Source organism: Drosophila innubila, assembly GCF_004354385.1.
Source record: "Drosophila innubila isolate TH190305 chromosome 2R unlocalized genomic scaffold, UK_Dinn_1.0 1_C_2R, whole genome shotgun sequence".
Classification (NCBI taxonomy): domain Eukaryota; kingdom Metazoa; phylum Arthropoda; class Insecta; order Diptera; family Drosophilidae; genus Drosophila; species Drosophila innubila.
In genome coordinates, this window is record NW_022995374.1 from 23,479,939 (window position 1) to 23,583,378 (window position 103,440).

A 103,440-nucleotide genomic window follows, 5' to 3' on the forward strand; every position below is an offset into this window, starting at 1 on the left:
TTAAGGTTCGGTTCGGTGATTCGAACCATAGACTAAGACTTGGGTTCGGTTCGGTTCGGTTCGGTTCGGTTCGGTTCGGTTCGCGAACCGGTTTATGTGCTCCCTGAGCCCAAGGTTTGGGTTCGAGCCTTGGTTCCATTTAATGAAAAACTATGTTTTTATTGATTGAATTTTTTCATGACCAATTAAGTTTTGAAAATAAAAATATAAGAATATTACTTATTCTCTAAATTTATTTGAAGATTTTAATATGACTTATTTCTATCCAAAGTCTCAAATAGTTAAATGATATTAGAAAAGCATAAAATGTATGTAATTATTTTAATTTCGATCCGAACCTTTTAATAAGGGTAAAGAAATTCAAGGGTTTGGTTCATGATCCGGTTCAGGCTGCTTAAAAACCCGAAACTCTCTGGTTCAGCGAGGTTTGGTTTTCAACCGCATTGCAGCCTTGTATGAAACAACTAAATAATCAAATAAATAAATACACTTTGATGATACAGTTATTTTATCGCAACTTTAAGTCTGGTAATTTTAATAAATATAATATAATATAAAATATAAAATAAAATATATTAAAATAAATATAACCACAAATGTTTCTTGTTTATTTACGTGCATTTAAGTGGACCCCATTTTAAGCATATTTTTATGTTTATCAAATTTCAGCTTAATTCAAGTCTAGCTTATTTAGACTATCCAAATCAGGGAACATCACTGGATCCGTCGGCAGATTTAAGCCTTCCACCTGCCGTCTGTTGTTGCAGTTGCAGTTGCAGTTGCAGTTGCAGTTTTGTACTTTGCACATTGCACATTGCCACGCATGTGGCATGCCTTTAATGAGTTATAAATGCTTCATGTGTTTGCCAACGGCTTTGGCTATTTATGGTCAGCTTTGTGGCCATGTCACAAAATTTAATTAGAGAATGCAACGGCTATCAACTGTGCGCCAGGCTGCCTCATGCCACATGCCACATGCCCCCTCTTTGGGGTTTGAGCTTAACGTGCAGCGCCAGCTGCCAATGTTGTTGCTGTTGCTGTTGTTGCTGTTGTTATTGTTGTTATTGCTGTTGCTGTTGGTGATGATGCCTTATTTTATTTGCCACATTTATCAGCTGAAACCGCAATCGAGCAGAGGGGGATGGAGTTGGGGTTGGTAGGGGGGGCAGCTAACAGGTGCCGCAGAATATTTTATGAAACATTTATAACTCAATAATCCTGTTGAGTTGATTTTAACCAATAATTGATTATTGTTTCCGTTGCCAGTTGTCGTTGTTATCCTTGTTGTTGCTGTTGTTATTGCTGTTGTAAAATGCAACCATAAATTTACAAATTCATTGCAACAACGAAATTTGTTTGCGTTTTTGTGGCGACACTTAAAAAGTTTTGCCAAACGCGAATTATCAAACAAATTTAATAAGAGTTAAATTTAACAGCAAATTGCCGCACAGAAGAAGACCCTTCTACTTGCAACCTAATATGAAACGACTCAAAATTTATGCATATTCTGTGGCTGGTTTTTCTACTGCAGCCTAGGCCTGTGTTCCGTGTCCGTAGTTCCTATGAATATTAATGAAACCAACACATGGAAATGAGAAGCAGACAGTGTGTGTTCGTGTGTGTGTGTGTGTGTGTGGCAAGTCAAACAATTGCTGGGCAAATTATGTATTTCAACATGATTTCAAAAATCAAAATGCGAGCATAGTTTTTGTTGCTGCAACAAAAATGGAATTATACTGAGACTCAGCCAACCAGGAGAAGATTCAGCCAACCAACAATAATAAGACAGAAGCTGCCTGACACCAAAGGTGTTGGACCAATAAATATAGGTATGTGTCTGTGTGCGGAGAGTGTATTTATGGCCCAGCTAGCAGGCAATTTGTGGCGTGTATAAATTTTAAGCAGTGGAAATTAATGACACGCCTGAAAGTAGGCAACAAATATTATTTCTCTCGCTCTTGCTCAGTCTCTATCTGCTTCTCTCTTTGCTGCTCTGCTGGGCAGGACAAAGCTGGGCATTTACATGTTGTTACTCTTGTTGCTGTGTCAGCTTATATATATATATGGATATAATTAACAAAAATCAGAAACAACAACGAGAGGAACAACAGCAGTTAATGTGCCACAAAGTGAAATGAGATGAAAATTACAGCACCTACACACTCACATGCAGCTTATTGTTGTTGTTGTTGTTGTTGTAACAAACACATTATAAAGTTTTACCGACACTTAAACATCGCTTACATGCACAAACACAAACAACTTAAGCAAACACACACACACACACACAAAGCTTTGTAAGATTGCAACTCGCCAAAGAGTAAAGAACACAACAACAAAAGTGTGGCAAGGTGCAAGTAGATATACATGCATACATACATATATATATATATAGATAGCAGAGGATATACAGGATATAAAGACGGGTGTCATGTGATCCAAGTGCAGGTCGAGGCAAAGGCAACAAACGTTATACAATTTTGTGTCTGCCACACTTTCGTCAGGTTGCAGCTTGCAACGAGATGCGCGATTAAAGGAATTGTGATTGCAGGGAGATTTGGCAGGGTGCAGGTTGCAGGTTGAAGGTTGCAGGTTGTGGGTTGAAGGACTGCGGGCGGTTGACATGTGCAACACTGCTTTATAGTACATATTTCCATATTAATAACATGAAAGCAACTCTGGACTCTGCACAGTGGATGGATTAAAATATTGAACTTATAAACTATACTCAAAAATACCATTCATAACAATCACATAATAAAGATAGAATTTATTACAAAACTTGTTTGTTATTTAAGAAGTTTAATACGAATATATTAGCAAAAATAAATACTTTGGCAACTTTTACAGAAAAAGTAAAGAGTTAGTTAAAGTATCCAAAAGCAGTCTAAAACAATTGTGTTTTCCAAGGCTGCAAGCCGGTTCTGAACCAAACCTCGCAGAACCTGTTTGGTTTGGGTTTTTAAACAGCCTGAACCGGCTCGGTTGTGCTTTTTAAACAGCCTGAACCGTATCATGAACCGAACTCTTGAAATAATTTACCATGCGGTCCCGAACCTGAACCGAACCGCTTTCCTTTATAAAAGTTTCGGTTCGAAAAAATAAAGAATTACGTAAATTTTTTTGTGCTTTTCTAATGAGAAATCGGATAAAGAAAGTCATACTTAAATCTTCAAATAAATCTAGATTATTAACAAAACTTAAATTTATTTAATTTAAAGCCTAACTGTCTTTAAAAGTCAAGACTTAATTCGAACATTGGTATTTTCTGTAACAATTTTTATGTCACGCTTAGAAAATTTTTGTGATTGAAATAGATTAAGTTTTTGCCAAGTTATGATAGTTAAAAGTCAATTTCCGTGCACCTAGACACGTCTTAGAGGGTTTTCAGAGTTGTTCAACAATTAAAACTGTAAAATTAAAATAGGTTAGAACTTTAAGCCATTAAACTACAGCTGCTAAGACTGCAAAATAAGATTTATAATTTAATTGAGTCTTTTGAAATATTTGACCCCATTCAGACCCATATTTTATCCAGAAACACTAGAAATTATTTAAGAAAAAAGTTAAAAATAAAACCAAAAATATAAAATTTTAAAAACAATAAAAGACATTTCTTCAGATTGCAAAACTTTATTTAAAAGTCTATTAAAATGTAAACGTAACTCAAAATTTGATGAAAAAATGCATGGACTTTTTCCATTGTGCACTGGAGCTAACATCTGGCAAGCAGAAGTGAATGGTGAGTAGTGAATAGTGAATTGTGAGTAGTGAGTGTCAATGCCACAAATATTCGCTTAAGGATTTCAATTTTTGAATAAGAAAAGTTATGTGTAGCTTTAATTTGCATACGTCGACAAAGTTGGACATGATGAAGATAGAGATCCAATTCATAGATTTATATGTGTTTTGGCATAAGTCAACAATACGAGAAGTCACATGCACAAACTGGCTAACTGGTTGGGTTATTGGCAGCTGGCAAGTTGGGATTAGCTTGGTCTGTTTTTGGGACAAAAGGCTGAAAACATGCAATCTTTTATTTAATGAGTGCGAGTCAACAGCTCAACTTGAAGCTGACACTTTGGTCGCAGTTGTCGCTGCCATTGACTGCTTTATTGAGAAGGGGAGAGAGCCATGGAGGGAGAGGAGAATAGAGGAAGAGCAGTCAGCCATTCAAAAGTCACACAGACACGCACACATGAATGAGTTATTAAGCCATGTTTGCGTTTGTCTCCAACTCCAACTGCGACTCTGTCTCTGTCTCTCTTCCTGTCTCATTCTCTGTCCCATTCTCTAGTGTGCGTACGTGTGTGTGTGTGTGTGTGTGTGTGGGTGTGTGTGTGGCACACATTCGTTGGAAAATATTTGCAGTCAGAGCAGTGAGAACTGTCTTTGAGGCGTGATTTGGAAACTTTTCAAATATGTTGGCCATTGCCACTTTTTGGTAAAACCATTGAGAGAGTGTGTGTGTGTGTGTGTGTGTGTGTGTGCGTGTGTGTTGTTAAGCTATCTTGACCAGGCTGTCTCCGCCTGTGATCTTTTTGGCTAGACATTTGCAGTCATTTGATTGGAAAACTCGCTGAAGCAGAAACGACATCAGGCTATACAAGTCCTGTTTCATATGTCCCTCTGATTTATATGCCGTCACCTGACGGACAGTCTGCCTTACTGTCCTCAACATTGGCAAGCAATTGCTGGAAATGTGCATACAGTTTAAGCTGACCAGGCCAACACAGTCTACCCGTCTTTGTCATGGTCAAAAGATACTCCTACCACAAATAAGTCAAGGCACGTATAACCAAATACTTAATGCTCACCGCAAATTAGTTTTCAATGGCAACTGTTCACATTTGCCTGATTTTCGTTCTACTTCATTAGGGAACAGTCTTTATATGAATTTGACCATTGTCAACTTTGATCAAATATAAATAAATATATACGCCTTTAACAGCACATGGCCAATTGCTAAACCCACCTCTCTCTATTACTCCTTGATTACAACAACAAGAATAATAATTTATAAATGCATTTATTTCATGTGCTCTGCAACTTATTTGTTTTTGTATTTACTGTCGTTCTCTGCAGCTGCGCAAAAAAATTAACATAGCAAAAATTAATACAATAAACATACACACATAACTATACAAATAAACATTTATTAAATATTTGCAAAAAAAATATACAGTATTTACTTAGACTTTCTCTTAAAAACTTATTTCCACTTTCACAAATTTGTAAAGCAAAGTTTTTGGCCGTCGTAAAAAAGGGAAAATTTTGGTACTTGCATTAAAGTTTTCTTTAAGTAGAAGTTTTTCAGTTTAAGAAATAGGTTAAACTACATAGAGATTGAAAAAGAAAAAAAAAATATTAACTCAAAGGTATTGAAATTTAGCTAGTTAACAATAATGGTAATTTGGAAGGAACTATCATAATCTTGGCCAATTGATATTTGAAAAGTCAAAATATCAACATGAGTTTTATTTTTGGGCAAAAAAATAAAACTCAATGAATAATCATAATTTAAACTGATAAAAAAGTTGCGTTGTAAAATTCAATATTTTTATATTGACTTTATTACATTCATATTAGAATCGAATATATTACTCTTAGATTTAACAAAAAACATGTTAACTTATTGTAGTTTATATGGAAAATATTTAGATCAATGAATAAGTCAATTGATTTAAATATATTCATATTCATTTTAAAGTTGTTTAATAATATGTGCATATTTAAAAATATCAATATTAATTGAATGCGAAAATAATAGAATGTAGTTTGAAACGTATTTAATATTTAAATTAATTATGATTTCACTTTAATATTAATATGTTCACATTAAAACAGAGATTTAAGTGTACACACTTTGAATCAACTACAAACATATGTGATAAATCATTCGTATGCTCATTTGCTTAAAAATAATAATTATTTTTTGAGTTTTTTATTTTAACTCAAAAATAATCATTATTTCGTCATTAAAATAATAAAATTCGTATATTAGAAGATCATGGTGAATTTGCATAGATAACACTAATTGAAATATATTGGTATGTTTGAAGCTCTTTTAAAATTATTATAAGTGAATGATTTTTTCAATTAAAAAAACAAAATCATTATATACATTTCCCTGTTTATATTTTTAATAATTAGTTCTGATAAGATTTGTTTAAATAACTTAATGATTGCCCCACAGGAATTTATAAAATTATTCCAAGGAACGAGAAAACATTCTATCGGATTTCTATGCCTCAAGGTTAACCAAATCCATTTTCCGAGCTGCTCAGCTATCCGGCAATATGGCAGTTCCTGACCATGGTCAATGCTTTGGCAGCTGCTCCAGTTTTTGTTTTTTCCTTTATTTACACTCCGTTGGTCAGTGGAATTTTCTCACTTTCTCGTTTCCTTATTCGTGGTTGCCCACATACTTTGTTTACGTTTTGCTGGACGCGGCGAGCACATAATTTATTTTAGCCAAGATGTCCTTGCTTGTCCTGAATGTGTGTGTGCGTGTGTGTGTGTTTGCGGTGTGTGTGCGTGTGTGTGTGTGCCTCATTGCTGCCTGTCAGCGCCTCTGAGATAAGCTGACTGCAAGAAATATGGTAGAAACTCGCCGTCTGCCCCTCGTTCAGTGTCAGCTCTCAGCTCTCAGTTCTCTGCCTCACGAATGTGCGAATAATGAGCCGGCGTGGAATGCGTGGAAAGGAGAGCGACCAGGAAATGGAAGGCGTAGCAAATTGTGAAGAAAATATGGCGAAGAAGCGGCGAGAGCAACAAGACATAAATAAAATGATGGCGGTCTTTAATTGGTCACGCCGGCATACAAACAACACAACAACAACACTACAACACATTGCACAGTAGTCCATGTAGGCAATTTAACTCGGACTAATTTAAAACTTTGTCAACACATTTCCGATCTATATTCTGAAAATTATTTTAAGAATAATAACATAATACTTTTTTTTTTATTTAGTTGTGTTCCAGAAATCTCTAGAGTTTTTGAAGAGTATTGCTTTTGAAAATAACCGTTCGGAATGTCGGTGTTTTTTAAATGTCGTTTTTTCGAACATATTTTCGAAGTCATAAAAATCGACTTACTTCCAGTTTCAATTACATACTTACGCTTAAGAATATTTTATATAATCAACAAAATCATTTAAATTAATTTAATTAAAAACTTCTATACATTTCAAAACATCACACAAAAAGTTGAATTTTGTTCCCTTGTGTTATGATTATTTTATTTTTATTTGGAAAAAAAATAATAGAAATTTAATTTATAGCTTACAAAAAAGATTAAAAAATATAAAAGAAATTTATTTGTAAGCTCACAAAAAAGAATAAAATAGGCGAAAAATTATGCAGAGCCAGAGTCTTTCCTATTTTCAACATCTCTATCTACAAAAAGCATTTTAACCTAAAAAAATAAAAAACACTGCATCCTTAGGTTGAATTCTACGCCAATTTACAACCCACAATTTCAAGTCCCATTCACATACATATAGAATAACTTAGAAACCTTACAGGCTATTAATGAAAAGATTAAAGAGAGCACTACATAATCGAGAGAATTGTTGCTTATCGATAAATCGATAATTTATAAAGAAAAATTTCAATTATTCCCGAGCTAAAATGCCTAAAATGACCACTGTGCACTGTGAAGAGTGCCGTTGAAACTGTGACCAGATAGCGAGCCAGTTGTTGTTGCTGTGGTTATAGTTGTTGTTGTTGCTCGCCGGCAAGGTTAATATGTGCGACTGATTTATGTTGGCAGCAGCAGTAGCTGTGGCGAAAGTGGACTCCAAACTCAGGCTCAGACTCAGAAAACGACTTGGACTCGGACTCGGACTGGAGTTCGGATTCGGATTCGGACGTGGTGGCAAGTTGTGCTAACGCTTTGGACGGCGCCAAGCGCACGCAGCACATCCTTCATCCTTCATCAGAAAGCGCTCACATGCGCCCCTGCCCGCCCCCTATCCCCTATCCCTCTCGCCCTGCTCCTCCTCCCTCTCTCCTTCTTCCTTTTAGTTTGCGTGGCTCGGCGCATTATAAATGATTTTAATAATTTGAAACGATTTGTTTAGTTCTGCATCAAGTCGGATAAACGTCGATGATTAATTAGCAAGCCGCGTCTTGGCCAAGGCAAAGAAGGACGAAGGCAAAGGAGGAAGGACGAAAGATGGAGAATGGAGGATAAGAGTGGATGGGGCATACTGTTGGCATGTGCCATAGCGCTCCATTACATAAGCATGTTTTGTATTTTGCCATTTTTATCGCTTAGCCATTAAATTGGAGGCTTCGTTCGGTGCGAACGATTTGCCTATGAATCAGTAGCAGGAACAGGAGCAGGAGCAGAAACAGGAACAGGATCGAAAGCAGCAGGAGCAAGTCTGCCGTTGCTGTTTTGCCTCAGAGTAAGAGAAAGGGTAGGGGTAAGGGGAAAAGGGAAGGGGGAGCCGTTAATCAACTTTGCGTTTTGTTCGCGCATCTTACCCCAAAGCGAAAATTAATTGCTTACCCCCACCCTCCCCACCCACACACTCTCTCCGCTGTCACCACTTTTTTGTCGACAAAAAAAGACTCGAGTTGTGATTCTCGCGTTAGTTAATTGATAAATGGCCCAAACGGTTGGCTTGAGTGTTTAGGCCAAACAAGAGTGCGTACATATACACGTATGCATGGAGATGGATATGTATGTAAATTGCCAATAAATCCTTTGCTAGTTCATAATATCTGCTTAGTAATTCATTAAACAACAAACAGCAGTCAACAACAATTGGTTTTGAGTATTGCACAGTCTAGCAAACTCGACTGTTCGAACCTGTTCTATTCTAACAAATTGTATTTATTGCAGTAAAGAAAAAAATAATTAATAATATTCAAATTATTAAACAGAAATTAATTTATGTCTAAAAACCAGGGACCATAAGTAATGTTTTATTATTTTTTTTAATAAATAAGTCCAAAATCTCTATTTTTTCTAGAACCCTTGCATTCCCACCATCATTTTTAAATTTCTGACTTATAGTTTTTTTCTTCAATGATAATCATAAGCTTTGAATAATTTAATATAACTTAGACCATAATTATCATTTTATTTTATTTTGAGCGAAAAAATAAAAATCATTTATGATCATCAGTTTTAATGTTTTCTATCAAAAACAATGATTATCGTCTGAGTTTCATTAAATTATTAATATCTAATGATTAAATGAAGAAAAATGTAAAAATTAAAATATTCACATTACCAAGTAATTTTATCAATATAGCTTTAAGTTAATCCACATATTCCAAATAGTTTATAATGAAGAAAATTAAGATAAGTATTAATTTTGACTTTATTAATTTAAGCTTTCCACTTACAGCTTACAAAAGTCAACAAAAATAATATGTATATATTTACAAATTGGATAAATATATTGTATGGATTAGAAAATCTATTACTGTGATTGCTCTTTGTACTGATTAAATTAACTATTTAATTTATATTAAAATTTAACATATTTGTTATAATAACAATATTATATTTATATTTGTATTTCTTCTTTCCTGGCATTTCCTTAGCTGCTGTGGAGTAACTAAATTTGCAAATTTAATTATTTACACAATTTAACAACGACTGGACAAGTCGAAAAGCAATTTATGCAAATGCAAAACTAAATATTTACATTGAAATGTGCACGAAACCAATTTGAAATGATTATTATATGTAAGTTTGAGAGTGTGTCTGTGTGTGAATATATATATATATTTATACATGTATGTATTTATGTGTGTAAATGTATGCTTTAACCACCAGTTAACCACAATCCACAGGCATGCAATGCTCGGTAAAGTTTTTGAAGTCCAGTGTCCTGTTTAATCCTGCTAGTATTTTCTTAGAATCTGCTGTGTTGCCCATTTATTTGCCAGTGTCGGATGCATTAATCCTGGCTAAAATGTGTAGCACCTTTTAATTACCACACACACAGACAGAGATAGAGATAGAGAGAGAGGGAGACAGAGTCTGCCATTTGATACCTGAAACAATTTGTCCGTCTTTCTGACAATTTGTCAATGCGTCACATATTGACACATTTAATCCATAATTGTCAGCATTATTTGCTGGATAAATTTAAAGTCATAAATTGAAATATAAAGAGTTATAAATTTGCTACCTCTGTCGCATTCGCAGTCGCAGTCGCAGTCGCTGCTTCTGCCGCTGTCGCTGCTTTTCCTCTGCCTGCAGCGAAATAAGAATAAATTTATTATTCGAGTGGAGTTTTGTGCTATTTTGTAATGCATTTCGACAGCCGACAATAAATCATAATGCAAGACAAATACTTTAAAATTTGTTAATAAACAATTTGCATATTTTTGCATACATTTATTGATTATTGACGGTCTAACGGACACGTCGCTTTAGGCCATATAAAATGCCATTCGCATGGCTTTATTATTATTATTCTTATTACATTTAAATGGCTTAATTTAAATGTACAATAAAAATCATTCAATAATGATGCTGAACTTAATCCTTACTGTGTGTGTATTGGTGTATGTGTGTGTGTGTTGAGTGTTGAGTGTGTGTAAAGGTGGAATATGTGTATATTCAACTGAATCCAGCTAATTAAAATCGCCACTCATTGCCAAATCGAAGCATGAGTGCCTCATTAAGCTACCCACACTTCTGCACCTCCTCCGCCTCTCGCTTTCTGTCTCTCTTGCTCTCTTGCTCTCCTCTTGCAGCTGCTCTCTCCTGCTCTCGACTTCAGTTTGAGCGCATGACAAAGCCATTTAATTAATTGGAAAAATCAAGAGTTTCAATTACGTGGCATGCATTGCAAAACTCACTAATAGAAATCGATCTGCAAGCATAGATAACTCCTAAGCACATGATTTTAGAGAGATGGTGACGAAAGGAGAAGGTGGAGGACAAAGAGAAGAAGGAGAACATCCTAAACATTTCATTGACAAGCATATCGTAGAGAAATGTTAATTGTCCTCTTTGCACACATCTCTGACATTCCCGAGATTGCAAATATTTCTAGCATACAGTATTCACTCGTACAAGTAGAATTTTATATTAATCACATACACAGAATACAAATCAATTCTAAAGTTTAAAAAACTTGATTTTAGCTTGAATTTTTTAAGTATGTATTGAGGATATAATTCCTATATTTGGATAGTACAAAGACATTAAAAAATCGACATTAAAAAAGACTAAGAAGCCAAAAATATTTGGTCTAACTGAAAACAAATATTACAGAGCCCCAAAACTGAAAATATTGTTAAGAAAAACTATATATGACAATTATAAACTCAAATAACAATTCTTAATAAACCCTGAACACTATAGGGAATATTTTTATGAGATTTAATATTTTTGATTTATTTCGGCCGTTCCGAAAATCAGTTTCCATCAATTTATTTAAAATTTCAACAAAGTTATTAATTTATTTCCTATTACAAGTTAATTTAAAATATATATATCCTATTTCTTAATGAATTATTTTATTTATAAAAACAAGGCTTAAAATTTGGTGAATTCATCAAAAAATATTTTGAAAATGGCTAATTTGAAAATTGTGAGGGACTTTTGGAATCTACCTTGTAGTTTTGGTAGAAAAGCAAATTGTATGTAACAAACAGAAACTTGTGTAATTTTTATTCAAATGATATACATACCACAAAAGAGTAAAAAGCTTTTACATATTACATATTTTAAATAGATTAATCGTGCTATGGAAAAGAGATACAAATAAAACTTAAGCGCAGATATTTTAAATTAAGTGTAAACTTATCTTAAATAAATGTTAGAGATTTAATTTTTTCGATCAATTTATCGAAGTCAATTAAATCAGCTGTCTTAAATTTTTATTCACTTTTAAGAAAAATATTAAAATTAGGTATATTTTATATATAATAATTAACACATAATCTGTGAAATATTGTGGTTCTATTTTCATAATAATATACAAATACTACACAAATACACTAAATAATTATTTTGTGCATTTTTTTTATTTTAAAAAATAATTTAACTCAATTCTTGAACTATTTGATTTTGTCAAATTTCTCAATAATTTTATAGACATTTGAAAGTAAAAGATGCTTGTGTTCAGGAACCCCAGCAATTGCTTTTGGGTTACTTTTGCGCTGTAAGAGATTTGAAAAACACAACTGTGTATCTAATCATTTTTATGACTTACTTAGTAATGAGTGTGCACTGTAGTTAAACTAAGGTTGCATAAATACATTATTTTGAATATGTCTCCTCGTTGAGTGCATGTCTGATTCACATCCTCATTCAATTCGATTAGTTTGAGTGCATGTGAATGAATCGATCGCGTTAATCACATTTCTTGCACTCAAACTCTTTAGTCACTGCTCACTTGATCCACTTGATTGAGTTGCAATCATATGCCGTGAAGTGTAAGCTATTACTTAGGATAATTGTAAGCTCCTCCCCTCCCTTGCCTCTTGCCACTGCCCCCTTTGACCCGTTTTAACCTGTAGATACATTTGTATCTACAGTTGCAGTCGCAGCTGCACCTATGTATTTTGTAACTGTTGAAATTAATTAATGGCTGCACCTGCGAGATGACTGATTGTCTGTCTTCCAGGTGCAATAAAAAGGACATTGTGCGTGTAAGGATATGCACTATTATGTCAATGGGCGTGCAGGTCACAATGGGCGTGGCAGGTGTTAAATTGATTAAGTTAAATGCGAAACGAATTAACACAAATTCCACTTACTTGTCAGTCTGGTATTATCTGGTATTACATGACAGGAGCAGGGGAATAGGGAATTGGGAACCTACATAAATCTTCTTGCCTCGAAGAAAGTATTCTAATACTTTTTTCATTATTGTTTAGTGATTGTTGTTGCCCTGTTTATTTTCAAGCTTTAACACTTTTTTTTTGTTTTTCATTTTTGCATATTTTTGCTCAACTTTAGCTCCTCTTCGAAAATTCAGAGCGTGGGGTCTGGTGGTTGAAGAAGGGGAGGGAAAGGGGGTTGCTAGAACAAATGCCCGAAGCCGAGTTATAAATTTATTGCTGAACTTTGAAATACCACTGCCGCAGCTACTTCCTCAGCTGGCTTGGCTGAAGTCGCTGCGTTTTAAAGCAAAACTTCTGCATCTCAGTATTTTTCGCAATTATCCTTGAAAATGCAGCGTGAAGTCGAGAGCAACGTTTGTTGGAGCGTGTTGAAAGCTGCTAACGGAAATGGGTTTAACCCGGCAGTGGGAGAAAGGAAGTTGACACCAACGCGCGTTGGCTAAAACTGAGACTGAGGCTAAAACCAGATTTGTTGACTGGGGCAAGAGCTGCGAATAATTTATTAGTTGCGTAAAGAAATCATTTATTTGTTGGTTCTTTCTTCAGTTGCATCTGCATCCTCAGAATGGGTCGTCTTCCCTGTCAACACCCACCCCTCAGTAATGGGAGAAATGTGTCGAAAAACATAAATTAACTTACAGTTTAAAGTTACAGTTATACAGTCACTAATGTGATAGGTCAGGTTCTTGCATTAGATAACTAAGAAACTGAACGAGGAATGTGACAAAATAAACTCAACCCAGATGAAGTTCCGCTTTCGGTCAATTGGCTTGTGCAATAACTTTAATTTTTAGCAACAGTTTGAGTTGCATTGTGGAAAACTGAAACTAAACGACAAATGTGACAAAATAAGTCAAGTACAGTTCTAAATAAACTTTGAAACAGTGGGTTTGTGAATGAACTTGAAGCTTAACTACAGTTTGAGTAGCATTGTATAAAATATGAGCAACTGAACGACGTATGTGGCAAAATAAGCCAAACAAAATTCTTTTGCACTGTCTTTCTGTAGGTTTGTGTATTAACTTTAGTTTGGTGGTGTGGCCAAACTCAATGCAAAATAGGTCGAATTATGCTAGAGTTTAAATAAAATGAACTTAAGCAAATTCACAATTTGGTTATCTTAATTAAGCAGTTTGGATTTTAAATGTAATTTCCTTGTGTTGTTCTGTTCAACAAAGTCTCCAATCAATAACAGGATATAACAGGAATGGCCTGAAAAAAATGTATGTTTAAATTCAGCAAGCTACCTTCAGCTTCGAATTGACTTTATAAGAGTCACAATATAGCTTAGTTCATGCACAAGTTACAATACCTCAGACTGACCGACTTAACGACGACTTGAATCTTTCGAGGGTGAAATATATCTTTCGTTAAATTAAGAGTTCTGCTTTTTTCGGAGTACCGTTGGTGGAAGACTCAGCTAAGTTAAGACCTGTGAATTATTAAAACGTTATCGCTGTTATAAATTTAACGATTGAACAATTCCAAGGTATGCAGCACTGCTAATTCACTTATTTTCTACGACTTTCGTTGAAAAAATACTTAACGATTCAACGTCGAATGAAATCATTTGAGGGTGTAAAACACAGCTAAGTAGATAAGTTCAGAGCACTGTTGACAACTTTTAAGATAAAATTGCGATGCAAAATAGCTTAAATTCTAGCCAAATTTCATAGATAAATGCAAATTTCAAAATGCAATAGCTTTGTAGTAAATTAAAATTTTGTTGAAAACTCAAAATTCTTAATTAGATAAAATTAAGGGAAACATATTTATGAAGGTTTGAAGCTCGTTACCTACAGGGTAGAGAAGTTACAAATTTTATTCTAAAAAAATATCTAAAAATCGACAAAACTCAAACAAAAATGATGCAATAATTTAAAAAATTCTTACTTTAATATTAAGAAGACTTTTAAAATATTTGAATTTTCATGGGTGCAACCAAATTTGCAATTTGAATAAAATGGTACAAGTTGACAGATCGGGAAATTTTGCAGAGTGGCAGTTTCTGTCTGGAAAGCATCTAAATATGTTATTGTGGGCAAGTGCACAGTTTTACCAAAAATATTAATAGCATAGCTTAGCTAAAATTAAATTAGTACAAACTGCCAGATCGGGAAATTTTGTAGGGTGGCAGCCCAAGGGCCAAGGACCAGGCTGCCACCTTCAACACCAGTGCTGGCAAGTTTTTAGTGGGATCTTGATGAGCTGGCGCCAAGTCGATAAATTTAAATTTAGGGGTTGCAAATACAAAATGCGATAAATTTGTAATTAATTAACACTTTAAGGAAAATTTAAAATTCGAAGTTACATAAAATTAGGGTAAACACTTAATGAAGGTTTGAAGTTTGTCAGGCCTCGGGGAGAGAAATTACAAGGTTTAAATTTAAAAAAAAATTTAAAAAAATCTAGAAAATTCTTGAAAAAATTATAAAATTCTAGCTTCAAAATTACGAAATTTTACAAAACTGGGTAAAAATTTTTTTTTTTTTTTATTAATTTTGACAATGTTTTCAAAATGGTTCATATTGCCACATCGGTAAATTCAGTCTTCCTCACCAGTGCTGTCAAGTTTTGGGAGAGACAATAGCTGTTTCTATTAAATTCTGTTAAATTTGTTATTGTGGGCACTTTTGCACAGTTTTACCAAAAATATTTATAGCAAAACTTAGCTAAACATATGTTTAAAATAGCCAGATTTCCAGCTAATAGCAATTTTGAAATTATTCTAGCAAACGAACTCTGAAAATAGCCATTTCTAGCTATAAAATAGATATGTTGGCAACAGTGGTTAAGAGTTGTGATTTTATTAAAATACGTCGTACACTTCACATTTACAATATGACGAGAATTGCAACAAAGGTTAAGAGTCCCTAAATAACTAAGTACCGCTTTATTTTTGGCTGAACCTAATTCCATTTCAGGTCCAGTTCAGACTGCAGTGCATGTATTTTTATAAGCGGATTTGCGTTGATTAGAAATATGTTTCGATTCGGATTGATTACGATTAGCAACTAGGAGTAGTTAAATATTAACATCAGAGCACCGGCCCCTCCCTCCATCTTCCATCTTCCTCTCCTTCTCCTCCTGTTCCCTTCCACACTCTGCTCACTTTGTCTTGGCGCTGCGTAAATTCGACGTGGATAACAGCGACCTGGAGGGAGGTGGACGCTCATCAATGTGGTAGCCATTATAACGCCGTGTGGGCGCCTCGTTCTTTCGGCCCAGCCGACTCAGAGTGCTCGCACTGGTGGCACCATTATGCGGTGGTGGTTTCCTTGGCAGCGTGGAGATCTGAAAGGTACGAAGGTTTAAATATTTGTAATAAATTATACATAAAGATATTTTATATATATTTAATTAGGCCTGTTCCGGTTTTCACTTCCTATTTATCGGATTTCAAAAAATGTTATTTTTCCCGTTGCATTTGGGCTAAACCTTTTAAAATTATATTTTATTTTTTTACTGGGCTTAAATTCACCAACTCAAAGTGAATTCAATACGCAAAATATTTCCAGATTGATATAAGAACAGGTTAAAGATTTTTACTTCCGACAAATCTTGCTGAAAGTGAAAACCGGAACAGGCCTGAATATTTATATTTATATATTTGGCATATAACCAATAATTTAATAACCCCTTGAAATTTTATTAAAATCTTTTATTTAAAAAAAAACCGATTTCCGCACGAAATGTTATTTTAATAATGATTTGAGGTAAAATTTGATTCATTAAATATTTAATTTTGTTTCAATCATAAGCCCCTTGACATTTTTCTACATTTGTGATGTCACATAACTTTTTTAAAAATTAATCGATTTCCATACATTCTGTTTTTAATTCAGCATTTCAATTTTGTTCTTTTAAAAATTTCTATGTTTTCAACCATTAAACATAATTTTAATAGTGTTGAATTTTAACTCTTTGAACTCTAATAACTTGATTAAAAATCAACCGATTTACGTGCAAAAACTAATGTTGAACATAATATAGGCTCCAAATTGATTCTGAATTTAAATTTAGATCATACATACATTTAAATTTTTTTTTTTTTTTTTATCATTTTAGTCTAAGTTTTAATTTTTAATTTAAAAATATTTTTGATAATTTTATTTTAATTTTAATTTAAATGTTTTTAGTTGACACTAAATAAATAAATTGTTACAAAGATAACTTACGCGCTTGTTCTGCTCTTGGGAGTAGTTAATCTCGTAGCCGTCGCTGATGTGCTTGGGCTTCCAGGGCGCCAGCATGGACACCGATCGTGACACGGTGCGCGTCATGGGCTGCAATGGCGGTTTGCCCATGCCAGATCCAGATCCCGATGCAGCTGCAGCTGCTCCTCCGCCCCGGCGCACATCATCCCGGGACATGGAACGGCGACGCAGATTGTATGGCTGTGGAATGTCGCCCACGGTGGTGGCATGCAGGTAAACCACGCTGCGCTGGCTGTGCAAACTGGACTCCCCCTCGGTGCCCGAACTCTCAGCGGGATATCGCTCACGTTCCCTGGATACAAATGAGTTAAATGAGTGGGACTCATAATGAACAGACTCCTCTGCACTTACTTGCCGTAGCCGCCATCTACGGCCGTGCTGGATTGCAATCCTCGTCGGTCTGCACTGCGAGCGGGCTTCGGCGGCCCCAGCAGCGGTCGATCCTCAAAGCGCTGTGGCTTCTCCGAAGATCGCTCCAGTGACATGGCGCGCTGTCCAGTGCCACGCTTATGCCGCTCCGACGGCTCCGGCTCCGAGCCACTCTCTGAAATGTCCTGCAACTCGCGGGATCGCGAGTAATGGCGTCTCTTGCGGAAGTCGACCTCATCGCTGCCGTGCTCCAAGTGCTGCATGGAGCTGGCACGCTGTCGAGCTGCCGCGGTCATGGCCTGACCCGCCAGACTGTGCCGGTAATCCCGAGACGGAGGCGGTGGACTGCGATCCAGATTGTAGGCACTCTGTGAATGCTTCGAGTGGGCCAAGAGTGGACGTCGTCTGTGCAGGAGAAGACATCGATATGTGTTGTGATTAGAATTTGCTGATACTATATTTATTTCCAAAAATTAACTTAACGGAGACATTTAAAATTTAAAAAAATATATATATTTAATTTAAACAGAAAACATACAAATTATCAAACAGAAAAAGTAGTTAAAAATTGCTATTTAGGCTGCAATCAGTTTAAATTTATTTAATAATTTATTAAATATTATTTAAGGCAGTTGTCTTAAGAAATAACAAAAGATAAACATTTAGAAAAAAAATTTTATTTTTACCGAATAAAATTGATTTTAGATATTTAAAAAAATTGAATTGCAGATCTATAGTTACTTTAACTATGGCAGTTGACTCAATAAATTAATTCAACAACAGAATCAGATAACGGTTTCAGTTAGGGTTTCAGTTAAGTTTGTATTTTGGTTATCGGTTACAAAAAATCATTGTATATCGGTTACCAATTTTTTGTGGGTTTCGGTTTCAAAATACTGTTTTGATTCCGATTCACAATAAAAATAAGTGGTAGAAATATAAAAGAAAAGTTAAAATATGAACAGAAATATTTGATTTGAAAAAGATCTATTTAATAAGATTAATATTCAAATTTAAAATTCAAATATTTTGATTCAACCGAAACCAACCGTTATTCATGAATCGGTTATTAAACGGTTAATTCGACTTAAATAAATAGTTTCTCGATTTCGGTATAGTAAAAAAGTTTTGTTTTGGTTAGGGTTTAAGTTACGGTTAACAAATTCAATCGGTTAATACTGGTTAATGGTTACGGTTTCGATTACGGTTTTAATCTCTGTTTAAAATAAGACAAAAAAATTTAAAAAAGTGCATATCAATATTTAAAAAGATAGATTAATTTTAAACATTTAAGTTTCAATATCAAAATAATAAATTTGTTATAATTTTTATGTGTTGGATTGGAAAGTTTTAAGCATTAAGGAATTTAAGCAAATTTAAAAAAAAAAAGACCCCAAAAATGAATAATCTTGGTCTGATTGCGTTTATTCTGGGTTTTCCAATCATTTTGGTTTTCATTTTAGATACGTTTGAACACATATTTATAATTTAATTTATTTTCTTATTTAATTTTTTTTTTCAATCTTTGTAATTATTAATTTAAATGTATATTTACATGTCGTCTGCTTATAGTCGACCATAAATACAAAATATAAAAGATGAGTGCCTGGAGCATTTACCTGGGCATGCTGGTGGCCTTTGAAATGGTTGGCGGATTCGAGTCCAAGTCTGTGTCGCCGAAGAAGCGCAGATTCTTGGCGGGCGCCGCGTTGGCATTACGTTTACTGCGCTTCAGACTGGAGGTGGCCTCACTGTGTCCATTGACAGACACATTCAGCTGGAACAGGAATTGTTTAATAAAGAAATGAATCAGTTATTGGGAGTTGAACATACCTGCTCCTTGGGATTGCTTTTGGCACGCCGATCCAGTGACTTGAACCAACTGGTCTTCTCGGCTTTGACTGGCGTCTCCTTCAGCTCCTTCAGTTCCTTCTGCTTCTTGGCCGGCTTCTCTGTGGAGCCGCGCTTTACCAGCAATGGACTAGCTTTCGGTGTGGATAGACGGCGTCGCATTGAGATGTCCATTGTCTGTGATTGCAAAGAATTTGAAATGTAAAATTTGTTTTAGTTTCGCTCACGTCTCTTTATCTAAAAGGGGTCAAAGGTTTGAATTGCGGCACTGTGACGACAGCAACAGCAACAGCAACGGCATTGGCAACAGCAACAGGTTGCTTGTTGACGCCAACAATGTGGGGCAGGTGGCCTTTGCTCGAGCCTTGCCACAACTCATGCCTGTCTAATGAGAGTGGCTGCGACTGTGGCACAATCAAGCTGCGGCTTGTGGGGGCGCAACAACAGCAACAACAACAACAATGTCAGCTCACGTTGCAAACAAACTTGTTTTTGCCATTTGCGAATGCGAATACGAATTGAGAATTGAGAATTCGTTCGCTTTTGGCCAGCCCGTTGGCCCAATGAGACTTTGGCCCACTTGTGGTTGATATTAGGCAGGCCTATAAATAAGAATGTGAGTTTGCCCTCAATGTATATGTATTTCTTTTAAGTATTTGTATTTGTTATTGCGACTAACAAACCAACTTGCCAAACGGAATTTCAAACTGGCTAAAAGCTTGGCCAAAGTGGCAACAATTTGACGATTACGCACCCACAAAAATATAATTAAATATTCAAATATCGCTGCTTTGAGACGCCTTCCAGTTTAGTTTATGGCCCAAAGTCGGGGCCATAAATTAGCCAACAACATTATTGATTATTGGCACAACACAATTTGTTCTCTGTTGGTTCTGTTGGCTCTGTTGGCCATGTAGAATCTTCGAAAATGAATGCCAGCACTTAATGTTTCTCTGAAACATTTCTTTTTTTTTTTGTGCATTTTATATTTTTTAATTTTTTATGATTTTTATTTGTGTTTTATTGGGCGATTTCGGTGCGTCTTGTGTTCTTTTTTATGGCCATCGGGCATGAGCATAAATAATGGCCGCATATTGTCCAAATCGTTTACCACCAAACAGACCACTCGAAACTTTTTGATCGGCACGCAAAGCATTTTGACAACGGTCCAAACACACACACATACACACACGCACACACACTTGGGCCACACCTTTCCAATAAGCCACAATCGAATTGACGCCTCGCCCCCGCAGAAGTGAGAAGTGAGGAATAAGTCAAGAACAATGCTCCTGCAGGATGGAATTCTTTCTGGAATTGGGAAGGGAATTGCAGTGAAATCGTTCATTCGTTTATTGCCACACAGTGGAGTGTGGCAAGGTCTGTGTGTGTTGCAGCAACATCCGCTTAGAACAAACCGCTGTCAGACATCCTCTTCTCTGCATTCGCATTCACGATTAAGGCCTACAAATGCGCTCAAGCATTGCAAATTAGCTGCAGCTACGAATACGAATACGAATACAAATACTATGGCTAATGGCTAATGGAGAATGGATTGCGCAATGGCTCAAACACCTCGGCACAGTAGCCTAAAAATCACTTTGCAATGCAATTCAGCATGTGTACGTTGTGTGTGTGTGTTTGCTATTTTAATCAATTTTCCATACGCCCCGTTGGCCGACGCAATGCGACGCGTTTGTCAGCTTTCCTAATTTCCGAGCAGACAAACAGACAAGCTGTCAGCTTGACAGACTGACAAACGGACTGAGGGACAGACTGACAAACTGTCTCACTGACAGCTGCTTGCGTGGGCATCGCTTGTTGTTGTTGTTGTTGTTGTTGCTGTTATTATTGTTGCTGTTGTTGGCTGCTTTTGTTCTAGCTTAAACGTTCAGCCTCAACGCCTCGTCGCTGCCTCGTTTGAATCGTTTGAATAGTTGCCAACTTGAATTTGCAACTCTATTTGGCCAACGCCGTCCGTTTATTGTTTAAACACAATTTCAAGCATTCTTTATGACGGCTACGTCTTGATTTGAATACCCAACAAATGTGATAATTCTGAAAAGGGGTATAATCAGGTGAATCAAATACAAACTGGCAAGAGAAAAGAATAAAACAGTTGTGTGTGCGTATAGTGAACATTTAGGGTACAGCATTTGTCAACTTCAAGCAGAAATCAACAAAACAAAAACCTTAAAATATAATGTTTATATATAGTAAGGTTTGATGTAGGAACAACCGTGGTACTGATATGATATAAATGTATACCTTTAATTTTTTCTTATTAAATTGTTAAATTTAAAATTTTATTTGTATAATTTCGTTAAATTTTTGATAAGTCATTTGATTTTAGTTGACATAAATAAATAATAATAATAAAGGAATGGAAAAAATGTATTTTCTACATTTAGACATGACTGAATATAAATATATCAGAAAGATTTGAGGGGTTATACAAAGTAATATATCATCAGCCCTAAAGAGAGAGAAGCACCTTTGAGATGTTATAAGGACCTTTGAATTTTGATATTAGTTTTTAAATATTCCTATTTGAGTGTCAACATTTTTTACTATATCTAAATCAATTTCTTGATAACAATGTGGCGCTTGAATCCTGTAACTTTCTTTGACGAATGTTTGCATCTGATCCAATCTCTAGTATTTTAAAATTTCCTGTATTTCTTTTAAGCTTTCTAGTAAACTGTCCGTAATTGTTTTTTCTGTCCTACGCCAAATAAAATATTTCTGGAATACTGATATTTATAGCAGTTTGAGTTGTATTATTTAACGTATACTCAGCTCAGCTTACAATACGAATTTGATTAAAATTTATACTTTTACTATATTTTAAAAAATATTGGAAAATATTATATTTAAAAAAAAAAAAATACGTTCTAAAACAAAAAAAAAAAAAACACAGACTTTGGTGAAACATAAAACTAGATAGCTACATTGTTATCAAATGCAAATTTGGATTCAAGCAAGGAAATTAGACAGCTTTATTTAAATAAAGTGTGTGTAAGAAACATTTGCAGCAATTACAGGGCAACTGCTAGTCTACACTGTTAAATAGTTCTAGTCCAGCATTGAATTCAATTTGATATGGCGCGTTCTGCGAGACGTGTCTCTAAGAGACCGGGGCGGACATGAGGTCTTGTCGCTGCACCATTTTCGGCACGGCCTGGACGCCCACTTGGACACTGTCAGTAAGAAATAAATAGTGGCAGTGAGCAGGAAGTAGGCGCCTTAGAAATACACAAATATATACAGAAAGCAAAATGAAAAGAGGAGAAAAAGAGAGAAAAAAAGAAGTAACAATTGCAAAATTCGCAAGTAGCGTAGAGTTTCGGGGGCGACTTTATGAGAGACATGTGTGTGGCAGAGACGCAACGCCGCCAGACTTGATTAATATGAAATTAATAATGGGCGTCCCATGACCAAATCTGCGAGTTTAAGCAGAAGCACGGCAGCTGACCCAAAAAGGGTCAGTGAACCCTGGGCAAAAGCGCTATTAATTGGCCATTAGACAGAGGCCAGACAGAAATAATTCATTCCAAGATTCTAGTTTAAAAATTGTATTAATTTCTAATGAATAAAAATATTTATTTTTTGATTTAAGCACAAAATTCTAATAATATTTAAAAATATGCTGTGGATTGAATTTATCCCGGAATTTCACAAGAAATAATAAAATATTTGATACTAGTAAATAATTCTATTAAGAATTCAAATGATCAAAAATATTAGCTTAGAGCGAACTTAAGATTGATTTCACCACGGAGTTGCGCAATATAAATATCAAATATTCATGTGTCTAAATATTTGCAAAAAGCGAAGTTTAGGATGATTTTTTTCTGGAATCCCATAATAACAAAATTAAATATTAAATTTAAACACATAAATCTATTAAGAGAATCCATGATCAAAATATTTGCTGAGAGCTAAGTAAAAAAGTACTTGAATCAAGAATTTCTTTGGATTGACTTTATTCCAGGTATCCCAGATTATTACTTCTGTGTAAAGAACTAAGTAATTACCTTTGGTTCGCGTGAGGTGTCTTCGGTTAGTGCGTGATATTCGCGATAGCGTGAACGCATCTCCTCCTCCCGGACCATGTAGCGCTCCTTGTTCTTATCCTTCTCCTTCTCCCTCTCCTTGTCCTTGTCCTTATCCTTGTCACGTCGACTGAGAGTGCTGCTGTTGCCATTGGTAAGACGTGATGACTGTGCGACTTTTTTGCTGCTGGACACATTGCTGGTGCTGCTGCGTCCACTGCCACCGTGACTGCCAGTTCCTGTGCCCGCTCCCGTGAACAGCTGTTTCACCTTCTCGAAGCCACCCAGTTTCTTGATGCGCTTCAATGTGCTCGATTCCTCGCCCTGCTTCACCTGGGAGTTCTGCTCCCGGCGTCGCAATGTGCTCGTCGATACCGGATACTTGTCCAGATGCGGATCGAAGTGTGAGCCATCGTCAATGGAACGCTCCCGGTAGATGTAGCTCTGTTCGCGACGCAGACGTCGCTGCTGTTCCAACTGTTGCATTTGTTGGGCGCTCTCACGACGCTCCTTGCGCAAAAAGGACTCGCTGGCTCTCATATCATCCTGGGCCGTGCGTTTGCGCCATCTGCAAATGTATTTATTAATTTCATGAATTAAAAAAATATTTAATATATTATATGGTAGGAGTTTTATGCAGACTTTAACAACTTAAACTCGGATCCGACTAGTTTATTGGCCAGCATTTTGAAATTATAATTATTATTATAGAGGTCCAACATATTGTTATTTTTACGAAGCCATTTTTCTGCAGCCAATAGTTAACTAAATCAAATAAAGAATCTTTGCATGCTTATTTGCATAATTGAATCACAGTGGACGAAAGTCCACGCTAGTGACGAAAGCATCATATTCTTGATCAGTATCAGTAGCCTATTCGATATATCAATGCCCGTCTGTCCGTCCGTCTGTATAAAAACCTAAATCTCAGAGACTATAAGAGCTAGAGACACCTAACTTGGTATGTAGGCATTTTAGGCAGATCACCTTTTATTTTTGTTTGGGATCGGACCACTATATCATATAGCTCGCATAGGAACATTCGGTTGAAAATCAAGTTCTTGTATGAAAAACTTTTATGAATTTTAAGATATCTTAACCAAACTAACAGAACATGCATTTAACTTGGTCTTATACATCCTTACCGAAGTTGGCTCAAATCGGCTTACTTTATCATATAGCTGCTATAGAACCGATTTACCACCTAATTTCACATCCAAATTATAAGAACAATTAAAAAGCTACAGACACCAAACTTGGTATGTAGATTCCTCTATATTGCGGGCAGATCAAACTTGTTTCTTTCTTCGATCGGACCATAGCGCCCATAGAAACAATTGGTCAAAAATCATGTTTTTGTATGAATAAATTTTTTGTTTAATGACATATCCTAACCAAACTGATACAATAGGCATTTAACTTGGTTTTATATATTCTGTCCAAAGTTGGTCGGGCCACTATATCATATAGCTGTCATAGGTCCGATCGGGTGAAAATCAAGTCTAAGTATGAACAACTATTCTGTTTAATGAGATATCGTAACCAAACTGAGAGAATATATATATAAAACCTGATTTTATATATCCTGTTCAAAGTTGGTTTAAATCGGACCACCATATCATATAGCTGGCATAGGGCCTATCGGGCGAAAATCAAGTCTTAGTATGAAAGATATAGTAACCAAACTTAAAGAATATACATAAAACTTGGCATTATATTTCCTTTCCAAAGTTGGTTCAAATCGGAGCACTATATCATATAGCTGTCATATGACCGATCGGGCGAAAATTAAGTCTTAGTAGAAAAACTTTTGTTTAATAAAATATCGTAACCAAACTGATACAAAATGCATAAAACTTGGTTTTATATAGCCTGTCCAAAGTTGGTTCAAATCGGACCACTATATCATATAGCTGTAGAAGGACCGATCGGGTGAAAGTCAAGTCTTAGTATGAAAATCTTTTATGTTTTACGAGACATTGTAACCAATCTGATAGAATATGCATTTAAGCTAACTAAATATTCTTTAGTTTTTTCCATTATTAGTTATTGCCATAGTAAGTACGGGGTCTCCGACAGTCGAGTATGCTCGACTGTAGCACCGGCCCACTAGTTTTTAAATATCTTAATCAAACTAAGTAAAGTTGATCTTATATGGTATATCCTGACGAAATTTGGTTCAAATCAGCTTACCATATCATATAGCTGTTATTGGAACAATTAGTCAAGAATTAAAAATGGCGCAGTGCAAGGGGATCGAATCTTCTGCATGCCTAGTATCTTAGTACCTAGGCTTGGATTTTAGAAATTTTGGGACATGACAAAGCTTTAGTCACAATATACTTTTATGGATAAGATGTGAGGATTGGCTGGTTTAAAGAATCGAATTATTGTTTAAGAGTCTAAGGCTAAGAGTTAAGGGTCTAGTCTACGGTCTATCCAATCTGAAAATATTGACTAAGGTAATTGATAAAGCTCAGGCATAACTCACCTTGTGGTTAGATCGCCATTGAAGGACTCTTTGCGAAAATCATTCTCAATGCCCGAATCGCCCTTGTCGAAGCTGCGCTGCTGCAGCTTGTCCCGCTTCAGGCTGCTCTGCCAATAGTCCTGCTGCTGGGACAACCTTCCGCGTTCTGTGTTGCGCAACTCTGGCGAGGATCTATACTGATCCGTGCCCGTTAGCTGCGAGTCGAGGCTCTTCGGCTCTTGTTCCTGATGCTCTACAGAATTGTAATCGCGATCGTGTCGATCTCGTGGCGAGGAGCCGAGTCGTTCACGATGTCGCGACTCACGGACCTGTCCATCCTTTTGGGTCTCCCGCACGTAGGTCTCCTTGACACCGCCATGCCCATCATCATAGTACTTGGTGTGGCGATAGCGAGAACTCTTCTCCATCTTGGGCAGCGTGCTCTGGCCTGCATCAATCACATCCGGATGAGCGCGAACCGCATTGCGATGATAACGCTCCTCGGTGGCCACCTCTTGCTCTCTCTCCTGCTGTCGCTCTCTCTCTGGACTGTAGTACTCGCGCATTCTCTCCGGCTCTTGACGGGAATTGTGCTGTCGCTCCAATGTGGTTACCTCGCCAAAGCGACGAGTTAGGATGCGATTCTCCAGCTGCGCCCGCCTGTAGCCCAACTCATCCAGATACGGAGCTGGACTGACGCTTCTAATGACTGGAACAATTGGTGGCTCTGAACGACGCTCCCTCTCCCGTTCTCTCTCCCTTTCTCTCTCCCTTTCTCGCTCCCTTTCTCGCTCCCTTTCTCGTTCTCGTTCTCTCTCCCTTTCTCGTTGCGGAAACTCATCCTCATAGTAGAGCTTGCGTGTCTCAAAGCCCAATCCTTCGTCTTCATCGCTGAGATTGCGTGGACTCAGCTGCTGCCAGGGCGAAGGTGAATGGGAGCTTGCCAGTCGCGTTGTTGTTGTGGTTCCTCCGCCATTCGGTGTAGGGGAGTAGCTATCCTGGTGGGGTGAACTATGCAATGGTCTGTCGGCGGCTCTTGGAGGCCTCGCCGGAGCATAGTCACGCTGTGGAGTACGTGAATCTCGGCCAGAAGCACGAGGTGGCTCCTCGCTGTGATCCAGCTGGGCATAGGTGATGCCCTCGTTGGGTCGAATGTAGGAGAAAGCTGGTTGGGTGATAATAACCGGTTGGGGCGAAAATCGCTCCATGGAGAGACGCTTCACCAGGCCGTTGACAGTGCGACCTTTGGTCAGCGGCAATCTCTCTGCGGGCTGCTGTGAGCTGTGCATATTCTCGCTGGACTTGGACTTGAGTGTCTCGATGCGATCACGAATTCCAGCCGATATGGATGATGAGTGGCCTGTGCCGGCTCCGGATTGTTGCTTTAGCAGCGGTCCGTCTATCTCCGCCTGGGAACGGCTCCGGGAGAGCAGCTCACTCAATCCCAGCTCGCTCTCATTCTTCTCGCGCACTGTAACAGCGTCCGATTTGCGTCTCTCACGCTCCCGAAAGTAATCCTGCTCAAAGTAATCCTCCCGCTGCGATTGCTCAATGATAGGAGTCAATTGTGGTTTGACACTGCTGGGATTGGGATCGTTCCTCTTGGTCAGTCGACTCTTTGCCTCCTTGTGGCCACTGCCAACATCACTTTTGCTGCGCACTAAGCGTCGACCGCCGCCTTCCTCAAATCGTGGATCCCTCTCCAACTGATTGACATTCGTGTCGCTCTTGCGACTAAATAGGCCAAAGATCGAGGGTCGCTTTGCAGGTTTCTTGGCAGCCGCGTCGCTGACGCTACGTGCCACAGGTTTGCCCTTTTTGCGTCGCGTGGGCAGCGAGTGGAAGCGTTGGGAATCACTCGGAGTCGCACTCTGACGCTTCTGTTTGACACGGAATGTGGGTATGTTATCCCCGTTGGCTGCCTTGCTCTGATGCTGACCCGCCTGGGCGATGACTAGTGCCGCCTCCTTGCGTATATCCTCGGGATCGATGTCCGGCGGCAGTTGATGGTAGCCTTGTGGTAGGCCCCCAATCGGCTGTAAATTTGTCGTTTCGTAGTCGTACTCCGACGGCTCGTTGGCCCGCTTAGCTAAGGGAGAGAGAGAGAGACAAATAAAATATTTATTAAAATAAAGAAAAGTAAACTTTAAAATTAAATTATATTTTTGATATAAACAGAAAATTAAAATAAAATACCTACACTTTAGAGTTAGGTTTTGTTTTTAAATTTTCAATTCATCTCAAGTTAAATTATATCAAGTACTTATGTGAAGCCAGTTTCAAAATTCTAAGAGATGTGAATAAATAAATAAACCAAACAAGGAATTTACCAAAAAAAAATAGGAAGAGGAACACAAAGAGATTTATAGAAGACATTAAAAGAAATAAATGAAAAACAAGTTAATGGTCCAATTAGGACCATTTTTCCAACGTCTAATTAGCGTCTCAGTTAACTAATGACGTAAAGATTTACAATTAAAAATATATATCACTCAGTTTTAATTTAATAACTATAAAAATATGCGCCGTACAGTAAAAAAACACCAACTTATAACATAAAGTGAAAAACACCAACTTCAAGAACATTTATCTAAGTTATTTTGTTCTTTAAAGAAGAACATTCAGAGGCCAACTTACTAATATTTAAAGTATTAATTTAAAAAATTACAGCTTTTAATGTAAGAATGAAATTCTTAAATTATTAGGAAAATATTAACATTAAATATTTGTTTTCTAACTTTAAGAATTTGATGTTCTCGACGCATTTTTTAGACCAAAATTCTTAATTCGGAGACAAAAACTTAATTTTAGAATTTGTTTTCTCAGTGTCGAGCAAAATAAAATAATGCTCATAAATCTAAGACTCAAGTTGTATTTTTTATTTAAAAAAAAAATTATATTTAATTTTAAAATAATGAATTAGTGTTTGTTAGCTGGTATGAAATAAATATATATTTTTATTAATATAAATAATAAATTAATAGTTTTCTTAAACTGTTACATATAAGTAAAATAATTGAATATACAATAAAAGGAGAATCAGTATTATTTTCTGAATGAAAGGTACAATGGAATATAAAATACGCATTGGGCTACGCCAATATCTAGTAAACAAATAATTAAATAGCTGAAACAAGAATAAAACGTAATAAGTGAGATTATTTAAAAGCAGAACTAGCTCGCATTCATGTAACGACAATTAGCACATTTGCCATCATCGCCCGCTTGACCCAACGATGATGTAATAACTTTGCCACAAGACAGAAATTCAAAGTGTGAATTGGCAACAGCTGCCTGCTAAATAAGGCAGCTGGATGCTGAACCAGGTCCGATGCTGCATCATTGTGCTACTCACAATGGATTTGGCATTAGCCCACGTCTCGCTTCTATGGAACCGTGTAGTCTGTAATCGGGCGCTGTAAGCGCTAATGGCCATTGAAGAGACTCTTGGCCAAGAGGAAGAACGTGGCAACTACTTGACTGCCTGGTCTGGCCGGGCATCTATTCGATGATCGTAAAGATTCTTCTTCCACTTCCTCACTTGTTCATAATCATTATTATTTAATACCCCGAAAACAAAAAACGTGCCGCGCTATCTTAAGCAGCAGCAACAACAAAAGCGATCATCATGAACAAAACAAGATTGCTGACCAACACCAAGCAGCAACAGCAACAACAACAGCAGCTAAAACGTGCGTGTTCTTTGATAGCTTTTTTAACTCTCTATTTCTTCTTTTTTTCCTATTTTGTTTTTGTCGTTCTTGTTGTTGTTGTTTCTGTGTGCCTCTTGGCGGCTCATCAACTCAACTAGCGCGCCCCGAACGGGAGCAATCACAACACAGTACGCATGAGATTACGCATCTTGACACTCAGCACTTGTTAAGCGATAGAACATGCTACAAATACACTTGAACATACATTCTCGGGCAAGTTTGTTGCCTAAGTCATTTGTTTTACATGCAAGGAAATTGCACTGACCTTGACTGTGGCACATAGACAACATCTACTGACAACTGGAATTTCAACTACAGCTGCAGCTCTTTAAACTGAGAAAGTTATCGAAACTGTGACTAATTCCAGATTTCTAATTTGAATAGAATGAATAATGACAAGCTGGGCGTGGCAGGTGTCAAATAGCAATCACAAACCATTAAAACAAACACCATTCATGCGGCAAGTTTGCGTATTGCTAAAGACAGAACGAAATACATTCATGAATATTATTCGAAACAGTTGTAAGTTGCTGCTTAAGTTGCCTGATTGCCCCAAATAACTATCTGAATACTCAGCGAAAGCTAGTTGATATCATGTCTGACTCACGAAGATTAGGCTTAAAAATTAAGAGATCCCATTCTATTTTTCCAATTTATTAAGATTAACCTTGACAAGTAGAATCTTCTGATATATTTCACAACCATTAATAATTCACTCCTAATTTAGTTATGTTCAACCAGTCTTTTGTTTTCTTAGTGCTGATACAATCATTAAGTGAGTTTAGTGAGTCTCTTAAACAACTCATTTAATACTTAAGCTTTGGATAAAAATCAGTGGAAATGCTGGTAAATGTTAATAAAGCGCTCAAGAAAGAGCAAACCACAATTCCATTGAGTGGTTACCTGTTTAACTCTTGCGAACTGCGAACAGAGATCGCAACTTGCCAAAATGATGAGATGCGATCAACTGTCAAGCTAAATGTGTCAAGGTAAATTGTGGCTATGCACCACACACACAGACATGCATGCACCACATACGCACACACCTGTATGTATGTGTGTGTGTATGTGGTTTGATAGGTTGCTGCGGCTGTCAGTCGACATGCGAGGTTGTGGTTACTCGTGAAGCCCATCACATTGTGTTGTTGATGTTGCTGTTGTTGTTTAGCTTGAGGTGGTGGCTGCTTTTAGGCAACAGGAAAACATAAATTGCAACTAAGCGACAGTTGTTGCCGCCTGCCACGCGGCAGCGAGTGAAACTAAAGTCAATGTCAAGCATAACAGTAAATGCCTCTGCCTCTGCCTTGCCACATTCTCAGCGATCTTAACAATGATCTGACTCTGACTCTACTTTGGTTTCTACGAGTGCAGCTATGATTGATTGCGCATAGCTTGTTGAGAGACCGAAAAACAACAACAACAACAACAAGAACAACAACACCACGCAAAAGGCGCTGAAAGCCATTCATTAATTTAATCATCGATCCACTTAATGAATTCGTACCATGGCCAACGGGCTCTATGATTTGTATGCCCATGCCGAATGACTCCGAATCGCTTCCCCAATGACTCCGTCTCCGACTCCGACTTTCAATGAGCATAAAAAGTGCCTACGGGAATTGCCGTTGTGCGAAATGCAACAACAACATTAAAACAGAAAAAGAAAAACTTTCGGCGCATTGCGGCATTGCGATAAGGCATCTGATCCAATTTTTCAGCCTTCACCAAATTGCAAACTGGTCCCGAACGCAACAGCTTGGCAACTTGCTACAAGTTGCCACAACTTGGGCGCCTGTTCCGGTTCTTTTTGGTTTATTTTTATAGGGCATACAGACGGTAGTATAGTATAAATAAATCAATATATTGTGTTGGTTCTTATAAACTTTATCCCTTCAATATAATGTTGATATTAAAAAACATGACCTAGGACAAATATGCTAAAATAGAAGATCTATATACAGTTATGTAAATTCAGAAACACAAAAAATATTTTTGAAGCTAAACAGTTTTAAAAAAAATATATTACAAAATTTCAAATTTTTTCTAATTTGATTTTTTTTGGGCTCCACGAATATTAATTAGTCAGTCAATCAGTCAGTCAGTCAGGACAAATAGTTTTATATACATAAATAGATAAGTATTTTCAAAACTAGTAATTTGAATTGAATTATGTCTATCAAATAAAAAATTTAGCAGTTGTTTTGGTGGCCAGGTGCTCAATGGTCACATTTTTTAAACTTTTCGTTTTAAAAACTGCTAGGTTTGATTTTCAGCCTGCCATGTAATTAAGAATAGTCAGAAATTTATGTTCCATTACCGTCAATTGTATCTAGAATTTGTTTTAAAGTATATTGGAATTAAACGCATATACTAGTTCAAGTAAAATAAAACAAAAATAGTGGTTTTGATTTTTAAATGAAGCGCAAATCAATCAATTTAAATTGAACCATCTATCCTATAATTAAGTTATGTTAATATTCAAAAAATTCGAAGTTCACTAAACAATTTAATGCAGTATTCGAGACCCGAAATGCAGCCTGTGTTGGTTAAGAATATTTTTTAATTTAATTAACTTTTGGGTAAAATACAGCAAATATATGATTTTTAATTTCAAGAAAAACCATTCATAAATAATATATATGAATGGTTTGGGAGCAGTCACCGATCGAAAACCCACATAGGGGGTGTTTTATTCAAGTGATGAGGAGTGTATAAGCTTAACAAAACTGCAGAAACGCAAATGCTACTCATTATTTTATTGTGCACATTATTTTGACTGTAGTGGCAGGCCACAACATTGACATGACTGCGGCTGTTTTGTTGGTTTAGTGATACTTCTGACAGAATCGGAATCGACTTTCACTGGCGTCTGTTTTAGATTACCCAAAGATGGCATGTGGATGCAACATTAAGAGCAACCGCAAGGCTGAACATGATTCATATCAATCGCGCCCACAAGCTGTCAAGTGTCGAGATAACTGGCTATTAGGGCTGTCGCGTTCCCTCCTCTGGCACCTCCAACACCCTCCGTTTCCTGAGCACCCGCATTGTGTGACCACTACTGGTCTAAGTTCAAGTGGGGAGCGCTAATGAACCGACAGGGGGCACGAGACGAAGACGCGAAAGGCAAATGGGCAGTGGCATGCCAGTGCCAAAGATCTTGAGGCTCATGGCCGTTCGACTGTGGCATGCCACAGAGCGGCAGTGCGGCGCGCCTTTGGGGCATTTCAATTAACCTGCGCACTTTCGATTTCATCGGGCCTAGCCTGGCCTGGGCCAGGTCTTAAGTCTGGGCCTGGGCCTGAAGAGTGAGACGGAGACTGAGACGGAGACTGAGACGAAGACTGGGCCTGGCGAAGGCTTTAGCTTTATCTAGGCGGGTCCCAGTGCAGCAATTCCAATGCTAAACGACCGCGCACTCATTCCAGAATTGAAATAATTGAATGCCCTTGTGCGCTTATCGCTGACCAGAGCATTTCCACAGAGAGGAGAGAGGAGAGAGGATTCCCAGGCTTGCCTTGGCTGCCTTGGCTGCCAGCCTCCTAATCACATCAAAAGCCATGCCGCAGCGCGTCGCGTCCTTGAAGGCAAATGCCAAGCAGCCAACCAGGCAGCCAGCCAAGTTCTCGAATGTGACAAGTATGTAAATAAGCGAACTGTATTGACATGTGCCTGCCTGTTCGATCCTGTTGCCGCCTCAAACAAATCGTGCTACTCGCTGGCTCCAATTAAAATAGCTGCTATGCACATGAGTTGTTGCTGTTGTTGTTGTTGTTGTTGTTTCGGTTTATTGTTGGTGTATTTAGCTGATCTCGAATGACTTTCAAAACAAATACAAATAGAAACTTTCGCTAAAGAATGGACGCGGTTCATTCGCGCTAGTCGGGCATTAACGAAAGACTTAAGCGACAAACTTGTTTTTGCACACAGCAGCAGCTGTCAACATCACATTAAGTGAGAGCAAGCAACAACAACAACGATAACAACAACAACAACAACAACTGTTAGCGAAACGAACACACAAAAGACACACAGTCTTTAGACGGCAAGCCGAGTGCCAAAAAGTTCGCTAAAAATAATCTCAGACTCATTTCAATATACATTTTCAATAAACAAATGACGCAATCTTTGCAATTCAATGCGAGATTCAGGCTAAGTGGCGTCCGGAGTTAACCACGAAGAACAAGAAGAGGGAGAATTTTCGAGTTGCTTGATTTAGCCAAAAAACTGAACTGATCGACAACTCCATTTGCCATTTGCCCGCACCACCGCACTCTCTACACTTCCCGTTCCACCGTTGTTAAACACACTTGAAAAACACACACATTTAATAACTGGCGACCGCGACAGCAACACCCAATGCCAAGCAGGCTAAGAACCTGACTGAGACTTGGCCAACAACGGCGCAAAATGAGCAGCGGCCAGTTACAAGGCAGGTGGCAGAGAGAGGGCGAGGAAGGGAGAGAGGAAAGGGGGATTGCAAGTTGCTTGCTGCCTACGCCAATGTCACAAAAGCAAAATAGTGCGAAATGGTGGGCAGGCGATGCCAAAAATGAGACTTACTTATTAATTAAGTTTCTTTTGGCCTGACTGACAGTTTTTGTTGTTGTTGTTTTTGTTTTTGTTGTCGACTCTATAAAACAGAATATGCAAATTATAAAGTTATGAACAAATAAAAAGCAAAAACATAAATGGCATTTTAATGGTGGCGATGGCGTGCGCGGGCAGCCCCAAAGATCATCGTCGTTGTCGTCCCCCCGCCATGCCCCGCCTTGCCCCTCCCCCATTCCACCGCCCTGCTGCGCGGTTCCAACTACAATAATCAAGTTTGACAAATTCGAGCAAGGCAATTCCATGTGAAAATTGCGTAGTAGGAGGAGCACAAACAAAGCCATCACCAGCAAATATGTAGGTAAACGCAATGAATGTTCGTCTATAAAATACCCTGTATTGAATTTAAACCTACAAAGGCTTATGTTCATTAATAAATATGATTAGTTTCTTGATGATTATTAAATATCAATTTAAATTTGAACTGGAGTTCCTCGTTAGCACATAGAAACATATTTAAAACTAAGGTCAATTTTAAATATTATTATTATTTTTTATACTTATATATTTATTTATTGTACAGTGTACACTAAAAATTGAAAATTAAAAAAATTGAAAAATGTGCCATAGTTTGAAACATTTATATGAAAATACTGTTCTTTCTTTTTTTTTTTTTTTTTTTTTGATTCCACTGGTACAATTTTATTGCGATTCATTCTTTAGGAACTTAAAAACACATTTAAGATAACTTTACGGTGAGTAACTGTTCTTTCTATAGTCAAAATTTTATGTAAACTTATCAACTTTTTACTCTTCTTACTACGCGAAATCACACGTTTCTCATAGTTGGACATACCCATTTTTGTACAGCTTATTGACGTAGGGTATGCACGGCCACTTAAAAAGCTAATCAAATTCAAAGCTAGCCACAAATTAAAAATCACAGCAAGCGAACGGTGCAAAAAATGCACGAGTCGGAAACGCCATGGCAATTTCATAATGATGCTTATGCTCTTTTCTTCTGTCAAACAATTAAAATAATTAATTAAAACATATATGAGCTCATTAAAATACGTATTATGCTTTAAAGATACAATTTAAACACAGTAGCAAACGGAGCAAAAAGTTGTTCATTTACTTACGTTGTACTCGGAGATGTATTAAAGTGCAAATTGCATATACGACTACGTATCGTATGTATTACGCAATCACAGATGGTTGTCGGTTAACTGTAGCAGTAGCATCACATTTAAACCACAATTAAAGAGTCGCATTAGCTTGGTAGACTCTCTTGAACTCGACTTGAGATACGTTCTCTTAACTCAAACATAAATTATGTGAATTATGTCATCAAGACCCAGAATGGGTCTATATATAGAGACAGCTACAGCTGTGCGTCAATTAATGGCTGTAGATTGAAATTAAAGTCCAATACAGTCGTCCCTCATATATACAAAAGTACTTAAAATCAAATTAAACAGATTTGATTGCATAATGTTTTGTATTTCCTATAAGCGAATCATACTGTAACTCTACAATCCAAAATATTCTCATAAGCCAGTGACTACTGTGCAAGTATAAACAGCTGCTGCCAATCTCGTATTGCTCTCTTGTCTGTCTACACTTGTCCGCCTTCCAATCTGCAAGTGCATCACGAAGACGACCGCCTAAATAGCTACAACAACAACAACTACAACTACGATAACCACTACCACAACGAGAAAAACAGCAACAGCTACTACAAATGCCAGCTGGCAGCCTTACAGCTGAGTTTTATTACAGCGTAACTCGTTTTAGCCAAATTTGTCGCTTCGCAAGGTTGCCTGGCGAAATATTCACATACACTGATTTAAACTCATACTCATATTCATATTCACACTAGCACTCAAAATCATATTCTCGCATTCGTAAGATCATCAAGAACGTTTTATTCGTACAAACTAAGAAAATTTGCTGAAATTAGTCGTTTTGTACAGAACCACTCAAATGAAAAGTGTTTTTGGCCCACAGTGGAATCATTTTCTTTGTAATTACATACACACACTTTATGTGTGAGCATTTGATGTGTGGCGCATCTTGAGTAAAAATTAAATCATCATTTTTTCTCACATAATTGCCTTAATTTGCATGTGAGCAACAAAGTCATTTAAAGCATTATTATACTAAATATATTAATATAATTTATTAATATATACACGATCGTTAAACTTTAAACGATGGCGCCTTGGCCGTTTTAAGATAGGACTTTGAAACATTAAACTTATTTTCGTAACTTAATGAAACTTAAAAGCTTTAAAAATAGACCAAATGAATAAAACCATTTTGCTCGCCATTTTTTTAAGTTTGGTTGAAATTTTTGCAGATTTTGTTAAGAAATATTCCGTCAAATGTATTTAAAAACGTCTATTAACAAAGATATATAGAGATTAGTTTAAATTTAAAGAAAAAATAGAACTTGTAAAAAAATTAAATGTTAACTTCGAATCATTCTTGAACTTCTTAAATTTTGTTATAGTTATAAAAATTTAGATATCAAAAGTGAATTTTGTATTTTAAAAGATTTTCAGCACTTTTATTAAGTTGTTATGGTAATTACTAATTAACCAAGTATAGATAGAGCATGTAACAAGGCCGAAAAAGACAAATTCGAGCAATCCACAATCTGTCACTTAATTTGAGCAATAGTTAACGTTAATTACAAGCAAAATTAGAACTAGAATCCATATTGGAGTGCAGTTGAGATCAATGTAAACTGCTGAGTCGAGAACTTGCCATGCCATAAGGAAATTCAAGTCGCCCAAAAACAAAAGACTCAGGCAACGAACGTGGCATGCCAATTACTAAACACGCTGCTGTTCAGCGTATGCATATGGTCAGAGGCAATGATGATGGGAGAAAGAGGAGAAGAGAAGAGCCAACTGAGGCAAAGGCTCAGAGAGTTCAGCATACACAGACGCATCTATTAAAGGCAGCTAAATAATTTACATTTGTGCCGCTTTTGTCATAATCAATTTTTAATTTCTTCATTTCAGACAGTCGCCATAAATTCCATTCCGACTTTGGAATAAATCGCATTGCCCTGCAATTAAATGCGGTCGCTGTGACTGGCGATTGTTTCTCTTCTTGCTGCGGCTGTTACGAGTATTGTTGTTCCTGTTGTTGTTGTTATTGCTGTTGTGGCTTATGCTGTCGCTGCTGCCAGACATAATCATAACAATAATAATGTAGTCGACTCTGGAGACAAACAGACAGCTGCAACAGAAACAGCAGCCACAGTCGCAGTCGCAGTCTCAGTCACAACTTGGCATACACATTTAATGCGAGTGCCACTGATGAGTTTTTGCCTCTGCCTCGGTTTCCCCATTAACCCCACCATCCTCCCTCCCTTACCTATCCCTTCCTAGATGCTCTTCCTCTTCTAGCCACCTCTTCGACTGATGTGCAAAGTGATACTTTAGTTTTTAACAGACAGACGCAGCAAACAGAGAGTGTGGCCGTGTTGTCTCTACTTTAGAGCTTGTAATGCCTTATAAAATATATCTACTTATTTAAAATAGTTATTTTTCTGTGTATGCTATACGTGCGTGTGTGTCAGTGTGTGTCAGTGTGTGTGAGTGTGTGTGCTCTGAAGCTCTCAAGGTAAACTACATTTTATTGTTGAGGCGGCATTGTTACGAGCATTGCTTTTGGCATTCGTTCTGGCTTACTCGCCCACTTCTCACTCGCTCTGTTTATACTTATAATAATATATATAGAAATATAAATAAATAAATATGTGTGAACATATGTGAAGAATCGCAAATTGGCAACTCACTAGCATATAATCAATATATCAAATCAGACACTCGTCAAAATATTGCAAAGAATTATGCAATTCAACAATGCACTTAGAAAAAAGATACATCAATAACATGTCTTAGATTTCATAAATATATTAGACCAATATATAAAATACACGAATATAAATAAAAATTCCCAGATTATAAAGAAAATGTGCTGTCTTTTTTATAAATCATTATTAGAATTGAGATCTGCAGTTCAATTAGATAAAATAGTTTAACTATTGCTTGGCACATTAAGTGAAAATTTATTTACTTGTTCATGAACAGTACGTGTATAATCCATTTATTTGTATTAAAGCTCATGTACGAAACTGGCTATTAAGATTTTCAATTGTTCATGAAATAAAATCAGCATTAATAGTAATTAAATAAGAAAGCTCCGTTGGTTACTAAAATATTATAGTGCTTTAGTAATGATTTAGATAAAATTGAAACATTTGAATGAGACAGATAAGGAGAAAGAGAGAGAGAGAGAGGAGAGAAAGGAGATTTATTGGTACAGATGTTCAGTTCGAATGTAGTTCTTTCTTTCAGTGCAGCCCAATGACATTTGCTGTGCTTGTGCTTGTGCAGCTGCCTTCGGGGCAACACGACCATTTTGGAAACAACACGAAGGTGATTCGCTTGCCAAGATCTCTGACCATCTTAGAACACAACAGTCGAACAGTCGAACAATCGCTTGTGACAGCGACTGCCCAGTTAATTAGTTAGTTGAATTATGTAGTAATTTCGTTGATCATGTGGAGGGGCAGCGTGGGATGTTAGCGACATTGATTGACCAAAATTAGCGTATGCATAGGTATGTGTGTATTTGTATGTACAACATGATGTGCACTTACTAGGCAGAGGAAAGTGTATTAAAGCTTCGATGGGATAAAGTTTATTTCTCTTTCTGCATATTAATATAACTTATCTAGCATATTCTGATAAACTCACAATATAATCTAAGTTTAAACACAGCTGTTTATTACACTGAATTTAAATGAATTAAATTAAAAAGTAGAGTTGATTTTTTAGGTCTTTGGACAAGTTTGCAACATTTTTCAGTAAAATACTTTCTTATGAAAGTGTTTGTTTTAGTGACGGTAATTTATGATTCTTTTTTTTTTATTTGAAAAAATCATTAACTTCTAGTATCCTTAAAAGAAGGTTAATCTATGCAATTTCAGCATGATCTTAAAATTTATGAGTTTTATTATTTTACTCATAAAATAATGATTATTTTTTAGCAAAAAAATAAAACTCTAGATATAATCATTATTTTATGAGTATTATTTTTTTGTTCAATAATATTAATTATTTCTTGAGTTTTATTTTTTTGCTCATTATCATTAGCAAAATATAAATATAAAATAAAATCAAAAATAATGAAAATGTGCTGATATTTATAATTAAACTTATAATGATTATAGTCCCTGGTTTATTTTAATTTTATAAAATAATTTTTTTTTGTACAAGTAATAGATTGAATTGCTTAGTAAAATTCGATTATTATTTCAAAAGACGATTCTAACATCTGTTAAAAATCTCATTTCCAAGCTTTTTATGACGGTATAAGTGTGTAAGTACGAGTGTGTGTATAGATGTGTGTGAGTGTGTGTTGTGGTTATTTTGAGGTTATATTCCTTAGCACAACACACTGACCTATTCGCTTCACATGAACATCTCGATTGAAGCTGACACGTGGTCCACCATTAGCTGTTGCCGATGTTGCTGTTGTTGTTGCTGTTGCTGTTGGTGTTGCTCCTGGCAAATGCTGTGGTTGCGGTGGCATTTTGACGGGCATCGAAGCTGTTGTTGTTGCTGTTTGGATGTTGTATGATATTGTTGTTCGCTTTTCGCTTATTTTCACTTGACTTGGGAAAATGATTAAGCTGCAGTTTCTGGCATTTTGTTCAGTCGAATAAACCTAAGGTAAACCTTTATAAATTTTTGAATTTTTTTGGGTTGTCAAGTGAGTTGAACTGCAATTCGAAATAAAATAAAAACAAGGCTCAAAGTCAAATCACTTGCTATTTGCAATTGTTTTGTATTATTTATTATGTTGTTTTTTATTTATCAGAATTATTATTATTATTATTATTATTTTGTTGTTGTGTTTGAGTCGTTTGTTAGACTTTTCACCTGATTAGACGCGACCTCGTTAATTTTTTTGGTTAAAGTTTATTGGATTAACTAAGTTAAGTAAAGCATCTGTTGCTTTTTACTTGCGCTTTATTAATGGCTACTTCACATGCCAGCGAAAGTGTTATTAAAATTAAATCAAAGTTTCAAATTTAGCTCATCCCATCAGCCAGAGATAAAGATACATTTGTTGTGTTTCCTTTCAAGCAAAAAAAATATACAAAAGAGTTTTGTATGCCGCGCGTAATTTCATTTGCCGACAACGCAATAAAACATAAGAAATTAGAAACGAAAGACAAAAATAACAACAAAAACAGCAACAACAAAGTAAGCAAGCGGCAGGGAAAAGAATAATTGCCAATTAATAAAAAGCCAATGACTCTGAATCTGAATTCAAATCCAAATCTCAATCTCAATCTGAATCCAACTTGGAAATCATTTCAGGAGAGGGTTAGACAGAGGTTGAGGAAGGTGCAGGGGAAGCATGAAGTGGGCAGAGCGAATCAAGTTTGTTTTGCGTTATGCTCGTTAACTTAAGCAACAACGAAGACAACAACACCAGCAACAACACCAGCAACAACAACAACCACATAGACAATATGAGGGTGTTTGTCTGCATACGCGATTTAATTCGCCTTTTGCCATTGTCACATGCGAACGAATTCGAATTGGGCATGCGAATGAATGTGTGAGTATTTATTTCATTCTTTTTTTTGTGAGTTAGTGAGTGAGTGAGTGGAGCGAATGCCAATACAAAGCGAATGTCGAAAGAACTAACTCCACATCAGCTATGCTACACCAGCCACTTCTCCTAATTCTTCTCCTCCTCCTCTGCTGCTTCTCTCCTCAAACTACATTTGGGTGTGTCCTGCAGCAAAAATAAATAACAAAAAAAACAAGTAAGAAAGCTTAAGTAGAAATAGCACGACTAAGAGATACTATGCACACAGGTCCTTGGGTACCCACAACAAAATACACAGCAAAAAAAAATCCGGAATAAAATCAAGAAGACGTCAGAAGTAAAATTTTTTTAGTTACATCAAATATTTAAGGCTTCCTTGATTCTTTTAATGTTGAGTTGTTGCCATATTATCAGCATAATTTTACAATAATATCCTGAATATAAAAAATAGTATACATCTCCAAGTCAAAAATTGTAAATATTAATTTTAAAACGATTTATTTTTTCTGTGTATAAATAAATATATAAACACAATCACAAACACACAAAAATTATGCAAGCTTTTCTTCCTTTCTCCCGATAGCATATACTCGTACAATAGTTTTTTAGATATTGAAATAAATTTGATCTGACTTCAGATACATCTAAGAAGTCTACATATTCAATTTGGTGTTTCTAGCTCTTAACATTTTTGTGATAGGTTTGTTCATAAAGACTTGGTTATATCGACTCGACATTTAATGTTGATCATAAATATATAAATTGTAGGGGATCTGCCACGCCTACTTCTGCATATTTTTATACAAACCTATGTTACCCTTGGCACAGGGTATTTAAATTGTTGATTGCGATTAAGCAAACGCGATAATGTAAGTATTCATATTTGAATACGAGTACACAAACAATGCATGCTGCCTCGAGGATATGCTGCATACACACACACAGGCACACACAGACACACGCACACACACATACAAGTGCGCTAAGCAGGCGCATCCAACGAGTATCCACTTAAGCAGAGTTGCAGCAACCACACAGTGTCTTAGTTGTGCCCCACTGTTGCTGCTGCTGCTGCTGCTGCTGTTGTTGTTGTTGTTGTTGTTGCTGCTGCTGCTTCAGACACGCACCCACCCAAACCGCAGGAGCGCGCTGTAATGTCTAGAAAATGCATGCCCATTATGGCACCTGGACAGAGTCAAGAGACCGAGTCCGAGTCCGAGTTCGAGTCTAGGTCCAAGTCCAACTTTAGCACGGCAGAGTTCCAGAGACCGCGTTTTGCCCCATTGCCCCTGCTGCTCATTCACTTACTGGCTTACTTACAGTCAGGACAGCTTTTCACTCTAACAAGCACACACACACACACTCACTAACACACACACATGCACGTAGACAGTAAGAGGCAATTGTCCGACTAGACATCAATGGCGACGGCGTCTCAGCCTTGGCCAGTATATCTGTTGAGAGGAGGGGTGGGTAAAGGGAAAAGGGGAAAGCGCTGCGAGCTGCCAATAAAAATCCTTTACCATATAATTTGAGTGCGCATGCGTGCGCTCTGCACCAGCGACTGACGTTGATGGGAAGCTGACTAGTCAGCATGGACACAACTTGAGGTCCAAAAGGTTCTATCTTTCCCCACCTACACTGCTAAAAAAATGTTTTAATATTAAGATTTTGATCACATAACTAAGAATTTTTATTCTAAAAAATGCGTCGAGAACATAAAATTCTTAGATTAAGAAAACACATATTGGTTTTGAGAACATTTTAAAAAAGACCAAGTTCTTATTTTAAGAATAAATGTTCTTAAATTTGAAATAAAAAATATAAAAATAAAAATAATTTTTAAATTTATATATTTTTTTTAAATTGTGATTTATATACATTTTATTTTGTCTAGGTAGTTTTAAAAATGTTATTTTAATTTGTTACGAGTCGGATTCGAACCATCGCCCACTGCTTCACAACTGAAGCGGTTTCTCAAACCAGAGCGCCACGAGGCCACTATTCAATTTAAAGGAAATAGTACATCTTTATACTTTCCTAACAATTTAAGATTTTTGTTCTTGTATTAAGAACTTTGATTTTTTAGATTAATATTCTTTGCACTAAATGTATGGTTTTAAAATGTTCTTATTTTAATAACAAAATATTTAAGACAAAAATTCTTGATTTTAGAAGTTGATCTTTCTTTTCAGTGTAGTCGATGACTTGGCCAAGATGCCGCTGTCCCTGTCCCTCCCCTGTCCCTGTCCCCGCCCTGTCCCTGTCCTGTCCCTGCTCTGTCCCTTGTCCCTGTTCCTGCCCCTGTCGATGCTGATGCCGATTGCTGCGCGTTGATTGCGCCATGAACGTGATTTGTTTGTAAACACGCATTATTAAGGTGTAATAAACATAAAATTTGTAGCGCTTCGTTGCTGCCCGCACAACGGAGACAACACACACATGCACATTCACTCATTCAGAGAGTCACATAGAGAGCGAGAGTGTGTGAGAGACAGAGAGAGAGAGACAGACACGTTCAATTAAACTTTGGCAAATGCAATTTGGCATCTAATTTCAATGGCATTCGCCAAATGACAATTGGGTAGTATGTAGCCAATTTTGCAAGAAATTATTTTAAATTATACAAATTATATACATACAAATACATACATCTCCTAGAACGGTGTAAATTAACACTTAAGCACTACTTTTTTTAAATTCACAAATCTTTTAGACGACAGTTTTAGTTCCTGAACGAAATATTTAATATGTTTACGGTCCGCAATATATATACACTAAGAAAAAAGTTATCCTTTTCACCATGAACTTTGCCTTTCCTTTGTCTCCTACGACGCATTACAAATTGTGTCATTTCTTTTTAATTAAATTTATTTTTATTTTATTATTCTCAGGCTCTAATCAGCCTTCACATGAAATATGAAACTAAAAATTTAAATTGAAAAATTTAAATAATAAAATAAGTTAAATTATTAATATGTATTAAAATTTTTATGACGTTTAACAAAACTTTTATAAAGAGCAGCTCTTCTAAACTGAAACAATCTAAACTTATTTTCTAGAACTTGTAGCACTAGGATATAAAATAAAAAAAATCGATTTCTACATAATTTCTTCTTTCATTTCTTCCAGAAGTTTAATAATATTTAAGGGCATATTTTCTAAGATTTGGGCATTAAAATTTCAGCTAACAAGGGATAATTTTGCAATTATAGTTATAAAAATTAATCAGCTAATTTGTATAATAGAAAAACACAAAGTTTTAAGACTTCCGAAATGATATTTCTAAAAATTATATTATTATTGTAATACATTTTAATTTAAAAATAAGTATTTCTAAAGATTTAAAATATTTCTTACTATTATGGCGATTTTAAAACGAAGACAATTTTCCTTATATTAGGTTTATTTATTGTGAAGTTAAAATTAAAAAAAAAAACTATTATCAAATGGTAAATAAATGCTATAATTTTGCACCACGGCGATTTTAAAACAATGTACATTTTTTTAAATGAGTACAATGTTTTTATTTTCGTGTACATTTATATCGTTTCAGTTGTTCTCATTCCCACTCTGCCGCTCTCCGCATGTCAAGACGACTTCCAAAGAACAATAATGATTCTGAACTTGAACTTTAACATTGCGAATGGCGGGCAGAGAGCGAGAGAAAACACAATCAACAAACATAATGATAGCAACTGCCCAGCCCAGTCCAGGCCAGTCCAGTTCAGGCCTAGTGCCCACCTCCCACCCCCAGTCTCAGCCATCTCAGCCGTCTCACCCAACTCCCCATTCTCCACTCCCCTTGGCAGCCGTGTCAAGTGAAACCAAAAGTGCGGCAACGCAAACGCAAAACGCAAACGCAAACAAACAACGCGTTCGCCCACTTTGCGTGTGTTCTCAGCGCCAGCAGCGTTGACCTCTGGGTTCAGTTTGAGAATAAAAGCAGCAACGAATCAACAAACAGAAATTGAGTCGGTCTAAGCCAAGCTCAAGTTGTCTTGCGTCTCTCTCCCAAGTCTCTTACCAGTCAGCCGGCCTTTGGCTGAAGTGAAAATGAAGGTGTAGTCCAATTTGTAAGTATGGCCAAGCCCCAGGCGCACAGCAGCCGCTAAAGTTATGCAAAGCTTCGGCTTCGAGTCCCGAGAAGCTGACCAAACTCACTGGACTCGCTGGACTCTCTGGACTTGGACTCTACTCCCGGTGGACAACTTTTGCCCCGTCTTGAGCGCATTTTTCCATGCGTGCCGCCTTTTGCTTTGTTGGTGGCGCTCTGCTGTTGTCGATGTTGATGCCGCTGTTGCTGCTGCTGTTCCTGTTGCTGCTGTTCCTGTTGCTGTTGTTGCTACGTCCATTTGCCGACTTGGCAAATACTTAATTGCATTTCGATATCTATGCTCAGGCATCTGTGAGTGGATGCCGCACTGGGCTTCAATACCTCTCAGTAGACATAGACAGGCACTTGGACATGCAGACGGACGGACAGACGCACAGACGGACAGACGGACGGTCGGACAAGCGCACTCGACCCGATCTTTGTGTACAGCGCACAGACAGCGACGCGACGTTCCAACAACAACAGCAACAGTCCAACTAGAGTCCACACATTTTCGATTTTTACAACTAAATTCCCCTGATTCATGAGCTTTACTAAAGAAATTAGTAATTGCTACTCCCATTTAGAGCCATATTGCATATCTCAGTGCACGCATCTCTGAAGCAGCGACCACAATGACACAGCATCTTTTCACTCTCTCACTCTCTCTCTCTCTCTCTCTCTCTCTCTCTCTCTCTCTCTCTCTTGCTACAGTATTCTAATGCACATCCGTTTCGACGCCCACACACACTTGCATAGTTATAGGTATTACCAATGCCAGCTCATTATACCCTGTATTCAAGCATATTCTGAAGAAGGCATTCTCATGCCGTCTTGATCACCTTCCGTTTGAGAGACTATAAAATAAAGAAACACCATATTGGGTATGTAGCTCCTTTTCTCTATACCCTATTAATCCAAAGAAATAAATGATAATTGTTTAAACGAAGTAAAGTCATCTCTTCCGCATGATTATATGTACACAAGGAATAAAATAAAAACAGTGGAGAATTTAAAATAATTTTTTTCTATAAAATTTAAACAGAATTTATAAAAAAGTTGGATATTAAATTGAGCTACCAACATCTTGGTCTATATCGTTACTATGATAATAAATATCAAAAGAACACTCTTAAAAATCTTACCGGAAAATCGCCCTAAGACAGTCGATTTTCACACTAAAATATAGAAAACCAACCCAAAAAAGAACCCTATGACGACCGGGCCTCAATTTTAGTTATTTTTTTCTAAAAATCTAGAAGTAACTTTTCTAGATTTTACTTATAAAAGTTTTTCTACATTTAAAGGCGATGCCCCCTAAATATAGGATACATTTTTCATAAGCCTGGAGCAAATTTTCTGAAATCATAGAAGTTTAGTCTAAATTCTAAGGTAATACGCCCTAAAAGCATACTTCAGTTATGGTTACAGAGTATGTGACAGTCGAGCACTATTTACTGTTTCATTTGAGTTCATCTCGCATCCGTTCGCATATTGTTTGTCATCGTTTTGTTTGCTGTTGGACTGTTGATGGACGGCCGTCAATCTTGCCATCAGTCACAGTGCCCCCAACCTCAGATCTTCAGCTGTTCCCCTCCCCCATTCAGCTCACCCTCGCCGGCAACCCCTTTCCCCCTTACCCCTTGATCGCATTGTGCTTGAGCACGCTGTCATTTTCACGCTTTGTTAGCTAACTAAACTGTATCTTGAAGTCCGGCGTCTAGGAAGCGTCACGTTTTTTTTTTGTCTTTTTCATCTTTTTTCCTTCTTTTATTATTTATGACTACATATTTAGTTTATTATGTATGTTAGAAGGTTAATCTCTGCGGCATTACATTGCAACTTTAGCGCCTTTGTGGCAATTTCTTTACCTTCGCTTCATACTTGGACGATGCTTGTACTTGTACACCCCTTGTCACTTGTATAGAAACAGTGCACTAATTTATGTATCTATTGAATGAGTGATGAGAAATGTATGTGCCCGCTATAATTAAAAGTTATTAGACTGACTTTTTTTATTTATATCAATAAGACCAACTATTGCCTATAGAAATAATTTATATATAGATAAAATAAAATAAAATAAGTAAGCAAAAAAAAGGTTTCCGTAGATAATAAAAAAGGAATAATTAAATTAATGGCATAAATTAAAATACATTTATATAAAATATAAATTAACTTTTTTAAGTTTTATATTAAAAATCAAAATTAAGATACTCTAGGCGCAATTTCAATTGTAGATAAGTTCAACAATCGATACTAGATTTGGCTTTAAAACTTCTTATCGTATTTTTACCACAAGTAACGCAGACGATACGATATTGTACTTTCGTTGTTAAAATGCTTGCAAATGTGTAAGTATTTTGATGAGAAATGTAAATCAATTTTTTTCTTTGATGGCTAATGGGTTGATTAATGAGCCTCTCGACTTGAGCTGCTCCCAGCGGGCAGTGTGGACTACACAAATTTCACTTTTTCGAATTCATAATACAATAATTAACCCAGAGAGTAGTATCTATCGCCTCCAGTTTGAGTGTGTGTGTGTGTGTGTGTGTGTGTGTGTGTGTGAGTGTGTGTTGTCTACCGCTGTGCCATTTTTCCATGTCACAGTTGCCGACTGTGCGACTTTTAACCTGCACGGAAATCAATTAGGCACCATATCGAACATATATGTATATACACACACACACACACACACACACACACACATGTACATGCAATTTAGGTTTGCCAAAAATGGGAAGAAAAAAATGTATAAAAAGCGATCGATCATCGAGCGGCAAAGTTGAAGCTCGAAATGATCGTCAATAAAGCGAACGCTGAGTTGGCCCTTGATTGTTGGTTCAGTGAATTTCGAAAACGTATTTTTATTTATCAATTAAATGAATCGAAAATTGTGCGCAATTACTGGGCAAATATGAGCCAAGTTTGTTGCCTAAGTCATTTAGTTAGCGCGCCTCGCCGCGAGGTTGCACGAAGAGCAGGTTTCGATTTCGAATTCGATTTCGGTTACGGTTGCATCTTCCAGCCTGTCAACATTTCCGGCAAGCTAGCTTGAAGGTGCCAAAGGTCAGCAGCGAAAACGAATCGGCACTTGGCACTCATGCAACTTGCAACGTGCAACGTGGCAAGCAACAACACAACAACCAACATGCAACATGCAACATGCAGTGGGAAAAAGGGCGCCTAGCATGCAAGGCGATTGCCTTCTTTGGGTCTCTGGTACAAGTACAAGTCATAATCAACGTTGCATGCCCCATCTTCCGCCTTGCATAAGACAGACACACCGATCCACGAGTTTCACTTTTTTCCCTTCCAAATCTGTCGCTGCCGGGTAATTAATGCCAAATGGGCTAGCGGTAGCAACGATCGTATTACGACTAACCTCTAATTTATGCAAATTATTGCACAAATCTCAGTCCAATTATTGATAGATCTGACGCGGCCATATTTCATTTGATTGGATGTGATGTGATTGATAGAAAGGCAAAACTACTGTGGCATCTATGCATGTATCGATATTTTTAACGACCCCACGTGAATGATGGGTCTCTTTGTTATACACATGTTTCAAAGTAGCTGGAAACAGTTTTTTGCTGAAATCTTAGATCAATCAATGTGATTTCATTCATTAAAAGGCAAAATAATAACTTTAAAATCTTACTACAATAATTGATAACCCCATCGAGTTTTTTAAAGATAAGACCCTAAACATATTCAATGGATAAATGACTTTGTTGATAAAAAGTTTGAAAAGTTAGGCTAAGTGTTCTTTCAATTTTAACAGCATTGCGGAAATATCATTAAAATTATTATTTCAAATTCAAAGACATGACAGTGGGTCAAATATATAAGTTATATCTGATATTATATGTCCAAGATGGTTCGGTTCATTGTTATGCAGTTCGAACAGTTTCGTCAAGTGTTATTGACCGCAAAGGTTTAAATTTAAATTCGTACTTGGACTGGGAATTGGAATTTGAATTCAAAGCAGGCAACTTATGCCGTTTGGCAAATGGAGGGTATTGGGTGACTCAGTTTCAACATTTTCTTTATTGCTCTTTTTCTCTGTTGAGCACATTAAGCAATGTTCGGCCCCATTGCCTCCCATTATGAAAGAAGCGTCACAAATGTAACTTTTGGACTCCACCTCTCAAAATGCAATTGGCGAAACTGACGAAAGCCTGTTGATAAGAGCTCGGTCATTCCATCAATGTGAACTGCCGTCATCATCATCATCATCATCGTTACAGGTTGCCATAAATAGACTGGGTCTTCACTGCAGTCAATGTCACCAAAAAAAAAACCTGATGATTACGAGTTTGTTGCCCAATGACATCACGATAGCCCACACACTTTTCGATCGATAAATAAAAAGAAATATCACTTTGTAGGCCAGAGAACAGTGAAATTTTTGTGGCTGGACACAAATCTCATCGCTTTGCTTTGGAGTTGTTTCCAGACGCAGTTCTTGGAAATTCATAATTGGCTCGAGATGAAAGCTAAGCAGTTTCAGCCCCCAAAACTATCAGCCAATACATCAATTTAATGACTTCATTGAAAGCATTCTCGGTTAACATCATGCACGCCCCGAAAATTCATTTCAGATCGATCCAGCGACAGAGATTGGTTCGTTATAATCATCAAGAATGATCTATCTGACAGTGCTAATACCCTGTACCCAAATCTATTAAATTGTAGTCAAATTGATTGAATTTCTTCCTGTAAAATAATTTTTTCCAAGTAACGACAAAAATCTACATTTTAATACTAACATCTTTCGGGGAATTAATGCTCATATTTTAAATAATATCGAAACATATATTCCCAAATTAAAATACTTTATTGTCTGGTAAAAAAAAAAAAGACAAAGCATTTATTACCACAGTTATTTTGACTTTGCAATTTATTGGCACTACGATTTTATAAAATTCGCATCTAATAACCTTTGATATTAATCAAAGGTGTATTCATAGCAACAGATTAGAGGGTATACAAATAACCTGTGTATCTCTGGCCAAATAAATCGAAGCTGACCGTTCCCAGGGCGTCGAATTGCAGTCAAAATCTGCACCTGCCAATGTTAACGGCAACACTTGACATCTGATACTCAATAGCAATGGCAGAGAGAGGCCAGGTGAACTCGGTTGATAATGTGCGATTATGAATATGATTCGCAAGCCTAATTGAGCTTTTAACGAGTATTCACTTCCGCACATGTTTTGTGAAGTGTCAAATGCTGTTTACCGTTCAATTGACCGATCTCAACTTCCGCTCGACAAAAGTTATCAATGCCAGTTCAAGCGATTGTCTGTCTAACTTATAAGTGTGTGTGTGTGTTTATGTGTGGCCTATTTGGCTTACAAATCAAACGCGACCAAGTTAACCAATTTGTTAGCTGTTGCCCCCTACCCCATTACCCCTACCCCAAGCCATAAACAACAAACATGCTTAAATCAACAATAAGTCAACAAGTCGTTGGCTTTCAGGCCGACTGAATATATTCACACACTCACATCGCACTCACACCAACACTCAACTGGCGATTACGCCATTTGGAAGACTTTTGGCTATTTCGATTTTGATTTTGGATTTTGATTTTGGACTTTTGAGTTGCCCCGTGGGGCAATTAAAAGTGCACGATGCGAAAGTGAATGTTGTTGCCCCCTGCTCTCCCTGTTCGATTAGGTAAGGTCAACTCACGCATTCATTAACAACTATATTCAACTCTTTTGACAAATAACAAAAGACACTAAAAGCCAGTCAGCTATGCCAATTTGTTTAACAGCAACAATGTATTTACAATTCGCAATTACAAACAAAATATTCAACAAAAATATACACAGTTCGGGGAAGTAAAAATTTGGCTGTTTATGTGTAAGTTATGAGTACTCGAAAGGTGCTAAATGAGTCAAAATGAGAGCCACAGCATTTGTCGTTGTTGTCGTTGTTGCCGCAATGCTGCATGCATTTAAACAAATCATCCTTGACGCATGCACACCAAAAACGGCAGCCTGCCCAAAATAAATATAACAAAAAAACATATAGCAAGTAAAAAAGCAAGGAATAAAAAACGAAACAAGACGTAGGACTGCATACAAGGCAAGGCTGTACACCATTTTTGGCCACATCAACAAAAAGCTGCTTCATTTTGGTTGTTTTCTTGTTTTTTTTTTTGTTTTTTTTGAGAATTTTCAATTTTTTTTGTGCTGCTGCCGTTGTTGGCTCTCGGTCTTTGCACAGGTTCCTTTTAAAAAATTGTCGATTATTTCCAGACGCCGACGTCGACGGCCCCAAAAAGTCGCAACTTTCGAAAGTTATTTTTAATGAGCAACAAAATGTGTGTGCGTCGAGTTAATTTGCCGCTGCGTTTGAAGACGGCAACAGGAACAGGCTTCAGCTTCCAGCTCCAGACTCCCAAAACATAACAACGACCTGCTGTGGAGCAAAACGAGGTGTTTAGCCGAACGAAAACACCTACACAGTGACACTCACACACACACGCACACACACAGAGATCTGTGCACATACAGACTCACCTTACATGCAGTTCAGGGACACTACGAAACGGCCTTATGACGTCATTTGGCATTGGCATTGAACTGAAGCTGCGACTGTAGATGTGACTGCTGTTGTGGCAAGAATATTGAATATGCTCATGTGTTGCAACAATTTGTGGCAGCCTGTGTAGTGTACGATCCGTAGCAGTGGAGTAATAGAATAAAAATATCCCTCAAGACGTAAAATGACAATATAAAATATACTTCCATTCATCACTCTCATTCCTCCAAGATTGGCATTAATAAAAAATATATAGTCGCTCCATTTGTCCATACTAATTGCCTTGATCCTTTCTTACCGTCGCCATAGTAGAAACGGACGAGATATATGCATCGAGTGCGAAGGATAAAAGTTGGAAAGAGCCAAAATATCCCCCACAACAACCAATATGACCTGGGCACATTGCACCGCTGGCAAGTTGAAGAAACATACGACAGATCTGCGCCATCCAACCAAATCAGTGGAATTCTGATCCTCCACAGTCTTTGCAGGCTCCATGTACTATTTTTATTTTATAAATATTGTTTACAGGCAGGTATTTTTCAATAATTTCAACAAGTTTCTCGAGCGGCGCACAAATGGAGAATGCTCGAGTGTTAAGTCTATATTTAACTGCTTTGTTTTTTGAAAGTTCTAAAGCTCTGACAATCAAATCGCATCGAAATTAGTTATGTATATATGTAATTTTAATTTCACATTTAGCGAAAATACATAAATTAAAATTCCAAATCGAAATAAACACCAAATTTATGGGGATTTTTGCACGAATTCTAAGATTTTCAATCACATTTGCAATGCAAATTGGAGTCTAAGAACTGAAATCGATTCCACTAGACTAATTTACATACTCTTACAGAGGGTATCATAATTGTGTTAGCCAATATGTAACGCATACTTTGACCAAACTTTATCATATATATATACTTCAGGAATTACATTGAAATCAGAAAAATACCATCGATTAATCTTTGGAATCTTCTTTTCCTTTTGGTTTAAAGAACACCTCATTATATGCATATTCAAAAACTTTAATAAAATCACGCCCATATCTGTGGACTGATTTCCAAAGTTTGCTGTAAACTTTCACTAAAAACTTAGAGATTTCAACCGAATGAATTGCATTGTAAGACCTTCAGAATTCTATTTCCGTTTGAGAGATCCCAAAAATACAACTAACAATAACAAAAGATGGGGGCATAAATAATATTGTGTGTTGTCTAGCTCTCAGCTCTCTATTTCAATGCGAAATAACATCAACGTCATCATCATCATCATTATCATTATCAGTTAGGAGGGGTAGAGGAGTTTTTATTATTAACATTATAATTGGTTATTAATTTGCATCGAAATTCAAAGCACTCGCCGATCGCTGAGCACGGAAACTCGTAACTCCGGCAAGGCCCATAGAGGTCGTATATCTTCTTTTTGTATTTTTTTTTCTTTTTAATCATTAATGTTGCCAAATGCCAAATGAAATGAAAGAAAGCAAGAAAGTAGTTAATATAAAGTATTGACCAACTTTAACCCAACGAATTACTTCAATTAACAGTCAAAAGGGGTTACAGATCAATTTGTGCTATTAATCAGTTTTGGTCCGAGTTAGAATTATATAGTTCCAGGTACAGGTATGACTCACAAATGTGAGTCTACTTTCAGCAATGCGTTGGTAGTCGACCCACCTACTCACATAATATGCGTGTGTATTTGTGTATCTGTGTAACTGGAACAGCTCTAATGTTATTCTAGGGCCATAAAAGCTAAATTCAGCTCAAGATTAAAGATATTCTGGCATATATTTGAATTATTCAAAACGGCGGAAGAGTATAACTCTTTAAAGTTAAGTTCTTAGTACAATTACATATATATTTATAGAAATATATATATTATTTTTAATTTTTACTTAGCTTTGATTAAAAGAGAGTGAAAGCGTTATCGAGTCAGAATTTTAGCATTAGCTCTACGGTTGTTCAAATAATATTTATTTACAATTTTTACTGGGGTTTTGACGGGATGAGGGGGACTCACCTTCTAAGCTTGCAATTTGCGCAGTTCTAATTACAAAACTTGTTGTTTTTTGTTGTTGTTGTTGTTGCAATTAGTGTTGTTGTATCAACAACTTGTTACACTTGCCGTCAGTTCAAGTGTTTGCACATCAATTTTTAATTAGTCACACACACACTTATACACACATTTTCATATGTTTATAGACAATATGGAATGCGGATAGTCGTTGTTAAATGTTTTGTTAATTTGGGTTATATGTTGTTGTAATAACGTAAAGACGCAGTCGCCAAATTACCAAAAATAGTTTGCACAATTTAAGCAAAAATTTATCACGATTTGTGAGGTTGTTTTCATTTATTTAATTTAACTTTTTGCACTGCGCACAAAGTCGTTTGTTTGTTTTTTTTTTTCCTTTTCTTTTTTTTTTAATTTTTGTGTGGGTTGAGTGCAGTTGAATGGACGTGCCGATGGACGAGAGGGCCGCGCGGTTATTGGGAGGGTATCGATCGCGTACAGTAAGTTAGATGGAGATATTCAAGTGAGAGAAAGAGCGAGAAACAGAAGCTGGCAATGCGTTTGTATTAACTGTTTCCTAATTGCGGGATGGGTGGGGGCGGTTATTGCAGCTGACCAGTTCGTTCGTATATTAATCGTTGTCAATTTGAATAACAAATCACTCGACACACACACACACACAGACACACACGCAGGCGCAGATGCAGACGAGTTAACACGGCGATTTTAGGTTCAACCAGGTGAACACCGTCACGTCTAAAAGCCGACTGAAGTAACAAAAGCAACGAATCAACTCAAAGCTGGCACGATCTGTCGCGAACTGAATTCGTGAGCGTCAAAGCTCGTCGCTGAGTGAGAGCTTAATAAGCTAAGTCGAAGCAACGACAGGTAGCCGGCATTTCTTTGCGCTCTCTTTTCATATTGCTCTCTGAGAGTGAGAGCGAGAATAAGTGTGTGTGTGTGTGTGTGTGTATGTGCAAGTTTGTGTTCAAAGTCTTTTGCTTTGAATTAAATCAAGTCAAAGTTGTTAGCAGTCATATTGTTGCTAGAAGTTGTTCAGTTGTTTTGGTTCTTGTTGATGATGCCGATGTAAACAAGTGAAACCAGCTCGCCCAAACATTCTTCGGATAGTTGCCAAGTTGTATCTTCGTTAATATATTTCGAGAGTTGGCGCATTGAAAGAAAATATGGAAATATTCAACTGGCCAGTGACACGCTCAACACTAGTTGCAGACAAACCACAACACACCCCATGCTCATCAATCACGATCTTTAGTTAAATTATAATCGTTGTCAAGGCTCCATCACAAGTCTCTACTCCCTAATTAATTCGTCTCGGATATGTAGATAACAAAAACGCTAATCCCAAGCCAAATGGAATTGTTCTGCCAAAGTGTGATAAACATAGCATATCATTCACTATACAACAAGTATATTTATATAGGCAGTTAAGCAGTCCAACAGGTAGCAAAAGCAAAAGCAAAATCCGAAATCAAATAACTCACGCAACATATTTCCACACACTTCAATTTGAATATCACAGTAATTAATCAAAAATATAAAAATCTCAGAAATAAGCAAAATATACAAATAAATCATCAATCGTCATCGTCTTCAACGGTCAAGAAACTATAAAGCACCAAGTTGCCAGCCCACGTCCACTCCAACCGTGCATCCCTAGCCGCTCTCCGCCATTCTCTCTCCCCACAAATTCCACTGCCAAGGAGCCCATTTAACTTTAATAAAGTTGTCAACGCACGAATATGTCGTGAGAAGCATTCACATTATTTTATCTCTTCGATGTTCGATGTTCGAGGTGACAGAACCAAGTACCCTATGTACGTCTCTCTTTAACATTTCTTCTGAAGTGTGCTCGTATAACGGTATCACAATAGCTTGGTCTGTGATTAAGAAAACTTTGGCAGTCCCTTGAGCTTTCGCTTTTCGCTGTTAATCGTGCATAATGAAAGCTTTTCCTCGACAACGAAGAAGCCTGTCAAGTGCAGAAGCGCAGCTTTTGTGCGCAAATAATTTCTCTATAAACTTTTCACATTCAGTTGTTTTTCTTGTTGTGAACTGCCAAGTTTGCCTCCGATTTTTGTTCAAGGACGTCTAAAAGTGAACGCAAATTTATTGCTAATTAAAATTAATTTATTGAAAATGTGATGAGCTATTTTTCAAAAAAATAATAACCAATTCATAATAATTGATACGATATTTTATTTGAATGCTAATGTCTGTCAGTTGCTGCTGACTTGTCACGCAACCACAATCACCAATGTGTCTGTGGCGCCACCTTATATGAATGCCAAGAGTGTCATCATCTTCTCAAACCATAAATGAAAAATCCAACACGCGTGCATACACCAATTCACACATACACACACTCGCATGCACACATACAAATAACAATAAAAGCTTGGCACACATATAACAGACAGCGAAACCAGAGCTTTTCTCCCGTTGCGTATCAACAGCTGATTTCTATCAATAGCCCAAGAGGTGTCCCTCCAACCCTTTAACAGCTGAAGTTCATGGTCAACAATTGTTTACGGAGGCTGTGAACGTGATTTAAAATGGCTTTAATACGCTGCTGCTTCGAGCCACCCGAACTGCCGGAGTTCTTCGACAGTTTTGTACAGAAATGTACAGATCCCAGCTGTAAGTATATTTTAAAGCAAAACTAGCTAGTATTTATAAGTAACATAGCATATTCACCTGGTGTGTATTTTCCACAAGCTCCTGTTGTTCTTATTGTACCTATGACAGCTCCCTTAAAGCCCTTCACTATGTTAGTTCCTTACACAGTTTGCATAGATTTCGACACTTCGTCTTTTTGCTGCAATGGAAAATGCAATTGTGCAAAACAATACATTTTAATTGTAAACGCAAAAGACAAAACATTCTACTTTTATTTTTAGATGAAAAAAATCGGTTTCTATTTTCAGGCATCTGAAAAATCCCTAAAATTTTTATGCAATATATTAAAAAAAAACCAGCTAACTTATTGAACACCAATTTTTTTTAAATATTTACAAACAAATTTATTTTGTTTGCCAAATTTAACAAAATTCTTATCTACCTCAATTTCGGCTTGAGGAAAGAAAATATTGCAGAAAATACAACTTTGCGCTAATTATTATTTATAATTCTGCAGTTCTTTACGGAGTTTAAAATGAATTCTTAGTATTTCGTCTACCAGTGCATTTGTCGCATTGACTTCTGGCAATGATTGAAAGTCTTAAATTATTGAAAGACATATTTCGCCTGCGTCCGACAGGAGGGCGACGTCTAAGAAAGCATCTGATGATTATTTGACGTAGCTTTTTCTCCGCTTTAGCCTTCTCCTTAATAACTTTTACTTTTCTTACTCGATTTTTTAAGAAAATCTTTTAGCACTCCGGCATATTATTACGAATACTTCACCATTTAAAATATATAGTGTTGGTATATTCGTATCCATGATGATTCTAATATTCAAAAGGCGCCGAAAGTTTCAAAATTAAAAAATAAACCTCAAAGAGATTTTAGGGATAAAAGAAATGATCCAGCACTCATCTAGTTTTTTAATAAATTCTACAATTTTTAAATAATTATGCAATTTTTATATGAAATTAACTTTTTATTATTGCTTTGTGTAACTTTTCACTCATATGGCCCGTTTACCAGCACTAAACAAAATAGTGGAAAGTTGCAAGAAGCAAAAATAAAAAAGTTAGTTTTATATGACAATTTTAAAATGCATTTTAAAAATCTTATTGAGTCCCAGATCTTTTATTGGGTACTCTATTTTGTTTTCTGGAAATATATATATATATATTGATTTGCCAGACCTATAAAACTGATTTAGATCATTTTTAAGTTCAATGTATTTTTCCGAGAATGTCTTATATGGATTTTTCTTAATATTAAAGCTAGAATTTTAATAATTTTTGCAAAGTTTCCATTAAATTTTGTCGCTTTCTGATATTTTTTAAAATCAAACTATACAACTTCTACCCACGACGGTTGACAAACTTTCAACCTTCCTAAAAATTGTCACCTTGTATTTTATCACTCTTCGAATATTAAATTTTCATCAAGCTATTAATTTTTGTCAAAATTATTGTTAAATTAACTAAAAATATGTTCACATTTGAATTATGCGCCGGAACCAGTGTAACATAAAACGTTGAGTGTGGAGTAATGCTGCTATGTGTTGAGCAAGGGTTAGCGCAGCCAACTTCATGTTGTGTAAATAACATTGCCAGACTGGCAAAACCGACAGTGTGGCAACTTTATGCAAGTTGAAAGAGAATAACAAAATTCGGACACACAAATTTACATTCGCAGCACAGTTTTATCACAGCGTTTATTATCTAACGCCGCGATAAAAATAAAAGTAACAAATAACGACTTGTGAACAAACATGTCTGGTGAGTGATTGGGTGAAAATTCAACAATGAGCGGGCGACTGAATGACCTCGACCTTAAAACGAAAAGAATGACGCGAGCAATCGATCAAAACGATGACTACCCAACCAACAGCAAAAAGGAGTTTGTCTATTCGTGAAGATGTGCCACAAAAGAGAATCCACAAAAACACATTTAAAACGCGAAACAAATATCACGCGAAGCAGGTCAATTCGTATAATAGCATTGAAACGATTATGGCGATAAGATAAAACTACTATATAAACGACTCTAAACGGGGGAAAATTGCTGTCGCACCCACTCATCACTCTTAAATCGAAAAACCTCCCGCTGGGAGTAACACTCGAAGCTTTTTGCTGATTATAAAAATAAAACAGAAAGGGAGAAAAATAATCCTCGACTGCGAAAGTGCAATGAAGCAGACGGAGCAACGACGTCGTCATGTTTACATATCGCTGTATACACGTCTGTTTGCCAAATCCATCTAAGAATTGTGCCTTTCCCTGTGCTCTTCTAGGTTGCTGTGGCTGCTGTTCCGCCTTGCGACCGCGCTACAAGCGACTGGTGGACAACATCTTTCCAGTGAATCCAGAGGATGGCCTGGTCAAGTCCAACATGGAGAAACTGACGTTCTATTCGCTCAGCTCGCCGGATAAACTCGATCGCATTGGCGAGTATCTCTACCAGAAGGCCACCAAGGACATCAATCGCAAGCGTTACAAGTAAATCACATTTGCTTCAATTTCGACTACAATTTTTTATCACTTTGAATCCTTGCAGGCTGGCTGAGATTGCCATGGAGGCGATGGACCTGTTACTGCAGGCATGTCATGCGCAGACAACGCTGAATCTGTTTGTGGAATCATTTCTGCGAATGGTCCAAAAGCTGCTGGAGGATTCGAATCCGAATTTAAAAATAATGGCCACAAACTCGGTAGGATATGCAAAGAGCTATAAGTCAAATTTAACTGCAATTATTTATGTTTGGCAATCCATGATTGTGTTTACTGATATGATTGCAATCAGAATTTTATAAATTACAATCTGAAATCTATTCAAAGCTAACTTGACCACTTTAGACTTTGATCATTAATTGCAATCTCAAATAGTACATATTTATAAAATTACTCTAGTCTTTTGTTGGCACCAGAAGCGCCAAAAATTATCATTTTGCAAGAATAACGCTTTCTAACCTTTTTTTTTTTATCGGGAAACCCTACAATAAATTATCACAGATGCGTATATAACTATATCCAGGAATAACCCGAAACTAATATCGGTTTAAGCTTCGGTTATGGATTAATTTTTGTGTTACCGAATTTTTGTGTGTTTCGGTTTCAAAATTCCGATATTTTTACGGTAAACAAAACAAAGTTGTTAAAATGTAAAAAAAAAACGTTAATATATAAACAAATATTCTTTGATTTCAAGTTAGATCTATTTGAAAAGATCAATATTAAATTTAAATTCAAAACTAGTTTGAAAAGCGATGACCACCTCTAAAGAACATAATTGAATTTTATACTTGACTGTATCGAAACTAACCGTTAAACATAAACCGTTTTCCAATTCTTTATTTCGGTTTGAATAATTTTTAATATTCGATTTCGGTACAAAAAAAGGCTAGTTTTGTTTAGTTTACGGTTTCAGTTACGGTTTACAATTTCAATCGGTTAATACCGTTAAAAATTGCGGTTTCGACTTCAGTTTTTATCCCTGTTTAAAACCAATTGATTTATCGGGAAACCCCACAATAAATTATCATAGATGCGTATTTATAAAATTGAGATGTTAATTTCGGATTCATTGATAAAGATAGATTTACATACAAAAATTTTATTTAATTAATGATTGATATCTAAAACATTTGCTTTAAATTGATTTCAATTTTTCGAGTAACACTTATGTTAATTATCCCTTTGCTCTTCCCCAGTTTGTGAAGTTTGCCAACATTAATGAGGACACGCCCAGCTATCATCGGCGTTACGACTTCTTCATCTCGAAGTTCTCGTCCATGTGTCACAGCGACAGTCAGGATCTGCGTGACAGTCTCCGCTTGGCGGGCATTAAAGGACTCCAGGGTGTTATACGCAAAACAGTGTCCGATGATCTGGTCGAGAACATCTGGGAGGCACAGCACATGGAGAAGATTGTGCCCTCGCTGCTATTCAACATGCAGGTGAGTTCATTTCATTCGAATAACCCCAATATAAACAGTAGTCAACGTTTTCACTTCCAATTGGCGAATCGACCATGAAAGACCTTTAACTAATTTCGTTATTTTGTTATTTTCGTATATTTTGTTAATGCATACGAAACGTAACTCTCAACCCAACACACAACAAAACACAAAACAATAACGAAACGATAACGAACATTAATAAATCGATAAAAGTTTTGTGTGAACGTTATGTTTGTGAAGAAAAATTTACTGGCGGTAATTGAAAATTCAACTAACATTTGTAGCAACATTTTAGAATAAGTATTAACTGAATAAATATAAGTAATAATTCCTTACAGTTATCTCCAGTAACTTAAAAGTTGAAGTACAGTATGCTAACAAACATCTTTTATCACAATGCAGTCTGGCGACTTGACACCTGTTGAGGATGCCACCAATGTGACGCCGCCTGTGCTGGCTGAGGAAGTGCTACGTGAGCTGGTGGGACGTGCCTCATTTGGACACATACGCAGCGTGCTGAAACCGCTCTTGACGTAAGCATCAAGCTAATCTCATTTTGACATTATCATCATCTTGCATAGCGTATTATAATTGTGTCAAAAAATATGTGACGCTTTAAAAAAGTTGTGGCAGAGTCTATCATGTAAATATATTCTTAATCAGGACGACAGATAATTACCAGTGTTGTGACTAATTAACTAATTTTGTTATGCATTGGTCACTTTATTGGCATTGAAAAAAATAATGCTTATGAAAAACAAATTTCACTCAAATTAAAAATACTATTGCTAATAATATGTGTTTTGACTAGAATTGAAAATAGTAGTGCTAATGTCATTTCCCTTGAATTGAAATATTAAATGCAGTAAACATTCTTTCCATTCACATAAGTCTATATTTAAAAATAAGTTTCCTATATAGAAAAAGTTCCTTATATAGAAAAAGAAGAGTATAAATTTTAAATTTAAGCCGTTTTGCGAAATAAAGATAACTAAGAAGTTTTATTTGTTAAAATAATAATATCAATTAAGACTATTAAAAACAGTTTTTCTCTGATTCAGCGCAAAAACAAGATTTATTAGAGGTAAGGTTATGGATATTAAACCTTATGCAGACCTCTGATGATATCTTGCCATCTTGCCATTCATTAAAAATTAATCTTTTTTTAAAGAAATCTGTTTTCTGCTCTTTTATCCATTTTTTTGGAAGTATGGAATTGTAATAAAAAGCAACACTAGTTGCTTGTATACAAAATTTGAAATCAAAAAAGTTGCTAATACAGAGATTGCTACAGTTGAATGTTGCTTTTGTAAAGGTTGCTTATAAATGAAATTTTATTAGCATTAAAATAATGAATCGAAATTTTAGTGGCATTGAAAAATGACTTTGAATTAACATTTTGTTTTAGCATTTAATAATTATAATTAGAACTTAATTTAGTAACATTAATAATTAAATAATTACCACTAGTATTTACAATGACAGTTAAATGACATATCATTAACAGAAGATTTTTCAATACTATTGAAATGACATTTCATTGGAAGTAGATTTTTCAATTCAAGTGAAAAGTAATTTTATTATCATAAATTTGTATGAGTCAGTAATACATAATATTTATTTTTAATGCTAATGAAAATGTTATAATAATGCTATAAGGCACTATCGAGTTGTGCCTGAGAATATTTTGACATCTCCGTCTGCTTCTAAATTGAAACTACTTTATTTAACTCTAAAATTGACCGCCACAAGTGTTTTTAATCTTCGGAGTGCCGAAATTACTTTTTCTTTATATTATTTTTAATTGATTTTCGTTCCATTCACACAGCCATCTGGACCGTCATGAGTTGTGGGTACCAAACACCTTTGCTATACACACATTCCGCATTGTGATGATCTCAATCCAGCCGCAATATTCGTACACGGTTGTGGAGACGTTGATGCAGCATTTGGACAACAATTTCAAGTCATCGCCGAAGACACGCACCTCCCTGGCGGTGGTGCTATCAAAGATTATTGCCATTGCCGCCGGAGAGAGCGTTGGGCCATCTGCCTTGGATATTATTAACAATCTGTTGACCCACCTGCGCACAAGTGTGAGCACAACCACTGAGATAACCACCGAAGAGTCGCAGTACCAGGAGGCGTTGATAAATGCACTTGGCGAGTTTGCTAATCATCATCCGGACTATCAGAAGATTGAAATCATGTTGTTCATCATGAACACAGTGCCCGATCTCTCCAAGAAGAGCAAAGGCGATCAGATGCTGCAGAATATATTGCTGAAATCGCTGCTCAAGGTGGGCAACCAGTACAGTACGGTCTCGTTTGAGAAAGCCTTTCCCGCCTCTTTCCTGCAACCGCTGCTGCGAATGGCGCGCGCTCCACACGATCCAACACGGATGATTGTCATGCAGATCCTTCAGGCGTTGCTCGATCGTCACCAGAACGAGCAAGTTCTTAGCATTGTCAGCGTTAAGCCGTATCCGGCTCTTTCTCAGGAGCCACCGTCACGCTCCGACATCATCTTCACGCACAAGTACGGCGCAAATATTATGCAAGCCATTATCGATAGCATGGCACTGTCGGATCGGGTTGATGCTCTGTCCGCCAGCTATAATACGGCTGCTCTGCTCATTGTAGAGATGTCCTGCAGCGAAACGGTGCAGGAGTTCTTGTTGTTCATCTTAGGGTAAGTATCAATTAAAAAGTGCACTGATTCAAGTTCGTATCTGTATCTTAATCGTATACTTACAGCATACAACAAGTGGCAAGCACAGTGGAGACCTTGGAAGCCGCCCACAGATGCAATTTGCATGCGATATCAATTGCCCTGCTGGTGCTAATCTCACGGGTCAGTGGCATCAACAATCTACTCGAATATGCGCAAAAGATAATCGAGGCACGTCGCGATGAGGCAACATACTATTTGCCGCCGTTGATGGATCCCAAAAAGGTGTCGACAAAGAATCTGAATCTGTCGTTGCCTCATCTGGCCATTGACAAGTTGGCGCTGGGTGAATGCATGCAGAATGCCGGCATGGATGCACAACGTCTCAATACAGGAGCACCGTATATGCTGAATCAAACTGATAATCCAGGACATCGTCATTCCTGGGTCGATTCAGTTAGCGCCCACATGACGCAACGCAATAGCTCCGCCGATTTGACGGTTTACAATGGCGATGTGGACAGTGTGAACAGCTCGCCTGGCATCTGCAAGAAGATCCTATCACCCGAGTACAACTTTGATGCCATGAAACGCGCCCTGGCCGAGCCAACGGAGGCGGCGAAACGTGAGCAACGCGAACGGCAATTGCAAATTGTACGCACCTTCCGCGAAGGCGAATTCGATGACCTCATGCGACGCACCGAACCGAAGGTAAGAGATATCTTCCCATTCCAGTTTAAGAAAGGTACCTAATTTTATCTTTTCTTTACAGCACGATCTCATCCAGAATCGTCTCAACGAACTATTCAACTCGCTTGCCGTGGAGCGACAAATAACGCAAAGCGACAACAAGACAGCCCAGCTTCAGGCTAATAATAATGAAAAGCCCGTCTACGAGACAAAATTCCCCGAGCTGTTCTATTATTAAAATCATCAATCAATTTTAAAAGGGGCACTTAGATACTGCAAAGGAATAAATATTAGTATCTAATAATATAATTAGCAAAATTGTTTGTACGTTACGGGCAGGGTCAATTTTATGTACATTTTTGTTATTTATAAATTAAATTGTTAAACAGCTAAATAAATATATTCGTTAAACCTATATATCTAACTATAAACATGTGTATTTTGTTGCTCAGGGGAAAAAAGTTGGAAAACTTAATTCAAATTTTTGATTGAAAGCGAATCGACCAACACTTTGGAAATAGGCTCAAGTAGTAGAGATACTTAAAAGGAATTCTGTATTTAAGAGGTCTCAAATTGTTTCTCAATTTAAAAAGAAACTCTGTTTAAATTCCATTTCTTTTATTTTTAGTATTTCCAATTAAATTCCGTTTAATTCAAATTATATTAAGTATAATTACTTAAAAAATTAAGATGTTACTAAAGCCAGAAACTCTCAGATTCAAGCCTCTGAACCAAACCTATGACAACAGTTTCAAGTTATGCAAAATATTTACACATTAAGACAAAGTATTCAATTCATTCAAATAGGTAGAACAACTTAGACATCAACTTCAGTCCACTACAATTTAGAATCCATTTTCCAGTCGAGTACAATTGTTTTCTTGCTTTTTATATAAATTCACACATTTAATAATAATTTAAATAGATTACTTGAAATGCAATGGGTTTTTTTTTTTGGGGTCACGTTAATAATTTTAATGATGTAAGCAATTTGTAATGATAATTCGAATAGGTTTTAGTACGATTGCTTAACATTATGGCTTAGATATGAGTCTGTACATATATAATTAGTATATATAAATGGTATATGCATTTAAGTGTGAGGGCACAAAGAGTGTGCAATTAACTTAAGTTATTTGTTAAATTTTTGTGTTTACATTAATTACTATCAGATATTGTAAAAAATATTACAAAAATATATAGAAGTTTTGCAGATCGCAGCGATATCTGCGATACACTAAGAAAATAATGTACAATCATATTTATGTGTGACATACAGTTAGTAGTTAGCTATACAATATATTCATGTATAAATTTAATGGGGAAACGAATGTACAACTACATAAAGCGGAGCTCGTGTTGAGGCGAGTCCTTGAACAGAACGAAGGTGGATTGTGCCAGGATTGTTTGAGTGTATATATAATATATCTATATATATAAAATATATATATAAAGAACGCGCTCAGCACGCCACGTCGCGACATAATGCCTCGCCATCACTCGTTATAACTGGATTATTGCGGGTCCAACTGTAGCGTCCAGCTGGTCGCAGTCCTCCCATGGATGGGGAGGATGTCGTTGATGCCTCCGATTCGCCGCCACCCACACAGACAGCCGAGTCATCGGCACTAGGCGGTGTCAGGGATCTTTCACAGCTCGCTCCAATCTCTGAAATGGGAATAGCTGCAGCTGAAAGGGCCGATTCCTCGCTCTGAGGAACAATCTCCTTGAAGCTCTGGTTTGGCGGCATCACGACAAGCATGTTGATGGATATGAGCAGGGGATGCACCAGCTTGGGATCGAGCACCATCAATGAGACCTCCTCATTCTTCTCCAGGCTCAGTGTTGTGATCTCCGATGTCTGTGTAAAGACGGGCTGGCGTTGTGCATTGATTGATGTTACTGTGGTCCGTATCATGAACTTTCGTCTCGTCTGCAGGCTCAGCACACGCTCGTGCTCATGGCGATGGTGACGTCGTATGTTCAATCGGCGGGAGTCCATGATGAGTATGAGATCCATTCCATAGTTGAAGCCCGTCCAGCGCCACTTCTGATAGCCGGGCTCCAGCAGCAGGCGACCACAGCGCATGCAGTTCTCAAAGAATTGCTCATTGTCCAGCTGTGTTGGACTTCCGTCCTCCTGGCCGTGATCAATCCGCAGCAATGCATCCCAGTGGCTGTGAATGTGCTTGTAGAGCCATTCCTTGGGTATGATGTTGTCATTGAATATGATCTTCAGATCCATATAGTGATTGGTCAGGTACTGCGTGCGTAGTTTCTGGAATACCTTAATGTATGGCTGACCCTCGGGTGTGGCCAGAAAGGAGCGCTCCTCCATCCGGCTGGCAAAGTACGTCCACTGCACAACATCCGCGCTGGGTGAGTGCGTCTCCACGCCGGCATTAGCCAGACGCTCTTGCGTCTTTTGGGCCTCGGCACGTTGCACCGGATCCTCGGGATCGTGATGGGGATGCAGCTGAAGGAACATCCAGGTACGGAGCAGGGTATACAATGAGAATTCCGTTTGCATTACATACAAATCATGGCTGGCAGTGAGTGCACTCATTAGATCAATGGAGATGTGCCGCAACAGATTTGGATGCTTATTGTAAATGCTAAGTAGATTGATTTGGAACCACTGAAATGTTGACTTCTTGACCCCAATCACACCATATTGACAGGCAGCCTCATAGTACTGTATGGCAGTTTCCGCATTGATCGTGTCCACCATCACCTCGGCACACTTGTCAATGATCCCATCCAAATGGAAGAGTGTGGCCGTCGCTAGCACGGGTATCACATCTTTGGCATCAATCTCAATCTCGTCCGAGTACATGGAGCCAAACACAGCGTCCAGGCTATCCACGTTGATCCGATCGTCCAATATCTTAATGTGTACAAAATTCTGTTTTGCCTCCTTCCACGAACCATTGAACATGATGTAAAAGTAGGGACTTTGGCTTAAATAAACCTTATGCAGATGCCACACCTTGTCCAATGCCATGACGGCCACATCCGAATTCTTCTCCTCCTTGAATAAAGCCTGGTAAATGTATTGCGTTGTCGTCAATAGCTTCTTTCTGCACAGCGCCAATTAAAGAGAATTAATTTAATGTTTACTCTATTGAAGATTACTTACTTTTTGGGTGACTTGCTATCCAGTTGCGCTCCATCCCGATCCTCTTGCGATGCAGTGGAGTCCGTGCTGCGTCTCCGCTTTCGTCGATTGCCAAACACATCCGCCACATTGTCCGACAGGGATCCAACAATTTGGCCCATTATCGTGCCGCTTTCTGTCTCTCTCTCTCCCAATGTGTTTCTGTCTCGGTCTCTCGCTGTCGTCTAGGCCTGCGCCTAAGTTCTCCACAAAATCTAAAAATATACAGGAAATTCAAGAAATTAAATAAAATATATTTACAGACGACATGATAAGATAGAGTGAGATTACAGTTTTCAACTCTTATCGATTTCTTGAGATGGGGAAGACTTTCTTAATGTTTAGGAGCAATTTAAAATACCTTTTTACCATGTTACAATTTTCTGGTTTTACATATTTTCTTTTATATATATAAAGTTGGTCAAGAAAGTGTTTATACAAAATCAATTTCTCTTGCAAAGTATTTTTAATGACTTATTTATTTATTTCTTATTTTATTATTGTTGTCTATCTTTCTTACAACGAATAAAACTATTTTAAATAATAAAAATACAAATATGGGAATTTTTTTATTCAAAACACTTTCTTGAGTAACTGTGTAAATGCACATCTATAGAGAATTGTAGTCATTTTATATTAAAAAAATAGTATGCTGGGAATTTTACAGTAAACAAAAGTAAACTTTTTAATATTGGAAAAATATATATATAAATGTTCATACTTACATACATATGTATGTAAATTATGTAGTGAAAAGAGGATATAGTATGTGTATACATATATATGTCGTTGACAGGTTGCGTGGCAAGATGACCCAGTTTAGGGCTGACATCGAAAGGCCCGTTAATAGGGCTAAAAGCAAAACCAGTTGTTACTGTTGCCTGTTTTGTTGTGGCAACTTTTGAGTGGGTGGCTCACCCACTCACTAAAAGCTTTTGAAACTCTGCTCCACTGTGCTTGCAGTTAATGCAAGAGAGCGAGCGAGCAAGCAGGGGAGTGAGTGCGACAAGAGAGGGAAAGGTAGAGAAAGAGAAGAAGGTGGGACGCTCAACAGATGATGTCATCAGTGTGTAGCCTTCAATAGGGGAGGCTCTTTTTTACATGAAAAAAGAACCAACTTCAAAAGCGACAAAAATCATACGAATTGCAGAGCATATATGTATGTTCATATTTCACATTTGTTTATGTTTAAGCCATCAATTGTTGTTTAATGTTGTAAGCGTGTCAAGGTCGTGTCCATAAAAAACGATAAACACACACTTTTTATTTGGTTTGTTTACAAATTTATTTCAGTACATTTAACATCAAATTACGCATTCATTTACATCATATACATATACGTCGTAACACACATTCATAGAAACCAAGTTTGTTTTGGTGCGGCGCAGTTTCGTCTCTCAAAACCAGTTTGAGCACACTTTTCTTATAAGACCAAAACAAGAAATTCGATTGCAACGACTGACAATTACGTCACTACACAATAAGAGAGAGAAATGTAAGAGAGCAAAAGTCAAAGAGCAAGAGAGCAACGACGCGTCGTGTGAAAGCGCAATTGTTGTTAGATTTTAAAACGAAGATGATATCAATTATATACTGCAACTGTTCCAGTCATTAAGCGGGAAGTATGCTTAAAATTATTATTAAAATTTAAAAATGCAAAAAATTGCTGTTGCCCATGTAGTTACGGCCAAGTAACGTGAGTGATCGTCTAAGAAGCCAACAAGCACGGGCTGGGACTCGAACCGCTGTTAGCGCGCTGTAAAACGCAGGAAAATCAAAACATTTAGCCAGATGCGCCACCCTCAACATGTTGTAGTTGTGTTCCAAGTGCCTACTTATGCTGATAAGCATTTATGGTACAATATGTGTGCTCATGGTAAATGGACTGATAAATAGTTTAATTTTATAACTACAAAATATATATGTATGCACTAGAATGGCACCTTTAGGTTCAGCGAACTTGCCAGACAACAAGACACGATAGTCACGAACAGCTGTGGGATCCACAGACGAACGCCTGATTGGCAAAGGCAAACCTGCGTTAAGTCTACCAAATTTACTGTCGTGCGGCACTGATAGCGCTGGAGTTGTATATATGTACATATATATACATGCAATCAGACATACATAAGTTATACCCATTTAAAAGACTCTCCAAAATAGCGTCGTCGAGTAGGAAATACGTGTGACGATGCTTGTCAACAAATATATCCCCTGACCCTATCCCTGTCCCTGTCCACACCCCATTCCCAATCGCTACTCTCAGCATCGCGCTCTTATTCGCTCTCTCTCACAAATGCAAAGAATTGAGGCGACTCAATGCAGTGGATGCTGCTTCTCTCTATAAATAGCAAACAAAAGTAAATTTGGGAACATGTGGGGGAGAACTGAGTAACACAACGAAATACAACGACGCAGTTATAAACTGTTCGTTTTAAAAGGGGAGTGGGGTTTACACCTCTCGTAGTATTGGTGATTGCGTGGTGCATATACGAAGAGAGCGATTGGGCAGAGAGCGCGAGCGAGAGAAAAATAACATCAACAAAACAAGAGCAAAAGACGCAAAATGCAACGATGGAACAGGGGTACACATACGCAAATAAGAAGCAAACTGATAAAACAAATGAAAAGGAATGCAAGAGTGCACACTTACTGTAAATCTGCAGTTACAGTTTTTCGTTTTTATGTAACTTCCACATTAAGTAAATTCATAGACAATTGTAACTCGTCACCTTTATGTATTCACTAATTATTTTTAAAGCACATTTGCTACAAGTGCACTATTTCATTTGCATTCAAAGTTTTATTATCTTTCTTAACACACACAGCTTTTCGCGCTCCGCACACGACAACCGCTCCGCACCGTGGTTTCCAGACAACTCTTTGTCGTGGGTGCACTCCGAGAGAGAGCATAAACAACATAACAGCAAAAGCTGCCACCCTGCTAAATTTCCCGATCTGGTTTGATTTTTCGTACTTAAAAAAATAAGCACTAATCCGAAAATGGGTATTCTTAATTTTTGCACCCATAATTATTTTTTTAAATTTAATTTTCTATCTTTTCTTCCCGGGGGCTGACCAACTTCAAGCCTTTATTAAAATGTTAGCCTTAATTTTGTATAATTTTTCCTCGAGTAAGTTGGCAGCACTGGTTATCTAAGCAGCTTCCAATTATCTATCAATAATGTGACGGTTATCGATTTTGTGGTCGCCCATCACTATCGTTTTTGACATTCACGGCGATTTTATTTGAAAACTGTGAAAAGAATTGAATTAAATAAATAAACAGTAATAATATGAAGGTAACTCCAAAAAAGTCACAACGTGGAGCAGGCGGCGAGTCCTCACTCCGCCGGCGTGAGTCGGCCAAAGAAGAGTCGAAGGAAGACAACGAGGGACCACTGCCAATGCTTCACATAGACGACGACATGGAATCCGAGCTGCCGATTCGAGGACGTCCCTCCAAGAAGCTTCTGCTGCAGAAGCAGCAGCAACGCGCCCAGTACAATGTCAAGCTGGAGCCGGAGATGAAGGCCGTGGCAGCAGCTTCCATATCAATGGGTTCAAGTCGTTCCAAAGCGAAGCGTTCCCTTTACAAAAAGGGATCCAACAATGGAGCATCGCAAAAGTCTCACAGCGAATCGTACGTGATGCGTTTGTTTGAGCGCAGCTTGGATCTGTCCAAGTACAAGGACAAGACGCCACTGTATCCCATCTGTCGCGCCTGGATGGCCAACCAGCCGCGCAATCCCAATGTCGCCATTTACAACACAGATGGCTCCACTCCCAGTGTCAAGCGCGAGGATGACGGCGAGGAGATGTTGGCCAAGTTACTGAGCGGCGAACTAAAGGTCGTCAAGCAGATGCCCCAACCCCGCAAAACAGAGATGACACATGTTCCGGCACGCCTGCAACTTACTCGGGATGAGAAACTGAAAGGAGCCAGCAAAGAGGAACTGCTTGCTGCCAATGTCAAGCAGTGGAAACAAATCCGCCAGAGCTGGCTGAAGCATGCGCAGAAGTATCAGCGGGAGCGATACGAGATAATTGATCAGATAATGAATGCAGTATGCAAGAGAGATTAAAAATAAATGTCTTCACTTGAATAAATGTTTATTTGTATGCGTAGATAATGCGTTTCCCTTTTTCAATCTTTTTTTTTTATCTTTGTGTGTGTTGGCAATTAAGTCTAATTTTATCGACCACTTTTGAATATAATTAAAATGCTGTTGGATTGTTCTGGTTTGGTTCTGTTCCAATTCAAACGAAGCGCGCCAGCTTCAAAGTGATGTTATTGTTGTTGTCTGTGTGTGTGAGAGTGTTGTTGCACACACACAGTTACAATCCTGCGCTTCGAATCTCTCTTTTGCTCTCGACCTGCATTTATTCGACCTTGAGCAACTCAACATCGAAAGTCAGGGTTGCATTGGGGGGAATGACACCTGGATGACCACGGCTGCCATAGGCGTAGTCCGGCGAGCAGATCAGTTTGGCACGTTGTCCAACACTCAGCTGAGCCACGCCCTCATCCCAACCGCGAATAACCTCGCCCTTGCCAATGGTGAACTTGAACGGCTTGTTGCGGTCGCGCGACGAATCAAACTGCGAGTATAGTATAAAAAAGTTATTACACATTTATCAACAAATATTTTTAATTTATATGACCCACCTTGGTTCCGTCATCCAAAGTTCCAGTGTAGTGCACCGAGACCTTTTGTCCATTCTTGGGAAAAGTGCTACCTGTAAGACAAATGCGCGTGAGTGTGTGTGATACACACATATACAACAGATACACATGCACATGCACACGTATAGAGAAACAAATATTTTCTCACCAAGTGCCGCAAATTTTCAACTTGGACAAAAAATATTCTCATTTCTTTTTTCTCTTTTCTACTTACCATCACCGGCAGAAATTGGAACTACTTGTACACCCATTTTATTAGTTTTTTATTATTATTTAAATCGGTTGGCTAATGAAAAAAACTAGCACGTTTTTTCGTCGCTTCGAGCAGAAAAATTTGTGATGACAAGCAAGTATGAAAAATCGCTCACTGGCTATCGTAATCTATTGTCAGTGTGAAACTATCGATAGGCAAAAATCTATGCACCGATAGTTATCCCATCACAAATTTGATAAAAAAAAAGGCGCGTAAATTTTGTAAATTGGTTTTATTTATCAATAATTTGTACACCTTTATCGTTTATGCAAATATTTTGATCGTTTAATGTTCGCACTCCACTCCTTAATAAATCCAAATGCAATTTGTAATCTATTGATATCGATCGCGATGACGTATATTGATTCCTATTAAAGCTGCTGTCCACGGTGTAAATGCAACTGACGTAAAACTTATTGCAGATCTTTTTCAACCGAGCTAGCCAGTTCATATAATAGGTGTATTTGCGTTGGCGAGCCTCTGGTTCAAGATCGAGCCAATAGAACTCGCATAGAGAATCCACGGCAATCAGGCTGATTCTCCCGTTGTCGAGCAGAATATATTGATCCAGAGCTTTAATAGCCATTTCAAGTTGGGAAGATGAAAAGCAATTTATAATTTTCAATGAATCCATACACTTTTCGATCTTGTCTTCCAGCTCGGCTGGAGTGGCATTTGGGTTAGAATTCTCGAGAGCGTCTTTGATAAGTCTTCCAAGTAACTGAGCATCGATCTTGTTGCTAATATTAAAAAATATCACATCACATCGTTGAACGTAATGCGCAACAAGCTGCATTAAAAGAAGACTTTTTCCGCTCTTTCGCACACCGGAAATCTCGACAAGAGACGAGGGCTCTGGGCCACCATTGGTGAATATGTTAGAATTCAAATCCGAGATACTTGGACGCTGTTTACCCAATTGTTGTAAATAAAGTGTTGCTGCACTAGTAATATCCATTATTCATTCGCTTATCAACGCTGTTGTGTCTAGTGATGGCACGATTAATCATTGTCTAAATTCTCGATTTAATCTTATCGCAAAATGGGCTTCGATAAATTAAATCCTTAATCAAGTAATCACATCACTATTTGCGCGTTGTGCTCGTTCTCTTTCTTATCTGAGAGCTGCCCATCCAGTAAAAATGTCTGATCTGGCTCGATTTTTTTACCCAAAAAAATAGTTAAATTTTAGAAAAAATTTATTTTGAAATTTTGTACCATTTTTTAAATTTTTGCAGAGTTTTTGTTAGAATTTTCTCGATTTTTTATATTTTTTTTAGAATTGAATTTTGTAACTTGTCTCCCCGATGGACGAACAGCTTGGCAAACTTTTTGGTTAAAAACCAATCTATTCAATAAATAGGAGTCAGGCTGGAAAACGTTGAATGAGCATAGTGTTGGCCATTGCTTGAAATATTTAGTACAGACAAAAAGTGCAATTTTAATAAATAAATGAAACAGGTAGTTAATATGATTAAAACAGTTCAAGTTGAAATAAAATTTGGAAATTATTGCAACTGTTTTCTTTGAGAAAAAAAAGTAAGTTAACTGTAGGGTTAAACAAATGTGTTAGCAGCTTGGAAATTATGTTTTCGTAGCATAACAGCTGATGACAAATTTTAAGATAAATAAATAGCTGTTTCTGGCTGGAAAGCACCCGAAAAATAGCTGAAATTGCAATGAAAATACTAGTTAACTCTTTTAGCACGGGCCGAGGCAAATTATGCTAAAAAGCTAAAAAAAAAAAATTTAAGCAGTGCGCGTTAAGTGAGGAGCGAATTGCCAATGAGGAGAAGCGTCGTTAAATTTTATACCTAAGATATACCAAACTGTTCTGGTATATCAGATGGCAACTAAAAAATACTGAATCAGTTTTAATTAGAACGCGTTATTGGTCGCGTGTGGCCAGACTTGAAAATTTAAATTTAGGTAAATTCAAATTTCAAAATGCAATAACTTTGAAATAAATTAATAATTTGATGAACATTTAAAATGAGCATTTAGATACAATTAAGGAAAACATTTTTATAAAGGTTTGAAGTTCGTCACCCACAGGTGAGAGAAGCTTCAAAGTTAATTTTAAAAAAGGATCAAAAAACCTAGAAAACTCCAACAAAAATTCTGCAAACAACTAAAAAATTCTAGCTTCAAAATTACGAAATTTTCCAAAAGTGGGTGGACAAATTTTTTGTTACCAGTTTTGACAATTTTTTCCCAAAATGGTTCACATTGCCACATCATTAAATTCTGCAGGGTGGCAACCTTTGGACCGGGTGGCAGCCTTCCTCACCAGTGCTGGCAAGTTTTGGGGGGGAACAATAACAGCTTCTGTTAAATTCTGCTATATTTGTTGTTGTGGGCACTTTTGCATAGCTTTACCAAAAATATTAAAACCGAAACTTGGCAGAATATACAAAATAGCAAATGTAAAAATTCATTTACAAATGGAGTTTTTTTTGAATATATATTTAAAAAAAAACCAGATTTTCAGCTAATAGCAATTTGAAATCTAAAAAAAGCCAGATCCTGATATAAAATAGCTATGTTGGCAACAGTGCAGTCCAATTGCACACATGTAGTTTATTTTTAAGTCGAAACTGTTTCACAACTGCTAACGTTTGCGTCCTGTGCCTGCAGCGTAATGCAGGATGCCCCGGAGCCCGAGCCGAGCAGCAGCAGTAGCGGTAAGCGGACGGCCAAAACACAAGAGAATGCGCCGGGAAGCGGTATCCAGGAGTGTTCCATCTGTGGCACATCAAAGTCCTCGTCATCCGTAATGGACTTGAGTGCCAACAATGTGATGCAGCGTCGCCTCAGCAGGGACTGGAAGTTGCCTGTAAGTTATAGAATCTTTATCAAATTGCAGTTTATCAATCACTTCATTTGCAGGCAGATATCATAAATACGACACTTCAGGCGATTTGCGTGGAGTGCGTCTGTAAGTTGAACATGCACTCTGAAGTCACGCGGACGTTGATGCAGCGCCTGCAGCGTCTGACTAAGGCGAGTGGAACCGCAGCGGAGGCCGAGCGCCAGAGCAAGCAATGCAGTCCTCCCATTGCGGACGCGGAGGTGTCTACGACAGGCGGTCCACTGCCGCTGGAGGATGTCGCTGATGCTGCTGATGTGGCTTCGGCTACAACCAGTTCGTCGTGCTCGGTGCTGCAGGCGTACTCGGCACAACCACCAGAATCTCCAACGGCCACCGAGTCGGGGGGCATGCATAATAATAATGGCAACGCCTTGGACGGCTGGAAGTGGCGTACACGGCTCGTCTGTCAGCATTGTGAGCGTGCCTATTTCCGCAAGGATCTTTATACGCTTCATGTACGTCGCTGCTGGCGTCGAAGCACGCAGCGTCATCACAAGTGTCGTGTGCTAAACGAAGCCAGCATTGACGACAATGGCGACGCCGAGGAGGATTATAACGATCAAACCTTGACACAGGCACCACGTCATTCCCGTACCTTTCAGTGCAAACATTGTGTTAAGGAATTTGCCGGAATTGTTGCGTTGCGACAGCATCAACGCACCACACACCAATCCCACCATCGGTGCAGTCTGTGCGAAGCGGAGTTTGGCACCAAATACGAGTGGGAGCTGCACCATACCATATGCAGTGCCAAGCAGGAGGCAAGTTCTCCCTGCCAGCATTCTATAGACATGATATGAAAATGAATCTATCAATTTTTCAGGCTGTGCAAGGGCAAGAAGTCACCGCCACGCGTTCGACACGTTCGCGTTCTCGGGCTTGTTCCTTGGCCTGGTATAAGGACAATGAGGATGAGGCTGACGATGAGGAGAAAGGGGAGCAGGATGACGATGCAACCTCTGTGGCTGACACGATGTACACGAGACGCATGAACTTCACTGGGGACTGGATAGTTAACCACAGTCGGAGCAACAGCAACAGCGCCATCAATCTGACAATGCTCTACGATGACTATGTGTTGGAAGAGTCACAGATAACGACGGACAAGGAGTATGGTAAGGTGATCCTCCCGCTTTCACATATCTCTGCTAACATCATCATTAACAGATCTATATTTGCTGGATCTGCTGAAGACACAGGTGCAACTGAAAGCATTCTCTTGCTTTGTTCCCAATTGCTGCTATCAGACGGACACGTTGGTGGACCTAATGAAGCACGACTACATGCAGCACTGGAAGATGAGCTGGTTCTACTGCCACAAATGTGGCGATGTCTTCACTAGCAAGTGAGAAATGATTCAACATCATATTAAATCATTACTTTAATCTTTTAACATAATTTTTAGGGTCTTTCTGGACTATCATCTGCATCGGCAAAATCGCGGCTTCTATATATGCCATAAGTGCCATGACGAGTTTGAGTTCCAACATCAATTGGATCGCCATCAGGTGCTGCACAGCAAGGGCATCAATTATCATTGCAACTTTTGTCGCCTGGAGTTTCTCAGTGAGGCGAAACTGTTGGCCCATTGTGAGCATGAGCGTCACAGTCCCAACGATGAGCCGCCCTTGATTTGCATTGATCATGCGCTCTCTATAAGCAATCCCGTGCCCAAGGAGCCCAACAAGGTGCGACAGTATACAATGCGGGTGCTGGACATCCCTCACATACCCTGGCACTCCAATCGACCAATGCATCTGCCACAACACAAACCCTTTCGCTTTGCCATCGGTATCTGCGATTTTGACAATCGTAATCCCCCCAATTGTGTGGGCTGCATGTAAAGTCCCCCTTTAAATACAATTCTGTATTCCGTGTTCTTTAGTCCTGCATAGTTAGTTTTTTTTTAAGTTATTACTATTTTACTCAAATAGCAAAAGTCTGTTGCGTGTTTGTGTCTCCCTAGATATATATAAATATGTATATGTACAAATATTTTTTTATTCAAATTGTGTAATAAATGTGAGCTTACCTGTAAACCAATTATTTAACGCATTTTAGATTCACTTCTTAAGATTTTCAGCCACCTATGAGATACTCGATGAATCCTAAAACTTCTTAAATAAAATTAAAATTATTTTTAGTTCACAAATGGTAGAAAATCACTTAATTCTCTTGAACACACCTGATGGTGAAAAGCCGTTGGAAGAATCTGTTGTACATTCAGTTGTAACGATAAAACCAGATTTAATGTGCAGAAAAATTTAGAAAGTTTTGCAAGAAATTGCCAATATTTTATTGAACATATATATCAACAGATTTTAAGTGAAATAGTTAATTTTTAGTATATAAGTCTGGTCACAGCCTTAGCTGAAGACAAACTGTTATACTGAGTCGTAGTACAAGGGTCAAACGAGGGGAAGGGAAAAGTAGAAATAAGACAAGCATAAATCAATATATATTTTTATATATAATTCATATATATCTTCAGTCATTTTATTTAACATTACCGAAAATGTGTTATATAAATGATAATTCATTGTACATACAAGTATAAGAGCTTTTGTTGTTGTAATTAACACTAAATTTAGATAACGGCAAAATACTTAGTTTGCATTTAATTAATTTATGTACAAAAGTAGGTTTTACTTAAACAATAATTGTATAACAAATGAATTAACGTTACAGATATAGATAAGACGTATGTGTATATGTATGTATGTATGTATGTGTGTGTATAAGACTTAAGTGTTATACTTATACTAGGTACTTAGTTATATAGAGCCTATTGCATTGCCCCCAGCGCATGTTTGTTTGATTTTTGCATTAATTGTTTGCACTAATTACTAATTACATTTTAATTACAATTCAATTAAGCTTACAACTAATTAATTACTTAATTCATTTTGTACGCATTTACTTGAATGATCGGGTCTAACTGTTATACGGTGTGTTTGTGTGTGTGTGTGTGTGTGTGTTTACAAATGAGTCGGTGTCAGTCTTATAAAATTCAACCCAGGACATTGTTATTTAGTTTTTTTTGTTTTGTATTAGTTTAAAATGTAACAAAAAAAATTTAAAAACTAATAATAATAACCATTAAAATATATACCAATCGATATTTTTGAGCTATTTGAGGTAGTTTCGGTTCAATACGCAGCTCAAACACATAAACGTATTCGTATTCATATTCAGATATTCAGAAATCATAAACTAATTAATTTTTTAAACAAATCACTGGCATTTAAAAAGTATTGCTAACTTGTTGCTGATCTCCTATCGATCTATATGTATATATCTATTTTTATACTGAGCCTCTTTTGCTCTGCCACGCCCACTATCCTTCAGTCTTATGTGAGTGTACAGTTGACAATATATGCTTCAATAGTATGGGTATGTGTGGAGGATATTTTTGTGTGGGTGCCCTAAGGTCTAACCTAACCTAAAATGCCTAAAACATAACCTCAACTAAACTACTACAAACCTAACCTCAATATGTATATAGAGCGTAATTCTATTCGTTTTTTTCTTTAGGCACAAAGTGATGCTGACAACAATTTCTCTTAGTATTCTTTTATTAGTGTTTCTAAATGTTTTGTTTTTGATTATTTCTTTCTTGAAGTGCTGCCCCTAATTGATTGATATGAGGAATATCGGGTAATTTTCTTTTTAAAGGGGGTTTTATTAAAGCTTCACTACCGCTAATCGATGCCGGAGCATGTCGATGTTGGAGAACACAACATATATAAGTTTTGCACGTTGTACGCCGAACCAGAATAAAATGAAGGAGGATTTATACACAGGGTGGATTAAAGGATCGTGAATGGGTGCTGGCCTAGAACATGGAGTCATGGCTATCGGTCGCATATTGCCAGGCCATCGTTAGCATCAATCAGTCGGTGCGGGCCTGCGCCTCATCGCTGCCAAGCAGCTCCCGCTTCATGCCCATGCCCAATCCCAAGCCTAGACCCAATCCCATGGCTGGAGCTGGAGCTGGAGCCGGAGCTGGGGATGCCGCCTCATTGAAGTCATCCAGCTCATGCTCCCGCTCCCGCTCCTGTTCCGGCTCGAGGTCATGGGATTCCTTGCCATTGGTGGACACCGAGGCGGAGTTGGAGGAGTGCATGATGACACTGGCGCTTTCCATGGGGGAGGCGGCACGTGGCGGAGGTGGCGAATAGGGCGACTCGGGACGCTCTTTGCGCTGCAGCGACAGATCCTCCACTTGATCATGATCATCCTCATCATCGGCATCGCGTTCCTCCTCAATAGCCTCCCGTTTGATCAGCGCCTGGCCGTGCTTCTCCTCCTGATCCTGATCGTGCTCTTGCTCAGCATAGTGGTGGACAGGTGAACGTGAAGGTGGCACATGGCCATTGGAGCCCGGCGGACTGTTGGACATGCGATTGGCGGCGGCATGAGCAGCTGCCGCCAAGGCCATGGCATGGAGCGCCTCCCGGCCAGCAATGTCGCCTCCACGGTTCTCCAGCGCCTGTTGCAGGAAGGCGTGATCCAAGAGAGCAGCAGCCGAGTGTGGAATCGTTGGCGGCATGCCATGACCATGACCATGACCATGTGGACCATGACCATGACCATGATGACCATGTCCTGAGCCCGGCTCCTTCTGGTCGTGCTTCAGCTCCGTCTGCCCGTAGTTGTGGGCAGCTGCAGCCGCCGCCGCGGCAGCGGAATAGGGAAACGCTGCCGAGGATTCACCCGGCGGACTGCGCTTTGGAGTGCGATGGGTGCCACGTCCGGTGTTGATATTCAGCTTGCGCACCTTGTCGTACAGGGTGCGACTGGGCAGTCCGAACTTCCTGCTCGCCTGGAGAGCGCTCATGCCCTCCCGGACGCATTGGATGGCGCACATCATGTCCGCCCGGGTGTATTGCTTGTAGCGCTTCCACTCCGGCTTCTTGCCGCTGCCCTGACCGCCAGTCTCCTCATCAAAGGAGCGATCCGTGTGCGGCGACAGCGGCTCCTTATCACCGCCGTAGTCGGAACCATTGAAGCTGTGGCTACCAGCGCCGGCAGCACTGCCGCTTCCGCTTCCGCTGCCCAGTTGATGTGGATGCTGATGGGTTGGCGTCTTCTCCACGGGATTCTTGACGCCCGGCAGCATCAGAGGATTCGGCTGGGAGGAGTCTGCGGGATTCGCCTGGGCCAACACATTGCGTAAAATGGGTGTGTCCCGTGTGCTGTTGAGCAACATGCTCGAGATGGCCGATAGCTTCTTGCGCTTGAGCGGATTCATATCAGCCGCCGACTCGTATACGGAATTCAACATGGCGGCGGCGGCGGCAGAGGGGGAAAGTGGCCACTGGCCAGATTCTCCGGCGGCAGCAGCATGCGGCGTGGAGTGTGTGGGAGTCAGAGGAGCCTCGCCAGCTGGGATGTGGGCATTGATGTTCATGGGCACGCCACTGGAGGCGGGGAAACTCGTGTAGGGCGGCTGGTAGGCACCAAAGGGAGGCGGAGGCGGCGAGCAGCTGCTCGAGATGGCGGCACTGGGTGAAATATGCGTCGATGTTGAGATCACGGATGAGGAATTGTGCTGTCCATAGGCAGCATCGGATCCACCGTTAAGCGGCTTACCGCCGGAGCTGGACGTGGGCTGATGATGATGATGATGATGATGGTGTCCAGCTGGAGTGCTGCCCTGGAACTGATGGCTCTGTGAACGCTCCTCGCTTGCAGTGGATGCAGCTGAGATGGCCTTGTGATTGAACTTCATGAGGTTATCGTAGAGTCCTTTGACCTGCAGCTCCTTGGCGGTGCGCAGTATCTCCGGCTCCTGGCTCTTGGTCACCGTCGTCTCGCCCGTGTACATGTATTGCAGCAGGGCGGCAATCTCGAATCCCTTCACCCCTGGCAATATGATGCTGCACTGATCCTGCGGCACATCCTGCAATATGGCCTGAAAGTAGGGTGAATTGGCGGCAAGGACAACGCGATGTGCCTTGAACTGTTCATCATCCACGACCAGGGTGCAGTCCACATAGCTGCCCACCTCGTGCAGAGCATGTAGGATCTGCACGAGGTTCGTCTGATGATTATTCCAGCGCAGACAGTACGTCTGACCCTCGCTGCTGGCCACTGGCGTCGGTCCGCCCATCTCGTCGGGCCTCAGTTGCTGAGGATTGTGGTGACTCTCCCGAGGATTGTGACCGTGACTGTGACCGTGACTGTGACTATTGTGACGATGGCGCTGTCGATGCAGCTGCTCCTGCTCCTGGTCCGGATCCTCGTCCGGTGCGGTGTCGCTGCTGCTGTTATAGGCGCTGTTCAGGCTCGTGAACGCGGCGCTCAACAGGGTCGGCGAATATGAGGCAAGATGCTTCCTGACCTTGAGCGCCAGCTTAAGGCTTACAGTTCACCAGTTGCCTGCGAGCGTGACCGAAAAATGGACACAACGGGAAAAAAGAGAAGAGATACGTTTCAAATTAGTCAAAAGATTTCGATTTGAATAAACGATGTGAATCCTCAATGTGAAAGATTTGCACAGTGTTGTGTTTTTTTTTCGGAAATGCCAAATAAACCGAAATCGTATTTTGCACGGGTTGCTATAATCTATGAGAATTGGCAAAAGGGAGGGGACTGGATATTGAGAAATGTGGAGTAGGGAGTAGAAAATAGGAGTAGGAAGTAGTTGCAAGCAAAGGAATATTACTTAGTAAATGAGAACTTGAGATTTAGATTTGGGAAGATGGAAGTGGGAAGTGAAAAAGGAGAAAGAGCAGTGGGTGATAGAAAAAGCAAGTTCAGAATAGGTAGCAAATAGGAACAGAAGATAAGGTAGAGACGGAAGTAGTAAATAGTAGTAGGAAATAGAAAAGTGGAGTAGACAAATGGAGGTACAAGCAATGGAATATATACAAAAAGAACGGGAGCATGTAAGAATAAAAGCCTAAATATATCAGTACCGAGTATAAAAAAAAAGTAGCGAACAGAAATAATTGGAGAATGAATGTGAATACAAGCATAAGGAGTACACAGTAGTAAAAAGGAGCAGGTAGGGACAAAAAATGGGAGTAGCAAGTAGAAAATGCTAAAAAAAAAAACGCTAGAAGGGGGAGTGGAAGCTGTGGAAAGAGACGAGCTGATAAGTAGGGAATGATAGAAGATAGTAAGGTGTTGAACAAGTAAATTCAAGTAAGTGAAAGAGGAAAGTAGAGCAGGAGTAAAAAATAAACAGAAACACATCGTAGGAGTAGGAAAGGCAAATGGCATAAGCGAGAACGTAGTTTAAAGTAGAAATAGATTTGGAGATGAAAAGGCAAATTAGTAGTAGAATAATGCTGATTTGGTAAGTGACTTAGAAGTAGCTAAATATAATAAATATTAGGAAATGAGACTACAAACTAATGTGGGAATGTGGGAGAAGACGACTAGTATGTAGATAAGACAAACGGGAGTAAATATCCTAAAACGGAGTAGCAACAAAAGTGACAGTGCGAAATGGGAGTAGAAATAAGAAAATTAAGTTAGAATGTGCGATTTCAAAATACCCACCTCCCCTCCCTAGCTATTCATGCTCCGGCATAACACATTGCAGATTTGCGTTTTAACTTTTCCCTTTCCACATTGACTCATTATGCGAACACCCCTCCCCCTCCATCCTCCCACCACTCCCCCGCAGGTGTGCAAAAATATTTGTGTATTTGGGGATGGTTCCTCGCACTCTTACTCTCACTCACTCTCTCCCTTTCCCTTTCCCGCTCCTTGCCCCCTCTTCCGTTCATCTATCAACCAAATTTCCTGAGCCATTTCATTGCAAAACTTTTTTCCGTTGGTTTTTTGGCGGAAAATCTTGGTTGTTTTTTTTTATATTTTCGTTTTTCTTCTTTTTTTTTTTAAATTTATGCCCAACTCCCACCCTGGCCAAGTTTTATGCGCCATAAAAAAGTGAAAGCGCCTTTTTAGAATGAGACGGCATATTAGAGGATCGGGGAACGGGGCGAGGCGGGAAAGGCGTCGGGTGGTAGTGGGAGGGTGGCACAAAAATACGCGGAAATACCAAAAAAAAAAAAAAAAAATGAAAATGGGGGAAAAATATGCAAACATCCCTCGGAAAACGTGTGCGCGTATTTTTCCGGCTGCTTTTCGCGCGTTTTGCTTTACATATTTTTTTTTGTTTTTTACTGGAAAATGGAAAGCAACTGCTTACACACACATACACGCACAACAAAACAGCAAAACTGAAAAACTTGCAATAAATTTGCTTTACAGAGTTTTCATTCATTTTTGTATGCGTATTCTTGGCTTGTTTTTCCTGTTTTTTCTGGTTTTGGGAGCAGGGGTATAATACAAGGGTGTGTGCGTGTGTGTGTGCGTTCCCGTTGCGGCTGCTCTTAACCCCCGCTCCGATCCGCCCGCTGCAAGACTCGAATTTCATTTAAAAACTCGTTAAAAATACTTTTTTGGCATGTTCCAGTCTCAAGTGGTCACCATATGTTGACCCTATGAAAAAAGGTTGACGCTGACCATGTGCCGCATATGTTGCACATGCCACATGCAACGCCATGTGTTGCCAATAAGCGAATCGTCGTTCGTGGAAATCTAACGATCGCTTACCAACAGGTACGCCCCTCTGCCCCCATACGAAAGTGATCCCAAGTGCGACGCAGTTAAAAATAAGAAATACAAAAAAAAAAAATTGCCAGGATAATGGCAAAGGAACAACAGGAAAACGTCAAAGGGAGACAAAGAAATAAAGCAGGAGGGGAACGGAAAACAAATGAACGTCATTGTCTGCCGTTGAAGTGCGGAAAATGCTCAAGACATTGTCTGCCCGAATAGTTTTCATTGTCCGCCTCGAATTGGATAATGGGCAAAAAACGTGCAACCTGCCGTGCGACGATCACAATGATCCCTATTCACAATAGCGCTGCCTTTTGCGTAAGCGGCTCGCAGGTAGACGGCAAGAAGAAGAAGAAGCACGATTGACGCGCATAATGGGATCATAATGGAATCGGATCAACGCCTCGTTAAAAAGAAACTCTTATACGGCGAATTCGAGTTCGAATTCAGACGCGACGTGATCGCTAAAAAGCGATAAACAAGCGTGAGCTTTAAGTTTGCGAGCTTTTTTTATTTGTAAAATTTAACAGCAAGTTAACAGCGACCGCCATTTTGTTGTGCTAACGACTCGTAAATTTAAAAATGATAAGCGAAACGTCATTGAAGCAAATGCACTTGGAAACCGGTTTGGGATTTTCCAGTTTTATTTCTTATTTTTTGTGGATTTGTTGTTTTTGTGTTTGTTTGTTGTTTGTGCCCTTAAGTAGTTGTTGTGTGCTCTGCTTATTAATTTTTACACGTATAGCAATTTTAAATTGCGAAATGTTGTATTGAAAAATGTACAAAAACGTTTTTCAATTTGATTTGCCGAATTAAAAATATAATTTATATGAAAATTGCTAAACTTACCACAAAATAATGTAAATACCGCAGCTGCACCTGCACAATTGACTTTTATATCAATTGCAAATGCACTTTAATAAATATTTATTTTTATTTTTATTTTTAGTTTAAGTTAAGCGTGTTTTGTTATTTCCATTTGCTTTGAGTTCTGTTTTTGTTATTGTGGCTTTAACTCTCACATTCGCTTTAAACTGACAATAAGAAAATTGCAAATTTATTTTTTCGTTTTGTTTTTGTTTTTGTTGCTTATAAGTTTCTAATTAGCAATATTGCGTTAACTGTTACTTTATAATAAAAATCACACACGCACAAATATGACACCAAAAAATCCTAAAATTGCTGCTTGCAGTTTATCCAAGTGTTTTCTTAATTTATATAATTTTTTTAATATTTTATTGTGTTGTTGTATTTGATTTTGTTGTTGTTGGAGTGCTCAGAAGAAGAAACAGCGAGACGTACGATTTGCGTTTTTTTTTTTTAGTTTTGCGTGGCACGTTGTTGCAGATTCGAGCGCTCAAACTTGAATAAAACTGCCACGGCGCTCGTGTGCAGCAAGTCATTGAAAACAAAATTTCCCGAGCGAGACAGCGCGCACATTTTTCACGCACACAGTGTAACTCTCGCACACACATACAAGCGCACTCACAGAAAGACGCAAACCGTCACTCGCAGGGGAACTCTGCCAAAGGAAAAGCCACAAAACTGTGCTACGCTCCCAGTCAACCCTCTTGCTGTCTCTTTCTGCAATACGCTAACGTCGCAGTCGCCGTCGTCGTCGCAGTCGCTGTCGCTGCAGACATTGCAGTCTGCAGCTGTGTACGTTTTTGCGCTGCCTTGCTCTGTCTCTGTGTGGGTGAGTCTTGCATATGGCGGCTGCTGCTCTCGCTGCGATTGGCACCCAAGAGAGCCATGTGCATATGTGAGTGTGTGTGAGAGTGCGTTTGTATACACATACATGTATATTTGCTGCTTTTTTTGTTAGTGTAAGTTTATGCTCTTTTTGGCGTATGTTGGAGAAATACATACATAAAAAAAGTGTGGCGGCTGCATTTTTTTTATTTTTCAAATTGCCCAACTGGCTGCAGGTTGTAAGCGAGTGTGTATGTGTGTGTGAGTGCGTACAGTATGTAATAAAAAAAACTGGTTACCTCGTAGCCCGCAAGCAAGAAACCCCTTTTTGCCTTTAGCCTCAACTTCAGTTATTTTGATCATCTTTGAAATTTATTCAGAGCCCATTGCTAATTATACAAGCTAAGAGCATAAAACGTTTAGTAGGTAGAAAAGAAGAAGAGAGACAAAAGGGTAAGGAGAGTGAGAGACATGTAGCAGAATTTATTGGCATTTCGCCCGAGTTATGCAAATTTGTTTGTCCCTTAAGACGACCTTCAGCAATCAATATCCGATGAATGCAATTGATGCATTTTTATTTTAATTCAATTTTTTCTATTTTGAGGGTCGCTTGCAAATTTGCATATGCTTAAGACGATTTCTTTTACTTGCGTATTTTTTTGTCTCTTTGTACTATTTACAGTTATGCAAATGAGTTGGCCTTGACAGTTGTGTAACGGTCAAAAATATCAGAAGGGTTGCAACTCTGCAACTCAATTGCAACTGCAACTAAGCAAAAATTGCAGTTGCTATTTTAATTCAACTATTAACAAGTATAAATGTGTATACAAGAATGACAGTGTGTGTGTTGTGTGTGTGTGCAGTTTATAAGCGAACCGCGAATCGCTGACTCGCCTCACACTCACACACATGCACATGCAGCATCCGCAATAGCCGCATGTGCAACTGTTGTCGTCTCACTTGCTCGCATGATGACTGCATATGGCAATCATTTCAATTTTCGCGGCATTTGTTGCACATTTAATTAAACAATTTAATTGCTTCGTATGGATGTATGTAGTTAGTTTGAGGTACCTGCAACTGACTGTTGCGCTTTGCTGTTGCCTTTAATTGTGCATCATTAATTTTGTGTGGCTGTTGCACAGTGGACGCCTCCACTGGCGCTGCTTTTGTGGTCGACTTTTTATTTTGTATTTTTTGTATCTTTTTTTTGTTGCTTGCTTGATTCATTAATCATGACCAGGAAATTAAGGTCAACCGCATTCACCAGCCCATTTCGACTGCATTTTTGGCAGTCTCGAGTTTCAAACACAACTCCCTGAATGCTCTAGTGTGTGTGTGTGTTTGTATCTATGTATTTCAGCTATTATTTATGTGCTTTTTTCTGTCTGACAAGCAGCTAAATCTGAGGGCTAACCAAACTAGTTCGCAAGTGCATTCAACTCCCCCACCCTGCCACCCGCTGATAATACAACAAATAAATAATAAAAAACAACTAAACTAAGAAATTTGGATTCAGCATAACGAAGTTTTAATACGTTTCCAAATATATTTGTATGCATTTTTATTAAAAAATGGTTTAGGCACTTCCACTTTTCTAATAGATACATGCTATTATGGAATAGAATATTTAAAATTCAAAATACAAAAAATCATAATTGCTAAAACTAAATTACATAATTTTTTAGCTAAATTTAGTAGATGTATTTAAAATACTATTATAAATGTTACTTTATAAATATATTTTTCATTAAATAGACTAAGAAAATTGTATATTTTGGGAATTACCTTTACCAAGATATACGTTCTCTTTGTTATATCAACTTTACTTTTTCTATAAAAGAACCTTATTATAGATTCGGAATTGAGTTTTTGAATATGACAGTTAATGAAATAAATTTTTCAATTTAAAGCTGAAGGAAATAGTATATTTAGGGCACTAGCAATAAATAAGTAACACATAATACTGTACCTATACTAAGTTATATACTATTCACGTTTCATTAACTTTATTTCTGTAATACTCTTACATTTTCAATGAAAAAACTTTATTAAAGATTCGCAGCTGACTTTTTGAATATTAAAGATCATAAAAATATTCAAAACTATTACAGAAATACATTAAATACTTGAAAAACTTCTATATTAACTAAATTATAGTTTATTTATTAGTTTATTTACTTAATGTTTATTAAGGACAGTTGACTAAAATTTTATAAAAATTTAAAATTATAACTAGAGTTAAAGCTAAAGTAAACAAATAAATAAATAAAATAAATAATAACTAATAAAAAAAACATATTATAAATAAAAATAAACTTATATAATACTTGACATACTTATTCACATTGTCAAAGAACTCTCTATATAGTGTAGAAACACAATTACAATTTGAAATACATAAGTAAAAAGTTGCATTAAAGACTTGCTCCATATAATCTGCGGCATATTGTTTATGAGCTCGTGTGTGTAGGGTCGATCGGTCTGTCGGTCGGTCGGTCTCCTCTCTAATCTTATCAGCATTTTCCTCGGCTGTCGCAGTCGCAGTCGCAGTTGAAGTCGCTGTCTCAGTGAAAGTTTTAATTTTCTTGCAGTTGCGCTGCAGTTTTTTCTCTGTATTTTTTTCTCGTTGCGATAAGAGCTGGCGATTCAGTAATCGGTAATCGGTTGCTGTTAATTGTCCGGCAACTGTACCGTCTTGAAAGGTTGCACATGTGTAAAAGATTGAGTCAAGCAACTTGTAGAAATTCCGTAAATGGATTATCCTCAATGGTCTTTGCTGACTTTTTGACTCTGTTTTTGCAATAGCCACAATCCTCAAATGAAGTTATTTGTGAGCGGTCATTATGTGGGATTAACCTTTCAAAATCCGCACATAATCCAACCGCATCCACAGTCAATGAAGCTGTAAGCCGGAGCCGTCATAATGAGTGGCAGGTAGTTCCCCTCTGGACAATTGATAATTGCATTAGAAATCGATTTCGAATTCGAAATATATGACCTTGGGGTCTTTAGAGTTATGAACAAAGGTTAACCTCCAAATTTTCTAACCTCAAAAATTGCATTGTTCTCAATGTTGTCAATTTGCGATAATCGCTATGAAAATTTGTGGACTTAGCCGGAAATGCACTCAGAGTTATCGCCATTTGAATTTGCTTTCTCTGTTTTGCCACGGAAAACATTTTCGCGATAAGTTTTTATCAGTTTTGGGGTTTTCTTTGTTCTCAGCATATGGCAAAAGTAGAAGCGACAAAACATTCGAGGAAATTGCTGCCTAGGTTTATGATCTCTTTGGTAAAGGGTTTTCGGTATTGGGTTTATGTTTTTATTGAACAAAATATCTATTAAGGTTTTGCGAAAAAGTGCGAAAATTGTTCGCTGGAAAATGTATGCGGTTTTATGACCGTACATCTAACCCTTTTTGTCGGTCTGCTCTGGCTCATTACCATTGACCGAAAGGATGAGAGGTTTCAGTTCCAGGAAAATGTTTTCGTATTTTGCCTGCAATATCATCTTCATTATCAGCCACTGACGTTAGCTCAATCAATGTCGTGCCGAAAACTCTGCATAAAATAAATATTTCTCATTTGTCAAACAAACAAAAAACATGAGGCAGAAAAGTGTATGCAAAAAGAAAACTCTGCTTTTGCATTTTCCGAGTGTTAACCCTTTCGAACACTTCGGGTTCGTCTACCTGTGACCTGTGAGTTGACAAACGTTGCCGTGTTGGCCTAAACTCATTTCTCATTCTCAACTGGTTCTCAAGTGCCGTCTTTGTCGATGTGCAACTTTGATGTTGCAGCGGCATGGTCGAAACAATTTCCCTAAATATTTTCAATACAAAAGGCAATTAGCGCTCAGTTCCGACAAATAGACCAGAGCAAAAACAGCGACTACACTGAAAAAAAAACACCAAGTTCTATAATCAAAAACATTCATCTTAAATATTTTCTTCTTGAAATAAGAATATTTTAAGACCATACTACTAATAGTAAGAATATTAGTCTGAAAAACCAAAGTTCTTAATACAAGAATAAAAATCTTAAGTTGTTAGGAAAGTATAAATACGTACTAATTTATTTGAAACAAATGGTGGACCCGTGGCGTTTTGGTTAGAGAAACCGCTTTAGTGGTGGAGCAGACACCGGCTCGAGTCCCACTTATAAAATTACCAAGACAGAATAAAAGGTATAATAATCAAGTTAAAAAAAAAAAATAAATAAATAAATTTAATTTTATTGTTTTTTGATTTTAATTTTAAGAAAATTTATTCTTAAAATAATAACTTGATCTTATTTAAAATTTTCTTAAAATCAAGATGTGTTTTCTTAATTCAAAATTTTTTTTGATTTCGACCCATTTTTTAGACCAAAATCTTGGTTTAAGATAATTTTTTTATCAGTGTATTTATTTACTCAGGCTCAATCTCGGGAGATGCTCGGCTCGGGCCAGAGAAACAGAAGCCGCCGTGCCGCCTCGACAATCCGACAATCGGACAATGGGCGACCTGCAGCGCACAGGTTAACGGCGTTTTCTTTCCGGCCAGGATCAGGACATGGCACATCTCATGTGTTGACCCGTTGGTCATAAACTGCACTCGACAATCTCATTTCGCAACATGGTGCTAATGGATGTCGGCAGACTTGAGAGCAAAGCATTAGAAAAGGATACACCAGGAATTATATAATATTTATAGTGTGTTAAAAAACTTGAAATAATGAGAAAAAAATACTTTTTGTAATTCTTTACTATTTAGTTCAAATCTTAGCTTTGAATTAAAAGACAGGGAAAAGTCTGCATTATTAAAAAGTATTTAGCTTATGAGTTTTATATTCTAAATTTTTGAATTTTTTTAAATTATTTGTTATACTTAGAGCAATTATTTAAAAATCTTCTTAATTATTTGAAGTTTGATAAAAAAATATGTTGAGGAATTTAGTCGTAACTCGATATTCGAATTTAAATGTAATTATAAGAATTCTCTTTAAATGATACAGATAAAGGTATATTTAAAAATACTTGATTCAATTACTTTGCATCTTGAATTTAAGCCGAATTTACTTTTAGGCAGTATATTCTTATGTATTAAATACTATGATTAGTTAAAAAAAAATCTTTAAATATAATATATAAATATTTTGAATATAATGTAATAATATATCAACATTGAATCGATGCACAGTTGGCATATCATACTATATTCCCCCTTCCCTTTAGCACGTCTAACAAATGTTTACACAAAATTCGTCTGACGGAAGGGCAAAAATACGAAATATCTAACAAATATTTATTTATAATGTGTGTCTGCGAGTGTGTGTGTGTGAGTGTGTGTGTATAAAGCAACAGCCAAAAAACAAACAAAACTGCAGGCAACGGACAAAATTAATAAAAATGCAACAAGACAAGAAATACGAAATGTGTGTGTGTGTGGAGAGAGAAAAGCAACAAAAGCAACAGCAACTTCAACAACAGCAACAACAACACGTCAAGCAGAGGAATCGAAAACGCTGGAAATTTATCGCGCGCGTCATTTGCTGCAACTCGATGGGTCTTCGTATGTGTGTGTGTGTGTGTGTATGTTTGTGTGCGTTTTAGTATGGAAAGCAGCACGTAGGCATAGGCCAAAGAACCAAAGCTGCGACGTCGACGTCACACAGTGGGGCCTTTTTTTAATTTTGCGTTGCAAAAATCATAACTTTTAAAAATTTCTTATGCTTTGAAATAACTGTTTACACAGTGTGATAGGCCCACTGGGTGAGTCGATCAAAGTTGAAAAATATTTTCTGTGCATATTAAAAAAAAAAAATGTTTTTTTGTCTGAAATATACATTTTAATCTTATTTAATTTTTTTAAAACAACATATATGAATTAAATAGTTTAATTAATTTGATTGTTTTGTTTTTGAAAGTCCCTTAAGGTGCCTGACATAGCGATAACGTATGTAATTGCGTATTGTGAGGTTCAAGGGGGTAGGCAGAGGGGGGGTCATTGCAAAAATTCACAAAGACTTATGATCACGAGGCTATATTGCTATAATACAAATATTCACGTGCTTCCTACAAATCTCTATTCCTGAAACCAAGCAGCATACCATATATAATATATTTGTTAAAATCAAGGCTGCAAACCTCCAAAATTTTGTAAAATGTTCGGTTCGGCGGTTCGAACAATAGGGCAAAACATCGGTTCGGTTCGCGAATTGGCTTATGTACCCCCTGAACCCAAGGTTTGGGTTCGAGCCTTAGTTCACTTTTATACAAAAAAATATTTTTATCATTATACATTTTTCTCTACATTTTGAACTAATTAAATTTTTTTTAAAAGAAATAAAATTTTTATGGAAAACTAAATTTATTTGAAGATTTAAATATTACTTATTTTAATCCGAAGTCTAAAATAATTGCGTTACATTAGATAACCATAAAATGTATGTAATTACATGTTTTTTTCGAGCCGTACCTTTAATCTAGAAAGCGGTTCGGTTTAGTTTCGGGTTCGCAAAGTAAATAATTTCAAGGGTTCGCTTCATGATCCGGTTCAGGCTGCTTAAAAGTTCGAACCGAACCGGTTCTACGAGGTTGGCCTAAATTTAGTGCCTTTTTAAAACATTGCTGGAATAAAAAGTTATCAAGTGAAGAAACAAATTTGTTCAGTATTTTATAAGAAATGAACATACTTTTCAGATTACACATAAGGATCGGTCGCATAACTTGTCTGCAACTCAGTTTTAAAGATTATATCTTTTGTTAAATTTGCACATTTGAGCGAACTCTGAAAAATGGATCAACTTTGAAACATCTTTGAAAATTTCTCTATATATATATATGTATACATCGCTTTCATCAAAAAATAATTTTTACTACGATCTTACGCCCTAATGTTCCACAGTGCGTCGTGTTGGCGGCGCGGCGTCAGGGGCAGGGCCGGTGTATATGTGTAGGAGAGGGAACTGGGAGAGTGAACGGGAGAGGGGAAGAGAAAGGGGGCGCTCTTTCGCGCTACGCATGGGTCATTGCACTTTTGCAACGCTGACAGCAACGCGTGCACGCACACAGATACATACAGACAAACATATGCATATGTAGATAATAAACATACAGATACAGATACAAAGATACATAGATAGCAAAAGGCAACAATCGACGAGAATTTTATAAAAAACAGCGTACGAAAAATTAGGCGAAAGCAAACAATAAGAGAGTGAGAGATTGAGCGCGAGAGAGACAGAGAAAGAGCGATAGGAAAAGAGAGAGAGAGAGAGACAGAGGCGAGCACAAATATTAAAACACAGACACAGCTACAAATGCATGTGCATAAGCATGTGAAAGAAGGGGGAATGGGGGACATTGCAAACGAGACAGCGACGTTGACTGCAGCGTCGACAGCGACTGCGACTGCGCCAACAACTTTGACTTTGCATTGGCCGCCATTTTGTTGGAATGAGCGCGTTAATTTCGCCTGCATTTACACGCACACACACTTACACTAACATACACATGCACTTTCTATTAATAGCGCCCACGCCGGCGACTCTCATTGCCATTGCGTTTATAGCACAACTTTCCTGCCCCTGCCCCTTCCCCTTCCCTTTTCCTCTGGCCCTTGGCCCTTGGCAATGCCATTTGTGCCGCCAACGCCACTCGAGTGTTGCAGTTGTTGTTGTTGCTGTTGCAGTTGCAGTTTGCTGCACATGTGGAAAATGTGAAAAACTTAAGTACAGCAAACTGAGCAGCGGCAGCGAAGCGGCGCATGGGGTGCGTTTTTCATGTTTTCACCAAAAACTACCAAAAAAAAAAGAAATACAAAATATATATTGTGAAGAAAAATACAACACGCACATTTCCCAGCATTTATTTTTAGCAATTTGAATTTGAACGAATTTTCAAGTCGAGCACAATGTGAATTTCTAAGGCTTGCTCATAGAGGGGGAACGGGGGCGGTTCGGGAATGTCATTTTCAATTAAATGTAAGTACATACATACATAAATGCGAGTACATATTGAGCCCTAACCGCGAAAATAGCCTATGTATATTTTTTTGAAAAATATTTGTGGGGTGAATTTTTTTTGTTACTTGAATTGCGGATAGTTTTTTTTAGTATAATATTTTAAATATTTGAGATAGCTTATGCTATATGTTCGGTTACATTTTTAACTATGTTTTGTTTTTATTGCTTAACACAAATATTATACACATCAAAAATAAAATAAAAACATTTTGTTCATGCATAAGAATAATTAATCAAATCTGCTGCTAAGTTTGATTTATTTCTGTATTCCATTAAGAGATAAATGTATTGTAAATGTGTAATATAATAAAATGTGTATATAATTTAATAATTTTTTTATTTCCTTATACTTTTATACTTTTAAATTTATTTTTTTTTATCATTTCAGTTTTAATTTTGAATTTTACATACTTTTCATATTTTTATTGTAGTTTTAGTCACCTGCTCTTATTTGATATTAAACAAATATATAAAATTAATAAATAAAATTAAGAGTAGCAGGTCACATAAGCTGAGAGTAGCTGTACATAGAAGTGATTGGCATTTAAATATAGAATTGTATCAAAGCACTTTTTGTTTGCAAAAAATAAGTTAAAGTTTCACTGTAAGATGTCGTGCATTTAATTTTTACCTTTGTGAACTCTTTAAGCTGTTTCCGATCAGGCGAATACACGTTCTTATTCACTTGGAGATTTGCACAAAGATACTTGTATTTGTATATATTTCTTATTCACTTGGAGACTTGCACATGGATACTTTTATTTGTATATAATGAAAATTATGCTTCATTTTGTATATAACTTTTAGTTTGCACATTTTTGCAATTTGTTCTCGCATTTTATTTTATTTATCGCCACGTGTCTCACTTAATAAATTTGCACATTTTTCAACGTATTTTGTTCTATCACAAACTCGCGACGTTTTGGCCGATTGCCGACCGTGTTTCGGCCATTATGCAAAATGGCTAAAGAACATCTGAAATTCTGCCGAAGAGCTGGAGAGTGACAAAAGCAGAGGTTACAAGCTTACAAGCTTTTTTATTTATGTTTCTGCTTTTTTCGCGTTTTTCTTTAATATATTCTTTCGGCATTTAGTATGTAACAAAAGTCCGAGCGGCATCTGTTGCGAAAGATCGACGTGCACTGACCTTGGAGTCGACACAAGTTACCAAGGGTCTGAGGTAGTTTATGTACCTATTGTACCTATAGGGTATAGTCTGGGGTATGGGTCGTACTGTCTGCCTGCCGGCCGACTGAATCTGTTGCTGTTGCTGGATTTCAAATTCTGAAACTAATTCCGAGTAAAGCGTCAGAGAGGCAGCAAAAGCTCTTTTTTTTTGTGTCCACATATGTACATGTTATATACTAGTCGCTTATATACAAAGCACGCATACTCTGGCATCAACTGACTCACGAAATTGAGCAAAAAAACAACGCACTAGAAAAAAAATAACAAAATTTATACGTTACAACAACTATGAGAGAGCGGAGTGGGGGAAGGGGGGGGAGAAAAGCTCTCGGAGCAGCATAAAATTATCAGGCGGCCCTTTGCCGGAGAACGATTAGATTCACGCTCTCCGATTCTACGCCAGCAAAGTATTTTGCAAATAACAAAAATAAAAAACAACAACAACAAAATTAAAGACAAGGGAATAAATGGAAAAAAGAAAAACAAGAACCGCCATTTGGTCGGCTTGTTGTTTATCTGTAGAACTTTTCAGGGTCACTTAATTGTTACACAATTTTTGTTTACAGCGAAAAATATCGCAGACGAAGCAAAAAAAAATAATAATAAATTGTAAAAATGTGTATGTTGGTGTGTGTGTGTGTACGACAGCAGTTGTGTGTCGCTTACAACGAAAACAAATTTCATTAATTTGTTGTTTTGGTCGCGGCTGTGCCAGGGTCAATGTGTGTGTGTATCTGTGTCTGTTTAAAAATATTTGTATGTAAATACGGAAGGTCTTTTTTCAATGTTGTAAATGTAATTGTTTATCTATCAGCGGATAAATGTAGCTCAAGGCTTTAGCTTTTGGCAGATCGAAAACTAGTTCAGTAATACTGGCTAATTTTTGATGACATTTCATTCGCTGCCAGTGGCAAAATAACAGTAACAAGTTACGTCAACAGACGAACCTGGGCGTGTTATGTACATACAACTACAATGCTAGAACAGAAAGCACGTTAAAAAGCTAAAAAACAACAACAATAACACGAACCGATAGCAGACGCCGCCGTCCCTAAACTTGAACTTGAAATACTGCGAAAACAAAATTCAAGAGCAAAATGCCGGCAAAAAAAAACGCAAAAACATGTCGAAAACAATAACAAGCTAGCGCGTTGTTAACAGCAAACTCGACTAAAAGATACCCTGTGTGAAAACATAATGTGCCCAAGTCTATACTTTCCTAATTTATTATTACTTAATTAAGCTATGAAATGCTCAAATATTCTATATTAAAATAAACTCATTTGTTTTTTGAATATTCGTTCATTTGAGTAACCTATTTAAGCAATTTGCAAATTCATTTAAGAGTAAGATGCTCCTACTCCACAACTTGTAGCTTACAAGTTGTAGGGTATAGTAAATAACAGCTCTCTCTCTCTCTATCTTTTTCTGCGCTCGTTCACTTCGACGCTGCCGAGCATTGCCGACAGTTGCCGAAGCTTTTTTATGCAAAATTGCGATTCGGCTCTTTACTCGCGAATTTGCCAGCCGACCAATCAGCTTTAATGGGGAGCCGAAAGCTGTCGCTATGTGTTTCGCTTGCTTTGCTTATTTTTGGCACAGATAAGTCGCCATTTTTGCGCAAAAACAACTCAAAAGCTAAAAATTGCTAACCTCAACTAAAGTGAACTGAACTGAAGAGAGGCAACTTATTCTATTCTATCTCTTCTCCGGCGTTGTTCTTTCCATTTACTACGCGTATTTCGCATGTGTGTTGATTAAGTGAATTGTCAGAGACACGTGGTTAGCTGGTGGCCAGAGACACAGACTCTAAAGAGCTTTCTGGAAAGCGTGTTGTGCTTATTCTTAGTATTTGGAATAAGCTTAGCTCGCATTACAGCTTGTCTAGAAAGCAAGAATACTTATAAAACATTTGATCATTTTAATTTATTTATAGCTTACTTATTTATTTATTTAAATTCAGTTTCTTTTAAAGAAATCAAATCAATATAAAATAATTAATAGCTATTTTACATATTAAATCTGCAATAAAATATTTTAGCATTTTTATTAATTTATTTATTTCTATTCTATTTATTCAACCTTAGTTTTATTTAAAACAGTCAAAACAATTATAAAATTAATTAAAATAAGTAATACATAATTTAAATAAAAATCATTTAAGCAAATTAAAAGTTTACATATCTGGGGGTAGCCTAAAATAAGTATTTTTTTTTTACAATTTGACAATTTCAATTGATGTTTTATTTACTTTTTCATTTGCTGATTCTCAGCACGTTCGCCAAAATGTTAACAGTTCTGTGGCTTGTAGCTTTTGCAAGGGCTTTCATTAACATTTCCTTAACAGCGAGGTTCTTGTCCCAACTCAGCGATCTTATACGCCGTAAGCTTATTAACAATAAGCCCAAAATTCGCATGATGGGAAAACCACAACAATTGATCATGTGTCGATTGGCCCCATCTTATTTTGATACTGAATGTCTATTATGTTTTTCCCCTTGTTTATCCATTTGATGCAACCTGCTGCATTTCAGCTGCTGCTGCAGACGGACTGACTTGCAACATGTTCCCTATTCTCTATCAACTGGCAACATCAAAAAAAATCGTGTGACTTTTTCATGTGATTCTTTTTACTTCAAATCAATAAGTTAACTTTTCCCAGGGTTTTTTGCCGAGACGCGTCCCGCATATCTACAGATGTGCATGTGTGTGAGTGTGTGTATCCTGTTGCTCGCGTCCTGCACGCATATCCTTACCTATACCCTTACCCTTACCCGAGATCCAGGACCCGAAACTCCTCCGCCGTCGCCCCTGCAACAGACGCAGCAATCAATTTGTGCATTCGCTTTGGTTTTCTTCTCTCTCTCTCTCTCTCTCTATCTCAACGTTTATCCTTTTTGTGTGCCATAATTTCTCGTCATTCTTTTGGTTTCCTATTGTTGTAAATGTCGTTGTTGTAATGCTGGGTTATTGAACTATTGATTCCAATGAATTTATTGTTCAATCCGTCTATGCACAGGTGATCATTTCAGAGACAAGTGATCGGTTTATGCATCTGCAGTAATCGCATTAATCTACACCTTTAGCAAGCTTACAACTTAGGGTATCCACGTAAGTAGCAAATACTTTTTACCCAATGTGGATGCAACATTTGGATTCTACCTGTATTGACCGCTCCCCCTCCCCCTTTGCACTTCTCACAGAACAGTTTGTTTAAGAAATTTTCACACATTTTTCATTCTCATCTGCCAACAACTAAGTCAACAATTGCACGGCAGGTATTGCAACAACAACAGCAACAACAGCTCACTGTTTGGTCAAGAAAAGTGTACGTGTGTGTGTGTGTGTATGTGAAGATTCTTTTGGGCCAAGTCTTCTACTCAACAGGCGCAAATTATTTTGACAAGTGGCCGAAAAATTGTCTTGCATTGTTCAAAGCGTGTGTGCACAGTACATGGAAGCAGAAACAACATCAGCAACAATAACAACAACTGTTTAGTTTTACTATGAGGCATTGAAATGATCCAAAAAAGAAGAAGAAGAAGACGCTATCTTTTGATTGGCAGCGGCTATTAAGCCAGAGAAAGACTCACGAGTGGCATAAGAGACGACAATGTGTCTCTGCTATTGAGTAAATATTGCGAGCCATTAATTACAATTTGAGTGCCACACACAACCACATTCACATTAATAAATAACTGACATTTTATCAATGTCTCTTTTGCGATTGTCAGCAATTAATTTGCATTCTCTTAACTCTCTTCTATTTATTCGAAATTGCAGCACATTTTCTATGCAGTCTTTTAATTCTCTTCTTATCACTTTAATGACAACTTAACATAGACTACTCTTTTGGTCTTAATTAACAGCAGAAGCAGTGCAACAGCACTAACCATTGTCTAATAAACACTCTACTCTCTTAACTCTAATCTCTTTACTTCAAATTGCAGCACAACAAATTTAAATTGCACTGCTTGTTTCGCTCCTTGTTTTAATTGACAACAACAACTAACGTGAATTTCTTCATCTACATATCTCTTAACTGTCGCTCAACACTGCTCTTAATTCGACAGCGAATGAAACTGGAACAACTGGAATTAAATCAAATGGAATTGTTTCTTTTACTTGCGAGCTTCAAGATTATATAAGTTTAAATTAATAAAGTTTGAATCTAGTCTTGTTGCTTACAGCGCTCATAGTCATTGTTTACTGTACTTGTGGGTACAGTCGTCAAATAGTTCTGTGTGTTCTGCTTGCATAGCCGGAAATCGCCAGCAATTGCACGTTTCGGTCTTCTGTGCGTGTCTTCCAAAATGTGTTCTTTCTTTTTTTTTTTAAGTTTTTGGAAATGCAGCAACACCAAAAACAACAACAACAACAACGCAAACATCAACGCTGCGACTGTAGAATAACAAATAATTAGCATTAACCACGCAATTGAGTGCAGCAACGCAGCGAAGAGAACAGAAGAGACGTTGAAATGTTGACGGCGAAAACGGCGATTTCAGTGCAATGTGCAGTCACACACAAACACACTCTTACACTCATACACACACTCTCACACGAACGCACTTATCGACGAAGAAGCAGAGAACAGACGTGGCCGCCAATCAAGCAAAGAAAAACAACAACAACAGCAGCAGCAGCAGCAACAGCAACAGCAGCAAAGGCAACACAGATAATACATTTTTGGAAATGTCAACAAAACGAAGAACGAAAACAAATTGTGTAAAAGTAAAAGAAAATGCCAATGTTGGGTCAGAGAGATACACACACATAGAAGCAAAAAGAGCGAGAGCGCGCGAGAGAGCTCCCTCTCTGTACGTGGGCGCAGCGCTCTCTGCGTTGGACTTGATCAGCGACGCCATCTTAGCACTGGAAGGGCAATTGGTAAAAAGGCAAACAGACAAATGTATGCAAGTATGTATGTTTGTATGTACATATGTTTGTGTGCTCGTTATTGCTGCTTGCTCCATGCCGCATGTGGCGCGATGGCGATGGCGGCCCTACGCCAACATTAAATTCAGTTTTGGGCCGGTGTACTCTTCTATGGTGCATGTGGCACGTCGCTAGGCTGTGAGGGGCATTCAAATTACAAAGCAATTGCATAATTGCCATCATACAGCCATACACACTCAAACACACACACACACATACTATTTATGTCTTATTGCCTGTGTCTAATTTGGCCACAAAAGGTCAACAAGTCACAACAATAGTCAAGGCTGACACACGTTGAGGTCCAGCCAAGGCAACAGATATCCTGCAAATAAAGGAAAACCAAATGAAAGTGAAACGCTGAAATGCTTATCAAAAGAGCCAAGCCAAAGAATGAGCCAAAAAGAGAGAGGAAGATAATGAGAGAAAGAGATGGGGGCAGACAGCGTCCGAGTCTCGGGCCTGGAGAACAAAAGACAAAAAGCAGCAAACGACTGACACACGCAGAAGGAGCAGGAGAAGGAGCAAAAAGAGGGAAAAGAATGGCACACACACAAACGACAACCAAAAAAATGCGACAATTTCAAACATGTTTCAAGTCAAAACTGGCAGCTATCTATTTTTTTTTGTAATAGGATCCTTTTTTAAGATCCTTGCGCGTGTGAAGCGCGACGAGTGCGCGTTTTTTTTGACATCTCTTATTGTTATCCTTGTTGTTGTTTATGCTGGTGTCGCTGTCGCGTAAAAAACCCAAAAAAATAACGACGTGAAACCGAAAACTATCCCTCTTGGTTCTCGGCATTGTCCGGGTCGCCAACTATGGCGTCTAATTTATGCCAAATATGAGACTCCTAGATAGGGATCATTGTAGACACACAATAGGAGCAAATCTTGGTTGATCCCAGTTCCTTGCTCACAAGTGCAGTCCATAAAAAGCAAGGGGAAAACAGAAGAAAGCTAAAGTCCGGACGTATCGACTACGAGATACCCTGGTCCAATTCCTTTGATACTTAGATACTTATAATGTGTGCAGTTATTCAAATCTCTAGCTTAAAAATTTTGAGTTTGGATGAAATTTTTTAAGCCCCTCGATACCTAGATTTTAATCAAAGGTTCCAAAACCAGGGACAGTATCCATTATAACGAGCCCTTCCCGCGAAAATAACGTAAGGGGCTAAAATAAAATTTAACATTAGATACTCTTTTTGAATTATCGTGTGTCGTGTTTCGTATGTCGTGTGTCGCTTGCGTTATAATTATTAGTTATTATACTGTATTGGCTTTTGAAATATTTTGGTAATAGTCAACATAATTGCATAAAAAAATTGACAAAATGTCGTTTACGTTACTTCCGCGGGAAGGACTCGATTAGGTTTATTATAGGAATTACAAAAATAGGATTTTTTTTTTTAAATTTTTATTGATAAACTTACAATTTAATGATTAATATAGAGTTATAATATTTTAATATATAATATTTTAAAACTTAAACAAAAAGTATTACTAATTTTCCATTAGTTTTATTTTGTCTTCAAAAATAATGATTATTTTTGCTTAAAAATAAAGTCAAGTGTAATTTTAAACTTTCCATACATTTTATTTATACAAAAATTTAATCCTAATAATAAATATATTAATTTTCGCTTACTGCATAAAAGTATACATAAATCTTTCCATAAAAATCAAAATTATAATATGAGTTTTATAAAATTGTTGAGCTAAAAAAAAGGAATAATCACTATTTCATGAGTGTTTTTTTTATTTTTAAATCAAAAGATATTGATTATTTTTTAAATTTTAAAGTATATTTCAAATCTAATAGATCGTACTTTTGTATATTGAAAATGCATGGATCTTCCTTAAAAAAGAACTTTGGTATGTTTCTCGTTCTTTTAAAGTTACTAATAGTGAATGATTAATAATAAATATGTTTTACAGTCCCAGGCCACAATGCAAGTCCTTAGATTTAAAATATCTCTTGTGATTCGCTTTTTCATTATGGGCAAAGCGGTTGACACTAAAATTTTACCAAATTCTAAATATATATGGTTTAAGATCTGTCAAGCTTCTTTCATAAATTGTACTTGCACAAACCCAATATACCCTCGAATAGTGTATAAAAATAAGAAAGGTGGAAAAACTTGCGAGTCTCTTGCTGATATTTATTTGACGCCTCTTTTTGGCATAAGCTGCGTTAAGAACAACAACAACAATCGCACTCCATGCCACAAAAAGGCGCAGCCTGAAAGCCTGGGGTTGTCGACTGCTGTTGCAGCTTAGCTTTTCGCTTCAACCACCACAACATGGCAGGTCAACGGAATACAAAAAAAAAAAACAAAAAAAAGGAAAACAAAAAAATTTGCATGCTGCCGCTGCAAAATTACTAGATACAGAAAAACAACAACTATGGTACATGCCACACGTGACGCACTCCACATTTAACGAGCAATAATGCGAACTACACTCAGAAAAATATGCCATACTAAAGCTAGGTACGACCGTACTTGATTTTATACCGTTTCGTTCTTAAAATTTTAAGATTGCTGTTTACTAAAAATCTTGAATTAAGTACGAATCGATCTTACATTTTGAATTCTGACTGCCCATTCCTATATCAGCTGTCCGAAATAGTAGTACGATTTTAATCAAACTTAGTCAGAATATATAAGACTATGGCAAATATATAATCCGTGAGTCTCTTTTAGACACTTCCAGAATCAACTGAGTTATTTGTTCTAAACTAGTTTAAGATTTTTTTGTACTTAAAAGTAGTATGTTTTCAATTTTTACAGACTTAAATTAAGCCCAAAACGTACTTAAAGTTTCGCCGAAAAATCTCATTTTAAGATTTCTGTACTAGCGAAAACCTGACTTGAAATACGATTTTTGTTCTCAACTTTAGAAATTTCGTACTTAAACAGCTTTTGAGATCGTTTGTACATAAAAATAACCCGCTTAAGTACGGAAATCTGGATTTTTTTTTCTGAGTGTAGGTGAGGCAAGCAGAGCAGAGTGTACAGTGTAGAGTGTAGAGCGGGGAGAGGGGAGCGGGAAACGGCGATAGGAGGGAGGGTAGTGTGTGTGTTTGGGGTGTTTCGATAAGTACTTTACGAGGCACAACCCTCGTTTTGCGGATTTTTTTTATGGTTTTGCCCAAAACAGAGGCAACAACATCAAAGTTCATATTTTCAATTCGCTTGGGTGGTAGACACAACGGTGGTTGTTGGCTTTCCTCCAGTTCCCAGTCTCAGTCTCAGTCTCAGTTGCACTCGCAATTCCTGTTCCTGTTCCTATTCCTATTCCTACTCCCTTTCCTATTCCTGTTTCCTGTATCTCTCCCTGTTTTTCCTACTTCACTGCGATTGCTAAACCATTCGCATTGGCTGAAAAGTGCAATTTTATTTGCGATGATGACTGTTCGATCGTCCTTTTTGGCAAATCGCATTGGCGATTTCGCAAGCTTGTGGCCAAGTTGGGTTCGGGGTTGAAATCGACACCCTACATGGCCTGGTGGTGGAAGCGGAAGGTGGGAGGAGCTGTGCGAAAACTTGTTGCAAAAATGGCGAATGTTCCTTGACTTTGAATAAACCTATCAGGTATTTAAGTGGGATTGAACAGCAATTACTCCTTCAATTTAATTTTTACTTTGTTTTTACGCCTAGAACAATATTCGAAGCTTGTTGTACAATTCGATTGAATAGCGGTATCACTTTTAACTTGATTGAATACCAAAAAAGTTAAATTTTTAACTCTAACTAAATCATTTATAATGCTCTGTAATGCACCTGTGCAATTAATTGAATAGTAAAACTACTTTTAACCCCTTTCAACCAGATCAGTTGTGTCCAACAAGAATTAAATTGGAATAGGTGTGGTGGGGAAATTGAAATCTTTGACACCGATAAACTAAAATGAACTATATTAAGTATTGTTCATAATTTTTAATAATAATTAAATTAGTACCATTTAAAAAATTGTCAAATTCTTGCGTACTTAATTTGAAATAAATTAATTTTCACTTAAAAAAAAAATAATTAATTGCAATAAATTAAATTTTAAGCTCTGGCTAAATTATATATTATGTTCTGTAATTGCAGCTGTGCACTTAGATTGAACAGCGTTGATTGAACATCAATACCCCTTTCAATTTGATAGAAAACTAATGTATGAAAATTAACATTCAATAATTGCATGTCAAATGGAAAAAATGCCACATTACTTTCGCTGCAAAAGGCTGCAAAGGAAAAATCTTTTAAAAAAATTTACATAATTTTTCGACCGTCCTAAGGATCTTTAAGGATGCCCCTTTATAGGCACATAACCTATGCTAAGTTTGACAAATATGCAAATTATTGAAATCAATCGAGAGCTGAATGAATATCGATCAAAAATTGATTTGTTGCCTGGTGCGCGGAAACCCAAACAAGACTAAGTATATTGAATGCTGCACCCTGCATCCTGGCTTAACCCGAAAAGTGAGCAATACTGAGAGGTCCTGCTCAAGGAGTTGAGCGTGAGAAAGTTTTCTCAATGTTTTTGCACGCATAATTTACATAATTTTGCCTGGCCAAAAATCAAACAAGGAAATAAATTGCAGGCACATCACATTCACATTTTCAGTTTCCTATTTTTCCTATTCCTTTTCGATGTTATGCAAATTAGCCAATGTTGTTGTCCCTGTTCAACCCCCTGCCAGCAAGAGGGTGTGCGAGCGTGCCGGCATGCTG

General features: G+C 37.7%; 9 protein-coding genes across 13 annotated transcripts; 3 read left to right on the forward strand and 6 right to left on the reverse strand.

The window, feature by feature from the left end:
- Positions 1-15,617: 15,617 nt before the first annotated feature.
- On the reverse strand, positions 15,618-54,175 carry LOC117785791 (zinc finger CCCH domain-containing protein 13). 2 transcript variants are annotated; one of them, XM_034624024.1, is made up of 10 exons: positions 53,388-54,175; positions 39,544-39,863; positions 26,618-27,882; positions 25,815-26,575; positions 23,306-23,891; positions 19,251-19,445; positions 19,037-19,194; positions 17,400-17,822; positions 17,010-17,340; positions 15,618-16,125 (listed from the first exon to the last, which is right to left on the reverse strand). In XM_034624024.1, the coding sequence occupies exons 2-10, from the start codon at positions 39,683-39,685 to the stop codon at positions 15,940-15,942; spliced, it is 4,047 nt and encodes a 1,348-aa protein (XP_034479915.1). In that variant the 5' UTR covers positions 39,686-39,863; positions 53,388-54,175; the 3' UTR covers positions 15,618-15,939. The 2 variants fall into 2 exon arrangements, with proteins under 2 accessions (XP_034479915.1, XP_034479914.1); XM_034624023.1 differs by having other exon boundaries at positions 25,815-27,882.
- On the reverse strand, positions 50,394-52,098 carry LOC117785792. Its single transcript, XM_034624025.1, has 2 exons — positions 51,341-52,098; positions 50,394-51,239 (listed from the first exon to the last, which is right to left on the reverse strand). Exon 1 carries the CDS (start codon positions 51,858-51,860, stop codon positions 51,657-51,659), a length of 204 nt encoding a protein of 67 aa, XP_034479916.1. The 5' UTR covers positions 51,861-52,098; the 3' UTR covers positions 50,394-51,239; positions 51,341-51,656.
- A 1,767-nt stretch (positions 54,176-55,942) lies between the features above and the next one.
- Positions 55,943-63,768, forward strand: LOC117783122 (protein EFR3 homolog cmp44E). Of its 2 annotated transcripts, none has more exons than XM_034620334.1 (8): positions 55,943-56,042; positions 58,312-58,516; positions 58,575-58,728; positions 59,728-59,973; positions 60,379-60,509; positions 61,805-62,668; positions 62,734-63,358; positions 63,420-63,768. In XM_034620334.1, the coding sequence occupies exons 1-8, from the start codon at positions 55,958-55,960 to the stop codon at positions 63,573-63,575; spliced, it is 2,466 nt and encodes an 821-aa protein (XP_034476225.1). In that variant the 5' UTR covers positions 55,943-55,957; the 3' UTR covers positions 63,576-63,768. The 2 variants fall into 2 exon arrangements, with proteins under 2 accessions (XP_034476225.1, XP_034476226.1); XM_034620335.1 differs by lacking the exon at positions 55,943-56,042 and adding an exon at positions 57,644-57,796.
- Positions 63,769-63,938: 170 nt separating this feature from the next.
- Positions 63,939-69,402, reverse strand: LOC117783123 (protein germ cell-less). Of its 2 annotated transcripts, none has more exons than XM_034620336.1 (3): positions 69,148-69,402; positions 66,477-66,709; positions 63,939-66,417 (listed from the first exon to the last, which is right to left on the reverse strand). In XM_034620336.1, exons 2-3 carry the CDS (start codon positions 66,614-66,616, stop codon positions 64,800-64,802), a joined length of 1,758 nt encoding a protein of 585 aa, XP_034476227.1. In that variant the 5' UTR covers positions 66,617-66,709; positions 69,148-69,402; the 3' UTR covers positions 63,939-64,799. The 2 variants fall into 2 exon arrangements, with proteins under 2 accessions (XP_034476227.1, XP_034476229.1); XM_034620338.1 differs by having other exon boundaries at positions 66,473-66,709.
- A 323-nt stretch (positions 69,403-69,725) lies between these two features.
- LOC117783830 (protein lin-37 homolog) lies at positions 69,726-70,620 on the forward strand. The gene has a single exon (XM_034621378.1). It carries the CDS (start codon positions 69,791-69,793, stop codon positions 70,577-70,579), a length of 789 nt encoding a protein of 262 aa, XP_034477269.1. The 5' UTR covers positions 69,726-69,790; the 3' UTR covers positions 70,580-70,620.
- LOC117783832 (12 kDa FK506-binding protein) lies at positions 70,591-71,550 on the reverse strand. Its single transcript, XM_034621380.1, has 3 exons — positions 71,396-71,550; positions 71,164-71,234; positions 70,591-71,096 (listed from the first exon to the last, which is right to left on the reverse strand). The coding sequence occupies exons 1-3, from the start codon at positions 71,430-71,432 to the stop codon at positions 70,878-70,880; spliced, it is 327 nt and encodes a 108-aa protein (XP_034477271.1). The 5' UTR covers positions 71,433-71,550; the 3' UTR covers positions 70,591-70,877.
- On the reverse strand, positions 71,460-72,449 carry LOC117783831. The gene has a single exon (XM_034621379.1). It carries the CDS (start codon positions 72,390-72,392, stop codon positions 71,667-71,669), a length of 726 nt encoding a protein of 241 aa, XP_034477270.1. The 5' UTR covers positions 72,393-72,449; the 3' UTR covers positions 71,460-71,666.
- Positions 72,450-73,966: 1,517 nt separating this feature from the next.
- LOC117785385 (zinc finger protein 33A) lies at positions 73,967-76,349 on the forward strand. Its single transcript, XM_034623352.1, has 5 exons — positions 73,967-74,270; positions 74,324-75,067; positions 75,130-75,421; positions 75,474-75,651; positions 75,712-76,349. The coding sequence occupies exons 1-5, from the start codon at positions 74,076-74,078 to the stop codon at positions 76,148-76,150; spliced, it is 1,848 nt and encodes a 615-aa protein (XP_034479243.1). The 5' UTR covers positions 73,967-74,075; the 3' UTR covers positions 76,151-76,349.
- Positions 76,350-77,867: 1,518 nt separating this feature from the next.
- On the reverse strand, positions 77,868-80,452 carry LOC117784527 (longitudinals lacking protein, isoforms J/P/Q/S/Z). Of its 2 annotated transcripts, XM_034622282.1 has the most exons (3): positions 80,014-80,452; positions 78,357-79,920; positions 77,868-78,260 (listed from the first exon to the last, which is right to left on the reverse strand). In XM_034622282.1, exons 1-3 carry the CDS (start codon positions 80,419-80,421, stop codon positions 78,199-78,201), a joined length of 2,034 nt encoding a protein of 677 aa, XP_034478173.1. In that variant the 5' UTR covers positions 80,422-80,452; the 3' UTR covers positions 77,868-78,198. The 2 variants fall into 2 exon arrangements, with proteins under 2 accessions (XP_034478173.1, XP_034478172.1); XM_034622281.1 differs by having other exon boundaries at positions 77,868-79,920.
- Positions 80,453-103,440: the final 22,988 nt, after the last annotated feature.

What these genes read in the sequence shown, in the direction of transcription:
- LOC117785791 (XM_034624023.1), bottom strand. Translation starts at nt 39,685, where the DNA reads ATGCCCGTCAAAATGCCACCGCAACCACAGCATTTGCCAGGAGCAACA. An exon ending in AAAGCAATCCCAAGGAGCAG is followed by an intron (nt 19,195 to 19,250) that starts GTATGTTCAACT and finishes TTCCTGTTCCAG; the next exon opens with CTGAATGTGTCTGTCAATGG. An exon ending in GTAGATGGCGGCTACGGCAA is followed by an intron (nt 17,341 to 17,399) that starts GTAAGTGCAGAG and finishes ATTTGTATCCAG; the next exon opens with GGAACGTGAGCGATATCCCG.
- LOC117785792 (XM_034624025.1), bottom strand. Translation starts at nt 51,860, where the DNA reads ATGGAGCCTGCAAAGACTGTGGAGGATCAGAATTCCACTGATTTGGTT.
- LOC117783122 (XM_034620334.1), top strand. Translation starts at nt 55,958, where the DNA reads ATGGCTTTAATACGCTGCTGCTTCGAGCCACCCGAACTGCCGGAGTTC. An exon ending in AAATAATGGCCACAAACTCG is followed by an intron (nt 58,729 to 59,727) that starts GTAGGATATGCA and finishes GCTCTTCCCCAG; the next exon opens with TTTGTGAAGTTTGCCAACAT. An exon ending in GTGCTGAAACCGCTCTTGAC is followed by an intron (nt 60,510 to 61,804) that starts GTAAGCATCAAG and finishes CCATTCACACAG; the next exon opens with CCATCTGGACCGTCATGAGT.
- LOC117783123 (XM_034620336.1), bottom strand. Translation starts at nt 66,616, where the DNA reads ATGGGCCAAATTGTTGGATCCCTGTCGGACAATGTGGCGGATGTGTTT. An exon ending in GATAGCAAGTCACCCAAAAA is followed by an intron (nt 66,418 to 66,476) that starts GTAAGTAATCTT and finishes GGCGCTGTGCAG; the next exon opens with AAAGAAGCTATTGACGACAA.
- LOC117783830 (XM_034621378.1), top strand. Translation starts at nt 69,791, where the DNA reads ATGAAGGTAACTCCAAAAAAGTCACAACGTGGAGCAGGCGGCGAGTCC.
- LOC117783832 (XM_034621380.1), bottom strand. Translation starts at nt 71,432, where the DNA reads ATGGGTGTACAAGTAGTTCCAATTTCTGCCGGTGATG. An exon ending in TCCAATTTCTGCCGGTGATG is followed by an intron (nt 71,235 to 71,395) that starts GTAAGTAGAAAA and finishes TTTGTCTTACAG; the next exon opens with GTAGCACTTTTCCCAAGAAT. An exon ending in CTTTGGATGACGGAACCAAG is followed by an intron (nt 71,097 to 71,163) that starts GTGGGTCATATA and finishes CTATACTCGCAG; the next exon opens with TTTGATTCGTCGCGCGACCG.
- LOC117783831 (XM_034621379.1), bottom strand. Translation starts at nt 72,392, where the DNA reads ATGGATATTACTAGTGCAGCAACACTTTATTTACAACAATTGGGTAAA.
- LOC117785385 (XM_034623352.1), top strand. Translation starts at nt 74,076, where the DNA reads ATGCAGGATGCCCCGGAGCCCGAGCCGAGCAGCAGCAGTAGCGGTAAG. An exon ending in GCAGGGACTGGAAGTTGCCT is followed by an intron (nt 74,271 to 74,323) that starts GTAAGTTATAGA and finishes CTTCATTTGCAG; the next exon opens with GCAGATATCATAAATACGAC. An exon ending in GGCGATGTCTTCACTAGCAA is followed by an intron (nt 75,652 to 75,711) that starts GTGAGAAATGAT and finishes CATAATTTTTAG; the next exon opens with GGTCTTTCTGGACTATCATC.
- LOC117784527 (XM_034622281.1), bottom strand. Translation starts at nt 80,421, where the DNA reads ATGGGCGGACCGACGCCAGTGGCCAGCAGCGAGGGTCAGACGTACTGT. An exon ending in TCAATCACAAGGCCATCTCA is followed by an intron (nt 79,921 to 80,013) that starts GCTGCATCCACT and finishes CATCATCATCAG; the next exon opens with CCCACGTCCAGCTCCGGCGG.